The sequence below is a fragment of the Ranitomeya imitator genome, chromosome 6 (assembly GCF_032444005.1).
Source record: "Ranitomeya imitator isolate aRanImi1 chromosome 6, aRanImi1.pri, whole genome shotgun sequence".
Taxonomy (NCBI): Eukaryota; Metazoa; Chordata; class Amphibia; order Anura; family Dendrobatidae; genus Ranitomeya; species Ranitomeya imitator.
In genome coordinates, this window is record NC_091287.1 from 301168253 (window position 1) to 301312431 (window position 144179).

General features: G+C 44.7%; 1 protein-coding gene across 2 annotated transcripts; it reads right to left on the minus strand.

The window, feature by feature from the left end:
* Nucleotides 1-18328: 18328 nt before the first annotated feature.
* Nucleotides 18329-105359, minus strand: RIOK1 (RIO kinase 1). 2 transcript variants are annotated; one of them, XM_069730695.1, is made up of 17 exons: nt 105274-105359; nt 83810-83987; nt 83334-83424; nt 77468-77537; nt 77183-77225; nt 76590-76682; nt 58380-58492; nt 55399-55479; nt 47939-48025; nt 43079-43216; nt 41559-41662; nt 38901-39007; nt 25061-25126; nt 24794-24913; nt 24362-24415; nt 20947-21087; nt 18329-20132 (listed from the first exon to the last, which is right to left on the minus strand). In XM_069730695.1, exons 1-17 carry the CDS (start codon nt 105324-105326, stop codon nt 20022-20024), a joined length of 1650 nt encoding a protein of 549 aa, XP_069586796.1. In that variant the 5' UTR covers nt 105327-105359; the 3' UTR covers nt 18329-20021. The 2 variants fall into 2 exon arrangements, with proteins under 2 accessions (XP_069586796.1, XP_069586797.1); XM_069730696.1 differs by lacking the exon at nt 18329-20132 and adding an exon at nt 23754-23865 and having other exon boundaries at nt 20946-21087.
* Nucleotides 105360-144179: the final 38820 nt, after the last annotated feature.

Here is a 144179-nt window from a genome sequence, read left to right on the forward strand (position 1 = left end):
TGTGTTTCTCCTCGCGGAATTGGCCCAAAAACACTAGAAAATCCTTGTGCCAGCAAATTCAATGAGAATCCTGAAGTGCTGTACACATGATCAGTATTTTTCCTTTCAGGATTTGCTGTGTGTTTAAATCAGCAGCATGTCAATTCTTTGTGCATTTTTGCCTATGTTTTTGACCCATTAAATAAATGCATACGAAGAAAACGCAAGCAAAAACGCCCCAAAACCACTGCGGATTTTCCGCTGTGTTTTTGCTGCCAAGAGATGCAGAAACCTTGCAGAAATTTCTGTAAGCAAATACTCACATAGCCTTAGGCTGCTGATCTCTTGAGGATGTGTATTCCATGGCCGCTTGGCTCTAGACGATCCAATACCATGGCTGCCTGCCAGGTTCTAGCCAATCCATTACCATAGCTGACTGCCAGGTTGTAGCCCATCCATACCATGGCTGCCTGCCAGGTTCTAGCCCATCCATACCATGACTGCCTGCTAGGTTCTAGCCCATCTATACTATGGCTTCCTGCCAGGTTCTAGCCCATCCATACCATAGCTGCCTGCCAGGTTCTACCCCATCCATACCATGGCTTCCTGCCAGGTTGTAGCTTATCCATACCATGGCTTCCTGCCAGGTTCTAGCCCATCCATACCATGGCTTCCTGCCAGGTTCTAGGCCATCCATACCATGGCTTCCTGCCAGGTTCTAGCCCATCCATACTATGACTGCCTGCCAGTTTCTAGCCCATCCATACCATAGCTTCCTGCCAGGTTCTAGCCCATCTATAACTGCATGCCAGTTTCTAGCCCATCCATGCCATAGCTGCCTGCCAGGTTCTGGCCCATCCATATCATGGCTTCCTGCCAGGTTCTAGCCCATCCATACCATAGCTGTCTGTCATGTTCTAGCCCATCTATACTATGGCTGCCTGCCAGTTTCTAGCCCATCCATACCATAGCTTCCTGCCAGGTTCTAGCCCATCCATACCATGGCTGCCTGGTTCTAGTTGATGAATAATATGGCAACTTTTATCTAGGTAATGTGCTAGACAGAATAATGAAACAGATGTTCCAATTGCAGAGAATGGCATACCATATAAAATATTTCTATCTACAGCATTTCAGCCATATATATTTGCTCCCAATTAACCTTTCATTCACCTGATTGGTTTTATAAATGCCAGCTAATACCATTTAGTTAGCACACAGAGGCATTTAAGGGAACCTGTCACCCCCAAAAATCGAAGATGAGCTAAGCCCACCGGCATCAGGGGAGGTCCCACTGCCGTCCGGTCCGATGGGCGTCGCGGTCCGGTCCAGCGCCTCCCATCTTCTTAAGATGACGTCCTCTTGTATTCACGCAGGCGCCGGGAAAGGTCAGAGAGGCCCTGCAGTACTTTGCTCTGCCCTCAACAGTGCAGACAAAGTACGCGTGCCCCGGAGCGTGAAGACAAGAAGAGGACGTCATCCTATGAAGATAGGAGGCCCCGGACTGGACCTCAACGCCCATCGGATTGGACCACCACCCCAGGTGAGTATAATCTAGCCTCTTTCTCATCTTTCAGGATACATCGATGCCGGTGGGCTTAGCTCATCTTCGATTTTGGGGGTGACAGGTTCCCTTTAATAATAATTTGTGGGTTAGCAATTTTACACTGCACTGGTGTAAAAAAAAAAAAAAAAAAAGAATTGTAACAAATCCCACCAAGGACAACATCTGCTAGGATTTTGTATGTTCTCCAGTATCCTCCCATGAGCCAAAGACATACTGACAGGGAATCTAAATTGTGAGGGACAGCAATGGTAATGTCTTTAACCTCTTTGCAACATGCGCCATATTAGAACCGCGCATATTGTGTCTCCCCCTTTGATGTGGTCTCCGGCGGTGACATGTGCCGGTCACAGCTGCAAGTGGAGTTGTGATCCACCCGCGGCTATTAACAAGTTAAATGCCACTGTCAAACTCAGAGCAGCATTTAACATGTGCTTCCGGCAATCGTGCCTGAAATGCGCCCATCAGTGACCCCATCACGTGACTGCGGTTCACCGATGGGTTGGTATGACAACCAGAGGTCTCCTGGAGACCTCTATGGTTGTCACTGCTGGATTGCCGGTGGTTGGCGCTCATATCAAGTGAGGTATTATGCTGCATACAAGTGATCTGATCATCACCTGCATGTAGCAGAGCCGATCAGGTTATGGCAGTTTCTAGTCTCCCATGGAGACTCTTGAAGCACGCCAAAAGTGAAAAACAAATGTTTTTATAAATATTTAAAAAATATATATATAGGAGCTCAAATCACCCCCCTTTCGCCCCATTCAAAATAAAGAAAAATAAAAAACATACAGGTTTGGTATGGAATTCAAAATCGCCCGATCTAAAATTTAAAAAAAATGAGCCCGATCGGTTAACGGCGTAAAGAGTAAAAAATTCAAAAAGCCAGAATGACATTTTTTTGGTATCTGCAACATTGCATTAAAATGCAATAAAGGTTGATCAAAAGAACGTATCTGCACTAAAATGGTATCAATAAAATCGTCAGCTGAGCACGGAAAAAAGCCCTCACCAAACCCGAGATCACGAAAAATGGAGACACTACGGATCTCTGAAAATGGCCAGATTTTATTTTATTTTTTTAACAAACTCTGGATTTTGTTTTCACCACTTAAATAAAAAGGAATCTAGACACATTTGGTGTTTATGGACTTGTAATGACCTGGGGAATCATACCTGGTAGGTCAGTTTTAGCATTTGGCGAACATGGTAAAAAAAAAAAATCCAAAAACCCACTATTCTTGCAATTTCACCGCACTTGGATTTTTTTTTCCCCGGTTTTGAGTACACGATATGGTAAAATCAATGGTGTCGGTTCAAGAGTACAACTTGGCCCGCAAAAAAAGCCCTCATATGGCCATATAGAAGGAAAAACAAAGTTATGGCTCTGGGAAGAAGGGGAGCGAAAATCAAATGCAAAAACGAAAAAAGGCTCTGTCTCAAAAGGGTCAAAGTGCTGTGAACTTAATGCCCTATATTAGTGAGTAAAATAAATAAATATGTATGTAAGAATCATTTTCAATACAAGCATGTTAGGAAACTGTATACATTTCTATTCAATAAAAAAAAAACCAAGAGCCTCTCTCTGCATTTAAAAAATACATGCGGGCAGTACAACAGTGTAAGATTTTCAACAAATGCTATTTTTTGCAATTATGTATGCCCAATTTACAAGTGTTATGATAAAACCAAAGATCAAAATATTTATCGGATCTCCCGAGTAGAATTTCGGAGTCTAAACAGCTTTACAATTTGCAAGGGAAGTCTATTGGAATGATCAATACTCAGTTCTCGCACTAATAGGACCTCTAAGTAACTTGTAAGGATGAGCTCTGGATTTAGGAGGGATTTAGGCTAAACCAGCGTTCTCAAATCATTTACATCAAAGTATGTCCAGTGTATTCAGCTGCATTTACTAAAAGCATGGTACTTTCCTGTGTACAAATACAACTGGTTGTGGACCTTGAATGCTAAGCCAGAGTTGTCAAGATTGGATTACTGGTCAACCGCTACTATAAATAATGGCTAAGCAGATCCTGCATCGCTAGGGTACTGGACATGCCAACTCCAATATTAGATTAATGCTGTGCGGGCATTACTACATTAAACAAATATGCATTATAGAGCCAAGCATTGTGCCGCCCCCTTGTGGATAGATAATGCTCTGCTGCTAAGCTTCTCAATCAGGAAGCTTTACTTTAAATGTAAGGACTGATGAATTGATCCTTGGCCGATGCTTTTAAAATGGATTGTCTGATATTACGGCGATAAGCAAGATGCACATTGTACTGATGCTATGTTTCCAACAATATACAAGTAGGTGCATTATCAGCATGATAGGGGTACCTAGTTCATTTAGGGGTTCTCAGGGATATTTATTTTACTCACTTATATAGTGCTATCATATTCCACAGCGCTTTATACAGACATTATTATCACTGTCCCCATTGGGGCTCACTTTCTAGATTCTCCATCAGTATGTCTTTGGTGTGTGGGAGGAAACCGGAGAACCAAGAGGAAACCAACGCAAATATGGGGAGAAGATACAAACTCCTTGCAGATGTTGTCCAGGTGGGATTGGAACCCATGGCCCCAGCGCTGCAAGGCAACAGTGCTGCCATAGGAAAGGAAAACAATTTCCAGGCTTTCCAAGCACTTCTCCATTGTGTCCAAGTGGCAACAAAAAAAAAAAAGAAAGAGAAAGAAGTCCCCTGTGTCAGCAAAAGACGTCCATGTAGAAACCATAAGTGAACACCCCGCGCTGCACAGCCGGCAGAGACAGCTGTGCTTCGCCTTTCATCCCTGCACTGCTTGATATCGGTATTTTGCAGTCTCTCACTTCCATACTTCAACAGCTCTTCATAAACTGGAGAAAATCCCAGATTGTGGAGGATTATCTGTCAAACCTTTCTAGAATTTCTAACAATTCAATTAAAGAAGTCTAAACTCAAAGTAAAAGGGACTTTCATATGAAACGTGGACTGTTACCGGTACAAACTAGTGAGAAATACTCCATACTATTAGACATTTGTAAAGGATTACAGACAATTGAAAATTATAATTATGTGAATTATTTCCCCATTTATACATTGTTGGTTGAGGCTGTGCATGTGTTCGTGTATTACCAGCTCATGAAGTACATTTCCCATACATAACATTACCGGAAGTCGGCAGGATCCAACACTCATCTAATTGTCGCAATATTGGGAGAAAGAATGAGCAGGCGTGTTAGATTGAAACATATCTATTCTCATGTTCTTTTAGTAAATAGAGATGAGCAGCTATTGTTAACCCCTTAGTGACGGAGCCAAGTTTGTGCTTAATAACCAAGCCAATTTTTACAATTCTGACCACCTTCACTTTATGAGGTTATAACTCTGGAACGCTTCAAATGATCCCACTGATTCTGAGATTGTTTTTTCGTGACATTGTACTTCATGTTAGTGGTAAAATGTCTTCGATATAACTTGCGTTTATTTATGAAAAAAAAACAAATATGGAGAAATATAAGGAGTCATATTACACAAAATAGTTAATAAACAACATTTCCCACATGTCTACTTTACATCAGCACAATTTTGGAAACAAAATTTTTTTTTTGTTAGGAAGTTATAAGGGTAAAAATTTGACAAACGATTTCTCATTTTTCCAGCAAAATTTACAAAACCACTTTTTTAGTGACCATCTCACATTTGAAGTGAGTTTGGGGAGTCAATAAAACAGAAAATACCCTAAAGTGACACCGTTCTAAAAAGAGCACCCCTCAAGGTGCTCAAAACCACATTCAAGAAGTTTATTAACCCTTCAGGTGCTTCACAAGAGCTAAAGCAATGTGGAAAGAAAAAATGGACATTTTACTTATTTTCACAAAAAAATTACTTTGGAACCAATTGTTTTTTTATTTTCACAAGGGAATCAGGAGAAAATGCACCACAAAATTTGTTGTGCAACTTCTCCTGAGTACACCAATACCCCGTATGTGGGGGAAAGCCATTGTTTGGGCGAATAGCAGGGCTCAGAAGGGAGGGAGCACCATTTGACTTTTTGAATGCGAAGTTTGCTGGAATCAATGGTGGCGCCATGTTGCTTTTGGTAACCCCCTGATGTACCTAAACAGTGGAAACCCCCCAATTCTATCTCCAACCCTAACCCCAAAACACCCCTGGCCCAGCTCACTTTAGCCCTGGCCCAACTCTAATAATTTTATTATTTTTAGATAACTAAGGGCTTGATAAAGGGGGGTACTATTTTTTTTTATTTTGATCACTGTGATAGGCCTTATCACAGTGATCAAAATGAACCAATAGGAAAGATTCCCTTTTGTTGCTGGCCAGCAGATCTCAGAGGGCGCACTACGCATGCGCCCGCCCTTTTCTCCCGAAAGATGCCAGCTGCCCGAGGCCGAGACCCAGGAGAAATTCCGACTCTGGGGGGGGGGCGCTATACCCTTATTCCTCAGCACCGTTAATTAATCGCGCTGTGGTTTAAGTACCCTTAACTGTCACCATTAAAAGGCGTATCGGCGGTCATAAAGGGGTTGAATTTGAATTCTCTGACTTCTCCAAATTTTAAAAAAAAATTATTTAGAGGTGAATATTGGAATACTTGTAATTACGCAAAAAATAGACATGGGAAAGAGTGACCATAAAAGCTTACATTCTACAGAAGAGAGAGAAGACAGAGAGAGGAGAGAGAGAACCATAAGAGTTTACACATTACAGGGGAGAGAGAGAACCACGCTGACCATACGAGTTTACACACTACAGGAGAGATACCTACCCAATGACTGTGCCATGCCAACCGTAATGGCCGAGGTACTGACCACCACTGTACAAGGTATGATAATCCTTAAAATGTCATAGCTGCAGGGCATTTGCAAAACAACATTTGCCTTCTCTCTGATGCTTCAGCAGTGTTCGAAATGGTGCCAGACAAGTTATTTGTCAACCGCAAATTGATTCTCAAAATGTTTGAATTAACTTGAAACTGCAAATTTCCGGAAATTTGATAAACTCATTATGAGGATCGATCCGCTCATCTCTATAAATAAGCTGTTGTCAGACATGTTTAATAGTGGGTCATTGCCCTAGTCACTGAGAACACATACATGTTTAGTCTAAGCCTCACATGCATGTATGTATGTATTATGGATCAAAACCTAGCCAGGTACTAAAACTAGTGTTATATAGTTATATACAACAGCGCTAATCAGCACAAGGGTTTTAGCAGCTAAATAAAGACACAGCTAATAAAACTACTAAAACAATATTTTTCAAAAGATTGTGTCACATCTAGCTGCGCATGGACCTGCTAGAAAAATTATCAGACATGGAGAGGATTACCCTTAAAGAAGCACTCCAATCATAATTTTTATCCCAATACACTGCTCAAAAAAATAAAGGGAACACTTAAACAACAGAATATAACTTCAAGTAAATCAAACTTCTGTGAAATCAAACTGTCCACTTAGGAAGCAACACTGTTTGACAATCAATTTCACATGCTGTTGTGCAAATGGAATAGACATCAGATGGAAATTATTGGCAATTATTATAATGATGATGATGTTCGTCCTTGGTAGTCAAAGATTATCATGTCTTCAGGGCTAGAAGAGAATTAGTAGTTATAGGTCCGGAGGTGGCTGATGAGTCCAATCCGGGCCATGAAGGTTCGCCCACATACTTGACATAAGGAAGCAGATGTAGTCAGTACACCAGATTCTACTTGTGCCTTGCGGACAGCACACTTTCTTTTTGCGTCAAAGATTTTCCCATCTTTACCTGCACGTGCTCCTGAGGTGATCCTGCCCCGCCAACCTGGACAATCAAGGGCAAGCTCTTCCCATTCAATGGTGTTGACTTCCAGTTTTTTGAGAGACACCTTAAGGAAGTCTTTATAGCGCTTCTTCTGCCCCCCAACTGTTCGCTTTTCTTGGCACAGTTCTTCGTATAGCAGTTGTTTCGGTTGTCGGCTGTCAGGCATTCTGACCACATGTCCAGCCCACCTGGCTTGGACTTCAGCAGGAGAGTGTAAACGCTGCAGAGCCCAGTTTGTTCCAGAATTGCCATGTCCGGGACATTGTCTTACCACCTGATGTGGAGGAGGCAACTCATATGAAAATGATTAAACTGTTAAGCATGCCGGCTGTAGACTGTCCACGTGTTGCTAGCATAGAGAAGTGTGATGAGGACCACCGCGCAGTAGACCTTCAGCTTGCTGGTAAGGCTGAGTCCCCTTCGTTCCCAGACGTTCTTACGTAGTCTCCCAAAGGCGGCACTGGCCTTGGCAATTCTGTTATTAACCTCAGCGTCTATGGTTACTTCACGGGAAAGTGTGCTGCCTAAGTAGGTGAAGTTATCAACTGCTTTGAGGTTTTGCTCCTTCACCGTGATACATGGCTCCTTGTATAGTTTCCCTGGAACAGGTTAATACATGAAACTGTCGCAGGCTTGCAAAAAACAGTTCATTTCATGCTGCATCTGCTGTTCTGTGCTAGCGTTAAGTGCTCAGTTATCAGCAAATAATAATTCACGGATAACAGTCTCATGCACTTTCATAATCGCCTTCAGGCGTTTTGGGTTGAATAGCTTGCCATCCGTCCTGTACCTAACCTGGATTCCATCTTCACAGTTGTTAAAGGCATCACTTAACATTGCAGAGAATAGCATACTGAACAGAGTTGGAGCAAGCACACAGCCTTGTTTTACGCCGTTTGTTACTGGGAAAGCCTCAGATTTGACTCCATCATTCAGAACCTTCACCATCAAGCAATCAAGGAACTACCGTACCATTGAGATGAACTTGCTCGGGCAGCCGAATTTTGCCATGATCTTCCACAGGCCGTCTCTACTGATTGTGTCAAAAGCCTTGGTCAAATCAACAAAACTCACATAAAGGTCACGGTGTTGCTTCTGGCACTTTTCCTGAAGTTGACGTGATGAAAAGACCAGATCTACTGTTCCACGTTTAGCACGGAAACCACACTGGCTTTCGGGTAAAAGGCCTTGCTCAAGGTGATGTAAAAGGCGGTTGAGCAAGAGACAAGTCAATATTTTTACTGTAGTGGACAGAAAGGAGATGCCTCAGGCTATGTGCACACGTTCAGGATTTATTGCAGAAATTTCCTGCGAAAATCCTGAGATTTTCTGCAAGAAATCTGCATACGTTTTTTGCGCGTTTTTGGTGCGTTTTTTTTGCGGATTTTTCCGGACATTTCCCAATGCATTATATAGTGGGAAATCCGGGAAAAATCCGCAAAATTAATTAACATGCTGCGTTTTTTTCGTGGAAACAAACGCGTCATGTGTACAAAAATTGCAGAATTCATTAAACATGATGGGATGCATAATGTATGCTTTTTTTGCGGTTTTATAGGGGAAAAAACGCTAAAAAAACGCGAAAAATCAGCAACGTGTGCACACAGCCTCAATGGTTGTCACAAGACTGGCGATTACCTTTTTTCCACATATACTGGAATAGTTTGGTCACCATTTGCATCAGAGCAGGGCCGCCAGCTTTATATACCTCAGCAGGTATAGCATCATTTCCGGGTCCCTTTCCACAAGAAAGTTGTTTTACTGCTTTCCTGACTTCATCTCCACTTGGAAGAACATCAAGGTCCCTGTTGATTTCTACCTGGGGAAGGCGAGCAACAGCCTTGTCATTGATATTGGCAGGGCGGTTAAGAACATTAATAAAGCGCTCAGCCCACCTTTCCAGAATTTGTTTCTTTTCTGTCAGCAGCTTTGTTCCATCTGCGTTAAGCAGAGATGAAGAGCTTGAGGACTGGGGTCCATATACAGCTTTGAGCGCATCATAGAAGCGTTTCTGGTCATGGGTATCTGCATAGCCCTGAATTTCATCAGCCTTCTTGCTAAACAAGTTACCCTGAATCTCACATAGCTTGACCTGTACCTTTTTTTATGTTGGTAAAGGCATGTTTCTTAGTCAACGACGTGGGGTAATTATGATACACCTTGTACTGCTGATGTTTCTATTCTAGGAGTGTCTTTATTTCCTCGTCATTTTTATGAAACCAATCTTGATTATATCTGGCTACTGATCCGAGAAGCTCCAGAGAAGTATTATAAACAGCAATTATAAAAACACTCAATAAAGAAGTGGTTCTGCAGTTGGGGACCACATCTCAGTACGAATGCTTTCTGGCTGATGTTTTGTTCACTTTTGAATGTTTGTTGTGCTTTCACACTTGTGGTAGCACGAGACGGACTCTACAACCCACACAAGTGGCTCAGGTAGGGCAGCTCATCCCGGATGGCACATCAATCCAAGCTGTGGCAAGAAGGTTTGCGGTGTCTGTCAGCGTAGTGTCCAGAGGCTGGAGGCGCTACCAGGAAACAGGCCAGTACACTAGGAGACAAGGAGGGGGCCGTAGGTGGGCAACAACCCAGCAGGAGGACCACTATCTCAGCCTTTGTGCAAGGAGGAAAAGGAGGAGCACTGCCAGAGCCCTGCAAAATGACCTCCAGCAGGCCACAAACGTGCATGTGTCTGCACAAACGGTTAGAAACCGACTCCACGAGGATGGTCTGAGTGCCTGACGTCCACAGATGGGGGTTGTGGTCACAGCCCAACACCGTGCAGGACACTTGGCATTTGCCACAGAACACCAGGATTGGCAAATTCACCACTGGCGCCCTGTGCTCTTCACAGATGAAAGCAGATTCACACTGAGCACGTGACAGGCGTGACAGTCTGGAGATGCTGCGGAGAGCGATCTGCTGCCTGCAACATCCTTGAGCATGACCGGTTTGGCAGTGGGTCAGTAATGATGTGGGGTGGCATTTCTTTGGAGGGCCGTACAGCCCTCCATGTGCTCGCCAGAGGTAATCTGTCATTAGGTACCGAGATGAGATCCTCAGACCCTTTGTGAGACCATTTGCTGGTGCAATTGGCCCTGGGTTCTTAATGCAGGATAATGCCAGACTACACGTGGCTGGAGTGTGTCAGCAGCTCCTGCAAGATGAAGGCATTGATGCTATGGACTGGCCCGCCCTTTCCCCAGACCAGAATCCGATTGAATACTTCTGGGACATCATGTCTCGCATTATCCACCAACGCCACGTTGCACCACAGACTGTCCAGGAGTTGTCTGATGCTTTAGTCCAGGTCTGGGAGGAGATCCCTCAAGAGACCATCCCCAGGTATTGTAGGGAGGTCATACAGGATAAAGCAACCAAGAAAAGCAGACATGCAAACGGAGCGTACACCCAGAAAAATGAAAGCCGAGTAGCAACAAATTACAAAAAGTTTATTGAAAACAGAGACACATACACTAGAATAAAAGCATGTTAAAATATAACAACCACACCCCTGGTCCCATGGTAAATACTCGTGAAAGACAGCCCAAAATACAAATAGTAATATATGTGCTATACAACCCAACAATAATGGCAACCAAAAAATACCTATATATGAAAATCAATAATTAGACAGCATATAAGGGAGACCTGTAAAGTGGGGAATAAAACCCCCTAAGCCCTATAAAAATGTGGCTCAATAATTCAATAATACAGACCTATAAAAGAGCACAGAGGGTCTGGGCGTCCCCAGATACCCCCACTATGAATGAGTAGCCCTGCTATGGAAGACAAGCCTGTAACTATCAAGGGACCATAATAGGAAAAAAAAAAGGGGGGGGGGGGGTTATACCAGCAAAAGATAAATTAAACCAAAGGAAAAATATAAATATAAAGCAAGGTGGTCAGGTGGGACAAAGATATAACCCAGGCTATAGAAAAGTGCCCACAAGGGTCAGGATATGTGGTACAATGGTAGGAAGAATACAAGGTATGAGTATAAATCACCCAATCAGGTCATCCGGTCTGCGGTCTGGGCTGTCAGAAGTAAAGGAAAATGATCTCGGGATCCAGAAAGTGTGGGGGGGATCCAGAAAGTGTGGGGAGGCCCCACGCGTATCGCTGCTGAGCGCAGCTTCGTCAGGGGAAGGGGACTTCCTTTACTCCTGACTAGGGTTGAGCGAAACGGATCGTTCATTTTCAAAAGTCGCGGACTTTTGGCAAAGTCGGGTTTCATGAAACCCGACCCGATCCCTGTGTGGGGTCGGCCATGCGGTACGCGACTTTTGCGCCAAAGTTGCGTTTCGTATGGAGAGAGAGAGAGAGAAAAAAAAACCCATTGACTTTGCATTGGGTTTCGTGTTTCGGTCGATCCCCGACTTTTCGCCATATTCGGCCAATTTCACTCGACTCGACTTTAGAGATAGTCGGGTTTTGCGAAACCTGACTCGACCCTAAAAGAGTAAAAGTCGCTCAACCCTACTCCTGACAGCTGACAGCCCAAACCGCAGACCGGATGACCTGATTGGGTGATTTATACTCATACCTTGTATTCTTCCTACCATTGTGCCACATATCCTGACCCTTGTGGGCACTTTTCTATAGCCTGGGTTATATCTTTGTCCCACCTGACCACCTTGCTTTATATTTATATTTTTCCTTTGGTTTAATTTATCTTTTGCTGGTATTAGCCCCCCCCCCCCCCTTTTTTTTTTTCCTATTATGGTCCCTTGATAGTTACAGGCTTGTCTTCCATAGCAGGGCTACTCATTCATAGTGGGGGTATCTGGGGACGCCCAGACCCTCTGTGCTCTTTTATAGGTTTGTACTATTATATCTGCATTATTGAGCCACATTTTTATAGGGCTTAGGGGGTTTTATTCCCCACTTTACAGGTCTCCCTTATATGCTGTCTAATTATTGATTTTCATATATAGGTATTTTTTGGTTGCCATTATTGTTGGGTTGTATAGCACATATATTACTATTTGTATTTTGGGCTGTCTTTCACGAGTATTTACCATGGGACCAGGGGTGTGGTTGTTATATTTTAACATGCTTTTATTCTAGTGTATGTGTCTCTGTTTTCAATAAACTTTTTGTAATTTGTTGCTACTCAGCTTTCATTTTTCTGGGTGTGCGCTCCGTTTGCATGTCTGCTTTTCTTGGTTGCTTTATTATGTCCTTTTGGCTTTGCATGGTGCTGCACCCCTTTATAGATGTACTATTAGCAAAATATTACGTTTGCCCAGCTGTGGTGCTCCCTATTTTTCTATAAATCCCCGGGAGGTCATACAGGCACGTGGAGGCCACACACACTACTGAGCATCATTTCCTGGTCTTGAGGCATTTCCACTGAAGATGGATAAGCCTGTAACTTCATTTTCCACATTGATTTTGAGCATCATTCAAACTCCAGACCTTCGTGGGAAATTAGTTGTGATTTACGTTGATAATTTTTAGGTTTTCTTGTTCTCAACACATTCCACTATGTAATGATTAAAGATTTACAACTGGAATATTTCATTCAGTGATATCTTGGATGTGGGATTTTAGTGTTCCCTTTATTTTAAACTGCACATCCAAGCTCTCGCCACCTCCTGTCGCCTCCAGCTCAAAAATAATTCCAGAATCAGTCCTTTCCTCAACCCTTACTCTACCAAAATGCTTGTGCATGCCCTAATCATCTCCCTACCATCTCTACTGCCCGACTAATTATTCTCTCTCCTCGCTACACTCCTGCTTCCCCTCTTTGCAAATCCCTTCACTGGCTCCCAATTTCCCAGCGTATCCAGTTTAAACTACTAACAGTGACCTACAAAGCCATCCATAACCTTTCTCCTCTGCATATTTCCAAACTAATCTCTCAATACCTTCCCTCAAGTAATTTCCGGTCCTCCCAAGACCTCCTTCTCTCCTCTACGCTTATTCGCTTCTCACCCAAATGCCTTCAAGACTTCTCTCCAATATCCCCCAACCTCTGGAATTCTGTGCCCCAATACGTCCGATTACCCACCACATTTGGATCCTTCAAACGAAACCTGAAAACCCACCTCTTCAAAGAAGCTTACAACCTGTAATGACCACATGGCCACCTCAACACCATCGGAGCTACTGCAACCTTCAACCTACTGTCTCCTTCCCCATAATCCTGTAGAATGTAAGCACGCAAGGGCAGGGTCCTCTCCCCTCTGTACCAGTCTGTTATTGTTAGAATTGTTTACTGTAAGTGATATTTGTATTTTGATGTAACCCATTCTCATGTACAGCACCATGGAATTAATGGTGCTATATAAATAATAATTTTTTTGAGCGTGTATATTGTAATCATCATATTATATGGCACTGTGTACTTACAATTGCTCATTTTGGCTTTCTACCCAGCTTAGGCTCTGTGCACACGTTGCAGATTTTGATGTGAATCCAAAGCGTTTTTGGATGCTCAGAACTGCAACAAATCTGTAGTGTAGTGAAATTGACATTTGGTGTGAACAAGCTGCAGAAAAAAACACGTGCAATCGCAGTTTATTTTTCCGAAGCATGTCAATTCTTTTTGCAGATCTGCAGTGTTTCTGCACCCATTGACTTCCATTGTGTCAGGGCAATCCGCAGCAAAAACGCAGGTTTAAAAAAGATCTGCGGTTTTGCTGCGGATGTGCCTGCGCAAAACGCTACAGATCGGAAGGGGGGAAAAGTGTGTGGGCGGAGATTGTGTGCGGGGCTGTATGTGTGTGCGGGGCTGTGTGCGTGCGTGGGTGTGCGAGGCTGTGTGTGTGCGAGGCTGTGTGTGTGCGAGGCTGTGTGTGCAGGGCTGTGTGTGCAGGGCTGTGTGTGTGCGGGGGTGTGTGCGTCAGGCATCGTCCGATGGGACTACTATTCCCATTTGGCTATGCCTGCTAAAGTGACAGGTAGCCGGATGATGGAACAGTAGTACCATCATCAGGCCACTGGTGTTCAAGTGTAAAAATAAATAAAACCACACACACACACACAGTACATACAACATACAGTATATACTCACCATACAGCTAATCCCGAAGCCCTTGATCACCTGTAAAAAAAAAAAAAAAAAAATTAAAATAAACCAACAGTATACTCCCTGATCCGATGTAATCCATTTAATAACGAGTTCCACGACGATCTCCCGTGGAGAGCTGTCACATCGGCAGATGCGACCGCTCTCCAGGATACAATGACGAAAGGTATAGTTCATACTGTCACTTGCGGAACCAATGCGTGGGAAAATTCTCAAGCAGCAGTGCCTTAAAGTGAGAGGCCATTGAACCCTCAGTGACAACACTGCAGGAGCCATTGTCTCCTGTCAGTGTGTCACTGAAGGCCTATAGAGCTGTCACATCTCCTAGGGGAGATTGTCGTGGGACACTCGTTATTAAATAGACTGTGTCGGACCAGGGAGTATGTGTGTTGGTTTATTATTTTTTGCTGCTGATCGATGGCTTTGGGGAATTAGGCATGGTTTTAAGTATGGTGTAATTAAGAAAATAAAATACTTTTTTAATGGATCTGTCTTTAACCGTTTCATTACTATAGAACTAGTAATGGATAGGTGTCTTATTGACACCTCTCCATTACTAACCAGGCTTAATATCACCATACATTAAAAGGTGACATTAACCCCTTATTACCCCATATGCACAGGGCAGTGGGAAGAGAGAAGCTAATTGCCGGAATTGGAGCATTACAGATGCGCCATTTCTGGGGTGGCTGGAAGCTGCCGTTTGTAGCCGGGGGGGTCAATGTCCATGGCCCCTCTCTAGGTTATATTAGCACACAACTGTCTGCATAGCCTGTCTGGCTAATTACAGGGGGACCACATGTCTTTTTTTTTTTTTTTTTTGGGGGGGGGGGGGGGACGGGAGGGCGGGCGATTGGTCCACCTATCTTTAATAGCCAGTAAAGGCTAATTAAACAGCTGTGGGCTGAGATTCATAGCCTGGGAAGATTCATGGGCAGTATCGCCTTCCCAGGCTAGAATCATCGGTCCCCAGCCGTCTGCCTTCCTTCTCTGGCGCAGAAAATTGTACGGGAGCCCACGCCATTGTTCTTTTTTTTTTTAATTAAACAGAAATTGCGTTTAAGGCCGGGGTCACACTTGTGAGAAACTCGCACCTCAATACCCAGCACCGACGCCAGCACTCGGGACCGGAGTGTGCGGCTGCATGTATTTCTATATAGCTGAACGCTCCGGTCCCATTGCCGGCGGCAGTGCTGGGTATTGAGGTGCGAGACTCGTGCGAGTTTCTCGCAAGTGTGACCCCGGTCTATCTCAGATTTTTTGTCTTTATTTAACTCTTTAGTATATTTTATGTTTATCACTGCCACTCTCGCATCAGCTATTGGCACAGTTGCCCCTCTCATCCATGGCAGAGTGCGACGTATCAGACAACCTTGGCACAATAACACCACTAAAAAACTCCGGCAAGTGTCCAGGGTTGCAGAGCGGCACTGGAAGAAAACACAATCGCAAGATGACTTCCCTGTATTCAAACAAGCAACACTCGCTTTTAAATCTGCTCTCACCTCTGCTAAACAGGCCTACTTCACAACCCTCGCATCTTCCCTATCCTACAACCCCAAAGTTATTCAAAACCTTTAACTCCCTCCTCCGCCCCCCACTGCCCTCTCATCTCTGTTGAGGACTTTGACACACACTTTAAAAATAAGATCGACCAGACAAGGCAAGTCTTCATTGTTCAACCACCCCAACCCCTTTGTATACCAGACCAATGCCCAAACCCCATAACCTCCCTATCCAACATCACTGAAGGGAGGCTTAATTGTCTCCTCTCCAAATTGCACCTCACCACCTGTGCGTTTGACCCCATCGCATCTCCTCCCCAACCTCACCACCACTCTTCATCCCATCCCTAACCCACCTCTTCAACCTATCACTAACTTCTGGCACCTTCCCTTCTGCTTTCAAACATGCCGCAATCACGCCTATCCTTAAAAAGCCAACCCTCGATCCAACTGCTATGTCCAGCTGTCGCCCAATATCGCTGCTCCCATTTGCTTCCAAACTCCTGGAGCAGCACGTCCACTCTGAACTTTCCTCCCACCTCTCATCTAACTTGCTCTTTGACAATCTACAATCTGGTTTCCGCCCCCATCACTCAACTGAGACAGCCCTGACCAAAATCACTAATGACGTACTTACTGCAAAAGCTAACGGACAAGACTCTGTACTCCTCCTTCTAGACCTGTCCCCTGCTTTCAACACAGTTGACCACTGCCTCCTACTACAGATGCTCTCCTCATTTGGCATCAAAGACCTCGCCCTATCCTGGATCTCCTCGTACCATTCCTACCGCACATTCAGCGTCTCCCACTCCCACACCACATCCTCATTCCACCCGCTCTCTGTTGGAGTCCCCCAAGGCTCTGTTCTAGGACCCCCTACTCTTCTCAATCTATATACTTGGCCTGGGATAACTCCAAGTCCCATGGATTCCAGTACCACCTCTATGCTGATGACACTCAGATCTACCTCTCTGGCCAAGACGTCAACACTCTGCTGTCCAAAATCCCAGAGTGTCTATCAGCCATATCCTCCTCCTCTCGCTTCCTCAATCTCAATGTGGACAAATCTGAACTCATCATCTTTCCCCCATCCCATAAATCAGTGTTTCTCAACTACAGTCCTCAAGACCCCACAACAGGTCATATTTTCAGGATTTCCTTAGTATTGCATAGGCGATGGAATTAACCTGTTGTGGGGTCTTGAGGACTGGCGTTGAGAAACACTGCCATAGATCTTCCTTACCTGACCTATCTATCGCAATCAACGACATCATGCTTTCCCCCGTATCGGAAGTCCGCTGCCTCGGAGTAACCTTTGACTCTGCTCTGTCCTTCAAACCGCACATCCAAGCTGTTTACCTCCTGTCGCCTCCAGCTCAAAAATATCTCCAGAACCCGTCCTTTCCTCAATCGTCAATCTAGTAAAATGCTTGTGCATGCCCTCATCATCTCCCGCCTTGACTACTGCAACATCCTTTTCTACGGCCTCCCTGCTAACATCATTGCACCTCTCCAGTCCATCCTTAACTCTGCTGCCCGACTAATTCATCTCTCTCCTCGCTACTCCTCTGCTTCCCCCCTCTGCAAATCTCTTCACTGGCTCCCATTCCCTCGGCGTATCCAGGTCAAATTACTAATACGGACCTACAAAGCCATCCATAACCTGTCTCCTCCATATATCTCTGAACTAATCTCCCGATATCTTCCCTCACGTAATCTCCGGTCCTCCCAAGACCTCCTTCTCTCCTCCACACTTATTCACTCCTCATCCAACCGCCTCCAAGACTTCTCCAGAATATCCCCATTCTCCGGAATTCTCTGCCCCAACACGTCCGACTATCAACCACATTCAAATCCTTCAGATGGAACCTGAAAACCCATCTCTTCAGGAAAGCCTACAGCCTGCACTGACCACGCTGCCTCATCACTACCGGAGATACTGCCTCACCAACAACGGAGCTCCTGCAACCCTCAACCTATTGTCTCCTTCCCCACCATCCTGTAGAATGTAAGCCCGCAAGGGCAGGGTCCTCGCCCCTCTGTATCAGTCTGTTATTGTTAGTTTGCTTACTGTAAGTAATATCTGTAACTTGTATGTAACCCTTTCTCATGTACAGCACCATGGAATCAATGGTGCTATATAAATAAATAATAATAATAGTAATAATTACTAAACATCGGTCTTGGTATTATCTAACTATAGCTCTATCTAACTATAGATAAATAGTTCTATAGATAGATAATAGATAAATAGATAGATATATAGATAGATAATAGATTGATAGATAATAGATAGATCTATAGATTTCTCTATAGATCTATCTATAGAACCATCTTTCTGTGTGTGTAAACATTATTCTACAATGTAGTATGTAAATGAAGAGGTTGGACAAGAAATGACATCACAATTCTTTTTTTTGTTCAATAATAGATCTTTATTTAGCTTTCAAAAACGCATACAAATCCATATGAAAAAAATGCATGAAAAACTGCATAAAAAATGCAACGATTTTTACTTGTATTTTCTGGCAAGAGATGCAGATTCTGTGCAGAAAATTATGTAAGCAAATCTGCAACGTGTGCACATACCCTAATTCTTCTGTTTTCTATTAGGTCTATGAGATCACATGATTAAAAACTAACAAGCTGAATCCAAATAAGCTCTGAAGGAGATGTGATTGGACACCTACTGCAGTCTCCTATGCCCAGGGTCTGCTGTATCTGTGGTGTCAGTGTCGTGCTCCGACACTTACACACCAATAAATAAAAATGTCAGCCGCTGGAGAAAAAATAAATAAAATGTTAAAGCAGTACATTTAATTTTATATTTAAAAAGTTTGTATGTCAGAATAAGCGGGATTGTCTTAAAATCCAAAGTGACCTAGTATTGTTATACGTATGTGGAGTGGGGACAACGAGGGGAGTTATCTCTTCATTGTACAAAGATTTACTCCACACTCACTCACTGGGATATTTGATTGGTGCGAGGGCTAAATGGGAAAGAGAGTTAGGCCACTTAGAGGATGAAACGTGGGAATCTGTACTAGAATGAATACCAAAATTATCATTGAATGAGCCGTATAGACTTTCCCAGCTTTATATCATACATAGAGTGAATAGATCTCCGGATGTCTTGTATAGAGCCGGATTGAGATCTGACTCGGAATGCCCTAGATGTAGCAATGATAGTGCTGGAATGTTTTGGATGTGTCAGAGATTGGCTGCTTTTTGGTTGGTGGTTCTCAGCCGGAAAGAGGGGGCTTACAGATGTGTAATTCCAAGGGAACCAGTGGTGTGCGTGTTGGGATATGTAGAGGAGATAACTGGATAACAAGTTGAAAATAGCAATCACTAGATTACTATACATGACTCGGAAGGTCACAGCAAGAAATTGGATAAAAGAGGAGCCTCCTTCGAGTGAAAAGTACATTAAATATGTGGGGCATGTTATCGCCCTGGAAAAGGGAGTGTACCAGAAGAGGGAAAATGGTCTTGTATGACAAATTGAGGACGCCTTGGTGGGAATTGGGTAAGGAAGAGGTTAAGGGAAGATAGGCCTGGGGAGGTTTTTCCTATGAAATAATGGTCTATATGTTCATAATGGAAGACACTATATAGTGCTAATGTATATACTGTTACAAGATACACTAAGAGAAGAGCGTGAGCTGTCTAATTGGGAAGGAGGGGGGAGGGGTTGGTAAGGGGGGGTTGTTGTTGTGGAAAAATCGAAGATTCATGTACGGATGTCAAATGTTTTCTTGAAATTTTTTACTTAATAAAAATCTATTTGAGTTAAAAAAAAGTTTGTATTAATTATTAATATTAAAAGAAAAATTGCAAAACATCCCTTTTAAAAGAGAAACAAGCAATTCTAATTTATTATGTAACTGTTTACATTCATATGTACAGTATATTGAAAAGTTAGAAAACTTTGCATTTATTGTTTAATTTACACTGAAGGAAGCCAGTATGCAACCTGGCAAGATGTTCTACCACCTGGTAAAACATAATTTTTGTTATTGTGTTCCTATACACACAGTGTATTCCGCCAGCTCATCTGTAAGATGGATGTATCATACAAATTAGTGCCCCCCTGCTGTACAGTAGCACACAGTCTATTTGCCTTTTTTTGTTTTCGATGTCTTTTCTTTCCTCTTCTTCACGTGTTTCGGGATCTTGCTTTTCCTTTTCTCCCTCTGTGCGTCTTTGACCATTTTTTTCCTTTCCTATTGAATAGAAGTATAAAACGCTGACAGCAACACATTTAATGTCACAGGAAAACACGCTGGTTGCCCAAGAAACAAAAGACTTGGCAGAGAGGCATAAAAAAAGTATCTCTAGTAAACTCAAGGCAGAAAAGAAATAAACCTAAGGGAGTGATTGCATGCACCATTCAGCAGCTCTGTATATAAGGTGAGCGCTTGGGTCTGCTTGGCTGGGCATGTCTAGTCAGTACGTGACCGCATGTATGCAAATCACATACTTGTGGTCACATGACTGACCCCACTTACCAGCAACACCAGAAAATCCTGACAGTGTGCACACTAAGGCTCATGTTGCAAAGTCACAATGAAAAACAAAACCCAAAAAAACAATGCGAGACTGGTTGGAGAAAGTAAAAACTGGCTCAGTCATGAAGGGTTTTTAAAAATTGTATGTAAGCAAAAAAAAAATTCCCAGCATATCTTCAAGAGTGGAATCAAAGAACACAACATGAAATGCAACACTTCACATAAGCCCTATACAGCCTGAGAATAGTCCTTACACAAAGATGTGCTCACTAAGCTGGAGGCAAAGTAATCCAAGAACTGCGGGATAACATGGCCTCTCTCACTGCCGCCTAATGTCTCCACTAGCGGTTTCATTGCTGGTCCATAATTAGGCATTTGAAAAATAAAAAAAAAAGTGAAGATAGGAACGGAGACTACTTGGGGCAGATTACAAGCTGCTCTGGATTCAAAAGACCCATTTCTGTTAAGCTAGCCAACACAAAAGACATATTAATAACATTTTAAGGAATAACCATGGCAGCCAACAAACCTTTTTATCTATTTCGGAGGCAGGGGTTTGATCTTTGGGATGATGATCATCGGCGTCTGACCCAGACTGCTCACCACTATCGGCATCAGAACTTGAGTCTTCATGTTGTTCGTCGTAACTTTTCTGGAGCAAAGCTGGTACCTGGACAAACACGATGCATACAAAAGGCTATGAGAATCACCAGTTACTATTTATTACAAATGAGAAACTGAGCAGACCATGTACATAATGAATATCCGTTCTCAAAATCCCTTCATTCATAAGGGCAAGAGCAGACTCTCTCAGTTCCTTAAATTACAAGTCCAGGGAATCTTCATAATTGGGTTTACCATCCCTCCCACATCGACATATTAAGGAACTGTATTATAGACACAAATGCAATCTGCCTTCCTGATATTCTACTACAGATGTGGACAAAAGTTTTGAGACGGATACAAATTTTAGTTTTCACAAAGTTTGCTGCTTGCAGTTAGCCTAGAAGTTGCTCTTGAAGGATGTTTAGCTACCATTCTTTATACAGGCCAATGTTCTTAGGGTAAGTCTAAGGAGTAACGTTTCTCCTTGTGGAGAGTGACATCCCGGCTCTGGCATGCCAATGTAAGGAGTCTTATTCGCCGTGGGAAATTTAATATGCAAATTACCTATTCGGAGCGGAAGCGGACCTAAACTCTGTGGAACCACCTGCTGGAAGCAGCAATCCTACAAGTCATTATCGACCCTTAAACGAGTCTTCTAATGTGACTTAGGGTAAAAGCCAAATCAGAATTTCAATTTGCAGACAGTGTTTCAGGGTATTGCCCCTCGTCAGTGCAAAGTATGAGATCTGATCTGACTAGGTAAAATATTGATCTTGGGTAAAATTTTGAGTGAGTCTACTACCTTGGAAGAAAAGCAACCCCACACAAAAAGTTTCAGGTTGAAATCATATAGGACCAATGGTAGCGGTCACCTTTTCTTCTGTAATCATTCTTCCAGATGTCCCAAACACAGCTTCATCGGAGAAAATAATTTACCCAAGTTCTCTGCAGTCCATTCCCTGTACTTCCTGCAGAATGTCAGTCTGTCCTGGAGAGAAGTGGCTTCTTTGCTGCCCTTCTTAATCTGAAGCCAGTCTTCAAAAGCCTCTGCCTCCCTGTGTGTGTAGCTGCACCGACACCTGCCTGTCGCCATTCCTGAGCAAGTTCTGCACTAGTGTTGAACCAATCGGATATCTGAATCCTCTTTAGGAGGTTGTCTAAGCACTTGCTTGATTTCTTTGGCGCCCTGAAGGCTACTTCGTAGTAACTAAAATTTTCTCATTGAAGGTCTTGAGGATCCGTTAAATGGTTGATTTCAAGGGAATCTGTCATTAGGTTTATGTTATGTAAAGTAATCCAAGAGCAGCATGATGCAGGGGCTGAGATCTTGATTCCAGCAATGTGTAACATGCTGGTCTGCATGCTGTCATTTTGACACAACCACTGTTTTTCTCTCCTCCAGATCTAACAGTGCTCAGAACGCTATACAGTATCAGAAAGCTTGTAATCAATGGTGGGGCTTACACGGAGCAGTTGTGTAGAAGGTACGAGAGACCTAGATCTGTAGTGAATCTCTTGCTGATAAAATATGAATTGCTGTTTCAATCCAACACAGCCTAGTAAGCTGCACACTGCTGGAATCAGGCTCTCTGCACCTACACCATGCTGCTCTTGGATTATATATCAAAATCCTGCTGACAGATTCCCTTTAAAGGCAATCTCACATGCAGCAATGTCCTTGCCAGTAAAGCTTTTTATGGAAAGCAATGGTGACTACAGGTTTCCTTAGAAATAACCATGGTTAACAGGAGATGACAATGATTTCCAGCAGCAGCGTCCTTTTACAAGCAATCAGGTTTGCTCTTAAAGTTTAATAAGCATGACAGTGACTTGTTCTTGCTATGACTTTCTCCCCAGAAAAAGAGAAAGTAACAAGTTAATTTTGTGGCAGGTTGAAATTCAGTGGAAATGGGGTTGACATTACAATTTTTTACAATTCATCTGATCACCCTTCATAAGTGTCTCGTGTTAATACGAATTGCCACTTTAAAATAAACAAAAAGCTTTTTGAACACCGAAATGTGTCAGTCTTAAAACTTTTGGCCACAACTTTAGTGTTTAAGAATTGTCTAGTAGGGACAATGCCTGTAGGCTACATTCACAGTGAATATTTGGCGAGTTTATGATGTTGTAAATCTTACTTTATGAAAAGCAAAATCTGTGTCAGTCTCGAAACGTTTGACCACGACTGTATAAACAGGACTTATAATAGAAGCTAAGTTCATTACAAAAATCACAACAAGTCTGTATAAAAAATGCCAAATTTTGGCATCCAAATGGTTAGTTTGCAAAAGCAGATCACCATGTAATTCAGGTCTATTGGTGTGTTTGTTTTGCAGAGAAGAATGCTATAGCATTGATTGAACAGCATTAGAGGTAAAGGCTTTTTACATGTTGACTAGCGACGAGCGAATATACTCGTTACTTGAGATTTCCCGAGCACGCTCGGGGGTCCTCCGAGTATTTTTTAGTGCTCGGAGATTTAGTTTTTATTGCCACAACTGAATGATTTACATCTCCAGCATAAGTACATGTGGGGATTTCCTAGCAACCAGGCAACCCCCACATGTACTTATGCTGCTAACAGATGTAAATCATTCAGCTGCGGCGATGAAAACTAAATCTACGAGCACTAAAAAATACTCGGGAGGACACCCGAGCATGCTCGTGAAACGAGTATATTCGCTCATCACTAATGTAGACAGCTCTTGCAGCCACTGTACTCCACACCTCAGCTGCTTTATAACCTTGCTTTGGATGAGTAAGTAGTTTGTGTAACTCAGTTGGTTGACTCCCCATTTCCTCTTCTGCATGAGGTTCTGCAGCAGATTAACGGTGCATTCTAAAAAAAAAGTATTTTTCTAATAACCAATAATGTTGCAGATCACCTTGAAGGCCTTTGGCATCATGCATTTACATCTTCCAAGAACTCCCTTGTGACTAATATTGTTATAATCCTATGTGAAATACATATTTCAAGGGGTTGTTCCCTTTTTAGAATTATTTTTCATATAGGCTCCATTATCATCAAACCAAATTGTGCTTCACTTTGTGTGGGTGCAGATCTGAGGGGACGGCAGTGCAGCAACCAGTGAGCTCAGCGGCTCTGAATGGCTTAGTCAATCAGTAACTGTCTGCAGCGCTCTCAATGTGCCAGCACTGCAGACAGGAGCAGACACTGTGAGAAACGGCAGAGACTCAGCGCTGGTACTGAGGAGGGGGGAGGAAAGCACAGTTTGTTTTTTTTCATCATCAATGGAGTTTACGAGAAAAAACGTTTATGAAAAGGGTAACCCCTTTAATGTTGCATAGAAGACCTTCCAAGGTAAAAGTCTTACCGTCTCAGCACCCGACAAATCTTTCTTCAACCCAGTCACAGTCTGATAAAGAATCTAAAAAAATTAAAAGGAAATGAAAGAGTTGCAAATTTTTATTACCACACAGCAGGTTACAGTTTTACCTGTTCACTTTACTAGTTTTCTTTTAATGTAATACGTGCATATATAGTTTAATGAAGTATGTGTTTCATAGAGGAAAACCCTTGGACCCGGATTCATCAAGACCGACATTGTTCACACCGGGTCAAGGGCTCGTGCTGGAGTCAGAGCTGGATGAAACGGGCATGAAAATACCAAAACTTACTAAATAAATGTTGCGACTTTTCAAAGCATTTTATGGCAGAATAATAACTAGTTGATGAATCAGGTCCCAAATCTCTCATTAGAATAACGACCATATCTTCGTGGATGAATGGACATTACGTTACTCACATTATCCTGTTGTGCGTTCAGTGATAGATCTTCTTCTTTCAGCTTTTGCATCAAGTCCACATCCCGCTCAAAGTTCTTCACTTCATTTAGGGTTCGGGGAATGTACGCTTTCTTAAACACCTAAAAAATTGTGAACAGAAGAGTGGCAAAAATAACCAATTTTGGCGCTTCACATAACATGTATCCATCCCTTCACACCACCCAAAAAAAAACTTGCACTGCAAACACAATCTAGATACAAGTCACATTACACAGAAAACGACTTGCCTCTTCATCAACTTTATCTTGATTTGATCTTTCCTCCTCTGTTCTTTGAGCTGCTATTTCCATTGCCTGAAATGTTAAAGTAACATGTAAGTAAATATGAATCATTTGAACATTCTCTAACTATAGATTTCAAAAAGTAATTAAACTTGAATGATTTTTCATATTTAGCAAGCACCTGAATTGCCTGCATACCAGTGGGGGTCCAGATTTTAAGGCCCTCACACATCACGCACTAGTCCCTTGAGAGGCGTCCAGCCTAGCAGACAGCAGCATACAGCTCCTGTCTGAGAGAACCAACAGCCCGTAGTATGAATTCAATAGAAAGTATAGGCTATGCTCTCTGTGTGCAGCCTCAGACAGCAGCTGAGCACTTCTCAGGGGACAAGGGGGCCATCAGTGGAGGTCTCAAGTCCCAGATCCCACTGGTCTGCAGGAAATTCAAATGCCAAGTATAAAAAAAACAATAAGTAAAAGCAGCCTATTTATGTCTATTACGTACTGAGACAATTCTAGACACAGCACAAGTATTAGATTACAGAAGTGTCGGAGTGGGACACAATTACAATTCTAACTGTAAATGCAAAGATATCTATTGCAACTGTTTTATTTCCATTCTCATCTGATCTTCACATTTAGGATTCCCAGCGTCTGACACACATTGTGTGCGGGTGTATTGGGCAGGCACAGGAGCTGAGCCAGCTCTATACATGGTGGGTGCCAGTTCTGTATACAGCCAGCAGCTGCCTCCAACAGAAGCCGCTGCAGCTTTATAGTGTGACTATTCGCAAGAGAAAACAGGTGCACGATATATTCACACTTTATCCTGTACATTATAGTATATGAGAGGAATTAAGATATATACAGTGACTGCACACCTCAGGCAGTCCGACAGGTTAATATGTGACTGGTAGAACATCTGTCTGTGCACAGTATATTGTATACAGTGCAGAGGTTGTTATCCGATTGGTATACGATACACCGACTACAAAATCAGATATTAATCCAGTATACAGGACAATATGTGATGGTTTATATTATATTAGGACTTCAGAGCATTGGATATTATACCAGTCACAGTATCCTGTATACATCTGATGTCTGCACAGTATATTACAGTGTACAGGATGATATGTGACTGGTATATGTGAGGTTCTGCAGTCATTGTGTAATATGCCATAGGTGCCGACAATAAGTGAACATAGCAGATATTATATACAGGGACAGGCTGTGACAAGCACAAAGCACTGGCCCCTCAGTGGCGCGGCTCATCCTTGGGCTCGGCTGGCGGATCACTCAGTGCATTTAGTGGGTGTTTGGGGTACGACTACTAATCCTCTTCCTAAAATTCACAGCCACTTCTGCTGTATCATTAGACATTAATCACAACTGCTTTACTCAAAAGAAACCCGACAGCTGATACCTGCTGCGTGCACCACGTGCAGTGTGGATCAGACGCTGGCTGTACCGTTTCAGCAAGGCATGCTTTACGTTGAAACTGCAGTGTTTTAAATGCTGTTCGAGAACCAAACCACACAAGTGACCAGTCAAAGATGCAGGTCCCCCGCGGCTACTCTCCACTTTCTTTGAGTGAGCTGTTGCTCCATAGTGAAAGACCTGGCACTCAAGGAGAGAGGGGCACTTTGCTCATGCATTGCCACCGGTTGGCATTTAAAAGTTTGTTTAACTCAGAAACGCCGCATTATCCATGTGTTGAAATACCACCTGGCGGTATTTCCTGATGAAGGGGGCATGAGACCTCCGAAACGCGAAGAATAAACGACTGTGAATCCTTGATACTTTTCCTGAATGTTACTGGCAGCACAGTTTCTGTAAAGCCTTTGCACCATTTAAGAGTATATACCATGAACAAAGTACATTTTAAAGGGAAGGTGCCACCAGTTTTCTGGTAGTTTGCTTTTTTTGTTAAATTTAGCTTAAAATAGTAATTAAAATGTATTAATGCAATGTTTTCACTGTTTGCAAACATTTCTATATGAAAAATATATTTTTTCTTACAAATATATATGTACCACTAGGGGCAGCATTTTCCATTTTAGACCTCAAGCAGCTATAGTAAGATTTACCAGCTTTAGGCCATGTTCACACAGTGCGTTTTTTACCGCGGAAACGCAGCGGTTTTGCCGCTGCGGTTCCGCGGCTGTTTTCCATGCAGGGTACAGTACACTGTACCCTATGGAAAACAGGACCCACTGTGCACATGGTCCTGAATTGAAAAAAAAAAAAACGCACTGATTAGCTGCGGTAAAAAAGAAGTACCATGTCACTTCTTTTTGTAAAACAGCAGCGGTTCTGCACCCATAGACCTCCATTGTGAGGTCAAACCTGCAGTAAAACCCGCAGATCAAAAATAGATCTGCGGGTTTTATTGCGGTTCGTGGTGCAGAACCGCTGCAGCAGGAAGTGCGGGGAAGCGGGCGGAAGTGCATGGGTGGAGTGTGGCTGCCCCGATCCCACCCCCCCATGCTCCGATGCCCCTCCCCCGTGCTCCGATGTCACCCCCCGTGCTCCGATGCCCCCCCCCGTGCCCTAATCTCCCCCCCTTATACTTACCCGGCCTCCCGGTGTCCGTCCGTCCGTCTTCTCCCTGGGCGCCGCCATCTTGCAAAATGGCGGGCGCATGCGCATTGCGCCCGCCGAATCTGCCGGCCGGCAGATTCGTTACAAAGTGCATTTTGATCACTGAGATATAACCTATCTCAGTGATCAAAATAAAAAAAATAGTAAATGACCCCCCCCCCCTTTGTCACCCCCATAGGTAGGGACAATAAAAAAAATAAAGAATTTTTTTTTTTCCACTAAGGTTAGAATAGGGTTAGGGTTAGGGTTAGGGGTAGGGTTAGGGGTAGGGTTAGGGTTAGGGGTAGGGTTAGGGGTAGGATTAGGGTATTTTCAGCCATTTTAACCCTAAAAAAATTCCTAGAAAACACACAGACTCTGGCTAGAAAACTGCATCAAAAAACGCATCAAAAAAGGACCAAAAAAAGGACCTGTGTTTTCTGCCAAGAGCTGCAGTTTTTTAAAAAACAGTCCTGAAAAAAAAAAGGATGGAAATCAGGAACGTGTGAACATACCCTTAGGGTATGTGCACACGATGCAGATTTAGTGCAGAATTGGTGCAGAACTGCAGCTGATTTTTCTGCTGCAGAAACGCTGCAGAACTGCACTGTGATTTACAGTACAATGTAAATCAATGTGAAATAAAAAGCTGTGCACATGGTGCAGAAAAATCTGCGCAGAAACTGTTGTGAATTCTGTGGCTGAATTCACTCCTGTGGTCACAAGTGGTATTGCAGCCTCTGGGCTTCCTCCCTCAGGTGTTTTGGTGAGCTCGTTGGCTGCCTTGCTATTTAACTCCACCTGAGTCTGTCTTCCTTGCTCCTTGTCAATGTTCCAGTGTTGGATCTGAGCTTCTGCATCTTTCCTGTGGCCTGCTGCTCTGCTAGATAAGTGTTACTTTGTTTTTGTTTCCGTTTTTTCTGTCCAGCTGTGCTATTCTCTTTTGCTGGAAGCTCTGAGACGCAAAGGGTGCACCGCCGTGCCGTTAGTTCGGCACGGTGGGTCTTTTTGCCCCCCTTTGCGTGGTTCTGCTTTAGGGTTTTTTGTAGACTGCATAGTTCTCTTTGCTATCCTCGCTCTGTCTAGAATATCGGGCCTCACTTTGCTGAATCTATTTCATTCCTACGTTTTGTCTTTTCATCTTGCTAACAGTCATTATATGTGGGGGGCTGCCTATTCCTTTGGGGTATTTCTCTGAGGCAAGTCAGGCTTGTATTTCTATCTTCAGGCTAGTCAGCTCCTCAGGCAGTGCCGAGTTGCTTAGGTAGTGTTAGGCGCAATCCACTGCTGCTTTTAGTTGTGTGAGGATAGGTTCAGGTATTGCAGTCTGCAGAGATTCCACGTCTCAGAGCTTGTTCTATTGTTTTTGGGTTATTGCCATATCACTGTATGTGCGCTGATTACTGCACACTGTGTTGCCTGATAGCACAGCATAACAAGAAACGCTGCAGATTTCAAAGAAGTGCACGTCACTTTTGTGCAGTTCTGCAGCGTTTCTGCAGCAGTTTTTTCTGCACCACGTGCACAGCTTTTTTTTTCACACTGATTTACATTGTACTGCACAGAAACTGCACAGAAACTGCATCAAATCTGCAGATGCAGATTTAGTGCAGAAAATTCTGCACCACATTTCCTACGTGTGCACATAGCCTTACTGTAGATGGAAAATTGGGGCAGTAACTGCTGACACCACCATTTCCCTCCCCTTTTGGGTGTTCTAGTATCCCTGGGGCAAAATGAAAAGTAGAATCACAGGGCAGCGCCATTTTGTGGGCGACTGCCCTGTGATCTGCTATCACCAGCAGTTACTGTCTCTCTCTCCCATCAGTCTCTCTCACCCAGATTACATGATTCTCTCACCCCCTCCACAATGCCTGCCCATTCACTGCAGACCCGCTGCTCCTTCTCATCTTACTGAGGGATTAATCACAGCTCATGCCCAACAGCTGACAGCTCCTGCTAATGGTACACTGTTCCTCCTTGATGTCTTTGCAGTCTCTGATGCTCTGCCCCTGCTTTTCTCCTACCTTTTACTCCTGTCAATCTAGGATCTATTCTGCTGGAAGCAGTACTGCTTATGTTAGCAGATCTGAGGGCTCCATGAAAATGGTAGAACACTCCCACTATTGTGAATTGTGCAGCCCACAGAGGCGTGTCCAGTTCACAGCTGTGACATCTCCATTATAATAGATAGGGACATGTCTGTCTTATCTCCTATGACCATGGGGTGGCGTATTATGACAAAGTGTCAGCCCCCAGTGCCTTCTTTAAAGTTCTAAATATGTTTCAAATGCAATCAAAACTTAATTATAACAGCATGTTATGCGAAATTACATTGATTTATTAATGATCTACAAACGCAGTACCTCCTCTATAACCCCTTCATGACCCAGCCTATTTTGACCTTAAAGACCTTGCCGTTTTTTGCAATTCTGACCAGTGTCCCTTTATGAGGTAATAACTCGGGAACACTTCAACGGATCGTAACGGTTCTGAGTTTGTTTTTTCGTCACATATTGGGCTTCAGGTTAGTGGTAAATTTAGGTCAATAATTTTTGCGTTTATTTGTGAAAAAAATGGAAATTTGGCTAAAATTTTGAAAATTTCGCAATTTTCAAATTTTGAATTTTTATTCTGTTAAACCAGAGAGTTACGTGACACAAAATAGTTAATAAATAACATTTCCCACACGTCTACTTTACATCAGCACAATTTTGGAAACATTTTTTTTGCTAGGAAGTTATAAGTGTTAAAATTTGACCAGCGATTTCTCATTTTTACAACGAAATTTACAAAACCATTTTTTTTTAGGGACCACCTCACATTTGAAGTCAGTTTGAGGGGTCTGTATGGTTAAAAATACCCAAAAGTGACACCATTCTAAAAACTGCACCCCTCAAGGTACTCAAATCCACATTCAAGAAGTTTATTAACCCTTCAGGTACTTCACAGCAGCAGAAGCAACATGGAAGGAAAAAATTAACATTTAACTTTTTAGTCACAAAAATTATCTTTTAGCAACAATTTTTTTTATTTTCCCAAGGGTAAAAAGAGAAACTGGACCCCAAACGTTATTGTACAATTTGTCCTGAGTACGCCGATACCTCATATGTGGGGGGAACCACTGTTTGGGCGCACGACAGGGCTCTGAAGGGAAGGAGCGCCATTTGACTTTTTCAATGAAAAATTGGCTCCAATCTTTAGCGGTCACCATGTCGCGTTTTGAGAGCCCCTGTGTGCCCAAACATTGGAGCTTCCCCACAAGTGACCCCATTTTGGAAACTAGACCCCCAAAGGAGCTTATCTAGATGCATAGTGAGCACTTTGAACCCCCAGGTGCTTCACAAATTGATCCGTAAAAATTAAAATGTACTTTTGTTTCACAAAAAAATTATTTTAGCCTCAATTTTTTCATTTTTACATGGGCTACAGGATAAAATGGATCCTAAAATGTGTTGGACAATTTCTCCTGAGTACACAGATACCTCATATCTGATCACAAACCACTGTTTGTGCACATGGCAAGGCTCGGAAGGGAAGGAGCGCCATTTGACTTTTGAAAAATTAGCTCCAATCTTTAGCGGACACCATGTCACGTTTGGAGAGCCCCTGTGTGCCTAAACATTGGACCTCCCCCACAAGTGATCCCATTTTGGAAACTAGACCCCCCCAAGGAACTTATCTAGATATGTGGTGAGCACTTTCAACCCCCAAGTGCTTCACAGAAGTTTATAACGCAGAGCCGTGAAAATAAAAAAATCATTTTTCTTTCCCCAAAAACAGGATTTTTGGTTGCTTACCGTAAAATCTGTTTCTCGGAGCCTTCATTGGGGGACACAGGAACCATGGGTGTATGCTGCTGCCACTAGGAGGCTGACACTATGCAAATAAAAAAGTTAGCTCCTCCTCTGCAGTATACACCCTACCGACAGGAAGTAGGATATTCAGTTAGTGAGAAAGCAGTAGGAGAAGCAACGTGTAAAAGAGGAATAATAATAATAATAAACTTTATTTACATAGCGCCAACAAATTCTACGGCGCTCCATAGATTAACAGTTTCAAACACTCAAAGAGTGTTCAAATAACTCAAACGTATACAGTAAACAGAGCTGTTCAACTTGGGAGGGTGCTGTGTCCCCCAATGAAGGCTCCGAGAAACAGATTTTACGGTAAGCAACCAAAAATCCTGTTTTCTCTATCGCCTTTCATTGGGGGACACAGGAACCATGGGACGTCCCAAAGCAGTCCCTGGGGTGGGAAAAACAGACTTCCATCAGGTCCGAGGACTCACCACTGCCGCCTGCAGGATCCTTCTGCCCAGGCTGGAGTCCGCCGTAGTTCGGCGAAACGTGTGGATGGAAGACCAGGTGCCGCTTGCAAAGCCGTCAGCGATAACCCTGTGACGTACCGCACTGGAAGCGCCGACTGCCCGGGTAGAGTGAGCCTTTATCTCAGGAGGGGGCACTCTTGTTCTTGACCCGGTAAAGCTTCCAAAATTGCCGATCTGATAGAGCGAGCAATAGTCGCCATTGCCGATCTGATAGAGCGAGCAATAGTCGCCTTGGAAGTCGGCAGGCCTCTACGCACGCCATCAGGGATGGCGAAAAGAGAATCCATCTTTCGGAAAGCGGCTGTGCTAGCTAGGGAGATCCTCACTGCCCTGACGAGGCCCAGCCTGTTCAACGATCACTCCAGAGGATGAATCGGAGCTGGACAAAAGGAAAGGTATAACGATGTCCTCGTTGAGGTGGAAAGATGAAAACCACCTCGAGAAAGGAAGGAAGGCAGAGGCCTGGGACCACCTTGTCCTGGTTTAAAATCAAAAAAGGAGGTCGGCAAGAAGCGGCCGCCAACTCCAAAACGCGGCGGATCAAAAAGATGGACCTGAGAAAAGCCACCTTCCGAGATAGAACTGACAGGGAAAACTCCCTGAGAGGCTCAAAGGGGGGAACCCCTAAGCACAACCAATCCAACCTTTAAATCCCATGAATCCACAGAGGCCCTGTACGGAGGGACAGCGTGGGCTACTCCTTGAAGGGAGGTCTTAACCTGTGGCTGAGAAGATAACGTCTTCTGAAAGGGAAGAAGAGCGCAGGAACCTGGTCCTTTAGGGAACTAAGAGCGAAGCCCGAATCCAGCCCTGCCTGAAGGAAAACCAAATGGAAGGCAGGGAAAAAGGACATAGGTGAAAAGTGGTTGGACTCGCATCAACGAAAGTAAGCCTTCCAGGTACGATAGTAGATCCTGGAAGAAGACAAAGGCTTCCCAGCCTGGATTATAGAGTGACTCATCTGGGCCGAAAGGCCAAACGCTCTTAGAACTGTGGAGTCCACAGCCACGCCGTTAAACTGAGCGACCGATAATTCGGGTGGCAGATCGGACCCTGAGACAGCAGATCGGGTCCGCCCGGAAGACACCAGGGGTGTCCGCGGAAGATTGGCGATGTCTGCAAACTAAGACCTCCTGCGCCAATCCGGGACGATCAGAATGACCGGCACCCATCCAGCCTTGATCTTTTTCGACAGCTTGGAAAGCAAGGGAAGGCGTGGGAACCGATAGGGGAGCCCGAACTGCGACCGAGGAATGGCCAGAGTGACAACACCACTGTGAGAGGATCACGGGACCCTGGGCCGACCCGAGGGACCTCCTGTTCAATGGGGACGCCATGAGGTCCACCTCTGGAGTCCCCCATCGAAGAGCAATCCGATAGGAAACCTCCTGAAGTACCATTCCCCTGCCGCGAGGCCCTCGTGGCCGAGGAAGTCGGCGGCCTAAATGTCCATGCCGGGGACATGCACTGCAGAGCTCACCAGGACCGTTGCCTCTGTCCAAAGGAGGGTCCTGGAATCTCGGCCGAGGCCAGCGAACGCCGAGTCCACCCCTGGTGGTAGTCATATGCACTGCTGTGTCATTGTCTGTCTGGATTCGAATTGGCAGGCTGCTGAGAATCCTTACCCAGTGAAGGAAAGACAGAAAAGATGATCCGGGACTCGAGGACATTGATCGGCAAAGGAGGCTCCTGCACCGACCAACAACCCTGAAAAAACAGGCCTCCGCGAGCGGACGGGCGTCCGTAGTCACCACCTGCCAGGGAACTGGAAGGAAGGATATGCTGTGAAGGATCTACTCTGGGATAAGAGAAGTGACCTCGGCCACCAGTCGAGGAACCATTTGACCTGGGAGAAAGCCGGATCGGACGATGCAGGGAGAAGACAGACCTGTACCCTGCGATAAAATAGCCTGCTGAAGAAGTCTTGAAAGAAACGGGCGAAGGGCAAACTGCTTCCGATGTTGCAACCAAACCTCCTTAGGGCCGAGAACCCTGGAGCAAGCGAACTTCCTGACAAAGGAGGGATATCCTGTCCTCGGGAAGGAAGACTCTGGTCCGACAAGCGTCGAAGAACATGCCCAGAGATACGAGACGCTGAACAAGACGGAACTTCTTCCTGTTGATGAGCCACCCGCAACGGTTAGAATGTCGGAAAAGATGGATAGACTTTCGGGAGCCTGAAACCGAAATTCCTGAGCCTCCATGAAAGAGATTACTGAACGAGGGAATATCATCCTGAAGTGTCTCCGACGAAACTTCCTGTACAGCAAATGGAGATCCGGACTGGGACGAACCTTGCTGTCCTCTGTCAGTACAGAAAGATTCGAAGAGAAGCCTGTGAACCGATGAACCATTCCTGTTCTGGGACGGGAACGTTTACCCCAGATTTAAGGAGGGAAACAATGGCTGTAGAGAAACCCGGGACTAGAGCGGGGTCTCTTGGAGGTTGGGATTTGAAGAAAACGATCCCAGGACCGTGAAATGAAGATTTTGTATCTAGAGGATACAAGTGCCCTGGCCCATGCACCCTCTACTGAGGAGACCCAGACGTCCCTGAGGAACAGGAGACGGTTGCCCGGTCTGAGAAACGGGCTGGGGTCTAGTCGTGGGTCATGCCTAGGTGGAACTTCCAGTCCTGGACCTGGAGAATCCACCTTAGGAGTAGCAGGCACGCCAGGAAAGAGTGAGTCGAAGAATACCTTCTTCTATCTAACGTGCCAGTGGCCTCTGCTGTTGCGAAGAGGAATCTGATGCCGCAAAACTACGAAAAAGGTCAAAAAGACCGAAGTAGCCGCCTAAGGGGAAGTAGGCGAGGTCTGGAGAAGGGGACTGGTGCCGCCAGTGTCGTCCTTAATAAATTTGGTCCAGCATGGAACCGAAAAGGACGTGAACCCTGAAAAGGCAGGCTCGTAAGGGACTTCTTTGATGACTCTTGAGCCAAACAGTGCGACAGCTGGCAACAACATTACTGGGCGCCTGTGCGGCAGAAGACGCGACGTCCAGGGCACAAATTATTCCCCGGCGTGAGAAATCTGGGAGGCAAGTTCCGCCAGCCGACCTGATGGAGCTCCAGCTTGAATGCCCCAACGGAGTTGTTTAGCCCCTCGGATACAGACTTCGAAACCCAAGTGGAAGCCCAAGCTGGGCATTGGGATGATGCGGCAGTTTTGAGAGCCGACTTCACGAAGGATTCCATGATCCTATCGATGGAATCTTTCAGAGCCGCCCACCGGACAGCGTAAGGACTGTGTTGGTGGCAAGTTTAGCAGCCGACGGATCCACAGGGGGAGAGGTCGTTCTCTAACGCCTCTCATTCCGGTTGGCAATGAGATCCGGAGGAAAGAGATATGAGACTCCAAGACGCTTGTCTCTTTGAGAACGTCTGGTCGAATTCGCTCTTTCTCTGGACAGAAGCTCCTTGAATTCAGGATGAGGAGCAAATACCTTGGGAAGTAGCTTGGACCGTCTAAACGAAACCGTCTGATCTGCGGGTTTCGTAGAGGAATCTTTGATGCCACAGGTCTGATTGGTCGCTCCAATGAGGCTTTGAACCATATCCCTCATGTTAGCGATTTGGTTCGAATCCGGCCCCAAATTATCCTCCGAAGGCGTATCAGAGAAAGCCTCGCCTGACTCAGGGGAGGAGGATCGGGAGGACGCCGACTGCAGAGGAGGACCGAGTGTTGAGATGGAGCGAGAAAAGGACTCAGACTGGCATTCCTGTCTGGACCTTTTTCAGCTAGCCTTGGAGGGCTCGGACGGAGCTTCCTGCGACCCAGTGGCTACTGCGGGGGTCTGCAGGGGTAACCGATCCAGCATGGACACCAGGGTTGAGACACCCGTGTTAGATTGGCCACCGATTGAGACGGAGAGGAGGCCCAGCCTGGGACTGGGGAATCACTCTCGGGCGGATCGGCCGGGGGATCCTGGGCGGTGGGCACAATCGGGTTGCTGCAGGAGTAGGAAGACGAGAATGGCCCCCTTTTTTGCCCGAGTGGATAGAGGGCAGGGGGGGAGGTGGGGGCAGAGGGGAGTGTCGGTCTGCAGAGCAGAGCTACTCACGGTAGACGAAAAACGGGATCCGGAGGACGCTGTTCGGCTTGATAGGATGGGCCTCCGGTAAGAAGTCGACGCCAGGACCGGACTTCTGAGCACGCTTGTGTGCTAGGATCTTGGTCCTGGTGAGGGATCTATGAGGATACGGGGTGGCAGTACACGCCGTACTCATAGTCCACATTGTGGGACTACAGGTGTGACTGTTCACCCTGTATCCCTCCGGAAAAACCTGAAAGGAAACGACGCACATTGAGGTAGATAAGGGTCTAATGAAAGACCCGTGTCCACCTCCTACTGACACTAAGCTAAACTGAATATCCTACTTCCTGTCGGTAGGGTGTATACTGCAGAGGAGGAGCTAACTTTTTTATTTGCATAGTGTCAGCCTCCTAGTGGCAGCAGCATACACCCATGGTTCCTGTGTCCCCCAATGAAAGGCGATAGAGAAATTATGTTTTAGCAAGCAATTTTTTATTTTCGCAAGGTTAACAGGAGAAATTGGACCCCAATAGTTGTTGCCCAGTTTGTCCTGAGTACGCTGGTACCCCATATGTGGGGGTAAACCACTGTTTGGGCGCACGTCGGGGCTCGGAAGGGAGGGAGCACCATTTGACTTTTTGAACGCAAGATTGGCTGGAATCAATGGTGGCGCCATGTTGCGTTTGGAGACCCCTGATGTGCCTAAACAGTGGAAACTTCTCAATTCTAACTTCAACACTAACCCCAACACACCCCTAACCCTAATCCCAACAGTAGCCATAACCCTAACGACAACCCTAACCCCAACACACCCCTAACCCCAACACACCCGTAACCCTAATCCCAACCCTAACCCTAACCCCAACCCTAACCACAACTTTAACCCCAACACACCCCTAACCCTATCCGTAACCCTAACCACAAGCCTAATCTTAACCCTATTTCCAACCCTAGCCCTAATTCCAACCCTAACCCTAAGGCTATGTGCCCACGTTGCGGATTCGTGTGAGATTTATCCGCACGATTTTTGAAAAATCCGCAGGTAAAAGGCACTGCGTTTTACCTGCGGATTTACAGCGGATTTCCAGTGTTTTTTTTGTGCGGATTTCACCTGCGGATTCCTATTGAGGAACAGGTATAAAACGCTGCGGAATCCGCACAAAATTGACATGCTGTGGAAAATACAACGCAGCGTTTCCGCACGGTATTTTCCGCACCATGGGCACAGCGGATTTGGTTTTCCATAGGTTTACATGGTACTGTAAACCTGATGGAAAACTGCTACGAATTCACAGTGGCCAATCCGCTGCGGATCCGCGGCCAATCCGCTGTGGATCCGCAGCCAAATCCGCACCGTGTGCACATAGCCTAACCCTAGTGGAAAAAGAAGAAAAAAAATTTTCTTTACTTTATTATTGTCCCTACCTATGGGGGTGATAAAGGGGGGGTCATTTACTATTTTTTTTATTTTGATCACTGTGATATACTGTGACCCACCTCTTCCGACAAGCCTACAACCTGCAGTAACCACCGTTTGACCAAACCGCTGCACGGCCAGCTCTACCCTCACCTACTGTATCCTCACCCATCCCTTGTAGATTGTGAGCCCTCGCGGGCAGGGTCCTCTCTCCTCCTGTACCAGTTGTGACTTGTATTGTTCAAGATTATTGTAGTTGTTTTATTATGTATACCCCTCCTCACATGTAAAGCGCCATGGAATAAATGGCGCTATAATAATAAATAATAATAATAATATAACCTATCACAGTGATCAAAATATACCTGGAACGAATCTGCCGGCCGGCAAATTCGGCGGGCGCACTGCGCATGCGCCCGCCATTTTGGAAGACAGCGGCGCCCATGGAGAAGACGGACGGACACCGGAAGGCCCGGTAAGTATGAGAGAGGGGGGGGGTGGGGGAAAGAGATCTGAGCATGGGGGGTGGATCGGAGGACAGGGGGTGGCATCGTCGGAGCACGGGGGGAGCGGACAGGAGGACGGGGGGGGGGGGGGGGGGGAGCGAAGCACCGGACGGAGGACCGGGGATGAGATCAGTGGCGGTGGGGTACATCAGTGTTTCCAGCCATGGCCGATGATATTGCAGCATCGGCCATGGCTGAATTGTAATATTTCACATGTTTTTTAGGTGAAATATTACAAATCGCTCTGATTGGCTGTTGAAAGTGAAACTGCCAATCAGAGCGATCGTAGCCACGGGGGTACCACTCCCCCTGTCCCTGCAGATCGGGTGAAATTGGAGTTAACCCTTTCGCCCGATCTGCAGGGACGCGATCTTTCCATGATGCCACATAGGCGTCACAGGTCGGATTGGCATAGACTTTCATGACACCTACGTGGCGTCAAAGGTCGGGAAGGGATTAATCAATACAACTTGGAATAATAATAAATTCTACATTTGGATGTATTAAAAAAAATGTTCTCGTGCTGACACAATCTTCTAAAAGTGCCCCTGCTATGTAGTGTGTAATGGCTGTGTCTGTGCAGGAACATGGTCGTCACATACCACAATTCATGGCCAGGGGAGAAAGTGATTACACAGACAACATAAAAGTGGCTTGAAGCTGCTGCTGCTTTGAGATAAAATATTTCCCGGCCTGTTTTATCACAGGAGCGAGAGTTTCTGACACGTCTCCAGCCCTCTCAAGTCTGTCATTTTCTGAGCTTATGCTGTATGAACATAGGTAAGCATCCGTGCAGCATCTGTAACTATGAATTACACAGAAGGTCCTTATACATGGATGCACCTTCCCTGTTACACACCTGGATACGCTGCATTGTGAGTATGATACATCAGCTATTACACTCACAATGCAACATCCACAAGCAAAAAAGTATAGGAGCCAATTAAGAAGGCCAAAGAAAGATATTCAGATTACCTTCTCTAAATAGTCATCCATGTTATCCTGATTGATAGATGGGTCCGTAACAAATTCAAAAAGTTCTCGAACTGTCATCACAGCTACGTCATACTTCACAAAGAAATCTGCCGGCAAACAGAAAGTTGGGTTACTTTATTTAATACTGGGTACAAGGTTTCTGTTTATATTCAATGACTGTGGACACCTTTTACTGATATCGTTACTTATTTTGTTCTTAAAATTAACCAACTTTCTAAAGCAATCTTCATTAAAACTGGCTAAAGGGGATGGGAGAACTACAATACCCAGATAGATTAGCGAAATTAGGATTATTTAGTCTAGAAAAAAGACGACTGAGGGGCGATCTAATAACCATGTATAAGTATATAAGGGGACAATACAAATATCTCGCTGAGGATCTGTTTATACCAAGGAAGGTGACGGGCACAAGGGGGCATTCTTTGCGTCTGGAGGAGAGAAGGTTTTTCCACCAACATAGAAGAGGATTCTTTACTGTTAGGGCAGTGAGAATCTGGAATTGCTTGCCTGAGGAGGTGGTGATGGCGAACTCAGTCGAGGGGTTCAAGAGAGGCCTGGATGTCTTCCTGGAGCAGAACAATATTGTATCATACAATTATTAGGTTCTGTAGAAGGACGTAGATCTGGGGATTTATTATGATGGAATATAGGCTGAACTGGATGGACAAATGTCTTTTTTCGGCCTTACTAACTATGTTACTATTCGGCTACTGCAGAGTGTATCGCTGGCTGAGTTTCTGACTCCATGTTGCTGTTGGCACAGCTTCAAAAACAAGGAAGAGAAGACAAAGGGCCTGAAAGAGGAGAGATCATAGGTTGTAGTGAGGGCGGAGAACCAAAAGCAAGGAAAAAGGAAAAGATCACGCAAACAAAGCAACAGTAAAGGAAGGCGAGATCGCAGGGCCAAATCTACAGGGAGAGATCCCACACACAGAGAGCATCAGTAAAGAGAGAAGAGAGTTCAGGAATAATCAGCAAGGGGAAAGGAAAAGGTCCCACACACAGAGCATCAGTAAAGTGGTGAGAACACAGAATCTGCAGGGGAGGAGGAAAGATCCCACACACAGAGAAAACAGAACTCAGGGCAGAATCTGCAAATGGAGCGGAAAAGATCCCACACAGACAGCATCAATAAAGAGAACCCAGAGCATAATCTGCAGGGAAAGGGGGAAAATCCCACACAGCCGTCATTAAAGAGAAAAACTCAGAAAAGGGGCCAAAATCCCACACACAGACAGCATCAGCAAAAAGTAAGAGAAGAGAACCCAGGGCAGAACATGTAGGGGAAGGGGCAAATAGAGAGCTTCAGTAAAGAAGAGAGAACCCAGGACAGAATCTGTAAGGGAAGGGGCAAAATAGAGAGCATCAGTAAAGAGAACCTGGGGCAGAATTTGCTGAGTAAATAGGAAAGATTCCAAACACAGACAGAATCAGTAAAGAGATAAGAGAACCCAGAGCTGAATCTGCAGGGTAATGGGGAAAGATCCCAAACACAGATAGGTAAAAAGGGACGAGCACTCAGGCCAGAATCTGCAGTTGGAGGGGGAAAATCCCACAATGCAGAATCAGGAGGAAGTGAAATTGCACCGAGAGCATCAGGGAGAAAGGAGGGAAAAAAAAACAGTATCATGTCAGCATGACTACACTGGGGAGAGGAGATTCCCTCATGGGCTGTAGAAGGGGAAAATCACTCCAGGAATGAAAAGGTGCTGCTGTAGGAGAGCTAGTGAAGAAGGCAGCATCCTGAATAAACTGTGGGGAGTTTGTCAACAACTTTGGATACGTTATAAAGCTGCAAGAAAAAAGTGGAGCCTGCACATCTCTAACAGATTATTAGAAAAAAAAAGTCAATATATGCCTGCTCATAAAAGCCACAGATTATAAGATTCAAATGTATTAAATGGAATCTGACAGCAGGTTTTTGCTATGTAATCTGAAAACAGCATGAGGTAGAAGTTAAAACACAGATGCTGCTCTTATCAAGATCCGAGAAGTTATTTGCTTACAATGATTGTTTTAGCACCAGCATCATATCACTGCTATGACTAGCAGGTCCCTGGTCACACACACCCTCCTGTGATAAGCAGCTCACTGACTATAGACAGATGATGTAGCAAAAACCTGCTGACAGGTTCCCTTTAAAGGATACCTGACATCGGCCCACAAAGAGATGTTAATTGAAATCCATCAGAAATCTCACGTACATTGGGCCTTAGGATTACTTTTGATATCAAGATGAATAAGACTGATTTTTTTTCTTAGATCTTTGGATCATATACAGTTACGTCCATATATATTTGGACACAGACAACATTTTTTAAATTTTGGTTATAGAAATTACCACAATGAATTTTAAACAAAACAATTCTGCGTTTGACAGCGGCATTTAACAGGTTAATAGCGGTGGGTGAATAGCGATTTCACCCGTCGCTACTGCGCGCACATGTCAGCTGTACAAAACAGCTGACAAGTCGCGACTTTGATGTGGGCTCACCGCCGGAGCCCACATCAAAGGGGGTGACACGGCATGCGCAGTAATAGTACGGCGCATGTCGTGAAAGGGTTAAAGAGCTACATGCATATATAAATAGTTTGGGGTGTAAAATCATGCAAATTCCCCACATATTAAAAACTCACCATTCACATTGGCACAGTCTTTCCGGAGAAATTCCAAAGCATGAGGATGATCGTGTTCCACTGACTGAGACACATCGATTATATATACCTGTCCATTATGGTACCTGAAATTTATTACATTAAAGCACCTCAAAAAGTATTCAAAGCTCCATTTGTAACAGCAGAAGAAATTATAGTGCAAACAATACCATGACCAGTATGGCTGTCAAGAAATCTATACTTTGTTATACAAATAGATCATGCAACTCCATTAAGACAAGAAATAAGATTTATTAGATGAGCAATTTGGTAGAGATATGGCTGTACACTGGCAATATAATGTATTGTTTAAAAAAGAATGAAATCTTACTAGGTTGTTCCATGTAGGAATGCCAACCATCCTATTTTGTTCTTGAAAATACCAGTTAACAGTCAGCCTTTGATTTCATTTGTCAATTTCCCTAATAAAGAGAAATTCAGACCTTTGTGACAGGGGAGATACGTTTCCCTGAGCATGTTGGCATCAGTGATATAAAACCAGGATATTTTTCCTCCAGCACACTAAGTGTTGGGACAATTAAAAAAAAAGCTGCATACATGGGCTGGTTTTATGTGAGCACTCAAGAGTGGGAGGGAGAGTGCTCACCATATCTCTTCCTGCAGAGCTGAAACCAGCATGTGTGTTACCAGGTCACATGGTCTGGGATAAAAAGCCTGTATGGAGAGTCAGTGGGTGTCTTGGGAGAGGAGGTACTCCCACGGAGCTCCAAGGAGCAGAGGACATTGCCAGGTGTCTGCAGGTTGAAACCTGCAGAGAAGAGGACTCCATTATACTTTACTTGTTTTGCTTTCCGTTAAGCCAGGAAGGCTCTGCTTTTGTTTTCGGAACCCTGCCTTGCTGTATGCTGACTTCAATGAACCAGCAGGAGTTTCCACTGCCAAAGTGTTCCTGTGTCTACCTGAGGAAGCAGCTAAGCATGGCAACCACTACATAGAAGATGGGGTCTGAACAATCAGGGGTAATAATTATATTTCCCAATAGGTGCCCTACCTTATAAAGTGGTCACCATTTCTCAGACGTCAGTAGGCGCTAAATTGAGGACCGGCATTTCCTATTTGTGAAAATACGCTAAATAGCTGTGAGATCTCCCATGGGCAAGAAAACATTAGGCTTGCAAAATTACAGACCCTTATTTGGAACACTGGGAGGTCTTTTAATTATAAAACTACCCAGGTAGCTCTCCGTTATTATGGTAGATTCTTCTGCAGCATGTTTTAGGTTATGTTCACACACAGCATTCCTTTCTGCGGCTTAAGACTACTTTCTTGGCAATAAAAACCACTGTCTGAACATAGTCTTTCATGCAGTTTTTTGCCATAGACTTGATATCTGTAAAAAGCCCGAACAGTCATAACAAAATGTACATGAGGATCCAAGCATACCTCCCAACCACCCTAATATATTCTCAAACTTAGACCATACAAAGTATTTTTTTACATCAGTATTCATGTTACTGAGAATCACACAGACTTTTACTTACAGGATGTTAAATTCACTAAGATCTGCATGTACAAGTCTGGCATCCTGGTACATGTTTCTCATGTAATGAATAATGTCCAAGTAAATCTCCCGAGCCTTAGAGTCTGACAACTGGACATTCTTCAGCAATGGAGCAGGCCTTGAAAAAGAAGAACGAAAATCAAAGTGAGAATGACAAATACAATAGTGCAAGTTCAGATGTGGCAGAATAACCCCACAGTGGATCCAACATGCTACTCGTGGATTTCCCTCTATTTATTGCATGGCATGGCTTTCTTACACAAGAATAAGTATTTCCTATCCGCAGCAAAATGAATTTGGTGTGGAATTTTTTCCCTACATGTCAATGACGCTCTGAAAATACCATCCACATGTATTGCACTAGAATAAGCACAGCCCAACCAATAGACACCGTGATGGACCCTGGCTATACACTCACTTGTATACAAATATATGCCTAAAATCTAAGCCATTCAAAACCTCAATTTTTACACAAATGGAAATCAGCATTAGTTATATGAAATGCAATAGAACAACAGGTTTCAAGGTAATCCGTTTATTTATGCCGCCTAAACCATGGGCACCATGAATCACTGGTTGCACGACTGCCACTAGGTATATTTGTCTCTGAAACACTCCGGCTTTTCAGAGAAAACAGTCTGAATAGCCAAGACAAGAGACTAATCCTGCTCCACACGCGCAGGAGCTGCGAAAGGAAGCAAGTAAGAGGACGTCATCGTATGAAGATGGGAGGCGCCGGACCAGACCTGCAACGCCCATCGGACCGGACCGCACCAGAACCGCCCCTGGGTGAGTATAGTCTAAAGGTACCGTCACACTCAGCAACTTTGCAACGAGAACGACAACAATCTGTGACGTTGCAGCGTCCTGGATAGCGATCTCGTTGTGTTTGACATGCAGCAGCGATCTGGATCCCGCTGTTATATCGCTGGTCGGAGCTAGAAGTCCAGAACTTTATTTGGTCGCTAGATCGGCGTGTATCGTCATGTTTGACATCAAAAGCAACGATGCCAGCAATGTTTTTACATGGAGTGAGAACGATAAGTGAGTCGCCGTTACGTCACTGGATCGCTCCTGCATCGTTCTGGAGTTGCTGTGTTTGACGTCTCTACAGCGACGTGTGTGGTGGGTCCCCAGGAGCGCTCCATTTTGGTAATTATATATGTTACTTCTTACCATTTTTCTATATGTATAAGTGTACATGATTAAATGCACATTGGCACTTGCCGGTTCAGATTGTTTTTACCACTGATGTTATTTATGGAACTTCTGCTCTTGGTTACCCACCTTTTGTTCTGTGTCCTGGGTGTTTCACCCGCCATTATCTACTTTTAATATGTATTGTGTCTAATAAAGGTTATATGTTTTTTTACCTCATGGCCTTGTGTGAAGGTTGGTTCTTTGGTGCGTCTCTACAGCGACCTAAACAGTGACGCTCCAGCGATCTGGTTTAGGTCGGATCGTTGTCTATATCACTGCAGCGTCGCTGAGTGTTACGGTACCTTAACTGGTTTTTCTTACCTTTCAGGTTACATCAGGGGCTTAAGGTACCGTCGCACTAAGCGACGCTGCAGTGATACCGACAACGATGTCGATCGCTGCAGCATCGCTGTTTGGTCACTGGAGAGCTGTCCCACAGACAGCTCTCCAGCGACCAACGATCCCGAAGTCCCCGGGTAACCAGGGTAAACATCGGGTTACTAAGCGCAGGGCCGCGCTTAGTAACCCGATGTTTACCCTGGTTACCGTGTAAATGTAAAAAAACAAACAGTACATACTTACATTCCCGGTGTCTGGTCAGGTCCCTCGCCTTCAGCTTCCAGCACTGACTGAGCGCCGGCCGTAAAGTACAGCGGTGACATCACCGCTGTGCTGTGCTTTACGGCTGGCCGGCGCTCACCAGTCAGTGCGGGAAGCTGAAGGCGAGGGACATGACCAGACACCAGGAATGTAAGTATGTACTGTTTGTTTTTTTACATTTACAACGGTAACCAGGGTAAACATCGGGTTACTAAGCGCGGCCCTGCGCTTAGTAACCCGATGTTTACCCTGGTTACCAGTGAAGACATCGCTGAATCGGCGTCACACACGCCGATTCAGCGATGTCAGCGGGAGATCCAGCGCTGGACTTTCCCCAGCGACCAACGATCTCCCAGCAGGGGCCTGATCGTTGGTCGCTGTCACACATAACAATTTCGTTAACGATATCGTTGCTACGTCACAAAAAGCAACGATATCGTTAACGATATCGTTATGTGTGACGGTACCTTTATCTACAGCATTACAGAATACTGTAGATAAGCCCCTGATGGCGGTGGCCTTAGCGTATAGGCCTAAAATGGGGTGACAGATTCCCTTTAATATTTACAGCAGAAAAATCTGCTGCAAATACTAATGTGGAGGAAGGACAACGCTATGTAAAATGCGTGTGTAATTTTTGTTATCGCATGTGTTTTTCTCCGTCATTAAAATGAGTAAAAAGAAAAATGAAAACTGCAAGACAGGATTGACATGCTCCAGATTTGAAACGGCTTCAAATCTGCAAGGAAAAAATAAGCAACATCTGCATGAGATATCAGAAATCTCGTTCACTTTGCTCGGTGGGACAGTAAAATGCTGCGTTTTTCGCTGAAAAAAAAAAAAAACAGAAAAAATGTGACAATTACATGATGTGTGAACATATTCTAATTCTCCGCCAAGACTGATAATTCACTTTCAATTCAGTAGTATCTGCCATCTGATATCTCACTGTTGGGTGATTCGGTCTTCACCGAACACAGATTTTACCAATGAATGGAGAACTTTGAGAGTGAAATGTCCATGAAAAGAAATTTCTCTGATAAATATTACAAGGTTACTTATTTTCACATGTTCTTGATTTATGAAAAAGATTGAAGCCATGGTTACTCTTTAATTAAAGTCGAATATTAATATGAAATATTCTTTAACATATTACAACCCCTGGCAAAAATTATGGAATCACCGGCCTTGGAGGATGTTCATTCAGTTGTTTAATTTTGTAAAAAAAAAAAAGCAGATCACAGACATGGCACAAAACTACAGTCATTTCAAATGGCAACTTTCTGGCTTTAAGAAACACAAAAAAAATCAAGAACAAAAAATGTGGTAGTCAGTAATGGTTACTTTTTTTAACCAAGCATAAGAGAAAAATTATGGAATCATTCAATTCTGAGGAAAAAATTATGGAATCATGAAAAACAAGCAAACAAAAAAAACACTCCAAAACATCACTAGTATTTTGGTGCTCCTCCTCTGGCTTTTATTACAGCTTGCAGTCTCTGAGCCATGGACTTAATGAGTGTCACACATTACTCTTCATCAATGTGGCTCCAACTTTCTCTGATTGCTGTTGCCAGGTCAGCTTTGCAGGTTGGAGCCTTGTCATGGACCATTTTCTTCAACTTCCACCTAAGATTTTCAATTGGATTGAGATCCGGACTATTTGCAGGCCATGACATTGACCTTGTGTCTTTTTTTCATGGAATATTTTCACAGTTTTTGCTCCATGGCAGGGTGCCTTATCTTGAAAAATGATTTAATCATCTCCAAACATCCTTTCAATTGATGGGATAAGAAAAGTGTCCAAAATATCAACATAAACTTGTGCATTTATTGAAGATGTAATGACAGCCATCTCCCCAGTGCCTTTACCTGACATGTAGCCCCATATCATCAATGACTGTGGAAATTTGCATGTTCTCTTCAGGCAGTCATCTTTATAAATCTCATTGGAACGGCAGCAAACAAAAGTTCCAGCATCATCACCTTGCCCAATGCAGATTCGCGATTCATCACTGAATATGACTTTCATCCAGTCATCCACAGTCCACGATTGCTTTTCCTTAGCCCATTGTAACCATGTTTTTTTCTGTTCAGGTGTTAATGATGGCTTTCGTTTAGCTTTTCTGTATGTAAATTACATTTCCTTTGATCCCGGTTTCTTACAGTTCGGTCACAGACGTTGACTCCAGTTTACACCCATTCGTTCCTCATTTGTTTTGTTGTGCATTTCCCGTTTTGGAAACATATTGCTTTAAGTTTCCGGTCTTGACGCTTTGATGTCTTCCTTGGTCTATCAGTATGTTTACCTTTAACAAACTTCCCATGTTGTTTGGATTTGGTCCAGATTTTAGACACGGCTGACTGTGAGCAACCAACATCTTTTGCAACATTGCGTGATGATTTACTCTCTTAAGAGTTTGATAATCCTCTCCTTTATTTCAATTGACATCTCTCGTGTTGGAGCCATGATTCATGTCAGTCCAATTGGTGCAACAGGTGTGATCACTCCTTTTTAGATGCAGACTAACGAGCAGATCTAATTTGATGCAGGTGTTATTTTTGGGTATGAAAATTTACATGGTGATTCCATAATTTTTTCCTCAGAATTGAGTGACTCCATAACTTTTCCCCTATGCTTGGTTAAAAAAAGTAACCATTAGTTTACATTTTTTGTTCTTGATTTCTTTTAGTGTTTCCTAAAGCCAGAAAGTTGCCATTTGAAATGACTTTAGTTTTCTGCCATGTCTGTGATCTGCTTTTTTTTCTACAAAATTAAACAACTGAATGAACATCCTCCAAGGCCAGTGATTCCATAATTTTTGCCAGGTGTTGTACACCAAATTTTCAACACTTTGCCCCTGAAAAATGTGTAATTTTGTTAGGAGAAGAATACTTGAATAGTGAGTGTATTGTTCTAAACAAGTAGACTGTATATCAAGATATCTCCATTCCATTATCTACAGCACCCACACCTATTCATCTCATGAGTAATCTAATCTAACAGAAAAACATATCTAATAGACAAAACCTTACTCACGTATCATTTTTTCCAATAAAGCCCATAACAAGGACATGACTTCTGAGCATAATCGGCTCTGGACAGGGAATCCCGGCAGTGTTCAGTCTAAACATGAAACAAAGGATTCAATGGCTATAAAATAACACCATGTTATTAATATCAGAACTCTATTTTACAATATTTATAATACAGGCAGTCCCTGGGTTACAAACTAAATATGCTCTGCAGTTTTGTTCGTGGACCAAACATGTATGCAAGTTAAAACTGGACTGGGAAAACAGGATTTTTGGTTGCTTACCGTAAAATCTGTTTCTTGAAGCCTCCATTGGGGGACACAGGAACCATGGGTGTATGCTGCTGCCACTAGGAGGCTGACACTATGCAAATAAAAAAGTTAGCTCCTCCTCTGCAGTGTACACCCCACCGACTGGCATTAAACTCTTCAGTTAGTGAGAAAGCAGTAGGAGAAAGAACAAGGTTGAAAAACCATAACCACAAACTTGAGAACTGTAAACGTGAGAACAGTCAGAGAACATATAACAAAAACATTGGGAGGGAGCTGTGTCCCCCAATGGAGGCTTCAAGAAACAGATTTTACGGTAAGCAACCAAAAATCCTGTTTTCTTTATCGCCTCTCATTGGGGGACACAGGAACCATGGGACGTCCCAAAGCAGTCCCAAGGGCGGGAAAAACAGACTTCCATCAGGTCAGAGGACTCACCACTGCCGCCTGCAGGATCCTTCTGCCTAGGCTGGCGTCCGCCGATGCGTAGGTATGGACCTTGTAAAATTTGGCGAACGTGTGGATGGAAGACCAAGTTGCCGCTTTGCACAGCTGTAGGGCGGAAGCCCTGTGGTGCACCGCCCAGGAGGCGCCGACTGCCCGGGTAGAGTGAGCCTTAATCCCAGGAGGGGGCACTCTGTTCTTGACCCGGTAAGCCTCCAAGATTGCCATTCTGATCCATCGAGCAATAGTCGCTTTAGAAGCCGGCTGGCCTCTGCGCGTGCCATCAGGAATGACGAAAAAGGAATCCGTCTTCCGGAAAGTGGACGTTCTGTCCAGATAGATCCTCACAGCCCTGATAAGGTCCAGCTTGTTCAATGATCGCTCCAGAGGATGAGTCGGAGCTGGACAAAAGGAAGGTAGAACGATGTCCTCGTTGAGGTGGAAGGTGGAAACCACCTTAGGAAGAAAAGAAGGTGGGGGCCGGAAGACCACCTTGTCCTGGTGAATGACCAAAAACGGAGGACGGCAAGACAGGGCCGCCAGCTCGGAAACGCGGCGAATGGACGTGATGGCCACAAGAAAGGCTACCTTCCATGATAAAACTGATAGAGGAATCTCCCTAAGAGGTTCAAAGGGAGAAACCTTCAGAACGTCCAGTACCAGGTTTAGGTCCCATGCCTCCACAGGGGCCCTGTACGGCGGGACGGCGTGGGCTACCCCCTGAAAGAAGGTCTTAACCTGTGGCCGAGAGGCCAAGGTCTTCTGAAAGAGGATGGAAAGCGCAGAGACCTGACCCTTCAGGGAACCAAGAGCCAGGCCCGAATCCAGTCCTGCCTGAAGGAAGGCCAAAAGAGAAGGCAGGGAAAAAACCATAGGCGGAACGCGATTGGATTCGCACCACCGGAAGTAGGCCTTCCAGGTGCGGTAGTAGATCCTGGAAGACGAAGGCTTCCGAGCCTGAATCATGGTGTGAATCACCCGGTCCGAAAGGCCAGACGCTCTCAGAACCGCGGTCTCAACAGCCACGCCGTTAAACTGAGCGACCGAGAATTCGGGTGGCAGATCGGACCCTGGGACAGCAGATCGGGCCTGTCTGGAAGGCGCCAGGGAGCGTCCGCGAGAAGGTTGACGAGCTCCGCGAACGAAGCTCTCCTGGGCCAATCCGGGGCGATCAGGATGACCGGCACCCCTTCCGCTTTGATCTTCTTCAACAGTTTGGGAAGTAATGGAAGGGGTGGGAACAGGTAGGGCAGCTCGAACTGTGACCAAGGAATGGCCAGAGCATCGGCGCCCACTGCGAGAGGATCGCGGGACCTGGAGACGAACTGCGGAACCTTCCTGTTGACTCGGGACGCCGTGAGATCCACATCCGGAGTTCCCCATCGAAGACAAATCTGATGGAAGACCTCCGGATGCAAGGACCATTCCCCTGCCGCGAGGCCCTCGCGGCTGAGGAAGTCGGCGGCCCAGTTTTCCACGCCGGGGATATGCACCGCGGATATCACCGGAACCGTTGTCTCTGCCCAAAGGAGGATCTTGGATACCTCGGCAAGGGCCAAGGAGCTCCGAGTCCCCCCCTGATGGTTGACATATGCCACAGCCGTGGCGTTGTCCGTCTGGATCCGGACTGGAAGGCCCCTGAGGATCCCTTCCCAGTGGCGGAGGGACAGGAAGATGGCCCGAATTTCGAGGACGTTGATCGGCAGAGATGACTCCTGCAGCGACCAGCGGCCCTGGACCGTCAGGTGGCGAAAAACCGCACCCCAGCCGAGCAGGCTGGCGTCCGTTGTCACCACCTGCCAGTGAACCGGAAGGAAGGACCTGCCCTGGGAGATGAGAGGTGACGTCAGCCACCAGTTGAGAGACCGCCTGACCCGAACGGAGAGTTTGATCGGTCGATCCAGGGAGAAGACCGACCTGTCCCACTGAGACAGAATGGCTTGCTGAAGGGGTCGCGAATGGAATTGGGCGAAGGGAATCGCTTCCAATGTAGCTACCATCCTCCCCAGAACCTTCATGGCCGAACGGAGGGAGGGAGGTCGAGGACCCTGGAGCAAGCGTATGTCCCGACAGAGAGTGGATCTCTTGTCTGTGGGAAGGAAGACTCTGCTCTGACGAGTATCGAAAAGCATGCCCAGAAAGATGATGCGCTGAGAAGGAATAAGGCAGGACTTCTTCCGGTTTACCAGCCACCCGAAACGGGCTAAGGTGTCGAGAACAATGGACAGGCTTTCGTGGGCCTGAGCGAAGGACGGAGCCTTGATGAGGATGTCGTCGAGATATGGAAATAGGACCAAGCCTCTGACTCTCAAGATGGCCATCAGCGCCGCCATGATCTTTGTGAACACTCTTGGCGCGGTTGCGAGACCGAACGGCAGAGCGACGAACTGAAAATGATCTCGTTGCACTGCGAAGCGCAGGAAACGGTGATGTCCGGGAAATATCGGGACATGGAGGTAGGCGTCCTGGATATCTATTGAGCATAGAAACTCCTGAGCCTCCATGGAAGCAATTACTGAACGAAGGGATTCCATCCTGAAGTGTCTCAGGCGGACTCTCCTGTTCAGCAATTTGAGGTCCAGAATGGGGCGAACTTTGCCGTCTTTTTTCAGTACCACAAAAAGATTCGAGTAGAAACCCGTGAAGCGTTCTTTTTCTGGGACGGGAACGATTACCCCGGATTTGAGCAGAGAAGCGATGGCTGAGAAGAAGCCCGGAACTAGAGCGGGGTCTCTTGGAGGACGGGATTGGAAGAAACGATCCCGAGGTCGGGAAGCGAATTCTATTTTGTATCCCGAGGATACAACTTCCCTGACCCATGCATCCTCTACTGCGGAAATCCAGACGTCCCTGAAAAGGAGAAGACGGCCGCCCAATCTGGGAGTTGGGCTGGAGTCTTGCCGAGAGTCATGCCGAGGTGGTTCTTCCAGTCCTGGGCCTGGAGGATCTACCCTGGGAGAAACGAGGACGCCAGGACGGAGTGGGCCTAAAGGACACCGCCTTCTTCTCTTGACGTGCCTGTGGCCTCTGTTGCTGCTGGGAAAAGGAGTTTGACGCAGCGAAACGACGAAAAGGCCGAAAAGAACGAAACTGTCGTCTAGGAGGAGGGCGACGAGGCTTAGCCTGGGGGAGAAGAGAACTTGTACCCCCGGTGGCGTCCTTAATTATTTGGTCAAGCTGGGAACCAAAGAGGCGAGAGCCCTGGAAGGGCAGACTAGTGAGGGACTTTTTGGAGGACAAGTCCGCCTGCCAGGCCTTGAGCCAAACGGTCCGGCGGATGGCAACGGCATTGCTGGAAGCTTGAGCCGCACAAGACGCGACATCCAGGGAGGCGGAAACCAGGTATTCACCAGCGTGGGAAATCTGGTTGGCAAGTTCCGCTAGTTGCGCGGGAGGCGCCCCATCCAGGATACCTCGCCGAAGATCCTTGGCCCATTTTGAGATGGATTTTGAAGCCCAAGTGGACGCAAAAGCTGGACATAGAGCCGCTGAAGCCGCTTCAAAAGCAGATTTCGCAAAGGATTCTATAACTATCGTTAGAATCCTTCAGAGATGCTCCGCCGGACAGAGGAAGCACCGTGTTGGTGGACAGCCTGGAAACAGGGGGGTCCACCGAGGGAGAGGCCGTCCAATTGGCGGTAAGTTCTGGAGGAAAAGGATATAACACACCCAGGCGTTTTCCCCTCTGAAAACGCCTAGTGGGGTTCTCTCTCTCTCTGGACACGATTTCCTCGAACTCAGGATGAGGAGCGAAAAATTTTGAAGGTGGTTTGGCCCGTCTAAACGAAACCGCCTGATCTGCAGGTTCCGTAGAGGGATCCTTGATGCCACATGTTTGGTTTATTGCCCCAATGAGGTTCTGGACCGTCTCACTCATGGTGGCGATTTGGCTAGGATCCAGCTCCGAAGTATCCTCCGAAGGCGCATCAGATAATGCCTCGCCTGACTCGGGGGAGGAGGATCGGTGGGACACCAACCGCGGGGGAGGGCCGAGCGGCGAGATGGAGCGCGAAGAGGACTCAGAACGACGTTCCTGTCTGGACCTTTTGTGGCTTATCAAGGAGAGCTCTGGCGGCGGTTCCTGTGACCCGCTGGCTACGGCCGGGGTCTGCAGGGGTAACCGATCCAGCGCGGACACCAGGGTTTGAGATACCCGTGTTAAATCGGCCACCGATTGTGACAGAGAGGCGGCCCATCCTGGGATGGGGGGGATCACTCTCGGGCGGAACAGCCGGGGGATCCTGGGCGGTGGGAACAATCGGGTTGCTGCAGGACTGACACAGCGGGGAGGACTGACCTGAGGGAAGTTTGCTGTTACAGGACGAACAAGCAAAGTACGTGACTAAGGCAGAAGAAGAAGTAGGGGGGCGAGAGCGGCCCCCTTTAGAGGTAGACATTTTGAGAGGTCCTCTGAAGATGCCAGTGGGTTAGGGGACAGTGGGGCAGAGGGGGGTGTCAGTCTGCAGTGCAGCTACTCACGGACCCGTCCTGGAAGATGTCCCACTTGCCGGAGGAGAACTCCTGCCCTGAGGTGCTGGATTCTGTGCAGATCTTGTGCCCACGGAGGATGCAGTGGCGAAGGTGTGGGGCGCGCTGCGTGAGCTCCTGCAGCTAAGAAGCGGTGAGCACACACAGACGCTGTCCCTGGAGGAAGGGGGCGGAGCCAGACAGGGGGGCGCCGATGAGCAGGCACAGTATGTCGGGCGGGAAAAAAGCCCGACCGATGAAGAAGGAAGTGGGCGGAGCGCTGCACCGGAAGTAGGCCCCGGGAAAAGCCGGGGCCTAAATTAGAAGCCGGTGCCCGCTGAGAAGAACCCCCGCGGCGCAGACACTGCCCGGCAGAGCGGCGCTGAAGCCGCCGCATGAAAGAGGGAGAGCGCTGCCGCCAGAAAAGAGTCGCCGGAGTAGGCCCCGGAAAAGCCGAGGCCTAAATTTGGAGCCGGTGACCGGAGAGAAGATCCCCGCGGCGCAGACGCTGCCCGGCAGAGGGAGCGCTGCCGCCGGTGAAGAATCGCCGGAGTAGGCCCCAGCTGGCTGTGGAGGTGAGCGCCGCCGGAGAGGCCGCCGCATAGAACGCTGAGGGGGGGGAACGCTGAGGGCAGCTGGTACGCCGCAAGTAGGCCCCGGGAATGGCCGGGGCCTAAATTAGGAGCCAGCGACCGCTGAAGGAAAACTGCAGGCAGGAGTGTGCCGCAAGCAGGCCCCGGGAGGCCGGGGCCTGAAGGAAGAACGGCGACCGCTGGAGGAACGCGGTGGGGCATGGAAAGGTAGCCACCGCGCAGGGAACGGGGAAAGTGCTGCAAATGCAGCGATGATCCGCGCTGAGTCCTGGGAACCCCTTTAGAAATACTCACCTAGTAAAATCCCCCGTCGTCTGCTACTAACCTTGAGAAGGTATCAGACGTCCATAGGAGCTGCTGATGGACGTCCTCGTCTCCTCCGACCGACAGGCTCTGGTGGGCGAGTGGGTGGGGGACGGGCCAGGACCGGACTTCTGAGCACGCTTGTGTGCCAGGCTCTTGGTCCTGCTGAGGGATCTATGAGGATACGGGGTGGCAGTACATGCCGTACTCATAGTCCGCTTGAGGGACTACAGGTGTGACTGCTCACCCTGTATCCCATCCGGAAAAAACCTGAAAAGAAACAACGCACATTGAGGTAGATAAGGGTCTAAAGAAAGACCCGTGTCCACCTCCTACTGACACTAAGCTAAACTGAAGAGTTTAATGCCAGTCGGTGGGGTGTACACTGCAGAGGAGGAGCTAACTTTTTTATTTGCATAGTGTCAGCCTCCTAGTGGCAGCAGCATACACCCATGGTTCCTGTGTCCCCCAATGAGAGGCGATAAAGAAAACAAAAAAACAAAAACAAAAACACATACTCACCTGGCTGCTCCTGCATCTTCGCTGCTTGACATCCGGACCTCTTTCTGTCACGCACTGCATCACCGTCCTGTTTACCAGGACTTTCGGCAGCATCCAGGCCTCAGAGGTTACTGTGTGTCATAAGGTTACAAAGACAACACGACCTTATGACACGCAAAGAGCTTCAGCCAGGACGCAGCCAGGAGTCCTGGTCTATAGTGAAGAGGCTGGAAATCCAGCATGACACAAAGTAAAGAGCCAGTCAACATTGCACCTTTATGATTCGCAGAAACCTACGATGCCTGGATGCAGCCGGAAGACTTGTAGATGAGGCTTGTAAAGGTGGATAGAAGAGGGCCAGACAAACATTAGGGGTTTATTTAACAAACATTTCTTTGTTGCTGCTTGTCCTCCGGTCATCTTCTTGCTGTTGTTGGAATTAAGAGGGCCAGAGAGATGAGGGCTCTTTCGGTTATTATCACAGTCGTGTTCTCTTCTTTCCGTTAATGGACTCGTTTCATCTCTGCCTTCTTCACTACAGACCAAGACTTCCAGCCACCTGCAGGTGTAGACCATGAGACTTTATGAAGTGCAGCGAGGTCCAGCCTGGATACAGCCAGAAGTCCTGGTCTAGTGAAGAGGCAGGAGATGAAGTGAACAATGGTGGAAAGTATCAGTTGGCAGCCAGAGACTATATTGTTTCTTTTTCCCCCAAGTCACATGTTTGTAAGTCAGGGACTGCTTGTATATAAAAAAAAGAAAATAAAAAGTCAGATGTATATCTATATGTATTGACCAATGTTCACCAATGGTGGCCCAAGGGAACAAATCCACACAGCTCATGTAACATATTACACTGTAAATAAAGTACAAATTCAATAATTTACCGGATTAAATTCCTCATTTCTTTTTCTGCCCATGTCTTTACCATTTTTCGAGGGTTTCCTTTGCAATAGCCATGTCGAAACCTTAAAAGGAAATGTATATAAATACAGGAAGAATTTGTGAAGAGGACATTATTAAGTAACAAATGCATATATGAAACATAAAATAAATACATTAAATATGATGCCTAAATCTCTACAGTGTGAAATCTGCACAGGCTTTATAACTAGTTTAAAGGGAACCTGTCACCCCCCCAGGCGTTTGTAGCTAAAAGAGCCACCTTGTGCACCACTAATGCTGCATTCTGACAAGGTGGTTCTTTTAGTTCGGGTCCCTGGCACTGCTGAATCGTTTTTGAAATTTGTCCCTCATACCTTGAAATCGCCACGGGGGCAGGTCTTTCCCCCTGATCCAGACACCTCACAGCCGTCACTCATGGCATCTGCATGCCGGGCGCCACCTCCTCTTCCTTCATTAGTGTTCCCGGCGCCTGCACGGTTTTTTTTTTGTTTTGTTTGTTTGTTTGTTTGTTTTTTTAAATCTGGGAATGCGCAGTTGCGCTGCCCTTCGAACTTACAGCGCAGGCACCGGGGACGCTGATAAAGGAAGAGGAGGCAGCGCCCAGAGGCCATGATTAACGGCTGTGGTGCGTCTGGATTAGGGGGGAAAGACCTGTCCCCTTGGCGATTTCAAGGTATGAGGGACAAATTTCAAAAAAGGTTATTGCAGCAGTGCCAGGGACCCAAACTATAAGAGCCACCTTGTCAGAATGCAGCATTAGTGCTGAACAAGGTTGCTCTTTTAGTTACAAATGCCCGAGGGGGAGTGACAGGTTCCCTTTAACTGGTATATGATTTTAAATGTAATATATATTAACTAAAGTAACAGTATCATGGGTAACCCAGCAGATTTAAAGGGGTCCTCCGGTCCAAACTGATAAGTCTGCAGTCACTGACAGCAAATAACAAAAGACTGACCGTCACATCCAAACAAACAGGTCTGAACAGGTGCTTACCTAGAGTCGCCAACTCGTATACATTCAAACAAAAAGAAGCACAGTTACACATACTCTCGTCCAATGGGCGTGGCCACGCTCCATACACTTGCAGGCAGTAGGCGTGGCCGACTAGAGGGCACAGCCTAACTACACACAAGTTTATGGAGAGCGAATCCGCGCCCACTGTCAGGGAGTATACCTCCGACCCCGACTCAGAAACCGGCGAATCACAAGTATTGTTCATAAACACAAAACGTCAAATTGTGACATCCAAATTAATTTTTCAGTGCAACATGCAAGTGACAGATATTCTTAATTAATCATGGGTGTCTGCTCAAACATGTCTACTTCATCCAGACTGGTAAGAGAATCATCGTTCTTGATCAACCAGGGCTGTATTTGCCATTTGTGCTGTATTTGCCATTTGATGCTCATAGGACCCAGATCGTACCTGTGGAACTCCAGCTTTGGCTTATTTTAGTTTGTTCTAAAGCAGTCATAAAATTATGATAAAAGGGACAATTTGTATATATCTATATAATTGTCTATAGGTCTGTTTGTAACCGAAATCCCACGTCGCTGATTGATTGAGGCCTGCCGGGTGCGACCAATCAGCATTCATAAATAAACTACATACATATACTAGAACGAGAATAACATAGATGACAGTGTGTGAGGGAGAGAATAACATGGAGGTCAGTCTGTGAAGGAGAGAATAACATGGAGGACAGTCTGTGAGGGCGAGAATAACATGAAGGACAGTCTGTGAGGGAGAGTAACGTGGAGGAAAGTGTGTGAGAGAGAAAATAACATGGAGGACAGTGTGTGAGGGAGAGAATAACATGGAGGACAGTGTGTGAGGGAGAGTAACGTGGAGGAAAGTGTGTGAGAGAGAAAATAACATGGAGGACAGTGTGTGAGGGAGCCAATAACATGGAGGACAGACTGTGAGGGCAAGAATAACATGGAGGACAGTCTGTGAGAGAATAACATGAAGGACAGTCTGTGAGGCAGAGAATAACATGGAGGTCAGTCTGTGAAGGAGAGAATAACATGGAGGACAGTCTGTGAGGGCGAGAATAACATGGGAGGTCAGTTTGCGAGGGAGAAAATAACATGGGAGGTCAGTCTGTGAGGGCGAGAATAACATGAAGGACAGTCTGTGAGGGAGAGTAACGTGGAGGAAAGTGTGTGAGAAAATAACATGGAGGACAGTGTGTGAGGGAGCCAATAACATGGAGGACAGACTGTGAGGGCAAGAATAACATGGAGGACAGTCTGTGAGAGAATAACATGGAGAACAGTGTGTAAGGGAGAGAATAAAACTTTTCCCCATTTTTAAGTTTATCATATGGTAAAATAAATGGTGGCTTTGAAAGGTGTCTTTGAAAACTATAAGTCATCCTGTAGAAAACAAGCAGTCATACAGCGATAGATGACTAATAAAGTTTTGACTCTTAAAATAAAGACAGGAGAAAAACAATGGCAGTGTGTCCAATGGGTTAAAACAAATGTAAGCACCAATGTTTACATGAATACTATATGGTGGCCCGATCGCATCGGGTATCTACTATATAATCGTTTCATTCTGTCTGTCTATAACAGAAATCCCGCGTCGCTGATTGGTCTCACCAGCTGCCCGCGACTAATCAGCGACAGGCACAGTCCAGCCACGAATTGGCGAGGGATTTGAACCACGCTTTGCTAATTGGTCGCGCCCGGCTGGCCACGACCAATCAGCAATATTGGCTAGAGATTTATACCCCGCTGCGCTGATAGGTCGTGGCTGGCTGGGCGTGACCAATCAGTGATATTGTCGCGGGATTTAAACACCGCTTCACTGATAATGTATATATTTTACCCGAAAAATCCTGTGTATTCATTGCATTATTCTTAAATCTTCATAAATAAACTGCACATACATATTCTAGAATACCCAATGCGTTAGAATCGGGCCACCATCTCGTTTGTTAATAATGATCTTACCTAAATTCTCCACTAACGTATTTATCACGATCCTTAAACATTAGAATTGAGGTTTTATAAATCTTAATGGCCCGGCTTTCTCCATCGGCGGTGCTAGCATGGTAGACATTTGCCTAAAATGATATCCAAGTAAAACAATGGTATACTGTAAATAATAGAAAACAAGGGTTGAAACCAAGAAATTTAATTACAAGTCTTATCTTTTTAAACAGGTACAATTGCAAAGTTCTTGTAAAAACAAGTTTAGCTTTATTAAATATCCTCTGTGTTCTCAAGAATGGAAGGATTTTTAATTCTATAGTTTACTGCTTGTTGCCAAGTTAACTGGCTACCTCAGAGGAGGCCGGATTCCTAGGCAAGGAGCATGCCCTTTGCTATGTCAGATCACTGGCCCCTACGCTTCTCTTTTACAACAGAACAAAGCAGCCTCTACTTGCATCGTCAGAGGAAGAAGTTCAAGCTCGCGTTTCAGCCATGCAGCCAGAATGAACTGTCAATTTTCAGGAGCACACCGCCTCCACAATACAGAGAGCTGGGAGGAGTGGCGCACTCCTAAACATATGAGCTTGAGACAATCCCTTTAAATCCACCATATTTAAGGAGCTGCTGCCTTTCAGAAAACTGTACCCATTGCTGAATCCATGGCTCTGTTCCCTGTGTACATTTTTGGCTGCGGTGCTGACTTTTCATTGACAGTGCAGCAGACAATAGGCATTGCAGGCCTGCTCGTGTAGACAGGGTGCCCCCTATTAGAGATGTTGAGCTCACCGATTGGCTGAGAAGTCGGCACTGCAGCCAATAAGGCTAAGTTCACATTAGCGTTGCGCCGCTGTTGCGTCGGCGACGCAGCGGCGACGCGCCCCTATGTTTAACATAGGGGACGCGTGCGTCTTTTTGTTTGCGTTTTTCGCCGTGTGCGTCGTTTCCGACACTGGCGTCGGACGCACGAAAACGCTACAAGTTGCATTTTCTGTGCGTCCGATTTTGGTCAAAAACGACGCACGCGTCGCAAAACGCGCGCGTTTTTGCGCGCGTTTGCGCGCGTTTTTCGATGCGTCGCGTCGCCGACGCAGGGCGGCGCAACGCTAGTGTGAACGTACCCTAACAAACAACGGGAGTAGTCCTCTTAGGGAAGATGAACCTGTGATTGTTTCATTGCTTATACATTTAGTGAAAAGCTTTGTCTCCATTGTGTGCCACAATGACAGCAAAGGGGTCTTTAACCCCTATCTGACCTTGCACGGGATAGTACGTCCAAGGTCAGATCCCCTGCTTCGATGCAGGGCTCCGCGGTGAGCCCGCATCAAAGCCGGGACATGTCAGCTGTTTTGAACAGCTGACATGTGCCCGTAATAGGCGCGGGCAGAATCGCGATCTGCCCGCACCTAATAACTAGTTAAATGCCGCTGTCAAACGCAGACAGCGGCATTTAACTACCGCTTCCGGCCGGGCGGCCGGAAATGACATCATCGCCGACCCCCGTCACATGATCTGGGGTCGGCGATGCGTCTCCATTGTAACCATAGAGGTCCTTGAGACCTCTATGGTTACTGATCGCCGGTGGCTGTGAGCGTCACCCTGTGGTCGGCGCTCACAGCACACCTCCATTTCTGCTACATAGCAGCGATCAGCAGATCGCTGCTATGTAGCAGAGGCGATCGAGTTGTGCCTGCTTCTAGCCTCCCATGGAGGCTATTGAAGCATGGCAAAAGTATAAAAAAAAAAAAAGTTGAAAAAAATGTTAATAAAAAAAAAATAAGTTTAAATCACCCCCATTTCGCCCCAATCAAAATAAATCAATAAAAAAAAAAATCAAATCTACACATTTGGTATCGCCGCGCTCAGAATCGCCCAATCTATCAATTAAAAAAAGCATTAACCTGATCGCTAAACAGCGTAGCGGGAAAAAAATTCGAAACACCAGAATTACTTTTTTTGGTCGCCGCGACATTGCATTAAAATGCAAGAACGGGCGATCAAAAGAACGTATCTGCACCAAAATGCTATCATTAAAAACGTCATCTCGGCACGCAAAAAATAAGTCCTCAACAGACCCCAGATCACGAAAAATGGAGACGCTACGAGTATCGGAAAATGGCGCAATTTTTTTTTTTTTTTTTTAGCAAAGTTTGGAATTTTTTTTCACCACTTAGATAAAAAATAACCTAGTCATGTTAGGTGTCTACGAACTCGTACTGACCTGGAGAATCATAATGTCAAGTCAGTTTTAGCATTTAGTGAACCTAGCAAAAAAGCCAAACAAAAATCAAGTGTGGGACTGCACTTTTTTTGCAATTTCACCGCACTTGGAATTTTTTTCCCGTTTTCTAGTACACGACATGCTAAAACCAATGATGTCGTTCAAAAGTACAACTCGTCCCGCAAAAAATAAGCCCTCACATGGCCAAATTGACGAAAAAATAAAAAAGTTATGGCTCTGGGAAGGAGGGGAGTGAAAAACGAACACGGAAAAACGAAAAATCCCACGGTCATGAAGGGGTTAAAGGAAATCTGTCACCTAATTTTGGCCCTACAAGCTGCGGCCACCGCCATCAGGGGCTTATCTTATTCTGTAATGCTGTAGATCTGAAAGATAAGAAAAACAAGCTAGATTATAATCACCTGGGGGGTGGGGGGGGTGTGCAACGCCTCCCATCTTCATGCGATGACGTCCTCTTTGCTTCCTCTCGCGGCTCCTGCGCAGGCGTATTGATTTGCCCTGTTGAGGGCAGCGCAAAGTACTACAGTGCGCAGGCACCGGGCTTCTCGGACCTTTCCTGGTGCCTGTGCACTGCAGTACTTCACGTTGTCCTCAACAGGGCAAATCAGTACGCCTGCGCAGGAGCTGCGGCAGGAGCAAGGAGGATGAAGTCATCGCATGAAGATGGGAGGCGTTGGGGCGACCCCAACCCTCGCCCCCCCCCCCCCCCCCAAGTGAGTATAATAACTTGTTTTACCTATCTTTCAGGATACTTCAGAATGCTGTACATAAGCCCCTGATGACGTTGGCCGAAGCTTATATACGAAAAAGTAGGTGACAGATTCCCTTTAAATGAAACAGAAGAACAAAAAAAAAAAAAATAGAAAAACAAAATCATCAACAGTCATCGCAATTACCGTATATGCTCGAGTATTAGCCGAGATTTTCAGCCCAAATTTTTGGGCTGAAAGTGCCCCTCTCGGCTTATACTCGAGTCAAGGTGGGTGGCAGGGTCTGCGGGTGAGGGGGTGAGGGCGCTGAGGCATACTTACCTGCTTCCAGCGATCCTAACGCTCCCCGCCTGTCCCACGGTCTTCGGTGCTGCAGTTCTTCCACTGTTCAGCGGTCACGTGGGACCACTCATTAGAGAAATGAATATGGACTCCACTCCCATAGGGGTGGAGCCACATAGTCATTTCTCTAATCAGCAGTAACGGTGACCGCTGATAGAGGAAGAAGCTGCAGCACCGAAGACAGCTGTCCGGGAGAAGGAGCCGGATGCCGGGACCAGGTAAGTATAGCATATTTACCTGTCCCCGTTCCAGCCACCGGGCGCCGCTCCATCTTCCCGGCGTCTATCCGCTCTGACTGTGCAAGTCAGAGGGCGCGATGACGCATATAGTGTGCGCGGCGCCCTCTGCCTGATCAGTCAAAGCGGAGAGACGCCGGGACCGGACGCTGGGAGCTGCAAGCAAGAGAGGTGAGCATGGCTTTTTTTTTTTTTACTGCAGCAGCAGCGGCACAGATTTATGTGGAGCATCTATGGGGAAATATGAACGGTGCAGAGCACTATATGGCACAGCTATGGGGAAATATGAACGGTGCAGAGCACTATATGGGGCACAGCTATGGGGAAATATGAACGGTGCAGAGCACTATATGGCACAGCTATGGGGAAATATGAACGGTGCAGAGCACTATATGGGGAGCATCTATGGGGAAAACAGGATTTTTGGTTGCTTACCGTAAAATCTGTTTCTCGGAGCCTTCATTGGGGGACACAGGAACCATGGGTGTATGCTGCTGCCACTAGGAGGCTGACACTATGCAAATAAAAAAGTTAGCTCCTCCTCTGCAGTATACACCCTACCGACAGGAAGTAGGATATTCAGTTAGTGAGAAAGCAGTAGGAGAAGTAACGTGTAAAAGAGAAGGAATAATAATAATATAATAATAATAAACTTTATCTACATAGCGCCAACAAATTCCACGGCGCTCCATAGATTAACAGTTTCAAACACTCAAAGAGTGTTCAAATAACTCAAACGTATACAGTAAACAGAGCTGTTCAACTTGGGAGGGTGCTGTGTCCCCCAATGAAGGCTCCGAGAAACAGATTTTACGGTAAGCAACCAAAAATCCTGTTTTCTCTATCGCCTTTCATTGGGGGACACAGGAACCATGGGACGTCCCAAAGCAGTCCCTGGGGTGGGAAAAACATACTTCCATCAGGTCCGAGGACTCAGCACTGCCGCCTGCAGGATCCTTCTGCCCAGGCTGGAGTCTGCCGTAGTTCGGCGAAAATATGTGGATGGAAGACCAGGTTGCCGCTTTGCAAAGCCGTCGGCGAAAGCCCTGTGACGTACCGCACTGGAAGCGCCGACTGCCGGGGTAGAGTGAGCCTTTATCTCAGGAGGGGGCACTCTGTTCTAGACCCGGTAAGCTTCCAAAATTGCCATTCTAATCGAGCGAGCAATAGTCGCCTTGGAAGCCGGCAGGCCTCTACGCATGCCATCAGGGATGGCGAACAGAGAATCCATCTTTCGGAAAGCGGCCGTGCTAGCCAGGGAGAAACTCACTGCCCTGACGAGGTCCAGCCTGTTCCACTATCGCTCCAGAGGATGATTCGGAGCTGGACAAAGGAAGGTAGAACGATGTCCTCGTTGAGGTGGAAAGATGAAAACCACCTCGGAAAGGAAGGAAGGCGGAGGCCTGGGACCACCTTGTCCTTGTGGAAAATCAAGAAAGGAGGTCGGCAAGAAATGGCCGCCAACTCAAAAACGCGGCGGATCGAAGCGATGGACCTGAGGAAAGCCACCTTCCGAGATAGGGAGTTTTTCCCTGTCAGTTCTGAGAGGCTCAAAGGGGAAACCCCTAAGAACAACCAACACAACCTTTAAATCCCATGAATCCACAGAGGCCCTGTACGGAGGGACAGCGTGGGCTACTCCTTGAAGGAAGGTCTTAACCTGTGGCTGAGAAGATAACGTCTTCTTAAAGGGAAGAAGAGCGCAGGAACCTGGCCCTTTAGGGAATTGAGAGCGAAGCCCGAATCCAGTCCTGCCTGAAGGAAAACCAAATGGAAGGCAGGGAAAAGGACATAGGTGAAAAGCGGGTGGGCTCGCATGAACGAAAGTCTTCCAGGTACGATAGTAGAACCTGGAAGACAACGAAGGCTTCCTAGCCTGGATTGTAGTGTGACTCATCCGGGTCGAAAGGCCGGACGCTCTTATAACTGTGGAGTCCACAGCCAAGCCGTAAACTGAGCGACCGATAATTCGGGTGGCAAATCAGACCCTGGAGGCCAAAGCGTAGACGCCCACGCGGGAGGATCGCGAGATCTGGAGACGAACCAAAGGAACCTTCCTGTTCCTTCGGGACGCAGAGAGGTCCACGTCCGGAGTCCCCCATCGAAGACAAATCTGATGGAAGACCTCCTGATGCAAGGACCATAACCCTGCCGCGAGACCCTCGCAGCTGCGGAAGTCGGCGGCCCAATTGTCCATGCCGGGGATATGCACCGTGGATATCACCAGAACCATTGCCTCTGCCCAGAGGAGGATCTTGGATACCTCGGCCAAGGAGCTCCGAGTCCCCCCTTTATGGTTGACATATGCCACCGCCATGGCATTGTAGACCCCTGAGAATCCTTCCCTAGTGACGCGGGAAGAGAAAGATGGCCCGAAGCTCGAGGACGTTGATCAGCGGAAGAGGCTCCTGCGCCGACCAACGACCCCAAGCAGTCAGATGGCGAAACACAGCGCCCCAGCCAAGCAGGCTGGCATCCGTCGTCACCACCTGCCAAAGAACTGGAAGGAAGGACATGCCCTGGGAGATGAGAGGTGACGTCAGCCACCAGCTGAGGGACCCTTGACTCGGGAAGAGAGTCGGATAGGACGATCCAGGGACAAGACAGCCCTGTCCCACTGTGACAGAATGGCCTGCTAAAGAGGTTGAGGGTGAAATTGGGCAAAGGGGATTGCTTCGAATGTCACTACCATCCTGCCCAGAAACTTCATGGGCGATCAGAAGAAGGGAAGCAGAGGACCCTAAGCAAGGGTACATCCCGACGGAGGATGGATCTCTTGTCCTCGGGAAGGAAGACTTTGGTCTGACAAGTGTCGAAGAGCATGCCCCGAAAAACGAGGTGCTGGGAAGCAACAAGACAGGATTTCTTCTTGTTGACAAGCCACCCGAAGCGGACTAGGGTGTAGAGGACGATGGACAGGCTCTGGTGAGTCTGAGAAAAAGGGGGACGGAGCCTAGAAGAGGATGTCGCCGAGGTACAGAAAAAAATAATAAGCCCCTGACCATCAAGATGGCTATCAGCGCTGCCATGGTCTTCGTGCAAACCCTGGAAGCGGTTGCGAGAACGAACGGCAGGGTGAAGAACTGAAAATGGTCCTGGAGCACCACAAAGCACAGGAATCTGTGATGTCCCGGGAAAATCGAGACATGAAGGTAGGCGTCCTGAATTTCTATGGAACACAAAAGTTCTCGAACCTCCATGGAAGCAATTACTGAACGATGGGAATCCATCCTTAAGAGTCTCAGACGAACTCTCCAGTTCAGCAATTTGAGATCCAGAATGGGACGAAACTTGCCTTTTTTTTTTTTTTTTTTTTCCTTTACTTCTTCTTTCAGTACCACAAAGATTGGAATAGCAACCAGTGAACCGTTCTTTTTCTGGGACGGGAACTATTACTCCGGCTTTGAGGAGAGAAGCGGTGGCTGCGAAGAAAACCCGGAACTAGAACGGGGACTCTTGGGGTCGGGATCCGAAGAAACGATCCCTGAGTTGTGAAACGAACTCTATTTTGTATCCCGAGGATACAACTTCCTGACCCATGCGTCCTCTGCTGAGGGGATCCAGACATCCCTGAAGAAGGGAAAGCCGCCCATCCTGGGAAGTGGGCTGGCGTCTTGCTGTGAGTCATGCCGAGGTGGACCCTCCAGTCCTAGCCCTGGAGGATCTACCCTGGGAGTAGCGGGAGCGCCAGGAAGGCGGGTGGTCTAAAGGAAACAGTCTTCTACTCTTGACGTGCCTGTGGCCTCTGTTGCTGCGGGGAAAAGGAGTTTGACGCCACGAAGCGACGTAAAGGCCGAAAGGACCGAAATTGCCGTCTAGGAAGGGGGCGACGAGGTGTAGACTTGTGCCCCCCGGTAGCGTCCTTAATGATTTGGCCCAACTTAGAACCAAAGCGACGTGAACACTGAAAAAGGCAGGCTGGTAAGGGACTTTTTGAAGACAAATCCGCCTGTCAGGCCTTGAGCCAAACGGACTGACGGATGGCAACGGCATTGCTGGACACCTGAGCCGCAAAAGACGCGGCATCCAGGGAAGCGGGGACCAAGTATTCACCCGCATGAGAAAACTGGTTGGCAAGCTCCTCCAGCTGTCCAGGAGGGCCCCGTCCAGAATGCTCCGACGGAGTTGTGTGACCTTTGGATATGGATAATGAAACCCAAGTATAAGCAATGGCCGGGCAAAAATAGACGCAGCCGATTCGAAAGCTGAGCTCGCAAAGGATTCTATGACTCTATAGTTAGAATCTTTCAGAGATGCTCCGCCAGATAGCGGGAGGACCGTGTTGGAGGACAGAGTCCAATAAGCGGTGAGCTCCAGAGAAACGGGATATAAAAAAACGCCAAGGCGCTTTCCTCTCTGAAAGCGGCTGGTCGGATTCTCTTTTTCTCTCGTCAGGGCCTTCTCGAATTCAGGGTGAGAAGCGAAGACCTTGGAAGGTGGCTTCGACCGTCTAAACGAAACCACCTGATCCGCGCGTTCCGTAGAGGGATCTTTGATGCCACGGGTCTGGTTGATTGCTCCAATGAGGCTCTGAACCATATCCCTCATGTTAGCGATTTGGTCAGAATGCAGCTCCAAAACGTCCCTCTGAAGGTGCGTCCGAAAACGCCTCGCCTGACTCGAGAGAGGATCGGGAAGAAACTGACCGCTGAAATGGGCCGTGAGGCGAGATGAAACGGGAAGAGGAGTCGCAATGGCGCTTCGGTCTGGACCTCTTTAAGGCCTATCCTGGTAGGCTCAGACGGGGCTACTTGTGACCCGCTGGCTACTGCGGAGGTCTGCCAGGACAATCTATCCAGAACGGACACCGGGGTCTGGGATACCCTGGTGAGATCCGCCACAGATTGAGACAGAGAGGAAGCCCACCCTGGGATAGGGTCCTCACTCTCTCGGGGCAGAGGGGGGGGCGGGGGAGCCCAGAACGATGTGGGATCGCTGCAGTCCTGACAGGTGGGAGAGGACTGACCTAAGGGGAACCTGTCCTTACAGGAGAGCACAAAAGGTGCCTGACTAAAGCAGAGGAAGGGTATTGGTCTGCAGTGCAGAGCTACTCACGGAAGATGTCCTGTGGATAGCTTCGGCTGTAGGAGGAGGTCGGCAGGTCCTGTAAGAAATCACCGCTGGGTCCACACGCCGGGAGTGGTGTAAGGCCTCGCACTCTGAAGTCCGCAGCATGAGCCAAGAAGCGCCGAAAGCAGCCGGCGCTGAAGCTGCATGATTGAGAGTACAAAGATGGCGCCGGCCGCAGTCTGTGCTGAGGCCAAGAGGAGTGGGCGGGGCTAAGCGCCGAGAGAAGAGAGGGGAAGACGCGGGAGAAAAGCCCGCCGGAAAGAGGACGGGGGCGGAGCCATAACGCCGCACTAGGCCCCGACCGAAGCCGGGGCCTAAATTAGCTCCCGGTGGCCGTCGGGAATGGAAGCCGCGGCGTGGAGGCCCCGCAAGGCTAGCCCACCCGACGGAGAGTGCGGGGGCTAGAGGCACTGCGGCGCGGTCTGTGCCTAGGCCAGGGAGTGGCTGGGGCAAAGCGCCAGAGAGAAGGGGGAAAACGCGGGAGAAAGACCCGCCTGAAAGAGGATGGGGGCGGGGCCGAAACGCCGCACTAGGCCCCGACAGAAGCCGGGGCCTAAATTAGCCCCCGGTGGACGGCGGAAAAGGTCCAGGCCCCGACCGAAGCCGGGCCTGGATTAGAGCCTGGTGACCGCTGTGGGGGAGAGACGCCGTGGAAACCTTACAAGGCCCCGGCGCTACCGCCGCAATGAACCCCTTCTCTGGTGGACCCATGTGCCGCACAAGGGAAGCTGAAGAGAGATCCAGGGTGAGGTAAGAGCCCTGGACCCCAAACTGTGGGACACAGTGACTTCCCCATAAAACAACCCCTGAGCCCCACTCTTAGATTGCATGAATGATCTGGGATGATATGGGGAAAATACTCACCTCAAACCTCCCACGCCGGTACTAACCTGAAGAGGAATGAGACGTCCAAGAGCTGATGGACGTCCTCGTCTCCGCAACCGACAGGCTCTGGTGGGCGAGTGGGTGGGGGACGGAGCCAGGACCGGACTTCTGAGCACGCTTGTGTGCGAGGATCTTGGTCCTGGAGAGGGATCTATGAGGATACGGGGTGGCAGTACACGCCGTACTCATAGTCCGTATTGTGGGACTACAGGTGTGACTGTTCACCCTGTATCCCTCCGGAAAACCTGAAAAGAAAACGACGCACATTGAGGTAGATAAGGGTCTAATGAAAGACCCGTGTCCACCTCCTACTCACACTAAGCTAAACTGAATATCCTACTTCCTGTCGGTAGGGTGTATACTGCAGAGGAGGAGCTAACTTTTTTATTTGCATAGTGTCAGCCTCCTAGTGGCAGCAGCATACACCCATGGTTCCTGTGTCCCCCAATGAAAGGCGATAGAGAAATATGAACGGTGCAGAGCACTATATGGGGCACAGCTATGGGGAAATATGAGCGGTGAAGAGCACTATATGGCACAGCTATGGGGAAATATGAACGGTGCAGAGCACTATATGGGGAGCATCTATGGGGAAATATGAACGGTGCAGAGCACTATATGGGGAGCATCTATGGGGAAATATGAACGGTGCAGAGCACTATATGGGGCACAGCTATGGGGAAATATGAACGGTGCAGAGCACTATATGGCAGAGCTATGGGGAAATATGAACGATGCAGAGCACTATATGGGGCACAGCTATGGGGAAATATGAACGGTGCAGAGCACTATATGGCACAGCTATGGGGAAATATGAACGGTGCAGAGCACTATATGGGGCACAGCTATGGGGAAATATGAACGGTGCAGAGCACTATATGGGGCACAGCAATGGGGAAATATGAACGGTGCAGAGCACTATATGGCACAGCTATGGGGAAATATGAACGGTGCAGAGCACTATATGGCACAGCTATGGGGAAATATGAACGGTGCAGAGGACTATATGGCACGGCTATGGGACAATAATGAACGGTGCAGAGCACTATATGGCACAGCTATGGGGCAAGAATGAACGGTGCAGAGCACTATATGGGGCACAGCTATGGGGAAATAATGAACATGCAGAGCACTATATGGCACAGCTATGGGGAAATAGGGATTTTTGTGTGTACTCACCGTAAAATCCTTTTCTCCGAGCCGCTCATTGGGGAACACAGGACCATGGGTTATGCTGCTGTCACTAGAAGGCTGACACTAAGCTGAGACAAAAAAAGGTTAGCTCCTCCCCTGCAGTATACACCCTCATGCTGGCTTCCAGAGACCCAGTTCAGTGCAAAAGCAGTAGGATAATAACAACAATATATCAAGTAACATTAGTATATAACATGTCAAACAAACAGTCAAAGACCAAAAAAGGTAACAAGCCGTATGGCAACCAGGGTGGGTGCTGTGTCCCCCAATGAGCGGCTCGGAGAAAAGGATTTTACGGTGAGTACACACAAAAATCCCTATTTCTCCTTCGCCTCATTGGGGGACACAGGACCATGGGACGTCCCAAAGCAGTCCCTGGGAGGGAAACAAAACAACCAATAACTCCGTGTACCATCTGACTACAAATGCGCAACGGCCGCTTGCAGGATACGCCTGCCAAGGGCCGCATCCGCAGAGGAATGGATGTGGACATTGTAATGCTTTGTGAAGGTATGCAGGCTGGACCACGTTGCGGCCTTGCAAACCTGCTCCGCTGTTGCCTGGTGCCGGATGGCCCAGGAAGCACCCATCGACCGAGTGGAGTGAGCTCTAATCCCCGCCGGGATAGGACTGCCCCTGACCCGATAGGATTCCTGGATAGCAGATCGGATCCATCTGGCTATCGTGGATTTAGACGCAGCCAAACCCTTTCTGTGACCCTCCGGGAGCACGAAAAGGGCGTCCGATTTTCTGAAATGAGCCGTTCTGGAAATGTACCTCCTGAGGGCCCGTACCACGTCCAGAGTATGGAGAGCCTTCTCGACCCTATGCTTGGGCTGCGGGCAAAAAGAGGGAAGGATGATGTCCTCGTTAAGATGAAAAGATGAGACCACCTTCGGAAGAAACGCCGGGGAAGGGCGTAGGACCACTTTGTCCTGATGAAAGGCCAGGAACGGTGCCCGGCAGTACAAAGCAGCGAGCTCTGAAACCCTTCTGATGGGCGTCACCGCTACCAGGAAGGCAACCTTCCATGAGAGGACAGAGTGGAACTTCTTGAAGGGGTTCGAACGGGGGCTCCTGAAGAAACCCCAGGACCAAGTTGAGATCCCAGGTTTCTAACGGCATCCTGTAAGGAGGAACCACATGGGAGACCCCCTGAATGAAGGTCTTGACTTGAAGGTTGGCGGCGATCCTGCGCTGGAACAGCACGGATAACGCTGAGATCTGGCCTTTGAGGGAACTCAGTGCCAATCCGGAGTCCAGACCGGACTGAAGGAAATTCAAGATGCAAGGGATAGAGAAAATGAGCGGAGGGTGCCCTCGGAGCCTGCACCATGAGAAGAAGGTTTTCCAGACGCGGTGGTAAATGGAGGCGGAAGACGCCTTTCGAGCACTTAACATGGTGGGAATGACCTGCTGAGAGAAACCAGCACGAGTTAGAATCCAGGTTTCAACAGCCACGCCGTTAAACGTAGGGCCCCTGAGCTCTGGTGGCAGATCGGACCTTGGCGGAGTAGGTCTGGGCGGTCTGGTAACCGCCAGGGAACGTCGGCTACGAGCTGAACGAGTTCCGCGTACCAAGCGCGGCGTGGCCAGTCTGGGGCGACCAGAATGACCGGAACTCCCTCCGTCTTGATTTTCTGGATCACCTTCGGCAGTAAGGGGAGAGGAGGGAACACGTAAGGGAGTTGAAACGGATGCCACGGAGAAATCAGCGTGTCTACTCCTATGGCCTGGGGATCCCGAGAGCGAGCAATGAAGTTGTGGACCTTGGCGTTCAATCTGGACGCCATCAGATCCACGTCCGGAGTCCCCCAGCGAAGACAGATCTGTCGAAAGACCTCTGGGTGGAGTTCCCACTCCCCCGAGGCAAGGCCCTGGCGGCTCAGGAAGTCCGCCGCCCAGTTCTCGACTCCCGGAATGTGCACCGCATAGATGATGGAATGGTTGGTTTCGGCCCAACGAAGGATGTGAGAGACTTCCTGCATCGCTGCCCTGCTGTGGGTACCATCCTGGTGGTTGATGTAAGCCACCGCCGTGAGGTTGTCCGATTGGACTCGTATTGGGTGACCCGCGAGCAGGGTGTGAAAGCGACTCAGGGCAAGTCTGATAGCACGAATCTCCAGGATGTTGATGGGGAGTCTGGATTCCCGAACTGTCCAACGGCCCTGGGCGGAGTGGTGAAGAAACACCGCCCCCCAGCCGAGAAGACTGGCGTCGGTAGTTACCACTAACCAGCGGATCGGGAGGAAGGACTTCCCCTGGAGAAGAGATTGACCCAGGGTCCACCATACGAGAGATTGTCTGACCCGCGGGGACAGGGGGCAAGGGCGGTCGAGAGATGGGAGACTCCTGTCCCAGTTGCCCAGCAAAGCCTGTTGCAAGGGGCGGAGATGGAGTTGAGCGAAAGGAACCGCTTCGATTGCTGCAACCATCTTTCCCAGAATCTTCATGGCGAACCGAATGGTTCGAGGGCGAGGATGTCAGAGCGTTCGGGCTCCCTGCTGAAGCGCTTGGGCCTTGGACCGAGGAAGCAAGACCAGCCCCCTTGAAGTGTCCAGGATCATTCCCAGAAAGGAGATCCGACGGGCAGGAACGGGAGAGGACTTGTCCAAGTTGATCAACCAGCCCAGGCGCGAAAGAGAATCCAGGGTAATGTGGACGCTTGACTCGCAGGCCTGAAAAGACGGGCCCTTTATGAGGAGATCGTCTAAGTAAGGTAACACGACGACTCCTCGAGAATGAAGGATGGCCATGACAGCCGCCATGACCTTTGTGAATACCCTGGGCGCCGTGGCAAGACCGAAGGGTAAGGCCGTGAACTGGAAGTGGTCCTCCAGAACAGCAAAGCGGAGGAACCTCTGATGAGGCGGGAATATCGGAATGTGAAGATAGGCATCCTTGATGTCTATCGATGCCAAGAATTCCCCTCTTTCCATCGACGAGATGACCGATCTGAGTGATTCCATCCTGAAGTGCCGTACTCTTACGCACTTGTTCAGGAGCTTCAGATCCAAAATGGGGCGCACTTTTCCGTCCTTCTTTGGCACGACGAAGAGGTTTGAGTAGAAACCTTTGAACCTCTCGTGCTCCGGGACCGGAACAATGACCCCGCTTTGGCGGAGGGAGTGGATGGCGCAACGGAGGGCGCGAGACTGAGCTCCCGAGCTGGGGAGACGAGAGGGGAAAAACCGAGTTGGAGGAGGCGCGGAGAACTATTTTGTAGCCAGACGATACCAGATCCCTGACCCATTCGTCGTGAATGACGGAGAGCCAGGCTTGCTGAAAAAGGAGTAGACGTCCTCCTACTCTGGTGGTATCGACTGGCGCCGTTCCCGAGTCATTGAGACGGGAATCTGGGGGGTCTCAAACCTCTGGTTTTGGACTGCCTCGGCTTTCCGCGCCAGGAAGGATTCGGCCTGAAGGAGGGACGAGTGTCTCTGTCTCTGTCTGTGCGAGCGGATCGGTCTGATCTGGAAAGACCGGTAGGATTGGACCAGGCTGGGCTGGTACGAAAGGGCCGAAAACGAAAGTAAGGCTGGCGCTGGAAGGCCGCCTTGGGCCTCTGTTGGGGAAGGAACTTGCTCTTTCCCCCTGTGGCGTCGGAAATCAGCTGGTCTAGCTTTTCACCGAAAAGGCGCCCACTTTGAAAAGGGAGAGAGATCAGATTTTTTAGAGGAAGAATCTGCGCGCCACTCTCTGAGCCAAAGAGCCCTTCTGATAGAGATGGCGTTAGAAGCCGCCGATGCTGCGCAATTCGCTGCATCAAGGGAGGCGTACATCACGTAATCATTAGCCATGGCTATCTGTTTAGCCCGTGAAATGCTTGTCTGGACGCTCCCTGTGTCGCCTGACTATATCCAGAAAATCTGGGTGAGAGGCAAAAGTTTTGTGGGAACGCTTGGTTCTGGTAAAAGAGACAGCGTGTTCCGGAGCGGAATTAGAGTCATCATCCACCTTAAGTGCGTGATTGACTGCTACAATGAGGGAGTCAACCGTAGCTCTGAACTCCGGAGCCTCCGGGTCCAAAGATACTTCGGACTCATGTTCAGAGTCGTGAACGCTGCGAGCCCCCAAAGAGGGTGAGCAAGAGGTGGAGCTGCCAGAGTCTGAGCGGCGAGGTGAGCGCTCAGGAGAGGTAGTGCGGGTCCGTTTTCTGGATGACTGTGCCTCTTTATGGAGAGAGCGGCCCCTGCTGGCCGACGATTCCCCTGCTACGGAGGGATCTCTTAGGACCTGTAACGGATTGCCCCGTTCCCCGGGAGGATTTTGAATGGATTTGATGGCGTTGGCTAAAAAATCCACGGACTGCGAAAGTGAAGCGACCCACGGGGGGGGGGGGCTAGGCACGCTGGAGTCGGTGGCGGGCTCCTGGGCACATGGGACATCGCAGGCAGAGCAGAGGGGAGAGCTTTGAGGGCGGGGAAGTGTAGCCTGGCAGGTGGTACACGCAGAAAAAAAGGTCGAATGCACCTTTGAGGATTTTTTAGTCTTAGACTGAGACATGGTGTACACTAATGCCAGATACCCAGGGTCTAGCCTAAGGAAGCGAGGGCGGCGCTGCAGGAGAGAGCTGACGGTCTCCTTACCCTGGTCCTGTGTCCCACAGAGGAAGAGGGAGGCGGCAGGAGGACTAGGCGACAGCCGGCGTGCACAGCGCTGCACGTGGAGGACGCTGCGGCTGGGAGACCTGGAGCTGCGGCGTGCAGAGAGATCCAAGATGGCCGCCGAGACCTGGGAGAGAGATCTCGCACACAGCGAGAAGCGCCAGGACCGGGGGGCGTCGCCGCGCGATGACGCGAAAAAGGGGGCGGAGCCTATCAGGAAGCGCAAGATCCCCGGCCGGCTAGGCCGAAGCCGGGGACTAAATTTGCGGCTTCGGCGCGGCCGCTGATGCCGGGACAACAAAGGGGCCCAGGAATAAAGTGTGCCACTAGTAAGGGGGAGCACTCCGAACCGCAGAACCGGCGACCACCCCCCCCCCCCCCCCATTCCACAAGACACTTACCCTGAAGGAGCAGCGCACCAGGGGCTGAGGTAGGAGTGTCTGGGGTGAAAGACAGGGACGGTGCAGGGGTTGGGAAGCCTCCATCCACCAGCCCCAGAAAGGGGGGGTGGAGAGGAACCGTCCACCACCTGAATCAGCCGCATGCACTGGTGATGCAGGGTGTGCTGCACGGACGCCACGGGTACTAGTGCCTCTGTACAGCCGAGGGTGAAACCTGGTGGACAGGGCAGATGTCCGGCAATAAAAAGGCCTGGCTGCAGAAGAGAGTACTGGAGGTAAAACACCAGTGCTCGTCTGAACAAAGAGGGGAGATCGGCGCCCTTTTAGGGAAAAAAACCGTCGCCCAAAAAGAAAAAAGTCAGCTCAGGCAGTGGCTCCCACGTCGCAGGAGAGGATACGGAGAGGTAAAACTCCCGTGCTCGCCTGTTGTTGGTTCGGGGGAGATCGGACCATGAAAGAATCCGTCGCCCCCTTCGTCCGGGTAGAATTAAAAAACAGTGTGCCTCCTATGGACACTAAGCTTGAACTGGGTCTCTGGAAGCCAGCATGAGGGTGTATACTGCAGGGGAGGAGCTAACCTTTTTTTGTCTCAGCTTAGTGTCAGCCTCCTAGTGACAGCAGCATAACCCATGGTCCTGTGTCCCCCAATGAGGCGAAGGAGAAATAATGATCTATTTTTATTTTTGAAATTCACCGATAAATAATAGTGAACAAAAAAATTAAGTCGTACGAGAGTTATTTTGTGAGGTTTAACATCACTTGCATAATTTGCCCAATTCCATGATATCACCCAACTCATATTTCCACTTATTCTTTGATTTAAAGGACTATTTTCTTAGCCAGTCCTCCTGCAGTGCTGCATATTTTGGCAACATTATCTATATGGAGTGTTCCCAACGTGAATTAAATGGCTAAATATATTAAGAACGTTTGTGCAAATCCAAATCTATGTTGGAGCTCTCTGATCGAGCATGTGTCATCTCCCTAAGAGATGTAATATATTTTCTTTATTCACTCCTTGAACCCAGAAAGTTTATTCAAGTGAACATAACTAAATATTATCCTAGACTTTTGCACAACATAAAATATCCCTCTATATGCCAAAATGTTTTCATTTATGTCCAAAAACCGAGCTTTATATAACCAAACTCTTTTTTACAGTAATCAAAAGATAAAGGAAAATGTGGATCTGGGATCAGATCCAGGTCTGCCTCCTACAGACACTAAGCCTAAACTGAGGTACTTGGTGCTGCGGAGGAGGCGCTATTTTCCTTTTTTGCCTAGTGTCAGCCTCCTAGCGACAGCAGCAGACACCCATGGTTACCTGTGTCACCCCAAATAAGGGAGAAAGAAATATTTTTTTCATGAAACTCAATACTCCCCAATATTGGCTCTGTGGGGCCAAATTACACAGCTCCTAATTCAGTAACGCGAGTTCTTCCTTTCTCTTAGGATTCCGTACAATGCTTTTCTCACCTTAAAGGTTTATTCCGGTGAGAAACTATTCTTATGGCTATGCCTACATAAACTAGAAAGATGGCATGAATGCCGCTGTTTGTAACCCTCACAGCACTTGCAATGCAATGTGACGCTGGAGCTGCTTCTCACTGCTCCCCCTCCCTTCTAGGACGTTACGTCACAGATCAGGGGTCGTGGCCTGCTCCTTGCTTCTAGTAGAAGCCAGCCCCCTGAAAACGTCACCCTCTTCCCTGCAGTCCGAGATCTGGGGGGGTGCAGCCTGCTCCTGCCAGGCAGCAGGCAATCTATTTATGCCCTGGTTGCCCTCCCAAATTCCGGAACTATGCTTGTACACCTCCTTTATGACTGTCCACATTATGGACCTGTGCTAAAGAAGCTGCAAATACATTCTGCAATCCACTAGTGTACAAGCCATGTCCAGATCAGGGGGCATGGATTGCACAACAGTGGACTGCAGAATGTATTTGCAGTTTCTTTATGACATGTCCAGGAGCGTGGACAGTCATTAAGAGGGTGTACAGGCATAATTCTGGAAGTTGAAGGTGGATGGGAAAGGCAAGCAGAGCTTAAACAGACACCCGATCTGTGACGTAAAGTTTATTTATCTCTGCGGAGTACCTTTATAAACACGCCACCACCCTTCCAAATAAAACTCCTAATAGGATCAGGACTAATGAAAATATAATCACTAAGAAAAGTTGGTGCACTGTGCAGGATATATGACATTTGAGGAAGCCATACCATTTTTACTAAAATTATCTTAGCAGACAATGAAAGGCTGGATTCACACATCGGAGTACGGATTGTGATGACAGACTGGCCCCAACATGACAGCCCCATGTTTGCCTATATGGCTGTAGAGAAAGGGTCTGGAGATTCCTAGTAAGTCTGTGAATAAGAGACGGTGACAACAGATGTGTGAATGCAGCCGAAAGGGAACAATCTTGGCTCCTTCCTCAATGGTGTTGTCCAGTGAAAACAGTTGTCCTCTATTCCAAGGATAGGAGATAATACTGGCTGGCGCACTACCCTGAGAGATGGATGCAGACATACACACGCACTTACTTCTTTGCCTGTGCTGATGCAGCCATTGATTTCAGATATTACTCCTCTAGTAAGCATCTTAAAAAGAATCATCCTTGTCCGAGGATCCAGAACCTGAGAAATAAAGCCCATTGCTTTCAGTTTTCTGGTGGACTTCATATAAAATTAAAGGGGTTGTCAGGGACTAAAATATTGATGAACTATCCTTAAATATAATCAATGTCAAACTAGTGGGGGTCTGACACATGGCCCCACCCCAAATCAGCTTTGAGCAGGTCTTACAGGCACTGGATGTCAACGGAGATGAACACCATATCTCCATGCACTAAGTAGTCACTCTTCTCACAGTACCATCCACTGCATAATGCACAGACATGTCATGGATCAGGTTTGTTCTTGTATGTCAATATTTGTGTATAAATTTAGAGGGCTACAGAAAAACCACTATGACACGGAGAACTGGTCAACTACAATCAGAGCGACAACCGATGCCCGAAAAGCAGCATCGCATACATGAGACGCCTGCACCTGCTCAGAAGCCCCTCTGCATACCGGATACACTTCAGCACACACTTGCATCTTTTATAAACACTGGTTTTCATTTATAAACATACCTGTTCAACAGTAGCCCTATCAGACTTGTCTTTAACCCGGTACCTAGTGTTGGAAAAGTAAACATTATATGAATAGATTGTACCATCTTACACTTTGCATTGAGCCAACACATGGGCGAGTTTTCCTTTTTATAACCAAGAATTCTGATTGAAAGCATAAATGATAATTGGTTGTCCAAATGATATTCCATAAATATCTGCTGTGCAGAGAGGGGACACTCATCACCCCCTGGTGATGCATTCACCACATCCAGGCAGACAATGAATGGAGAGATGTAAACTTACTGGACTGATTCTTTTTGTCTCGATTTCTCAGTGATTTTGTTCATAACGGAGTCAGAAAGACACAGTTTACCTAGAAAACATTAAAGCGTTATTTCTACAGCCGCAATATTGTTCACAAAGCACAGTATCTGTATAACTATAAAAGTTTGGCAAGAAAATGACATGTATACGGGATAACTTGCAGATCGCTTGATCCATAGATTAGGGCTCTAATTGTGAGAATGGGTTCCACAGAACCTCATCCTGAATGGAGCAGAGGTGCGCAGGCTATGTCTAAAAGACTGCAGGAAAACGCCACGCGCAGCGCTCCGTTATTTCTGACAGTGCTAGGCCGTCCAGGCGCACCTCCGCTCCCTTCAGGACAGCGCTCTACAAGGAGTTCCAGAGCCCTGATCTCAGGATCACCAATATTTTGGGAATACCATTTTAATTCAGACCAAGCCCAACAGTTTCTTTCTTGCACCTATATGTCACTTTTTATCTCCTTCAGCCCCAAGGGGCATCTAGCTTCAGAGCTGAATGGGTAGTCCTATTATACTGGTCTACAAAAAAAAAATAATTTCAGGCATGGACTGAATAGTTTTAGACTAATTTGAGGGTGCTGAATTCAAATCTGATCTTATAATTCCTCTATCACATCTCGTTTTTGCGCTATAGGTATATAGCCCATTTTCATGAATTCCATGATAAATATAAGTAGTGTATGAAAAGTCTCAGTTTATACGGTTCACTAAGGTAAATTTAGTTTTCATTTAGTCTCCCAATAAATGTGAGAATATCCGTTTTCTTTGAACATGCATAATTCACATTTGCTATAAGAAAGTAAACAAACAGTTTTCAACGTACACAATAATCGTGTGCAGGTACTGTTTTATTTATTGAAATTTTCAATGAATTTTGATATTTATTGTTTTTATCCTGCTGTTTTTCTGTTTTTTGTTTGTGAATCAATACCTAAGGTGTGGGGTGGGACAGAAATTCAATGAACAACTCAGGTAGCTAACAACTTTCATCTTGTAGGATGTTTTGCTGATCTAACAATGGCCTCTACATCTCGCAGAAGACAGTGCTCAAATGATCCAAATATTTTTTGTTAAACATCTGTGGAAACTTTACTGTGAAGACTCAGAGGCGCAACATTACTGACTTTGTTAAGAGGGTGTATTTTGCATACTTCAAAGAAAAACTTGGGAGACCAAGACAAGCATTGTGCAAAACCTGTATTGAGAGCTTGAGATCATCGTCTCAAAGAAAGAATGCTAAATTTCAGTTTTGAGTTCCTATGGTTTGGAGAGAACCAAACAATCATTTAGAAGACTGCAATTTCTGCCTTGTTGATGTAAAAGGTTTTAATAAGAAAAACAAGCAATATTTGCAATACCCAAGTATCCTTTCAGCTATTCGACCAGTTGCCCATAGTGAAGACATACCTGTTCCAAAATTTACTGCGCTTCCAGAAAACGTTGATACAGAACTCTCCTCACATTGTTATACTGATGAAGAAGACAGTCCAGATATTTTTCAGCCATGTGATGAAGATTGTGACAAACCAATTCTTTTTACTCAGTCTGCTTTGAATGATCTGGTTAGAGATCTTTATCTACCAGAAGAGTCTGCTGAACTATTGGCTTCAAGACTACAAGAGAATCGAATGTTGAAACCCGGTACAAGTGTCTCATTTTATCGTAACAGGGAAGCAGAACTGCGCAAGTACTTCCATTCAGATGGCCAACTTGTCTATAGTACTGATATTGAAGGGCTACTTCCAGCATATGATTCAATGGATTGGAGGCTTTTTATTTATAGTTCCAAAAGAAGTTTAAAATGTGTTCTGTTACACAATGGAAATAAGTATGGCTCTGTACCAATAGGTCATTCTGTAAAGCTTAAAGAATATAAAACCATCAAGATTGTTCTAGAGAGGTTACAACATAATGTTCATGGGTGGTTAATTTGTGTTGATTTGAAAATGGTTAACTTTCTTTTGCGTCTGCATGGAGGGTACACAAAACACCCTTGTTCTCTGTGCTACTGGGACAGTAGAGCTACAGCAGAGCATTGGGTGAAAACTGAATGGCCTCAGCATCAGAGTTTGGCATCTGGCGATAAGAATGTCATCCATGATCCTCTAGTGGATAGGAAGAACATTGTCTTTCCTCCCTTACACATAAAACTCTTATTTTCTCAAGTACGACAAAAACAGACTGAGGACTATGGCTCGAGTGAGCTTTTCTTGTACAGTACAAAAAGTTTGGACACTTCTCATTTAAAGATTTTTCTGTATTTTCAGGACTATGAAAATTGTAAATTCACACTGAAGGCATCAAAACTATGAATTAACACATGTGGAATTACTGTATATACCTAACAAAAAAGTGTGAAACAACTGAAAATATGTCTTATATTCTAAGTTCTTCAAAGTAGCCACCTTTTGCTTTGATGACTGCTTTGAACACTCTTTGCATTCTCTTGATGAGCTTCAAGAGGTAGTAACCGGAAATCGTCTTTCAACAATCTTGAAGGAGTTCCCAGAGATGCTTAGCACTTGTTGGCCCTTTTGCCTTCACTCTGCTGTCCAGCTCACCCCAAACCATCTCGATTGGGTTCAGGTCTGGTGACTGTGGAGGCCAGGTCATCTGGCGTAGCCGCGTAGCACCCCATCACTCTCCTTCTTGGTCAAATAGCCCTTACACAGCCTGGAGGTGTGTTTGGGGTCATTGTCCTTTTGAAAAATAAATGATGGTCCAACTAAACGCAAACCGGATGGAATAGCATGCCTCTGCAAGATGCTGTGGTAGCCATGCTGGTTCAGTATGCCTTCAATTTTAAATAAATCCCCAACAGTGTCACCAGCAAAGCACCCAACACCGTCACACCTCCACCACCTCCACGGTGGGAACCAGGCATGTAGAGTCCATCCGTTCACCTTTTCTGCGTCGCACAAAGACACGGTGGTTGGAACCAAAGAGCTCAAATTTGGACTCATCAGACCAAAGCACAGATTTCCATTGGTCTAATGTCCATTCCTTGTGTTCTTCAGCCCAAACAAGTCTTTTCTGCTTGTTGCCTGTCCTTAGCAGTGGTTTCCTAGCAGCTATTTTACCATGAAGGCCTGCTGCACAAAGTCTCCTCTTAACAGTTGTAGAGATGTGTCTGCTGCTAGAACTCTGTGTGGCATTGACCTGGTCTCTAATCTGAGCTGCTTTTAACCTGCGATTTCTGAGGCTGGTGACTCAGATAAACTTATCCTCAGAAGTAGAGGTGACTCTTGGTCTTCCTTTCCTGGGGCGGTCCTCTTGTGAGCCAGTTTCTTTGTAGCGCTGAATGGTTTTTGCAACTGCACTTGGGGACACTTTCAAAGTTTTCCCAATCTTTCGGACTGACTGACCTTAATTTCTTAAAGTAATGATGGCCTCTTGTTTTTCTTTACTTAGCTGCTTTTCCTTGTCATAATCCAAATTCTAACAGGACTACCAGCCGTATATCCACCAGACTTCTGCACAACACAACTTATGGTCCCAATCCAGATTTATAAGGCAAGAAATCCTGCTTATTAAACCTGACAGGGCACACCTGTGAGGTGAAAACCATTTCCGGTGACTACCTCGAAGCTCATCAAGAGAATGCCAAGAGTGTGCAAAGCAGTCATCAAAGCAAAAGGTGGCTACTTTGAAGAACCTAGAATATAAGACATAATTTCAGTTGTTTCACACTTTTTTTGTTAAGTATATAATTCCACATGTGTTAATTCATAGTTTTGATGCCTTCAGGGTGAATTTACAATTTTCATAGTCCTGAAAATACAGAAAAATCTTTAAATAAGGTGTGTCCAAACTTTTGGTCTGTACTGTATTTGGAGGGGGGAAAAAATCTCCACTCTTTCCTTTTTGACAGTCCGTGAGTATCGATGTCTGATTTTTTCACGCACCCATAGAATTGCATTGCCGATTTTCACGTCTATGATTTTCCTGGACAATCACGGACATGTGAATGGCTTGATAGACTATCAAAGGTACGAGTGCTATTCATGAAAACTACGGATAGCACTTGTACTCGAAAAACGGACATCTAAGTGAGGCCTAAAGATGAGAAGCCCAATGAAAGGAAGTCACATTCACTATATTGAAACTACTTGTCACATTCATCAAGATGCGGAGGCACAGAGGAGCGCAGTGCAAGCCGGCTCACAGTGGACTGGCTAAGGAAAAGGAATCATAAAAGTAGTAGTCTTTGAGACTGGCTTTATGTACTGCATTTTCAGTCCTCCATAATAAGCCCAGCACTGCATAGGAAACCACACACTCTGCATAGCTGATTTGAGTGCTGGAAACGTTGAGTTGTGCTGGACGTCAGCTCACATATCCAATGGATAGATGACAACTTTCATGACCTCCGACCAATCCCAAAAGGAGAACTATGAAATTCCTGAGATATTAATGGCACTGCTAAAGATAGCCGACTACAGTGCTCAGATTTTTCTGACATTCCGATACAGGCAATAGTGTGGTGACATAAAGCTACATTTCAATTGGACACTTAAAATTCTCATTCCCGAGATTAGAGGGGGTCGCAGGGACTAAACCTGAACCAATCCATAAGTTATCACTTACCCTTGGGAAATAATGTGTTAAGGGCCATTCCTGGCATTAAACGTTAACTCAAAATTTTATATCCGTATTTAACAAGTGTTTTCTAAATTAGACAGTCCCAGGTAAATAAAAAGATGCGATGACCCAAACCACAATGATCCCTTGTACCCATGTGACAAAACCATTCCTACCAAATTTGCATGACTATTTTATAAGAATTGTAACACTGAGCAGCAGTACAGGGCAAGCACCAAACGGCTAAAAAAAGAGTTGTATGGGATTATATTCTAATCCGCTTAAAATTTAAAGGGGTTGTTCAGAGTGCCAGGTACTGCAGATCAGGTCATTTTCAAGGGAATTGGAGATGATGTGAAGTTATCAGCATATGCCGTGCAGCTCTGCATACATCTGTCCACCTCCGGAGTTAATAACAGCTGACTGGTGGGGATACGGAGTGTTGGACCCCACTAATCTGATACTGAGGACGTAGCCAAGATTCCCAAACAACACTTAATATATTTAGAAAAAAAATGCCTTCCTTTCTATGGTGTCTACAAAGCACAGTGCATTTGAACCTTAGGCTTGGTTCCCATTGGGTTATGGCGGTACGTTTAACGGACTACGTTACACCGCGGCATAACGCGGTGTAACGTAGTCCGTTAACGCCGCCATTGCTTGTAATGGCGAATGCATTGCTAGCGCACGCCCACATTGGGGTGCGCTAGTGATGTGCCGTCATTCGAGTGACGGACCGCGAACGCTGCTTGCAGCGTTCGCGGTCCGTTCCTCGCTAACGCAGATCGGGGATCTGCGCTAACGCGATCCCTTTTGGGACATTGCGTTAGCGCAGTCCGTAGCGCTATGCGCTAGACGGACTGTCCTAACGCAATGTGAACCTAGCCCTACAGTGCTACTCAGTCTGTACCTTGTCAGATCCTTCTCTTCCCAGACATCATATCAGAAAGAGATGAGAGGCCGCCATACATGAAAGACCATCGGCAAATCCACCTATATTGGCGGTTTCGGATTACTTCTCAGTCTAAGGTGTATATCATAAGGTAATTGTTGTTGCGATATCATGAAAATACAAAGGTGAACATATGGATGCAGCATGGCTGACAGCTGCATGCTGTCGGTAAACATCACGGGCCTATTCACTGAAATGTAGGAGTTTGATTCCATCCATAAGTACAGGACATGTGGGTGACCCCCATTTTAGACACTGGAATAGGAGTGTATCACGCTGTTTTGTGCAGCATGACATACAGACATCATACCTAGATTAATCTTGTTTTCATACTTCTGGAGGACCTTGTCAGTTGCTGTGTAGACCTTGGATGAACCAGTTTTCATATCTTGCCTGTTAGCCTGGAAAACAATAAACAGCATGTACTGAAGACCCTCAGTGCACACAGCTGTCAATCACTGATGAGCAGTTATCAGGAAGTTGCTGGGCCCTGATAAGCCCACTGATTTATTAATACATTTTTTTTATAGAGATTAGAGGTGTGTGTCATGAGAAATACAGTGTAAAAGCCAAATGCAAGCGAGGCTTGAAGTGCACTGGGGGGTGTCACTGCCCTTGAAAAATGCATTCCAGATACACGAACACGCCCCCTGAGCACTTCCAGCCTCATTTACATATGGCTTCTGCAATAGATTTTTCATGACGGGAACCTGGGATTTCTACAAGCCTTTCTACATCTTCCATATGTAAAAATGAACTGATGGATTACATTTACCGATAACTTACCTGGGTGTTGCTCCCTCTTACAGACGTATAATGCTTCATGATATTGGTGGTGCAGTTTTCCCAGTACCAGCCATCATCATCATCATCATCGTCGTCAACATCTTCCTCACTATCCTCTTCATGTTGTTTAGAAGCAAGTTCTTCTCGTCTCTGCAGGAACTTTTCATAGCCGTCATCACTAGAATACAGATCAGGGAGGAGAAGCAATGGTGACATCAGTCTTGTATAAGAGCGTCGTTACCAAAGTGTGTGTGTGCGTACATTCTACTGTTATAAGTATGCAAGATTTATGTTCGTGCGTTTGTACACACGGACGTGTGCAAATCCAGGGACTTCAATCAAATCCACATGTAGATTATTATTATTATACATTTCTATAGCGCCATTTATTCCATGGGGCTTTAAATGTGAATACGGGGCAAATATAGACAAATACATTAAACATGAGCAAAAAACAAGGTGCACAGGTACATAAGGAGGGAGGACCCTGTCCGCGAGGGCTCACAGTCTGCAGGGGATGGGTGATGAAACACTAGGAGAAGGTAGAGCTGGTCGTGCGGCGGTTCAGTGGGTTGAGGATCACTGCAGGCTTGTCGGAAGAGGTGAGTCTTCAGTTTCCTTTTGAAGGTTTCTATGGTAGGCGAGAGTCTGATGTGTTGGGGTAGAGAGTTCCAGAGTATGGGGGAAGCACGGGAGAAGTCTTGGATGTGGTTGTGGGAAAAGATGGGAGTAGAGAAGGAGATCTTGTGAGGATCGAAGGTTCCGTGTAGATAAGTACTGGGAGACCATGTCACAGATGTATGGAGGAGACAGGTTGTGGATGGCTTTGTATGTTATAGTAAGGGTTTTGAACTTGAGTCTCTGGGCGATAGGAAGCCAGTGAAGGGCTTGGCATAGGGGAGAGGCTGGGGTATAGCGGGGAGACAGGTGGATTAGTCGGGCAGCAGAGTGTAAGATGGATTGGAGTGGTGCCAGAGTCCTAGATGGAAGGCCAGAGAGCAGGAGGTTGCAGTAGTCAAGGCGGGAGATAAGGGCAAGCACTAATGTTTTTGTGGTTTCGTTGTCGAGGAATGCGCGGATCCGGGAAATATTTTTGAGTTTGAGACGGCAGGAGGAGGCAAGGGCTTAGATATGTGGCTTGAAAGAGAGCACAGAGTCAAGGATCACCCCGAGGCACCAAGCATGAGGGACTGGGGAAAGTGAGCAGCCATTGACAGTGATGGATAGGTCTGGTGGAGTGGTAGAGTGAGATGGGGGAAAGACGATGAATTCTGTTTTGTCCATGTTGTGTTAGAAAGCGAGCAGAAAAGAAGGCTGAAATAGCAGACGGACAGTGCGGGATTTTGGTAAGGAGGTGAGGTCAGGTCCGGATATATATATACAGTGCCTGTGTGTGTATATAGTATGTACTGTATCTATCCAAGGTTTATACCAATGTTTGTACTGTAGCTATAGCTCTGTATATATACAGTGCCTGTGTGTGTGTATATAGTATGTACTGTATCTATCCAAGGTTTATACCAATGTTTGTACTGTAGCTATAGCTCTGTATATATACAGTGGCTGTGTGTGTATATAGTATGTACTGTATCTATCCAAGGTTTATACCAATGTTTGCACTGTAGCTATAGCTCTGTATATACAGTGGCTGTGTATATATATGTGTGTATATAGTATGTACTGTATCTATACAAGGTTTATACCAATGTTTGTACTGTAGCTATAGCTCTGTATATATACAGTGGCTGTGTATATATGTGTGTATATAGTATGAACTGTATCTATACAAGGGGAAAATACTAAAACCCTATGTGTCATTTGTCTATACCTATGCCTATGGTAGATTTTGCCTATGGTAGATTTTTTTAGTCATATTTGTCTATACCTATGGTAGATTTTTTACAGTGTGCGGGAAATCAGCGATTCCGCAGAATTAATGAACATGTTGCTTTTTTTTCCGCGATTTGTTTTTTCTCGCGGAAAAAAATCGCAACATTTGCACAAGTTTTGCGGATTACATTGAAATGATTGGGAACCATATGTAAGCGTTTTTATCGCATTTTTATAGAAAAAAAACGCGAAAAATACTGAACGTGTGCACATAGCCTTACAACTCCCTTCTCTGTGTACCTGAACTGAGAGAGGGAGGGGGATGTTTTGAGTGAGATAATATTAAGGCTAGGTTCTCATTTCGTTTTCGGGTGAGCGCTAACAGACAGCGTTGCACGGCGAAATTAACGCCGTGCAACGTGTCCGTTAGTGCTCCCATTGCCAGCAATGTTAAAGCGCATTGCTAGTGCGTGCCATTTTCGGCACGTGCTAGCGATGTGCCGTTCTTTTGTGGCGCGCCTCGGACGCTGCTTGTAGCAAGCGCTAGCGGGGACATTTAACGCGACCCCTAAAAAGACATTGCGTTAGCGCAATCCACTAGCGCTTAGCGCTAAACGGATTGCCCTAACGCAATGAGAACCTAGCCTAATATTGTCTACCTTGAGATAGTTTATAAACCCTCCTCTCACACATCCAGTACCCTAGCAACCACAGAATGCAGAGTAAGTGGACATGCTAGCTGGGGCATATCTTAAGGTACCGTCACACTCAGCAACTTTGCAACGAGAACGACAACAATCTGTGACGTTGCAGCGTCCTGGTTAGCGATCTCGTTGTGTTTGACACGCAGCAGCGATCTGGATCCCGCTGTGCCATCGCTGGTCGGAGCTAGAAGTCCAGAACTTTATTTGGTCGCTAGATCGGCGTGTATCGTCATGATTGACATCAAAAACAACTACGCCAGCAATGTTTTACATGAAGCGAGAACAATAAGCGAGTCGCCGTTACGTCACTGGATCGCTCCTGCATCGTTCTGTTTGACGTCTCTACAGCGACATAAACAGCGACGCTCCAGTGATCGGCTCGTTGTCTATATCGCTGCAGCGTCGCTATGTGTGACTGTACCTTACTGAAGTCAAGCTGCAACACCAGGCTCTCCCATCATCACTTTGGTAAGAATTACGAATAACGGTTTTAAGCTCCGTTTTTTTTATTGGAATTAGTTCATATTAGTACAACAACGTTATCTTCCAAGTTTCATTAAGATCTTTTTAGGGATTCAGTCGTTATGCGCCATTTTCTGCCATACCTATGCCTAGTGTGTTATCATGGTTGGAAACGGAAAAACGGTTTTGAGCTCTGTTTTTTTTATTGGAATATGTTCATATTAGTACAACAACGTTATCTTCCAAGTTTCATTAAGATCTTTTTAGGGATTGTCGTTATGCGCCATTTTCTGCCATACCTATGCCTAGTGTGTTATCACGGTTGGAAACGGAATAAAGGTTTTGAGCTCCGTTTTTTTTATTGGAATATGTTCATATTGGTACAACAACGTTATCTTCCAAGTTCCATTATGATCTTTTTAGGGATTCAGTCTTTATGCGCCATATTCTGCCATACCTATGCCTAGTGTTTTATTACGGTTGGAAACGGAAAAACGTTTTTGAGCTCCGTTTTTTTTATTGGAATTAGTTCATATTAGTACAACAACGTTATCTTCCAAGTTTCATTAAGATCTTTTTAGGGATTCAGTCGTTATGCGCCATTTTCTGCCATACCTATGCCTAGTGTGTTATCATGGTTGGAAACGGAAAAAACGGTTTTGAGCTCCGTTTTTTTTATTGGAATATGTTCATATTAGTACAACAACGTTATCTTCCAAGTTTCATTAAGATCTTTTTAGGGATTCAGTCTTTATGCGCCATATTCTGCCATACCTATGTCTATGGTAGTTTTTTTTCTAAAGTTGAATGTTTTTAATCTATTTTTCCTTTCCACTTCACTCTATTTAAAAATAAATTAGCGGAGGTTAAACTTTAATTGCGTTTTCAACAAGGCAAACCCATACATTTCTATATAGTAACTTTACATTTGAAATAAACACTGAATCCCTAAGTATATCTTTATCGAATATTTTTGCCTTAGGCCGACCTCACACTAGCGAGTTTTACGGACGTATGAGCGGTTCATAAAATACGGATTGCATACGGTACAATGCTTCTCTATGGCCAAGCTCCTATCAGCCGTATTTTACTGATCCGTATTATATGGTCTTCTACGGCCATAGAAAATCGCAGCATGCTGCGTTTGTCACCGTATTGCGCAAAAAATACGCCAATGAAAGTCTATGGGGGCCAGAAAAATACGGATTACACACGGACCAACAGTGTGACTTGCGAGAAATACGCAGCGGTGTTAGAGAGAAAAGCCGGAAATTCAGTGCGGTGTACAGTAAAATCACACTGACAGCTTACAGTAGAATAGGTACAATAAATGTGTACACATAGAATAGATATGTATAGATGTAGATATACTAGATGGTGGCCCGATTCTAACGCATCGGGTATTCTAGAATATGCATGTCCACGTAGTATATTGCGCAGCCCACGTAGTATATTGCCCAGCCACGTAGTATATTGCCCAGCCACGTAGTATATTGCCCAGCCACGTAGTATATTGCCCAGCCACGTAGTATATTGCCCAGCCACGTAGTATATTGCCCAGCCACGTAGTATATTGCCCAGCCCACGTACTATATTGGCCAGCCCACGTACTATATTGGCCAGCCATGTACTATATTGGCCAGCCCACGTACTATATTGGCCAGCCCACGTACTATATTACCCAGCCACGTACTATATTACCCAGCCACGTACTATATTACCCAGCCACGTACTATATTGCCCAGCCACGTACTATATTGCCCAGCCCACGTAGTATATTGCCTGTGACCGCAACGTCATCACAGGTCCTGCGCTCATACCAACCCTGGGACCGGAAGCTGCCGTGGACTACAAGGGGCCCTCAGAAAGGTGAGTATATTTTTATTTTTTAAAATGTGACAAACCTGGCTGGGCAATATACTACGTGGCTGGGTAATATACTACGTGGCTGGGCAATATACTACGTGACTGGCCAATATACTACGTGGCTGGGCAATATACTACGTGACTGGGCAATATACTACGTGGCTCTGTGCTGTATACTACGTCGCTGTGCAATATACTACGTGACTGGGCAATATACTACGTGGCTGGGCAATATACTACGTGGCTCGCCAATATACTACGTGGCTGGGCAATATACTACGTGGCCGGGCAATATACTACGTAGGCTGGGCAATATAGTACGTGGCTAGGCAATATAGTACGTGGCTGGGCAATATACTACGTGGCTGGGCAATATAGTACATGGCTGGCCAATATAGTACATGGCTGGCCAATATCCTACGTGGGCTGGGCAATATACTACGTGGCTGGGCAATATACTACGTGACTGGGCAATATACTACATCGCTGTGCAATATACTACGTGACTGGGCAATATACTATGTGGCTGGGCAATATACTACGTGGCAGGGCAATATACTACGTGGCTGGGCAATATACTACGTGGACATGCATATTCTAGAATACCCGATGCGGTGTGTGTGTGTGTGTGTGTGTGTGTGTGTGTGTGTGTGTGTGTGTGTGTGTGTGTGTGTGTATATATATATACACACACACTATGTGTAGACATTTATCTTAGCTATTCTATTCTAACCTGTCACTGTGATTTTATTGTACACCGCACTGAATTGCCGGCTTTTCTACAGAACACCGCTGCGTATTTCTCGCAAGTCACACTGCTGGTCCGTGTGTAATCCGTATTTTTCTGGCCCCCATAGCGGCCCTGCGCTTAGTAACCCGATATTTACCCTGGTTACAGGTGAACACATCGCTAGATCGGCGTCACACACGCCGATCCAGCGATGACAGCGGGTGATCAGCGACCAAAAAAAGGTCCTGATCATTCCCCAACGACCAACGATCTCCCAGCAGGGGCCTGATCGTTGGTCGCTGTCACACATAACGAGATCGTTAGCGGGATCGTTGTTACGTCACAAAAAGCGTGACGTTGCAACGATATCCTTAACGATATCGTTGTGTGTGAAGGAACCTTAAGGCAAACATTTTCGATAAAGATATACTTAGGGATTCACTGTTTATTTGAAATGTAAAGTTATTATATAGGAATGTATGAATTAACATTGTTGAAAACAGAATTACATTTTTAAGCTTTGTTTTTCTTGCTGGAAAAAGTTCATATTAATGACAAACTTATTTTCAAAGTTTCATCAAGATCTTCTTAGGGATTCAATGTTTATTTCAAATTTTAAGTTACTATATAGAAATGTATGGGTTTGCCTTGTTGAAAACGCAATTAAAGTTTAACCTCCGCTAATTTATTTTTAAATAGTGAAGTGGAAAGGAAAAAAAGATTCAAAAAATTCAACTTTAGAAAAAAAACTACCATAGGCATAGGTATGGCAGAATATGGCGCATAAAGACTGAATCCCTAAAAAGATCCTAATGAAACTTGGAAGATAACGTTGTTGTACTAATATGAACATATTCCAATAAAAAAAACGGAGCTCAAAACCGTTTTTCCGTTTCCAACCGTGATAACACTGGAGGCATAGGTATGGCAGAATATGGCGCATAAAGACTGAATCCCTAAAAAGATCCTAATGAAACTTGGAAGATAACGTTGTTGTACTAATATGAACTAATTCCAATAAAAAAAACGGAGCTCAAAACCGTTATTCCGTTTCCAACCATGATAACACACTAGGCATAGGTATGGCAGAAAATGGCGCATAAAGACTGAATCCCTAAAAAGATCTTAATGAAACTTGGAAGATAACGTCGTTGTACTAATATGAACTAATTCCAATAAAAAAAACGGAGCTCAAAACCGTTTTTCCGTTTCCAACCATGATAACACTGTAGGCATAGGTATGGCAGAAAATGGCGCATAACGACTGAATGCCTAAAAAGATCCTAATGAAACTTGGAAGATAACGTTGTTGTACTAATATGAACATATTCCAATAAAAAAAAACGGAGCTCAAAACCGTTTTTCCGTTTCCAACCATGATAACACACTAGGCATAGGTATGGCAGAAAATGGCGCATAACGACAATCCCTAAAAAGATCTTAATGAAACTTGGAAGATAACGTTGTTGTACTAATATGAACTAATTCCAATAAAAAAAACGGAGCTCAAAACCGTTATTCCGTTTCCAACCATGATAACACACTAGGCATAGGTATGGCAGAAAATGGCGCATAAAGACTGAATCCCTAAAAAGATCTTAATGAAACTTGGAAGATAACGTCGTTGTACTAATATGAACTACTTCCAATAAAAAAAAAAAACGGAGCTCAAAACCGTTTTTCCGTTTCCAACCATGATAACACTGTAGGCATAGGTATGGCAGAAAATGGCGCATAACGACTGAATGCCTAAAAAGATCCTAATGAAACTTGGAAGATAACGTTGTTGTACTAATATGAACATATTCCAATCAAAAAAACCGAGCTCAAAACCGTTTTTCCATTTCCAAAAAATTTGACCCCTACATTCATGTATTTCAACTTTATGTCAAATAAATACATATGTAAATAAATTGGTTACTCTGCTTCAAATGGAGTGAAGTGGAAAGGAAAACTAAATTAAGAAAATGAAACAGTAAAAAAAAATCTAAAATAGGCAGAGATGAATACGACTAAAATATCTACCATAGGCATAGGTAAATTTGCCACATAGGGTTTTAGTATACCAATGTTTGCGCTGTAGCTCTGTGTATATAGTATGCTATAGCTCTGTATATATACAGTGGCTGTGTATATATATGTGTGTATATAGTATGTACTGTATCTATACAAGGTTTATACCAATGTTTGCACTGTAGCTATAGCTCTGTATATACAGTGGCTGTGTATATATATGTGCGTATATAGCATGTACTGTATCTATACAAGGTTTATATCAATGTTTGCACTGTAGCTATAGCTCTGTATATACAGTGGCTGTGTATATATGTGTGTATATAGTATGTACTGTATCTATACAAGGTTTATACCAATGTTTGCACTGTAGCTATAGCTCTGTATATACAGTGGCTGTGTATATATGTGTGTATATAGTATGTACTGTATCTATACAAGGTTTATACCAATGTTTGTTCTGTAGCTATAGCTCTGTATATATACAGTGGCTGTGTGTATATATATGTGTGTATATAGTATGTACTGTATCTATACAAGGTTTATACCAATGTTTGTTCTGTAGCTATAGCTCTGTATATACAGTGGCTGTGTGTATATATATGTGTGTATATAGTATGTACTGTATCTATACAAGGTTTATACCAATGTTTGCACTGTAGCTATAGCTCTGTATATATACAGTGGCTGTGTGTATATGTGTGTATATAGTATGCACTGTATCTATACAAGGTTTATACCAATGTTTGTACTGTAGCTATAGCTCTGTATATATACAGTGGCTGTGTGTATATATATGTGTGTATATAGTATGCACTGTATCTATACAAGGTATATACCAATGTTTGTACTGTAGCTATAGCTCTGTATATACAGTGGCTGTGTGTATATATATGTGTGTATATAGTATGTACTGTATCTATACAAGGTTTATACCAATGTTTGCACTGTAGCTATAGCTCTGTATATATACAGTGGCTGTGTATATATATATGTGTGTATATAGTATGTACTGTATCTATACAAGGTTTATACCAATGTTTGCACTGTAGCTATAGCTCTGTATATATACAGTGGCTGTGTATATATATGTGTGTATATAGCATGTACTGTATCTATACAAGGTTTATATCAATGTTTGTTCTGTAGCTATAGCTCTGTATATACAGTGGCTGTGTATATATGTGTGTATATAGCATGTACTGTATCTATACAAGGTTTATACCAATGTTTGCACTGTAGCTATAGCTCTGTATATACAGTGGCTGTGTATATATGTGTGTATATAGCATGTACTGTATCTATACAAGGTTTATACCAATGTTTGCACTGTAGCTATAGCTCTGTATATACAGTGGCTGTGTATATATATGTGTGTATATAGTATGTACTGTATCTATACAAGGTTTATATCAATGTTTGTTCTGTAGCTATAGCTCTGTATATACAGTGGCTGTGTATATATGTGTGTATATAGCATGTACTGTATCTATACAAGGTTTATACCAATGTTTGCACTGTAGCTATAGCTCTGTATATATACAGTGGCTGTGTATATATATGTGTGTATATAGCATGTACTGTATCTATACAAGGTTTATACCAATGTTTGCACTGTAGCTATAGCTCTGTATATACAGTGGCTGTGTGTATATATATGTGTGTATATAGTATGTACTGTATCTATACAAGGTTTATACCAATGTTTGCACTGTAGCTATAGCTCTGTATATACAGTGGCTGTGTATATATATGTGTGTATATAGTATGTACTGTATCTATACAAGGTTTATATCAATGTTTGTTCTGTAGCTATAGCTCTGTATATACAGTGGCTGTGTATATATGTGTGTATATAGCATGTACTGTATCTATACAAGGTTTATACCAATGTTTGCACTGTAGCTATAGCTCTGTATATACAGTGGCTGTGTGTATATATATGTGTGTATATAGTATGTACTGTATCTATACAAGGTTTATACCAATGTTTGCACTGTAGCTATAGCTCTGTATATACAGTGGCTGTGTATATATGTGTGTGTATATAGTATGTACTGTATCTATACAAGGTTTATACCAATGTTTGCACTGTAGCTATAGCTCTGTATATACAGTGGCTGTGTGTATATATATGTGTGTATATAGTATGTACTGTATCTATACAAGGTTTATACCAATGTTTGCACTGTAGCTATAGCTCTGTATATACAGTGGCTGTGTATATATGTGTGTGTATATAGCATGTACTGTATCTATACAAGGTTTATACCAATGTTTGTTCTGTAGCTATAGCTCTGTATATACAGTGGCTGTGTGTATATATATGTGTGTATATAGTATGTACTGTATCTATACAAGGTTTATACCAATGTTTGCACTGTAGCTATAGCTCTGTATATATACAGTGGCTGTGTATATATATGTGTGTATATAGTATGTACTGTATCTATACAAGGTTTATACCAATGTTTGTTCTGTAGCTATAGCTCTGTATATATACAGTGGCTGTGTATATATATGTGTGTATATAGTATGTACTGTATCTATACAAGGTTTATACCAATGTTTGTTCTGTAGCTATAGCTCTGTATATACAGTGGCTGTGTATATATATGTGTGTATATAGTATGTACTGTATCTATACAAGGTTTATACCAATGTTTGCACTGTAGCTATAGCTCTGTATATATACAGTGGCTGTGTATATATATATATATGTGTGTATATAGCATGTACTGTATCTATACAAGGTTTATACCAATGTTTGTTCTGTAGCTATAGCTCTGTATATACAGTGGCTGTGTGTATATATATGTGTGTATATAGTATGTACTGTATCTATACAAGGTTTATACCAATGTTTGCACTGTAGCTATAGCTCTGTATATATACAGTGGCTGTGTATATATGTGTGTATATAGCATGTACTGTATCTATACAAGGTTTATACCAATGTTTGCACTGTAGCTATAGCTCTGTATATACAGTGGCTGTGTATATATGTGTGTATATAGTATGTACTGTATCTATACAAGGTTTATACCAATGTTTGCACTGTAGCTATAGCTCTGTATATATACAGTGGCTGTGTATATATATATGTGTGTATATAGTATGTACTGTATCTATACAAGGTTTATACCAATGTTTGCACTGTAGCTATAGCTCTGTATATATACAGTGGCTGTGTGTATATATATGTGTGTATATAGTATGCACTGTATCTATACAAGGTTTATACCAATGTTTGCACTGTAGCTATAGCTCTGTATATATACAGTGGCTGTGTGTATATATATGTGTGTATATAGTATGTACTGTATCTATACAAGGTTTATACCAATGTTTGTTCTGTAGCTATAGCTCTGTATATACAGTGGCTGTGTGTATATATATGTGTGTATATAGTATGTACTGTATCTATACAAGGTTTATACCAATGTTTGCACTGTAGCTATAGCTCTGTATATATACAGTGGCTGTGTGTATATGTGTGTATATAGTATGCACTGTATCTATACAAGGTTTATACCAATGTTTGTACTGTAGCTATAGCTCTGTATATATACAGTGGCTGTGTGTATATATATGTGTGTATATAGTATGCACTGTATCTATACAAGGTATATACCAATGTTTGTACTGTAGCTATAGCTCTGTATATATACAGTGGCTGTGTGTATATATATGTGTGTATATAGTATGTACTGTATCTATACAAGGTTTATACCAATGTTTGTTCTGTAGCTATAGCTCTGTATATACAGTGGCTGTGTGTATATGTGTGTATATAGCATGTACTGTATCTATACAAGGTTTATACCAATGTTTGTTCTGTAGCTATAGCTCTGTATATACAGTGGCTGTGTGTATATATATGTGTGTATATAGTATGTACTGTATCTATACAAGGTTTATACCAATGTTTGCACTGTAGCTATAGCTCTGTATATATACAGTGGCTGTGTATATATATATGTGTGTATATAGTATGTACTGTATCTATACAAGGTTTATACCAATGTTTGCACTGTAGCTATAGCTCTGTATATATACAGTGGCTGTGTATATATATGTGTGTATATAGCATGTACTGTATCTATACAAGGTTTATATCAATGTTTGTTCTGTAGCTATAGCTCTGTATATACAGTGGCTGTGTATATATGTGTGTATATAGCATGTACTGTATCTATACAAGGTTTATACCAATGTTTGCACTGTAGCTATAGCTCTGTATATACAGTGGCTGTGTATATATGTGTGTATATAGCATGTACTGTATCTATACAAGGTTTATACCAATGTTTGCACTGTAGCTATAGCTCTGTATATACAGTGGCTGTGTATATATATGTGTGTATATAGTATGTACTGTATCTATACAAGGTTTATATCAATGTTTGTTCTGTAGCTATAGCTCTGTATATACAGTGGCTGTGTATATATGTGTGTATATAGCATGTACTGTATCTATACAAGGTTTATACCAATGTTTGCACTGTAGCTATAGCTCTGTATATACAGTGGCTGTGTATATATATGTGTGTATATAGTATGTACTGTATCTATACAAGGTTTATACCAATGTTTGCACTGTAGCTATAGCTCTGTATATATACAGTGGCTGTGTATATATATGTGTGTATATAGCATGTACTGTATCTATACAAGGTTTATACCAATGTTTGCACTGTAGCTATAGCTCTGTATATACAGTGGCTGTGTGTATATATATGTGTGTATATAGTATGTACTGTATCTATACAAGGTTTATACCAATGTTTGCACTGTAGCTATAGCTCTGTATATACAGTGGCTGTGTATATATGTGTGTGTATATAGTATGTACTGTATCTATACAAGGTTTATACCAATGTTTGTTCTGTAGCTATAGCTCTGTATATACAGTGGCTGTGTATATATATATATGTGTGTATATAGCATGTACTGTATCTATACAAGGTTTATACCAATGTTTGTTCTGTAGCTATAGCTCTGTATATACAGTGGCTGTGTGTATATATATGTGTGTATATAGTATGTACTGTATCTATACAAGGTTTATACCAATGTTTGCACTGTAGCTATAGCTCTGTATATATACAGTGGCTGTGTATATATATGTGTGTATATAGTATGTACTGTATCTATACAAGGTTTATACCAATGTTTGTTCTGTAGCTATAGCTCTGTATATATACAGTGGCTGTGTATATATATGTGTGTATATAGTATGTACTGTATCTATACAAGGTTTATACCAATGTTTGTTCTGTAGCTATAGCTCTGTATATACAGTGGCTGTGTATATATATGTGTGTATATAGTATGTACTGTATCTATACAAGGTTTATACCAATGTTTGCACTGTAGCTATAGCTCTGTATATATACAGTGGCTGTGTATATATATATATGTGTGTATATAGCATGTACTGTATCTATACAAGGTTTATACCAATGTTTGTTCTGTAGCTATAGCTCTGTATATACAGTGGCTGTGTGTATATATATGTGTGTATATAGTATGTACTGTATCTATACAAGGTTTATACCAATGTTTGCACTGTAGCTATAGCTCTGTATATATACAGTGGCTGTGTATATATATGTGTATATAGCATGTACTGTATCTATACAAGGTTTATACCAATGTTTGCACTGTAGCTATAGCTCTGTATATACAGTGGCTGTGTATATATGTGTGTATATAGTATGTACTGTATCTATACAAGGTTTATACCAATGTTTGCACTGTAGCTATAGCTCTGTATATATACAGTGGCTGTGTATATATATATGTGTGTATATAGTATGTACTGTATCTATACAAGGTTTATACCAATGTTTGCACTGTAGCTATAGCTCTGTATATATACAGTGGCTGTGTATATATATATATGTGTGTATATAGTATGTACTGTATCTATACAAGGTTTATACCAATGTTTGCACTGTAGCTATAGCTCTGTATATACAGTGGCTGTGTGTATATATATGTGTGTATATAGTATGTACTGTATCTATACAAGGTTTATACCAATGTTTGCACTGTAGCTATAGCTCTGTATATATACAGTGGCTGTGTATATATATATGTGTGTATATAGTATGTACTGTATCTATACAAGGTTTATACCAATGTTTGCACTGTAGCTATAGCTCTGTATCTACAGTGGCTGTGTATATATATGTGTGTATATAGTATGTACTGTATCTATACAAGGTTTATATCAATGTTTGTTCTGTAGCTATAGCTCTGTATATACAGTGGCTGTGTATATATGTGTGTATATAGCATGTACTGTATCTATACAAGGTTTATACCAATGTTTGCACTGTAGCTATAGCTCTGTATATACAGTGGCTGTGTATATATATGTGTGTATATAGTATGTACTGTATCTATACAAGGTTTATACCAATGTTTGCACTGTAGCTATAGCTCTGTATATATACAGTGGCTGTGTATATATATGTGTGTATATAGCATGTACTGTATCTATACAAGGTTTATACCAATGTTTGCACTGTAGCTATAGCTCTGTATATACAGTGGCTGTGTGTATATATGTGTGTATATAGTATGTACTGTATCTATACAAGGTTTATACCAATGTTTGCACTGTAGCTATAGCTCTGTATATACAGTGGCTGTGTGTATATATATGTGTGTATATAGTATGTACTGTATCTATACAAGGTTTATACCAATGTTTGCACTGTAGCTATAGCTCTGTATATATACAGTGGCTGTGTATATATGTGTGTATATAGTATGTACTGTATCTATACAAGGTTTATACCAATGTTTGTTCTGTAGCTATAGCTCTGTATATACAGTGGCTGTGTATATATGTGTGTATATAGCATGTACTGTATCTATACAAGGTTTATACCAATGTTTGCACTGTAGCTATAGCTCTGTATATATACAGTGGCTGTGTATATATATGTGTGTATATAGTATGTACTGTATCTATACAAGGTTTATACCAATGTTTGCACTGTAGCTATAGCTCTGTATATATACAGTGGCTGTGTATATATATGTGTGTATATAGTATGTACTGTATCTATACAAGGTTTATACCAATGTTTGCACTGTAGCTATAGCTCTGTATATATACAGTGGCTGTGTATATATATGTGTGTATATAGTATGTACTGTATCTATACAAGGTTTATATCAATGTTTGTTCTGTAGCTATAGCTCTGTATATACAGTGGCTGTGTATATATGTGTGTATATAGCATGTACTGTATCTATACAAGGTTTATACCAATGTTTGCACTGTAGCTATAGCTCTGTATATACAGTGGCTGTGTGTATATATATGTGTGTATATAGTATGTACTGTATCTATACAAGGTTTATACCAATGTTTGTTCTGTAGCTATAGCTCTGTATATATACAGTGGCTGTGTATATATATGTGTGTATATAGCATGTACTGTATCTATACAAGGTTTATACCAATGTTTGCACTGTAGCTATAGCTCTGTATATACAGTGGCTGTGTATATATGTGTGTATATAGTATGTACTGTATCTATACAAGGTTTATATCAATGTTTGCACTGTAGCTATAGCTCTGTATATATACAGTGGCTGTGTATATATATGTGTGTATATAGTATGTACTGTATCTATACAAGGTTTATACCAATGTTTGCACTGTAGCTATAGCTCTGTATATACAGTGGCTGTGTATATATATGTGTGTATATAGTATGTACTGTATCTATACAAGGTTTATACCAATGTTTGTTCTGTAGCTATAGCTCTGTATATACAGTGGCTGTGTATATATGTGTGTATATAGCATGTACTGTATCTATACAAGGTTTATACCAATGTTTGCACTGTAGCTATAGCTCTGTATATACAGTGGCTGTGTGTATATATATGTGTGTATATAGTATGTACTGTATCTATACAAGGTTTATATCAATGTTTGTTCTGTAGCTATAGCTCTGTATATACAGTGGCTGTGTATATATGTGTGTATATAGCATGTACTGTATCTATACAAGGTTTATACCAATGTTTGCACTGTAGCTATAGCTCTGTATATACAGTGGCTGTGTGTATATATATGTGTGTATATAGTATGTACTGTATCTATACAAGGTTTATACCAATGTTTGTTCTGTAGCTATAGCTCTGTATATATACAGTGGCTGTGTATATATATGTGTGTATATAGCATGTACTGTATCTATACAAGGTTTATACCAATGTTTGCACTGTAGCTATAGCTCTGTATATATACAGTGGCTGTGTATATATATGTGTGTATATAGCATGTACTGTATCTATACAAGGTTTATACCAATGTTTGCACTGTAGCTATAGCTCTGTATATACAGTGGCTGTGTATATATGTGTGTATATAGTATGTACTGTATCTATACAAGGTTTATACCAATGCTTGCACTGTAGCTATAGCTCTGTATATATACAGTGGCTGTGTATATATGTGTGTATATAGCATGTACTGTATCTATACAAGGTTTATACCAATGTTTGCACTGTAGCTATAGCTCTGTATATACAGTGGCTGTGTATATATATGTGTGTATATAGTATGTACTGTATCTATACAAGGTTTATATCAATGTTTGCACTGTAGCTATAGCTCTGTATATACAGTGGCTGTGTATATATGTGTGTATATAGTATGTACTGTATCTATACAAGGTTTATACCAATGTTTGCACTGTAGCTATAGCTCTGTATATACAGTGGCTGTGTATATATGTGTGTATATAGCATGTACTGTATCTATACAAGGTTTATACCAATGTTTGCACTGTAGCTATAGCTCTGTATATACAGTGGCTGTGTATATATGTGTGTATATAGCATGTACTGTATCTATACAAGGTTTATACCAATGTTTGCACTGTAGCTATAGCTCTGTATATACAGTGGCTGTGTGTATATATATGTGTGTATATAGTATGTACTGTATCTATACAAGGTTTATACCAATGTTTGTTCTGTAGCTATAGCTCTGTATATATACAGTGGCTGTGTATATATATGTGCGTATATAGCATGTACTGTATCTATACAAGGTTTATATCAATGTTTGCACTGTAGCTATAGCTCTGTATATATACAGTGGCTGTGTATATATATGTGTGTATATAGTATGTACTGTATCTATACAAGGTTTATACCAATGTTTGCACTGTAGCTATAGCTCTGTATATACAGTGGCTGTGTATATATGTGTGTATATAGCATGTACTGTATCTATACAAGGTTTATACCAATGTTTGCACTGTAGCTATAGCTCTGTATATACAGTGGCTGTGTATATGTGTGTATATAGCATGTACTGTATCTATACAAGGTTTATACCAATGTTTGCACTGTAGCTATAGCTCTGTATATACAGTGGCTGTGTGTATATATATGTGTGTATATAGTATGTACTGTATCTATACAAGGTTTATACCAATGTTTGTTCTGTAGCTATAGCTCTGTATATATACAGTGGCTGTGTATATATATGTGCGTATATAGCATGTACTGTATCTATACAAGGTTTATATCAATGTTTGCACTGTAGCTATAGCTCTGTATATATACAGTGGCTGTGTATATATATGTGTGTATATAGTATGTACTGTATCTATACAAGGTTTATACCAATGTTTGTTCTGTAGCTATAGCTCTGTATATATACAGTGGCTGTGTATATATGTGTGTATATAGCATGTACTGTATCTATACAAGGTTTATACCAATGTTTGCACTGTAGCTATAGCTCTGTATATACAGTGGCTGTGTATATATGTGTATATAGCATGTACTGTATCTATACAAGGTTTATACCAATGTTTGCACTGTAGCTATAGCTCTGTATATATACAGTGGCTGTGTATATATATGTGCGTATATAGCATGTACTGTATCTATACAAGGTTTATATCAATGTTTGCACTGTAGCTATAGCTCTGTATATATACAGTGGCTGTGTATATATATGTGTGTATATAGTATGTACTGTATCTATACAAGGTTTATACCAATGTTTGCACTGTAGCTATAGCTCTGTATATACAGTGGCTGTGTATATATATGTGTGTATATAGTATGTACTGTATCTATACAAGGTTTATACCAATGTTTGCACTGTAGCTATAGCTCTGTATATACAGTGGCTGTGTGTATATATGTGTGTATATAGTATGTACTGTATCTATACAAGGTTTATACCAATGTTTGTTCTGTAGCTATAGCTCTGTATATATACAGTGGCTGTGTATATATATGTGCGTATATAGCATGTACTGTATCTATACAAGGTTTATATCAATGTTTGCACTGTAGCTATAGCTCTGTATATATACAGTGGCTGTGTATATATATGTGTGTATATAGTATGTACTGTATCTATACAAGGTTTATACCAATGTTTGCACTGTAGCTATAGCTCTGTATATACAGTGGCTGTGTATATATGTGTGTATATAGCATGTACTGTATCTATACAAGGTTTATACCAATGTTTGCACTGTAGCTATAGCTCTATATACAGTGGCTGTGTGTATATAGTATGTACTGTATCTATACAAGGTTTATACCAATGTTTGTTCTGTAGCTATAGCTCTGTATATATACAGTGGCTGTGTATATATATGTGCGTATATAGCATGTACTGTATCTATACAAGGTTTATACCAATGTTTGCACTGTAGCTATAGCTCTGTATATACAGTGGCTGTGTATATATGTGTGTATATAGCATGTACTGTATCTATACAAGGTTTATACCAATGTTTGCACTGTAGCTATAGCTCTGTATATACAGTGGCTGTGTATATATGTGTGTATATAGCATGTACTGTATCTATACAAGGTTTATACCAATGTTTGCACTGTAGCTATAGCTCTATATACAGTGGCTGTGTGTATATAGTATGTACTGTATCTATACAAGGTTTATACCAATGTTTGTTCTGTAGCTATAGCTCTGTATATATACAGTGGCTGTGTATATATATGTGCGTATATAGCATGTACTGTATCTATACAAGGTTTATACCAATGTTTGCACTGTAGCTATAGCTCTGTATATACAGTGGCTGTGTATATATGTGTGTATATAGTATGTACTGTATCTATACAAGGTTTATATCAATGTTTGCACTGTAGCTATAGCTCTGTATATATACAGTGGCTGTGTATATATATGTGTGTATATAGTATGTACTGTATCTATACAAGGTTTATACCAATGTTTGCACTGTAGCTATAGCTCTGTATATACAGTGGCTGTGTATATATATGTGTGTATATAGTATGTACTGTATCTATACAAGGTTTATACCAATGTTTGCACTGTAGCTATAGCTCTGTATATACAGTGGCTGTGTATATATATGTGTGTATATAGTATGTACTGTATCTATACAAGGTTTATACCAATGTTTGCACTGTAGCTATAGCTCTGTATATACAGTGGCTGTGTGTATATATATGTGTGTATATAGTATGTACTGTATCTATACAAGGTTTATACCAATGTTTGCACTGTAGCTATAGCTCTGTATATATACAGTGGCTGTGTATATATATGTGTGTATATAGTATGTACTGTATCTATACAAGGTTTATACCAATGTTTGCACTGTAGCTATAGCTCTGTATATACAGTGGCTGTGTATATATATGTGTGTATATAGTATGTACTGTATCTATACAAGGTTTATACCAATGTTTGCACTGTAGCTATAGCTCTGTATATACAGTGGCTGTGTGTATATATATGTGTGTATATAGTATGTACTGTATCTATACAAGGTTTATACCAATGTTTGCACTGTAGCTATAGCTCTGTATATACAGTGGCTGTGTATATATGTGTGTATATAGCATGTACTGTATCTATACAAGGTTTATACCAATGTTTGCACTGTAGCTATAGCTCTGTATATACAGTGGCTGTGTATATATGTGTGTATATAGCATGTACTGTATCTATACAAGGTTTATATCAATGTTTGCACTGTAGCTATAGCTCTGTATATACAGTGGCTGTGTATATATATGTGCGTATATAGTATGTACTGTATCTATACAAGGTTTATACCAATGTTTGTTCTGTAGCTATAGCTCTGTATATATACAGTGGCTGTGTATATATATGTGCGTATATAGCATGTACTGTATCTATACAAGGTTTATACCAATGTTTGCACTGTAGCTATAGCTCTGTATATACAGTGGCTGTGTATATATATGTGTGTATATAGTATGTACTGTATCTATACAAGGTTTATACCAATGTTTGCACTGTAGCTATAGCTCTGTATATACAGTGGCTGTGTATATATATGTGTGTATATAGTATGTACTGTATCTATACAAGGTTTATACCAATGTTTGTTCTGTAGCTATAGCTCTGTATATACAGTGGCTGTGTATATATATGTGTGTATATAGTATGTACTGTATCTATACAAGGTTTATACCAATGTTTGCACTGTAGCTATAGCTCTGTATATACAGTGGCTGTGTATATATGTGTGTGTATATAGTATGTACTGTATCTATACAAGGTTTATACCAATGTTTGCACTGTAGCTATAGCTCTGTATATACAGTGGCTGTGTATATATATGTGTGTATATAGTATGTACTGTATCTATACAAGGTTTATACCAATGTTTGCACTGTAGCTATAGCTCTGTATATACAGTGGCTGTGTATATATATGTGTGTATATAGTATGTACTGTATCTATACAAGGTTTATACCAATGTTTGCACTGTAGCTATAGCTCTGTATATATACAGTGGCTGTGTATATATATGTGTGTATATAGCATGTACTGTATCTATACAAGGTTTATACCAATGTTTGCACTGTAGCTATAGCTCTGTATATATACAGTGGCTGTGTATATATGTGTGTATATAGTATGTACTGTATCTATACAAGGTTTATACCAATGTTTGCACTGTAGCTATAGCTCTGTATATACAGTGGCTGTGTATATATGTGTGTATATAGTATGTACTGTATCTATACAAGGTTTATACCAATGTTTGCACTGTAGCTATAGCTCTGTATATACAGTGGCTGTGTATATATATGTGTGTATATAGCATGTACTGTATCTATACAAGGTTTATACCAATGTTTGCACTGTAGCTATAGCTCTGTATATACAGTGGCTGTGTATATATGTGTGTGTATATAGTATGTACTGTATCTATACAAGGTTTATACCAATGTTTGCACTGTAGCTATAGCTCTGTATATACAGTGGCTGTGTATATATATGTGTGTATATAGTATGTACTGTATCTATACAAGGTTTATACCAATGTTTGCACTGTAGCTATAGCTCTGTATATACAGTGGCTGTGTATATATATGTGTGTATATAGTATGTACTGTATCTATACAAGGTTTATACCAATGTTTGCACTGTAGCTATAGCTCTGTATATACAGTGGCTGTGTATATATGTGTGTATATAGCATGTACTGTATCTATACAAGGTTTATACCAATGTTTGCACTATAGCTCTGTATATGTATATATACAGTGGCTGTGTGTATACTCTATATACAGTGTATATTAGTGGCCGGGTAGCCTGTGACTGTACATGGCGCTGTATCTATCCCAGGGCCCCATACACACATGTACGGTCTGTGAAGCCTATATGGAGCTCATAGAGAGCTGCTATGTTTTAGCCCTGGCCCAGTCTCCTCTCACTGACCGGTTATGCCGCGGTGCAGGTCCATGGCCGCTCCCAGTACAAATTACACCACACACACTCGGGGTAGACACCTATAAATGGAGGAATAGGACGGGGCACACACTACCTGTCCAACATCTCCGGCTCGTCCGCCATCTTGCTGCTCTCTCCCCCTATCATGTGCCGGGCGGAGCCTCCTCCACGTGCTTCCTGCCCGCTCCAGCCTCGGCTGCTAATACTATTGGTGCCGGCAGAGGGCGCAGTGAGGCGGACCCTGCTTTTACCAAACGTTAGCGTCGCTGCGACATTTCGGAATCGGGGCAGCAGGACCCGCGCCGTGCCACACTCACACTCCGCAGTCATCACACTGTATGAGGCTGACGGTGACATTGCTGCACATTGTGAGGGGAGGGAAAGAACCTGGGATTTTACAGATCACACAAACACTCCAGCAGTGGGAACCTCGGGCCCTGTTCATCATTGCTGCCTCTGTCGCGACATTCTGCAGTCATTTCCTCTCATTTTCTGCAGTATTTGCTCCTTATGCTCTATACTTTTTGTGTTTTTCATTTTTAAGACCCTGATTCATCCCCACGAGAGCCGGAGTGTGGGATTACTGTTCCCCAAAATAGTCCAGTCTCTGTAGTAAGATGACGCACGACCAATAATGAATATTATAGATTTTTTTTTTTTTTTTTTAATCCCCTTCTGTAGGCTGGGGCCTGCGCTGCACCATGATCGCATTCTTATTGTGCATTTAATTATTCTTTTTGATGGTGTCCATAATTCCCCCCCCCCACCCAAAAAAAAAAATCAGTTTAAAAATGGTGCCGACCACGCCTGCTTAGTGACAGCTAGCGGCGATCCGACAACTGTCACTGCGCAGGTGGCGACATCTTGAAAGAGGCATTTTTTTTCTCTAGCAAGATGGCAGCACCTTCGCGGTAACCGCTATCAGATCGCCAATACTGCTTCTGTGCAAACACGGCTGGCGCTATTTTCAAACTTTTTTTTTTTTTTTTTCATTTTAGCCTCATTCCCTGGGGTTTTGCAGCGAGGAGCAGCCTGCATTAGCACAGCTCCTTTCTGCAAAATGTTTTAACCCCTTCAGAAGGATTTACATCGTTGGACGTTACAGATCTGCGGAGGGTAAGTATATTGTTGGTTTATTATGTTTTTTTACTTACAGAACGAGGGTCTTCAGTGACTGGATTGGGCGTTGAATAAAATACTCCAACAACCATTGTTTTTATTTCGTTAAAATAATTTTAAATATTGTGTTTGTGTTTTATTTAACCCTTCACTACAATTGGATTAATAATGGATAGGTGTCATAATTGACGCCTCTCCATTATTAATTTGGCTTAATGTCACCTTACAATAGCAAGGTGGCATTAACCCTTCATTACCCCATATCCCACCGCTACACGGGAATGGGAAGAGAGTGGCCAAGTGCCAGAATAGGCGCATCTTCCAGATGTGCCTGTTCTGGGGTGGCTGGGGGCAGATATTTTTAGCCAGGGGGGGGCCAAGAACCGTGGACCCTCTCCAGGCTATTAATATCTGCCCTCAGTCACTGGCTTTACTACTCTGGCGGAGAAAATTGCGCGGGAGCCCACGCCAATTTTTTCCGCCATTTAACCCTTTATTTTAAGAGCTAGAACGGCCAAATTTTGCAGATACACACTACTGACATTAGTAGTGTGGAATCTGCAAAAAAAATGGAGAGAAGACATGGTTTACTGTATGTAAACCATGTCTCAAATCATGTCGGGTTTTAGGAAGGAGAAGGAAAAAGCCGGTAATTGAATTACCGGCTTTCAAGCTGTATAGCGCTGGAATAAATATTAATATATATACATATATGTGTCTAATGACATATATATATATATATATATATAGACAGTATATATATATTTTCTTTTCTTTTTGGGACACATGGATCACTTCTATAGCGGTATGTTGGTTTTGCTAGCCTGTGAGAAAACCACGCAGTACGGATGCCATACGGATTACATACGGAGGATGCCATGCGCAAAAAACGCTGACACACCCTGCCTACGGAGGAGCTACGGACCACTTTTTTCGGGACTTTTCAGCGTATTACGGCCGTAATATACGGACCGTATTGTTTTACGCTGAGTGTGAAGCCGGCCTAAGTCATATTGCACGACTCGTTGAAGGGTTGATTGTGACTCGTAGGATCGCTACTTCCAACAGGTGGCGCTATAGAAATAAGTCCTCTTTTTCTCAGAAGAGGCAATTTGCATAAATAAAAATGAACATTTAACTTTTTTTCACAAAATATTTACTTCAGCTCCAATTTGTTTTATTTTACCAAGGGTAGCAGGAGAAAATGGACCCCAAAAGTTGTTGTGCAATTTGTCCTGAGTACGCTGATACCCCATATGTGGGGGTAAACCACTGTTTGGGCGCATGGGAGAGCTCGGAAGAGAAGGAGCGCCATTTGACTTTTCAATGCAAAATTGACTGGAATTGAGATGGGACGCCATGTTGCGTTTGGAGAGCCCCTGATGTGCCTAAACATTGAAACCCCTCACAAGTGACACCATTTTGGAAAGTAGACCCCCTAAGGAACTTATCTAGATGTGTGGTGAGCACTTTGAACCCCCAAGTGTTTCACTAAAGTTTATAACGTAGAGCCGTGAAAATAAAAAAACATTTTTTTTCCACAAAAATGATTTTTCAGGCCCCAATTTTGTATTTTTCCAAGGGTAACAGGCGACATTGGACCCCAAAAGTTGTTGTACAATTTGTCCTGAGTACGCTGACAGCTCATATGTAGGGGTAAACCACTGTTTGGGCGCATAGCAGAGCTCGGAAGGGAAGGAGCGCCATTTGATTTTTCAATGCAAAATTGACTGGAATTGAGATGGGACGCCATGTTGCATTTGGAGAGCCACTGATGTGCCTAAACATTGAAACTCTCCACAAGTGACCCCATTTTAGAAAGTAGACCCCCTAAGGAACTCATCTAGATATGTTGTGAGAGCTTTGAACCCCCAAGTGTTTCACTACAGTTTATAACGCAGAGCCGAGAAAATAAAAATAAAAATTTCCCACAAAAAATATTTTTTTAGTCCCCAGTTTTGTATTTTCCCAAACATCTCACAGAAAAAAACCCAATAATCAAGGAGTTAAAAATTTAACAGTCTCACAGAAAAAAAAACCAAAATACTAAAAATATCTTTATTACCAATTACTTAAAAAACATAGTGCATACAAAACCATCACCAAATAAACACTTGAAGATAGAAAATGAACCTTGGGGGGTGCCTATCCCTAGTAGCCTAACACTTGTCAGTACCCTACCTGCCAGCGGAGGTTGGCACCCTAATCCTGCGCAGTGGCGCCCCCGCTCACCGTCGACTGTCCCTCCTGATCTATTAGACCCTATCAAGGAAGGGAAAAGAAAAATGTATATGTGTGGTTTTGTGAGGAGGGTTTGGGTACGTGGGTAGATGCTGTCCCTCACACTCACCCCACCTGTCAGCGGGGGTTGGCACCCTAGACCTGCGTAATGGCGCCCCCACTCCTCGACGGCTGTCCCAACAATGATAGCCCTAACAAAAAATTCGGGACCCTTGATATCGTAGGGTACTGAAAAATGTGAGAGCGTAGTGAACCAAAAAAATAAATAAATAAATATTTCAAAGGATATAATAATCCAGATGATTTAATTTATTGTGTGCTAAAAAACACAATACTTGGCTGTCCTGAATCCCAATAGATATTGCCTGTGAGTCTTATTCAGAGTGTTCAGCCACAATAATTGTACAATCCACAAGTCCTCCAAAATTAGCTGGAGAGGGGAAAAAAAAAAAAAAAACCACATCACCCATCACCAGGGGATTTTTTTAAGGATATAATAATCCAAAAGATTTACTCAATTGTGTGCTAGATAACACGATTTTAGGCTGCCCTGAATCAAAAAATGTATTGCCTGTGAGACTTGATCAGGCTATTCAGCCTTATATTCAGCCATATATTGCACAATGCCCACATTCATATTAAGATAAAACACACATAAAGTCCCATGTAAATACTTAGATCAAAAAGCTACTCCCCAAAGTGATGTCCTGGTTCACACACTTTTTAAACAGTGGGGTCATGAAGCAAACATACTTGTTTCTCTGGCTTCAAGATACTAAGACCCACAGTCTGCCAAAAGAGGCAAATCCCTGAATTTAACAAATACTTTAAACTCACATTCCAATAGATAGGCATAAAAAAATCAGTCTCATAGCTCGACGCGTTTCTCCTCGCAAAGGAGGTTCATCAGGAGTATATTTTACAGTAATATCAGAGACCGCTACTTAGCTTTGTGTTGCCCATGACGATACAGGACACACGCACCAGGCCTGTACCTTCCAGATTAAGTGCCTGAAGTCAAATGACTAAACCTCACCATATAAAGACTCAATTAACTGACAAATGTAATGCACCTGAGTCCCCCTGTGTCCGTATACATGTCCGGGATCTCTCATGCTGGCAAGAAGCTACGCCCACTGTAGCTGCTCGTTGATCGGCGTCCATGTTCCCTACCGGAAATGTATAACCACGTCACCTCGATACATCTGTGTTTCATGTGACGCAGGCGCATTGAGGCATATTTGCGTCCCACCTTGCGCCTGCGTATGAGGCCCAACAATAACGCATCCTACGCAGGTGCCTTGGAAACAAAGGGCACACCATCCTTCATGACGCCTCTCTCTTATCGCGCATGCGCCTGATGGCGCCGATACAGGGCGATGCATTTTTTGCAGGGGCCTAGGAATCACCTCCTCCCTCATGCCGCGCACACGCATAGTGACTATCATCACATAAGCGCCTACCAACGCCGTTACCAAGGAGTGTGTTTCATGTGACGCAGGCGCATTGAAGCATATTTGCGTCCCAACTTGCGCCTGCGTTTGAGGCCCAACAATAACGCATCCTACGCAGGTGCCTTGTATCGGCCGCAGGTGCCTTGTATCGGCGCCATCAGGCGCATGCGCGATAAGAGAGAGGCGTCATGAAGGATGGTGTGCCCTTTGTTTCCAAGGCACCTGCGTAGGATGCGTTATTGTTGGGCCTCAAACGCAGGCGCAAGGTGGGACGCAAATATGCTTCAATGTGCCTGCATCACATGAAACACAGATGTATCGAGGTGACGTGGTTATACACTTCCGGTAGGGAACATGGACGCCGATCAATGAGCAGCTACAGTGGGCGTAGCTTCTTGCCAGCATGGGAGATCCCGGACATGTATACGCACACAGGGTGACTCAGGTGCATTACATTTGTCAGTTAATTGAGTCTTTATATGGTGAGGTTTAGACACTTGACTTCAGGCACTTAATCTGGAAGGTACAGGCCTAGTGCGTGTGTCCTGTATTGTCATGGACAACACAAAGCTAAGTAGCGGTCTCTGATATTACTGTAAAATATACTCCTGATGAACCTCCTTTGGGAGGAGAAACGCGTCGAGCTATGAGACTGATTTTTTTATGCCTATCTGTTGGAATGTGAGTTTAAAGTATTTGTTAAATTGAGGGATTTGCCTATTTTGGCAGACTGTGGGTCTTAGTATCTTAAAGCCAGAGAAACAAGTATGTTTGCTTCGTGACCCCACTGTTTAAAGGGAACCTGTCACCCCGTTTTTTCAGTATGAGATAAAAATACTGTTAAATAGGGCCTGAGCTGTGCGTTACAATAGTGTATTTTGTGTACCCTGATTCCCCACCTATGCTGCCGAAATAACTTACCAAAGTCGCCGTTTTCGCCTGTCAATCAGGCTGGTCTGGTCAGATGGGCGTGGTGACATCGCTGTTTCTTCCCCCAGATCTTGCATAGATTTCCGTTGGTGGCGTAGTGGTTTGCGCATGCCCAACTTCTGAATCCACTGCGCAGGCGAAGAAAAAACGCGCGATCGGCGCTATTTCCCTGGTGATCGGTTGGGGCGGCCATCTTCCTGAGGCCGCGCGTGCGCATATGGAGTCCTCTGCTGCCCGGGGCTTCAGGAAAATGGCCGTGGGATGCCGCGCGTGCGTAGATGGAGATCGCTGCAGCCATTTTCATGAAGCTGAGATGCGAACTCGGCTTCAGGAAAATGGCCGCCGCGATCCTCAGCACCAGGTCTCACCCTCCACGACGCTCAGGTGAAATTCCTGCTGTATGCAGATGACCTGCTGCTGCTGTCACCAACCGAGAAAGGCCTCCAGGACAACCTGAAAATCCTAGAGAAATTCAGCTCCACCTGGGCCCTACCCGTCAACCTAAAGAAAACCAACACCATGGTGTTCCAGAGGAGAAAGAGAAGATCAGACCAACACCCATCATTTATCCTCAACAACTGCGACCTCACAGGAACGGACAAATATACCTACCTGGGCCTAGATATTCACCAGTCAGGGAACTTCAAACAAGCCATAGAAACCCTGAAAGACAAGGCCTGCAAAACCTTCTATGCCATCCGAAGGACACTCTACCATCTGAAGCCACCAGTGAGGGTCTGGCTAAAAATCTTCGACTCCATCATCGCCCCAATCCTCCTGTATGGCAGCGAAGTCTGGGGTCCTCACACCTACCCAGACTGGTCAAAGTGGGATTCCAGTCCAACAGAAATATTCCACCTGGAATTCTGCAAGCACCTTCTCCAGGTCCATCGGAGCACCTCCAACAGTGCTTGTCGGGCCGAGCTGGGCAGATTCCCTCTACACCTAAAAGTTCTAAAGAGGGCGCTGTCATTCCGGGCTCACCTGCATAGGAGCAATCCAAGCTCCCATCACCATAAAGCCCTGATACATGAAGGTGAAACAGAAAAACCAGAACCCCCGGAACAGCCCAGCCAAACCCAACCGGAGCAGAACACCAATCACAACAACCTGACAAAAGCCGGAATTAGGAAGATGGCAGATGAAGGCCAGGAGAGGTATGTCAGTGACTGGAAGAATGATATCATCAGCTCACAGAAACTGACCATGTACCGGAGCCTACAGAAAGACTACAGACTGGCCCCATATCTGGAGAAACTCCCGGACCCCAGAGACCGCCAGATCCTGAGCCGATATAGACTCAGTGCCCACAGTCTGGCCATCGAATGTGGCCGACACAGGCAGAGCTACAAGCCCAGGGAGGAAAGACTATGCCAACACTGTGATCAGGAAGCCATAGAGGACGAAACCCACTTCCTGCTACACTGCTCCAAATACTCAGCAGTGAGGGACACTCACTTCAGGAGACTCTCACATCTCTTCCCAGACTTCACCACCATGAAGGAGGAAGAGAAAACATATATCCTGCTGGGAGAAGAAGAGAGAGCAGTGGAGATAGCAGCGCGGTACGTGAGCGAATGTCATAGACTGCGAGAAAGAGAACTATGATGCCATGGACTATAGCCCCCACAATGGATCTGCCCCATCCACCTCCCCTATGCCATGGACTATAGCCCCCACAATGGACCTGCCCCATCCACCTCCCCTATGCCATGGACTATAGCCCCCACCCTGGATCTGCCCCATCCACCTCCCCCACAGCTTCTACCTAACATCCCCACAGTCCCTATCCCTATTGCCTCTATACACTTGCTTTGGCAAAACTGATGTGTATTTGGTCCTGCCAATAAAGCTTCTTTGAATCTTGAATCTTGAATCTATATATATGTCAGTGAGACACATATATGTATATATATTAATATTTATTCCAGCGCTAGACAGCTTTAAAGCCAGTAATTCAATTACCGGCTTTTGCTCTCTCCTTCCTAAACCCGACATGATATGAGACATGGTTTATATACAGTAAACCATGTCTTATCCCCTTTTTTTTTGCATATTCCACACTACTAATGTTAGTAGTGTGTATCTGCAAAATTTGGCCGTTCTATCAACTAAATTAAAGGGTTAAATGGCGGAAAAAATTGGCGTGGGCTCCCGCGCAATTTTCTCCGCCAGAGTAGTAAAGCCAGTGACTGAGGGCAGATATTAATAGCCTGGAGAGGGTCCACGGTTATTGCCCCCCCCTGGCTAAAAACACCTGCCCCCAGCCACCCCAGAAAAGGCACATCTGGAAGATGCGCCTATTCTGGCACTTGGCCACTCTCTTCCCATTCCCGTGTAGCGGTGGGATATGGGGTAATGAAGGGTTAATGCCACCTTGCTATTGTAAGGTGACATTAAGCCGAATTAATAATGGAGAGGCGTCAATTATGACACCTATCCATTATTAATCCAATTGTAGTAAAGGGTTAAAAAATACACAAACACATTATTAAAAATTATTTTAATGAAATAAAAACAAAGGTTATTGTAATAATTTATTCTACGCTCAATACAATCACTGAAGACCCTCGTTCTGTAATAAAAACAAAATAATAAACCAACAATATCCTTACCTACCGCAGATCTGTAAAGTCCAACGATGTAAATCCTTCTGAAGGGGTTAAAATATTTTGCAGCCACGAGCTTTGCTAAAGCAACGTTGTTCGTGGCTGCAAAACCCCGGGGAATGAAGGTAAAGTAGGTCAATGACCTATATTTACCTTCATTTGCGGTGTGGCGCCCTCTGCTGGTTGTTCCTAGATCGTGGGAACTTTCCTAGAAAGCTCCCAGGCTCGAGTTCATAAGAGGCGCCCTCTGCTGGTTGTCCTCATATGAACTTGAGCCTGGGAGCTTTCTAGGAAAGTTCCCACGATCTAGGAACAACCAGCAGAGGGCGCCTCACCGCAAATGAAGGTAAATATAGGTCAATGACCTACTTTACCTTCATTCCCCGGGGTTTTGCAGCCACGAGCAACGTTGCTTTAGCAAAGCTCGTGGCTGCAAAATATTTTAACCCCTTCAGAAGGATTTACATCGTTGGACTTTACAGATCTGCAGTAGGTAAGGATATTGTTGGTTTATTATTTTGTTTTTATTACAGAACGAGGGTCTTCAGTGACTGGATTGGGCGTAGAATAAATTATTACAATAACCTTTGTTTTTATTTCATTAAAATAATTTTTAATAATGTGTTTGTGTATTTTTTAACCCTTTACTACAATTGGATTAATAATGGATAGGTGTCATAATTGACGCCTCTCCATTATTAATTTGGCTTAATGTCACCTTACAATAGCAAGGTGGCATTAACCCTTCATTACCCCATATCCCACCGCTACACGGGAATGGGAAGAGAGTGGCCAAGTGCCAGAATAGGAGCATCTTCCAGATGTGCCTTTTCTGGGGTGGCTGGGGGCAGGTGTTTTTAGCCAGGGGTGGGGGGCCAATAACCGTGGACCCTCTCCAGGCTATTAATATCTGCCCTCAGTCACTGGCTTTACTACTCTGGCGGAGAAAATTGCGCGGGAGCCCACGCCAATTTTTTCCGCCATTTAACCCTTTAATTTAGTAGATAGAATGGCCAAATTTTGCAGATACACACTACTAACATTAGTAGTGTGGAATCTGCAAAAAAAATGGGGATATGACATGGTTTACTGTATGTAAACCATGTCTCAAATCATGTCGGGTTTAGGAAGGAGAGAGCAAAAGCCGGTAATTGAATTACCGGCTTTAAAGCTATCTCGCGCTGGAAGAAATATTAATATATATATATATGTGTCTACTGACATATATATATACAGTGGGGCAAAAAAGTATTTAGTCAGTCAGCAATAGTGCAAGTTCCACCACTTAAAAAGATGAGAGGCGTCTGTAATTTACATCATAGGTAGACCTCAACTATGGGAGACAAACTGAGAAAAAAAAATCCAGAAAATCACATTGTCTGTTTTTTTAACATTTTATTTGCATATTATGGTGGAAAATAAGTATTTGGTCAGAAACAAAATTTCATCTCAATACTTTGTAATATATCCTTTGTTGGCAATGACAGAGGTCAAACGTTTTCTGTAAGTCTTCACAAGGTTGCCACACACTGTTGTTGATATGTTGGCCCATTCCTCCATGCAGATCTCCTCTAGAGCAGTGATGTTTTTGGCTTTTCGCTTGGCAACACGGACTTTCAACTCCCTCCAAAGGTTTTCTATAGGGTTGAGATCTGGAGACTGGCTAGGCCACTCCAGGACCTTGAAATGCTTCTTACGAAGCCACTCCTTCGTTGCCCTGGCGGTGTGCTTTGGATCATTGTCATGTTGAAAGACCCAGCCACGTTTCATGTTCAATGCCCTTGCTGATGGAAGGAGGTTTGCACTCAAAATCTCATGATACATGGCCCCATTCATTCTTTCATGTATCCGGATCAGTCGTCCTGGCCCCTTTGCAGAGAAACAGCCCCAAAGCATGATGTTTCCACCACCATGCTTTACAGTAGGTATGGTGTTTGATGGATGCAACTCAGTATTCTTTTTCCTCCAAACACAACAAGTTGTGTTTCTACCAAACAGTTCCAGTTTGGTTTCATCAGACCATAGGACATTCTCCCAAAACTCCTCTGGATCATCCAAATGCTCTCTAGCAAACTTCAGACGGGCCCGGACATGTACTGGCTTAAGCAGTGGGACACGTCTGGCACTGCAGGATCTGAGTCCATGGTGGCGTAGTGTGTTCCTTATGGTAGGCCTTGTTACATTGGTCCCAGCTCTCTGCAGTTCATTCACTAGGTCCCCCCGCGTGGTTCTGGGATTTTTGCTCACCGTTCTTGTGATCATTCTGACCCCACGGGGTGGGATTTTGCATGGAGCCCCAGATGGAGGGAGATTATCAGTGGTCTTGTATGTCTTCCATTTTCTAATTATTGCTCCCACTGTTGATTTCTTCACTCCAAGCTGGTTGGCTATTGCAGATTCAGTCTTCCCAGCCTGGTGCAGGGCTACAATTTTGTTTCTGGTGTCCTTTGACAGCTCTTTGGTCTTCACCATAGTGGAGTTTGGAGTCAGACTGTTTGAGGGTGTGCACAGGTGTCTTTTTATACTGATAACAAGTTTAAACAGGTGCCATTACTACAGGTAATGAGTGGAGGAAAGAGGAGACTCTTAAAGAAGAAGTTACAGGTCTGTGAGAGCCAGAAATCTTGATTGTTTGTTTCTGACCAAATACTTATTTTCCACCATAATATGCAAAAAAATGTTTAAAAAAACAGACAATGTGATTTTCTGGATTTTTTTTTCTCAGTTTGTCTCCCATAGTTGAGGTCTACCTATGATGTAAATTACAGACGCCTCTCATCTTTTTAAGTGGTGGAACTTGCACTATTGCTGACTGACTAAATACTTTTTTGCCCCACTGTATATATATATATATATATATATATACTGTCTATATATATATATATATATATATATGTATATATATATATATATATATATATAGACAGTATATATATATTTTTTTTTTTTTGGACACATGGATCACTTCTATAGCGGTATGTCGGTTTTGCAAGCCTGCGAGAAAAACACGCAGTACGGATGCCATACGGATTACATATGGAGGATGCCATGCGCAAAAAACGCTGACACACCCTGCCTACGGAGGAGCTACGGACCACTATTTTCGGGACTTTTCAGCGTATTACGGCCGTAATATACGGACCGTATTGTTTTACGCTGTGTGTGACGCCGGCCTAAGGCTGAATAGCCTGATCAAGACTCACAGGCAATACATTTTTTGATTCAGGGCAGCCTAAAATCGTGTTATCTAGCACACAATTGAGTAAATCTTTTGGATTATTATATCCTTAAAAAAATCCCCTGGTGATGGGTGATGTGGTTTTTTTTTTTTTTTCCCTCTCCAGCTAATTTTGGAAGACTTGTGGATTGTACAATTATTGTGGATGAACACTCTGAATAAGACTCACAGGCAATATCTATTGGGATTCAGGACAGCCAAGTATTGTGTGTTTTTTAGCACAAAATAAATTAAATCATCTGGATTATTATATCCTTTGAAATTTTTTTTTTTTTGTTCACTACGCTCTCACATTTTTTAGTACCCTACGACATCAAGGGTCCCGAATTTTTCTGTTAGGGCTATCATTGTTGAGACAGCCGTCGAGGAGTGGGGGCGCCATTGCGAGAGGTCTAGGGTGCCAACCCCCGCTGACAGGTAGGGTGAGTGTGAGGGACAGCATCTACCCACGTACCCAAACCCTCCTCACAAAACCACACATATACATTTTTCTTTTCCCTTCCTTGATAGAGTCTAATAGATCAGGAGGGACAGTCGATGGTGAGCGGGGGCGCCACTGCGCAGGATTAGGGTGCCAACCTCCGCTGGCAGGTAGGGTACTGACAAGTGTTAGGCTACTAGGGATAGGTACCCCCCTAGGTTCGTTTTCTATCTTCAAGTGTTTATTTGGTGATGGTTTTGTATGCACTATGTTTTTTAAGTAATTGGTAATAAAGATATTTTTAGTATTTTTGGGGTATTTTCCCAAGGGTATCAGGAGAAATTGGACCCAAACGTTGTTGTCCAATTTGTCCTGAGTACGCTGATACCCCATATGTGGGGGGGACCACCGTTTGGGCGCATGGGAGGGCTCAGAAGGGAAGGAGCGCCATTTGGAATGCAGACTGAGATGGAATGGTCTGCAGGCGTCACATTGCGTTTGCAGAGCCCCTAATGTACCTAAACAGTAGAAACCCCCCACAAGTGACACCATTTTGGAAAGTAGACCCCACAAGGAACTCATCTAGATTGTTGTGAAAGCTTTGAACCCCCAAGTGTTTCACTACAGTTTATAACGCAGAGCCGTGAAAATAAAAAATCTTTTTTTCCCACAAAAATTATTTTTTAGCCCCCAGTTTTGTATTTTCCCAAGGGTAACAGGAGAAATTAGACCCCAAAAGTTATTGTCCAATTTGTCCTGAGTACGCTGATACCCCATATGTTGGGGTAAACCCCTGTTTGGGCACACGGGAGAGCTCGGAAGGGAAGGAGCACTGTTTTACTTTTTCAACGCAGAATTGGCTGGAATTGAGATCGGATGCCATGTCGCGTTTGGAGAGCCCCTGATGTGCCTAAACAGTGGAAACCCCCCAATTATAACTGAAACCCTAATCCAAACACATCCCTAACCACACCCGTAACATTGACACACCCCTAACCCTAATCCCAACCCTATTCCTAACCGTAAATGTAATCCAAACCCTAACCCTAACTTTAGCCCCAACCCTAACCCTAGCTCTAACCCTAGCCCTAACCCTAGCCCTAACCCTAGCTCTAGCCCTAACCCTAGCCTTAACCCTAGCCCCAACCCTAACCCTAGCCCTAACCCTAACCCTAGCTCTAACCCTAGCCCTAACCCTAGCCCTAACCCTAGCTCTAGCCCTAACCCTAGCCCTAACCCTAATGGGAAAATGGAAATAAATACTTTTTTTAATTTTTCCCTAACTAAGGGGGTGATGAAGGGGGGTTTGATTTACTTTTCTAGCAGGTTTTCTAGCGGATTTTTATGATTGGCAGCCGTCACACGCTGAAAGACGCTTTTTATTGCAAAAAATATTTTTTGCGTTACCACATTTTGAGAGCTATAATTTTTCCATATTTGGGTCCACAGAGTTATGTGAGGTCTTGTTTTTTGCGGGACGAGTTGATGTTTTTATTGGTAACATTTTCGGGCATGTGACATTTTTTGATCGCTTTTTATTCTGATTTATGTGAGGCATAATGACCAAAAACCAGCTATTCATGAATTTCTTTTGGGGGAGGCGTTTATACCGTTCCGCGTTTGGTAAAATTGATAAAGCAGTTTTATTCTTCGGGTCAGTACGATTACAGCGATGCCTCATTTATATCATTTTTTATGTTTTGGCGCTTTTATACGATAAAAACTATTTTATAGAAAAAATAATTATTTTTGCATCGCTTTATTCTGAGGACTATAACTTTTTTCTTTTTTCTTTGATGACACTGTATAGTGGCTCGTTTTTTGTGGGACAAGATGACGTTTTCAGCGGTACCATGGTTATTTATATTAGTCTTTTTGATCGCGTGTTATTCCACTTTTTGTTTGGCGGTATGAGAATAACGCGTTGTTTTTTGCCTCGTTTTTTTTTTTCTTACGGTGTTCACTGAAGGGGTTAACTAGTGATATATTTTTATAGGTTGGGTCGTTACGGACGCGGCGATACTAAATATGTGTACTTTTATTGTTTTTTTTATTTAGATAAATGTATTTATAGGAACAATATATATTTTTTGGGGGGGGGGGAATTTTTTTTTTTATTTTTTTTTACACATGTGAATATTTTTTTTTTTTACACTATAACATTGTCCCAGGGGGGGGGCATCATGTTATAGTGTAAGATCGCTGATCTGACACTTTGCTGTGCACTGTGTCAGATCAGCGATCTGACGTGCACTCCTGGAGGCTTCCCGGCGCCTGCTCTGAGCAGGCGCAGTGAAGCCACCTCCCTGCAGGACCCAGATGCCGCGCCAATTTTGGATCCGGGCCTGCTGCAGGGAGGAGGAGGTAAGAGACCCTCGGAGCAACGTGATTACATTGCGTTGCTCCGGGGGTCTCTGGGAAGCCCGCAGGGAGCCCCCTCCCCTCTCAAAGTGCGATGAAATTGCAAAAAAAGTGCAATCCTACACTTGTTTTTTGCTTGGCTTTTTTGCTAGGTTCACTAAATGCTAAGGCTGTGTGCAAATGCAGCACCCCAGGGTCCTAGTCGTTGCAGTAATATCATTCTCCTCTAGGGGGGAGTGGTGTTACATTTGGAGGCAATGAAGGAGATCTCTTTGTCAGGCAACAATGCATACAACATGTTCACACTCCAGACCAGAAGGGGGAGCTCTAAGCCTGTTTAAGGTGAACTCCCCTATAAGAACATCCTGATCTGGAGGGAAAAGGGTTCAGTTCCTGTCAGGAAGACAGAGGGAGAGGAGCTCTGTGGCATGAAGTGCTACAGCTCCTGGGAAGAGACATAGAAAGCAGATCATATTGCAGCAAGCGTGAAGGAAAGCAAAGCAAAGGAGAGGATATCAGAGGGAGATCAGCCAGGAGCAGGCTTCCTCCTTCGGAGGCGCAGAAATCCGGTAGCCAGAATACCAAGGGAGTAAGGATCTCTACGCTTTACTTCAGAGACTGGCAGGACAGCTAATTGCAAGTTACCTGTCCACACCTATACCCAGGAGGCACGGTGGCAACTTGTTGAGGCTGGGGCATGCTAGAGTCCCTGTAAAAAGCCTCAGGCCACCAGTCATACGGGTTTGTCCTATACATCTGGGGGACAGAGAGAGAGACATAATATCTACAACAGTTGTGAGGACCTTATGAGAAGCTTAGCAGTAAGGGACTACAACACTGCAGCGCAAGGGAAGGCTACTGATTTCCACCTGGATAAGGGGACTCTGGAGTTGCCTCCAAACCAGCCGGACTCTGCCTGCCCTGTGATCTGGTGGCCTGGACTGTGGATGCTGAAGTCTGCAGTAAAAAGGTAAAGAGACTGCAACCTTGTGTCCTCGTTGTTCACTGCGCCTCACACCATCCACCATCTACACACAGGGAAGCCCTCGGGACATACTTCACCTGTGGGAAGGTATACCATCTAGCTGCCATAACATTACCCCAGCGGACCCCTTAAAGCAGCCTCGGTCACCCTGACCGAATACCACAGGTAAATCCAGGAAAAAGATGTGCACACTGTTACTGGGCTGGTGCAGGCATGAACAAATAGTCCAAGTATAGGAAAAATCAGCCGCACTCAAATGGTTGAAAGTTCTGCAAACTGTGTAGTTTCTTTATTAACATAAACAATAAACATCACCAGGTGCTTTTTTGGAGGTAAATAGGTGGCGGACTATTCAAATCAGGTAATGTTTCGACCCAACCGGGTCTTTATCAAAACCTCATTTATGCCAAAGAGGTAGAGGGGAGAAGAGAGAGAGCCGAGTTCCCATAGGGCAGCTCCGGTGGAGTTGTGTGAAAGCGTGTCCGCCTGGTGGGTGACGTACATCTATTTACCTGCAAAAAAGCACCTGGTGATGTTTATTGTTTATGTTAATAAAGAAACTACACAGTTTGCGGAACTTTCAACCATTTGAGTGCGGCTGATTTTTCCTATACGAATACCACAGGTGGCGTCACAAACATATCCCTTTAAAGACCTTTGCCTTTTACAAGGGAAGTCCCTAGGGCCACGGACCGGGTCAGCCACCGTGACATCCCCCTTGAGAACCGAAGGACCCGGTACCGAGTACCCCACTGCCCTTAGGGGGCGATCCATCTTGACGTCACGAACAGGATCTACCAAAGCCTGAGAATCGGGTCATGTGCGCCTAAAGAAATGTCCCTAAGTGTGATTTGCCGCCAAAAATTGCCACCAAAATTTGCCAGTGCCACGCTGCGCGGAGCGCGAGGGGGAGGAGACGTACCTCCGTGGGCGGAGCTAGCCAAAAAGAGCGTGAAGCAGGAAGGACGGGTGCTGCGCTGCTGCCTGGAAAGCCGGAAGTGAAGACGTCATACAGCGGAGCCGCAAAAGGAGACGTCGGCTTCTATCAGGTTAGCGAGGGGGAAGAACAATGTTTAACCCGGGAGGGGAGTTGGTGGCGGTCGCAGCCACGGACCAAATAGCACCCCTGACCTCGCAGCGGATGTGCCCGAAAGCCCAGTGATGCCTCTGAGCCCCACGGAGAACGCAACTGTAGCTCCCATAGGCCGGCCAGACACCGCCACAGCTACAACGGCCATCATGCCCCTCTCCATGCCGTACATCCCTGGAGCAGTCTGGCTTCCACAATATGTTGGAGAATCGCATACATTAGATGACTTTAAAGAAAGACTCTGCAGCCTGCTTGAAGTTTTCCCCTGACAGAGCATCAGAAAGTGCACGTTATAACGGGCCAACTGTTTGGAGCGGCCCTGAGGGAGGTGAAATCCTGGCCAGCTGCGGATAAAGGGACTGTGCAGCAGATCTTTGCTAAGCTTAAAACCATGTTTGACTCCCGCACCGCTACAGAAATCAAATTGATGTTTTATGGGTGCAAGCAGAGGCCGCAGGATAGCCTACGGGACTATGCCCTTAATCTCCAGGAAGCACTGTGGGCAATCAGGCAGGTTGATCCAACCAGCGTGCAAAATGAAGACAAACTCTTAAAAGAGTGGTTCATTGTGAGGCTCCTGTGCAATAACCAAAGGGCCCAACTGCACCTCCTGGCCATGCAGAATCCGGACCTAACCTTTGCGCAATTCAAAGACAAAGCCATCCAGGTGCTACAGGAATGAAAGCCCAGCCGTGCAGCACCCCCCTAGGCGTCAAGCCCTCATGTACCACCAGGAGGTGGTGCCAGATCCTCAAGTCTCTGCTGAGGCCGATGCTCAGACCCTGGAAGATGATTCTCCCGCAGGACTACGCCTCCAGATGCAGGAGCTGACCAGGAACTTTGCTGCGTTAGCCCGGACCGTGCAGTCCCTACAGGAGGCCCCCAAGGAGAAGATCAAGCTGGCTTCCAGACCAGAGGATGTTCCCTGGCAATGACAGAAGAGGATCCCGCCGACCAGAGGAAGAGACGACGATTGCTATCATCAGGACGGACGACCCCTCTGCCGCCACTGCAATCAGGCAGGCCACATTGCAAGGTACTGTCATTTAAACGAGCGACCCCTGGGGCAGAGGGCCAAGTACGTTGGAGGACGACCTGTTCTCCCCATTGTGATCGATGGTATCCCTATGAACGCTCTGTTAGACACTGGTTCTCAGGTGACAACTATGCCTTACATCCTTTATAAACGTTATTGGGCTGACACAGACATTACTCGTGGCCCTGATGATGATTTCACCATAGTAGCCAGTAACGGTCAGCCATTACCACAAGTGGGATACAAAGAGGTCACCATTAAAGTGGGGTGGATAGAGTTAAAATTCCAAGGGATCGTGATTGTTGATATTTATCGACGTGAATGTAACCCTATGATGACCATTGGTACTAATGTCATAGAAAATTGTCTTGCAGAGGTTATTGTCTTATTACAACAGGTGGCCGAAACTGCTGGTTCCAGTGAGCAACGTGTTTTGCAGAAAGAAATCAGAGCTCTGGTACAGAGACAGCAGGTAGAACTATCTGGTGGACAAATTGGCCGTGCCACAGTGAGTGACTCAATCGCCATTGCAATACCCCCCAGGAGCGAAATGTTAATATGGTGTCAGGCAGTGATAGACCTCAGAGGTAAAGACTACCAAGGCCTGGTAGAACCTGTGTATTCAGATAGTAGGCCCACAAACCTGACAGCCCGAGGGGTGCTTGAAATCCACAAGGGGAGGGTGCCGGTACGTGTCCTTAACTGTGGAGAGAAAGAAGTCCACCTAACCAAATATGCCACACTTGCTAAACTGTTTACTGTTGATAACAATGTGATACAGGCAACAGAACCCTTGGTCCCGTCCAACCAGGCGGAGGACAATGGCTCTGCAGGACAAACGGAAGATTGGTGTCAGAAATTACACGTGGGCACTGACTCTACACCATAACACCAAAAACAAGGGGCTTACAGGGTGGTCCATGAGTATGAGAGAGTGTTCAGCAAACACCCACTAGATTTTGGGCAGGTAAAAGGGATTCAACATCATATCCCCACGGGAGATCATCCGCCCATTACAGAGAGATACCGTCCTGTACCTCCAGCTCATTATCAGTGTGCCAAGGACATGTTGCGAGAGATGAAGGAGGCTGGGGTAGTTAGAGACAGTTGTAGCCCCTGGGCAGCTCCATTAGTCCTCGTCAGAAAGAAAGACGGCACGATGAGGATGTGTGTAGATTATAGGCAGATAAACCACATTACAAACAAGGATGCATACTCTTTGCCTAGAATAGAAGAATCATTAGCTGCTTAAAAATCTGCTAAATACTTCTCTACCTTGGATCTCACCAGTGGGTACTGGCAGGTTCCCGTAGCAGAGGCGGATAAGGAAAAGACGGCCTTCACCACACTGATGGGTATCTGTGAATTCAACTACATGCGGTTCGGACTGTGCAACGCCCCAGGAACGTTTGAGAGGATGATGGAGTGCTGTCTGGGACACAAGAACTTCGAAACCATCTTGCTGTATCTGGACGATGTCATCGTCTTCTCCAAGACTTATGAGGACCACCTGAAGCACCTGGCAGAGGTGTTCGAAGCCCTGTTCAACTTTGGCCTAAAGGTAAAACCATCCAAATGCCATCTGTTAAAGCCCAAAGTGCAGTACCTGGGCCATGTAGTGAGTGCCGTAGGAGTGGCCCCAGACCCTGACAAGGTCACTGTGATCAGAGACTGGCTGAAGCCCAGCAACCTCCATGAAGTCCGACAGTTCCTCGGTTTGGTAGGCTACTACAGAAGATTTATCAAAGACTTCACCAAGAAAGCCGCTCCACTACAAGACCTGTTAGTGGGCCAATCCAAGAAAACCAAGGGTAAGAATACCCCATTTGACTGGGACGATGGACTGGAGAGATCCTTCACTCATTTGAAGTTGGCTATTACGGGAGATGAGGTACTGGCTTACCCTGAATATGACCAACTGTTTGCGCTGTACACGGACACCAGCAATGTGGGACTAGGAGCCGTGTTGTCCCAGGTCCAGAAAGGCAAAGAAAGGGTAATCGCCTACGCCAGCAGGAAACTTCGTCCCACTGAAAGGAACCCTGAAAACTACAGTTCCTTTAAGCTGGAGTTCCTCGCCACCATCTGGGCAGTGATGGAGAGATTCAAGCACTACCTAGCCTTCGCAAAATTCACCGTCTTCATGGATAACAATCCACTGACACACTTGGACACAGCAAAACTTGGTGCCCTGGAGCAACGGTGGATGGCCCCGTTGTCCAATTATGATTTCACCATCAAGTACCGGGCAGGGCACAAGAATGGGAATGCTGATGCATTGTCCAAAATGCCCAATTTGCCAGAGATGGGAGAAGATTCAGAAACACTCGAAAAAATAGAATTGCCAGCTTTTCATCACCCCAAGACAACTCAGTACTCTCATCATGTGAGGAACAGGCACAGAATCAAGCCAGAAGCCACGCTGAATCCCCTGGCCCACCATGGATGGGGAGAGACCCAGGACAGTGACCCCGCAGTCCGTTGGGTGAAAGAACTCCTGACCAGGCAGGTTCACACCCTGGTCCAGATGATCCACAAGAGATGCAACAACTGTGGAGGGAGAAAGGCAAACTATCTACAATGGTAAGCTGTGCCGGAGAAACATCGACCCACGCACTCATGAGTTGGTTTGGCAGATAGTGGTCCCAAGGCAAGATGCGCCCTTGGTTCTGGAAGCGTACCACGATGGAGCAGGACACTTCAGATGGAAGAAGTTGGAGAGTGTACTTCGTGGAAGATTCTACTGGATTGGCATGAGAAAAGCCATCGAAAAGTGGAGCCGAGAGTGTGGCCCATGTAGCCTGCGCAGAAAGGACCGTGACAGTCAGAGGGCTCCCCTACAGCCCATAGTCACCAAACAGCCACTTGAACTGGTGGCCTTAGACCACGTGAAGCTAACACCAAGCCGGTCAGGCTATCTGTACGCTCTGACCATCGTGGATCACTACTCCAGATTCCTGGTAGTTGTACCTGTTAAGGATCTCACTGCAAGAACAGCAGCCAAGGCCTTCCAACAGCAATTTTGTAGACCACATGGATATCCTGAGAAGGTACTTACTGATCAAGGTCCAGCCTTTGAAGCGGAAGTGTTTCAAGAGTTCTGTAACCTGTACGGATGCAAAAAGATCAGAACAACACCGTACCACCCACAAACCAACGGAATGTGTGAAAAGATAAACCAAGTAGTGATTGACCTACTGAAGGCCTTGCCTATACAGAAAAGGAACTTATGCCAGAAAAGTTGCCAGACTTGGTAGATTTGTACAACCACATTCCCGTGAATTCCACCAACTGTACTCCAGCATATCTGATGAGAGGAAGATCCAGCAAACTACCTGTTGATCTAGATATGGGAGTCCTAAGAACAGAAAATCCATCATCTGATGCAGATTGGGATACAGAAAGACAACAAAGGTACCGCCAAGTACAAGAGTGTGTAGAAAGAAGTCTATCTCAAGCCAGACAAAAACAAGAGAGAGAGACTACAACCAACGTGCTCCTTCAATTCCCTTGTCACCAGGTGAACTAGTGTTAAAGCGTAAAAGGAGAATGAACAAACTTGATGATCAGTGGGAAGCAGAAGCATATACCATCTTATCGTTCAACTTTGACAATACTAAAGTCTGTCTTATCAGCAACTTCAACTGCAGTATCCAGAGACCATCTCAAGAAATGCCCTGATAAACTGAGGAACAAAGAACCAGATCCAGAAACATCTCCACCCGTGGAAACAGAAGAAAAGAAGATTCACACTGTTCTTGGAGATTTTCCCCAGTCTTGGACTCAAGTACGTCAGGCCATCGTGATACCTGTCTTAACTTTTCCCCAGCTGGAAATACCAGTACAAAATGTGATTCCAGACCATCCTGAGCCGGGGGAGACTCTGCACCAATAGGTTCAAGCAGCGGATGTCGCCCCAGCAGTGGAACCAGAGAATCCACCCTCTGCTATTGGTGAACTTGTCAGACCTATGGTGAATCTAAGAAGACGCAGACTCTTGCCCAACTTACCTACACAATGCAAGCCTACAGATAGTACACACACTAGGGGGTCCACTATAGTAACAGACATGTTAGATCAGGAACTACGCAGGTCTACTCATAGTACCAGAGGTCAAATCCCAGCTCGTTACAGGGATTAAAAATGTCAATAATTGCTGTTACATGTTTGAATTGCTTGCTTATCTTTATTACAGGTTAAAAAATGGACATTGCGGTAATGGACAATGTTTACCCAAAAACTTTCATTGTAAGTAGTTTGGCACCATCAAGGTGCACCTTGGTTCTGGCCACTTTGCCGGCGTGGGAAGAGCCTTGCTTTGCTTCATCTGACCAAAGACAATAACAGATGTACTTTTATAAACTTGTTAATGCAACGTTCAAGTGTTCTCACCTCTCATAAAGGGAAGCTTAGATATAATATTAACTTGTTTTATAGCTTTTCAAAAAAAATTTGTATGTCTTTTGCTAACTTGTAACTGTTGTTTTCTTTTCCCAGTCCGGGAGTACTGGATTTAACGGAGGGGGAGTGCGGCGCCCCAGGGTCCTGGTCGTCACAGTGGTATTGCTTTCCTCCGGTAGCCGGAACACCGAGGGAGTAAGGACGTTTATGCTTTGCTGCAGAGGCCGGCAGGACAGCTAATTGCAGGTTACCTGTCCGCACCTATACCCAGGAGGCACGGTGGCATCCCTTAGAGGCCGGGGTGTGCTAGAGTCCCTATAAACAGCCTCAAGCCACCAGTCATATGGGTTTGTCCTATCCTATATGGGGGACAGAGAGAGAGACACCACATCTGTGAGACCCTTATGTGAAGCCATAGGTAGTAAGGGACTACAGCGCAAAGGAAGGCTATTGATTTCCACCTGGACAAGGGGACTCTGGACTTGCCTCCAAACCGGTCGGACTCTGCCTGCCCTGTGGTCTGGTACCCTGGACTGTGGATGCTGAAGTCTTCAGTAAAGGTAAAGAGACCAACCTTGTGTCCTCGTTCTTCTTTGCACCTCTCACCATCCACCATCTACACACCGGGAAGCCCTGGGGACATACTTCACCTGTGGGAAGGAATACCATCTAGCTGCCATAACATCACCCCAGAGGACCCCTTAAAGCAGCATCGGTCACCCTTACCGAATACCACAGGTGGCGTCACGAACACAAACTTATTCCTTTTTAAAGACCTTTCCCTTTTACATGGACGTCCCAGGGCCACAGACCGGGTCAGCCACCATGATATCCAGCTGTGAACCGCAGGACCCGGTACCGAGTACCCCACGACCCCATGGGGGCGCTCCATTTCCTGAATACTGAATCCTCCCCTTTCCTCGTTTTCATGTCCTGAAATCAGAGTCTGTGTCCTCGATCCTGGATCCTCTGCTCTCCTCGTCTTCCTCTTCTGAAATTAACCTTTGCCCCAAGAACACGTGTTTGTATAGACCCATAGTCACTGTGATATCATGCTGTGAGGTAACAATGGCCTTCTGTATTTGATGATGTCACTTATGACCATGAGTGCTATCTCCACAGCTGGGGCGTACATAGAAATCATGGGGCCCCATAGCAGAAGTTCTAGTTGGGCCTATCCCACAAAAAAAAAAAAAATATTCTGCCTTGGGGTCACAAAAAGGCGAATTATATACTATTAGCAGATTTACACAATTAGGAACTATCCTTATGACAGTGAATGAGATGAGATAGAAGTGTTTAGATTTACACATGTATTATAGTTTTGTCAGGTCAACTGAGGTCCTTTTGAGGACCAAGTTACTTGCTTAGCACTTTATTCCTGGAGGGATACAATAAGAAACCAAAATTGCTATTCCTATAACACAAGGGCACAGTGCAATTTCTCTAAGTGAGTTAAAGAAGGTATTCGTTTACATATATGGGACCAATCTTGGTTTATCACCAGTTTAACCCCTTAGTGACAGAGCCAATTTGGTACTTAATGACCGAGCCAATTTTTGCAATTCTGACCACTGTCACTTTATGAGGTTTTAACTCTGGAACGCTTCAACGGATCCCGCTGATTCTGAGATTGTTTTTTCGTGACATATTGTACTTCATGTCGGTGGTAACATTTTTTTTATATTACTTGCTTTTATTTATTAAAAAAACGGAAATATGGCGAAAATTTTGAAAATTTCGCAATTTTCAACATTTGAATTTTTATTCCCTTACATCAAAGAGATATGTCACACAAATGGTCAATAAATAACATTTCCCATATGTCTACTTTACATCAGCACAATTTTGGAAAAAAAAAAAAATTATTATGGAGTTATAAGGGTTAAAATTTGACCAGCAATTTCTTATTTTTACAGCAAAATTTACAAAACCATTTTTTTTAGGGACCACCTCACATTTGAAGTCAGTTTGAGGGGTCTATGTAGCAGAAAATGCCCAAAATTGACACCATTCTAAAAACTGCACCCCTCAAGGTGCGCAAAACCACATTCAAGAAGTTTATTAACCCTTCAGTTGCTGCACAGGAACTGAAGCAATGTGGAAGGAAAAAATGAACATTTTACTTTTTTTCACAAATATTTTACTTCAGAACCAATTTTTTTTATTTTCACATGTGTAAAAAAAGAAAATGAACCACATAATTTGTTGTGCAATTTGTCCGGAGAATGCCGATACCCCATATGTGGGGAGGGACCACTGTTTGGGTGCACAGTAGAGCTCAGGAGGGAAGGAGCACCGTTTTACTTTTTCAACATAGAATTCCCTGGAATTGAGATTGGACACCATGTCGCGTTTGGAGAGCCGCTGATGTGCCTAAACAGTGGAAACCCCCCACAAGTGACACCATTTTGGAAACTAGACCCCCTAAGGAACTTATCTAGGTGTGTGGTCAACACTTTGAACCGCCAAGTGCTTCACACAAGTTTATAACGTAGAGCCGAAAAAATTAAAAATCATTTTTTTTTCACAAAAATGATCTTTTCACCCCCAATTTTTTATTTTCGCAAGGGTAGCAAGATAAAATGGACCCCAAAAGTTGTTGTGCAATTTGTCCTGAGTATGTCGATACCCCGTATGTGGGGGTAAACCTCTGTTTGGGTGCACAGTAGAGCTCAGAAGGGAAGGAGCGCCATTTGACTTTTTCAACATAGAATTCTCTGGAATTGAGATCGGACACCATGTCGTGTTTGGAGAGCCCCTGATGTGCCTAAACAGTGGAAACCCCCCACAAGTGACACCATTTTGGAAACTAGACCCCCTAAGGAACTTATCTAGGTGTGTGGTCAACACTTTGAACCCCCAAGTGCTTCACACAAGTTTATAACGTAGAGCCGAAAAAATTAAAAATCTTTTTTTTTTCACAAAAATGATCTTTTCACCCCCAATTTTTTATTTTCCCAAGGGTAGCAAGACAAAATGGACCCCAAAAGTTGTTGTGCAATTTGTCCTGAGTATGTCGATACCCCGTATGTGGGGGTAAACCTCTGTTTGGGTGCACAGTAGAGCTCAGAAGGGAAGGAGCGCCATTTGACTTTTTCAACATAGAATTCTCTGGAATTGAGATCGGACACCATGTCGTGTTTGGAGAGCCCCTGATGTGCCTAAACAGTGGAAACCCCCCACAAGTGACACCATTTTGGAAACTAGACCCCCTAAGGAACTTATCTAGGTGTGTGGTCAACACTTTGAACCCCCAAGTGCTTCACACAAGTTTATAACGTAGAGCCGAAAAAATTAAAAATCATTTTTTTTTCACAAAAATGATCTTTTCACCCCCAATTTTTTATTTTCCCAAGGGTAGCAAGACAAAATGGACCCCAAAAGTTGTTGTGCAATTTGTCCTGAGTATGTCGATACCCCGTATGTGGGGGTAAACCTCTGTTTGAGCGCACTGCGGAGCTTGGAAGGGAAGGTGCGCCGTTTGACTTTTTAATCTCTTAATTGTGAGAGCGGACGCCATTTTGGGTTTGTAGATGTGCCTAACAGCAGAAACCCCCCACAACTGACCCCATTTTGGAAACTACACCCCTCAAAGATTTTAATCAGGGGTATATTGAGCAATTTGAACCCACATGTATGACACAGAGTTTGATAACATTAGGTCGTCATATTGAAAAAATTCATTTTTTTCCACGAGAATCTTGTTTTAGACCTGAATGTCTCACTTTTTCAGAAATAACATCAAAAAGTGGACCCCACAATTCGTTACCCACTTTATTATGAGTGCAGCGATATCCCATATGTAGTTAAAAAATTCTGTTTGGACAAATGGCAGGGCTTGGACAGAAAGGGGCACAATGTGACAAATTTGGCTTTATTTGAAATTGAAGATCCAAGACCCATTCAAAGCTACTAGAGACATTGAGCAAAAAAGAAAATCCTTCCAGGAATTATTACTCACAGAGGGAGGCATGCTCCTAAAACACAATGGCTGACTATAAAATTGGTCTTGCTAACAAAACAGTTGTCCCGCATTTGCGTATATTGTAGCAGGAAGAATAAACTGTACTGGAATGAAGGGCAAAATGTGTAGGAAAATGCAGCCAACTATGTGGCAAAGCGGAGTTTGTTCCAAAGATGAAAGAACACCATCAGGGCTAGAATGGCAGACACTTTCAGAGACTGGTCGTACAACGTCCTTTTAGCTCCATCAATCCCTATATGAGAGACGAATGTGCCAATAGACGTGGTACACCATAGCAAGCTCCCACCCGCCAAGGTCAGAACCGCTATATGCACAAAACAACCAGTTCTCTATAGAAAGTATTATCTGGTACCAGAGGTTCGGCAAGAACCATAAAGTAAAGCCCATAGTGTATAAGTACGGAACTTCCTCATTTTTTAGAAATCCTACAATAAAATGATCATGCCCGTATCATCAACATAAATATAAGTAATATAAATGGAAGCCAAAGTTTTGTGTAGCAAGACAGTTATAAAAACAGTCAAAGTTAGATAAATGGTCAAAAATGTTTGTGAGTAATCAAGTCCTAGAATTCATTTTCAGATATTCTCACTTTTCATGATCATTTCTGGGGTCCACATTCTAACGCTTATTGACATAGGTACGTGGACGAGAATTTGTTGGAATAGTAGTTTGGTATGGGATTGATCGAGTCGTAGAATTTTCAGATGACCTGACTTTGCAAGAACATTTGTGGGGTCCACACTCTAGAGCGTACAGACGTGGGTACGTGGATGAGAATTTGTTGGGATAGTAGTTTGGTATGGGATTGATCGAGTCGTAGAATTTTCAGATGACCTGACTTTGCAAGAACATTTGTGGGGTCCACACTCTAGAGCGTACAGACGTGGGTACGTGGATGAGAATTTGTTGGGATAGTAGTTTGGTATGGGATTGATCGAGTCGTAGAATTTTCAGATGACCTGACTTTGCAAGAACATTTGTGGGGTCCACACTCTAGAGCGTACAGACGTAGGTACGTGGACGAGAATTTGTTGGGATAGTAGTTTGGTATGGGATTGATCAAGTTCTGGAATTGTGAAATGGGGTAAAATGGGATCTACTAATTAAAATATTATTTATCAATTGTTCCAAATTGTACTACTGGGGCCACTAAGCAGAAAATAAAAATTATTGAAAAAAAGCAAACTAATAATTGTAGGTGGTGTGGTAGGTCTCAAAACAGGGGGAGATACAAAGGCCTGGTTGGGATGGGCATGTGGGGCAATAGAATCGGGAATCACTCCGCCTGCCATGCTTTCTGCAAACTCGGCACCTTTTTTGAGGATACCTTTGGGTGGGACAGGGACAGGGTGAGGAAAATGGCGTTCTGACAGTCTCCGGGAATCCTCAGAGTCGAAGGCTTCCCCCGGTGCCATCGACTCAAATATGAGGCTCTCTACTACTTTCTCCTGAAAGTGCAGGAAAGTTAGCGGTCCTTGAGATTTTTTATATAGGACAAAGCTGTTGTAGGTGGCAATCTGAATTAGATAGATTCCCACCTTTTTATACCACGCCCTGGTCTTCCTCTTGACCAGGTATGGTTGCAGAACCTGGTCTGACAGGTCTACGCCACCCATATGGTTGTTATAATCTGTGACGCAGACAGGTTTTTCTTTGTCCCTGGTGGCACCCCTCTCTCTGACCGTCACAGTGGTGTCCGTATGCAGTGTGGAAAGCATATAGACGTCCTTCCTGTCTTTCCACTTCACTGCAAGTAGTTGGTCGCTTGCAAGTGAAAATGACGCCCCCCTCTCCAAACGTCTGGACACCAACTGTGACGGAAACCCCACTCTGTTTTTCCTCACTGTCCCACAGGCCCCTGTACTTGCAGCATGGAGGGATTTGTATAGGGGGATACTCGTGTAATAATTATCTGTGTACACGTGGTACCCTTGATTGAGAAAGGGCGTCATTAGCTCCCAGACAATTTTGCCTGGGATACCAATTGTCTGGGGGCAGTTTGGGGGGTTTATTTGGCGGTCCCTACCTTCGTAAATTAGGAAGGTGGACGTGTACCCTGATGAGCTCTCGCAAGCTTTATATAATTTTACGCCGTATTTGGCTCTCTTGGAGGGAATAAATTGGCGGAATGAAAGACGGCCCTTGTAGCTCATCAAGGACTCGTCGACTGCCATATTTTGCTCTGGGGTATAGGAATTTAGAAAGGAAGTTTTTAGGAGGGAAATTAGGGGTCTTAATTTATTTAGCCGATCGTAGTTGGGGTCAGTTCTTGGGAGAGCTTGGGAATTGTCACTGAAGTGGAGGAATCTCATCAGGGCTTCGTAACGGGCTCGGGACATGATGGCTGCAAATACAGGGGTGCAGTGGACAGCTTTTGTTGCCCAGTAAGAGCGAAGAGTGGTTTTTTTTACTATACCCATATTCAGGGTGAGGCCTAAGAATATTTTAATTTCGGGGACATTTGTGGGGATCCAGGAACGGGAATGAAAGGCAGTGGGTTTTTGGGAAATATATTGCCGGGCATATAGGTTAGTTTGGTGGACGATTAATTGCAGGACTTCGGGGCTAATGAAAATTTCAAAAAAATCAATGGGGGTAAAATTGGCGACATCTACTTTTATTCCAGGGACTGCAGAAAAAGGGGGAATTTGAGGGGAAAATGAGGTGTCATTATACCACAGCGGGGGGGGGGACTGCGGTACTTGGTCCTGCCTCTGAAGCTTCAGCAGTGACAACCGACTCCGCTACCACCGGGCTGGGGGATCCCGTGGAGGAAGAGTCGTCATCACTGTCTGAAAACTGCTCAGCTTCAGGGGCAGAATCTGTTTCGCTGCCGGAGCTGCCGGAGCAAAGCAGGCTGTAAGCTTGCTCAGCGCTAAAAGTTCTGCGGGCCATTTTATCTAATTCCTCCCCTAACCCTAACCCTAACCCTAACCCTACCCCTAACCCTAACCCTAACCCTAACCCTAAAAAAAATTTTTTTTAAAAATTATAATTTTTTTTTTCTTTTTTTTATAATCCTCTGCTGATGATGCAGGGATTACGGAGAACGGGGGTGGGTAAATGGGATGCTGGCGGAGGCAGATATTATGTTTTGTGAATAACTGACAGGGCAGCACTTGAACTGTAGTCTCTCTCTCTTCTCTCCTAGAACAACTACAAGGAGAGAAGAGAGAGGTACAGCCCAAGTGCTGCCATATTTATTAAATATTAGGGGTTTTGATCACTGTAATTGGACATGTTACAGTAATCAAAACCCAGCAGCCAATGAGAAAATTCTCATAGGTTGCTGGGTCTCTGCTGGCAGATCATGGCAGGCGCACTGCGCATGCGCCCGCCATTTTCTTCCAGCAGAGAAGAAGAAGGGGGGCCAGGAGCAGTGGGCTGGGGACCGGGGAACATGGGCTGTGGACCGGGGACAGGGGGACATCAGGAGGAGGTATGGTGGGAGGCTCGGGGGCTCTATTTCTCTCCCCTCTGATGTGCGATCACATCAGAGGGGAGAGAAATCCAAAGCATTTTTTTTTTTTTTACAAACTATTTGCAGCGATCGCAATCCCGGGGGTCTGTAAAGACCCCCGGGATTGCGATCGCTCCAGGGGGTCTGCGATCGCTCCAGGGGGTCTGTAAAAACAGACCCCAATACACCGGGGGAAGCTAGGCTTTGGCGGGCGCATCTGCACATGCGCCCGCCATTTTGGAGCCCGGACAGCTAGGAGGAGGGTCGGGGACCGGGGGGGCACCTTCTCCGGTACATAAGGTACCGTGGGGGGCTCGGGGGACGCTATTTCTCTCCCCTCTAATGTCCGATCACATTAGAGGGGAGAGAAACACAATACTAATGCGTTTTTTGTTTTTTTTTTGCGATCGCCGGTAAACGGTTAATTACCGGCGATCGCAAAAGCGGGGTCGGTGAAAACCGACCCGAATCATGTTCTCTGGGGTCTCGGCTACCCCCGGCAGCCGAGACCCCGGAGAAAATCGGCCTCTGGGGGGCGCTATATACTTTTTCCACAGCGCCGTTAATTAACGGCGCTGTGGCTTAAGTACCCTTAGCGGCCGCCGTTAAAAGGCGTATCGGCGGTCGCTAAGGGGTTAACTTATTACTATATCGATATACAGTGAGGTATTAGAGATAAATGGCGAAAGTATATGGAAGATGAGATGATACATGTGTAGTTACTGTATATCATTGTCCACAATAGGATGACAAATTGGTTCTAGTGGATGGATTTAAGAGAACAAGGCCCGCATAATCCTCCATACAGTATAATAAACTCCCCATGGTCCTCCATACATTATAATGCACCCCCATTGTTCTCCCTATAATATAATGCACCCGTCATAGTCCTCCATCTAATATATAATTGCCTAGAATACTACTTCCTGCAATTTGTGCCAACTTCCGTGGCTTTGTCCGGAGCTAATGTCCGGAGCTAATGTCCGGAGATTAATTGCCTAGAATAGTACTTCCTGCAATTTGTGCCAACTTCCGTGGCTTTGTCCGGAGCTAATGTCCGGAGCTAATGTCCGGAGCTAATGTGCGGAGATAATGTCCGGAGATAATGTCCGGAGCTAATGTCCGGAGCTAATGTCCGGAGCTAATGTCCGGAGATAAGTGACGTCAACAGTGTCCAGCGTCTGATTGGTTGCCGCCTGCTGCGAGCGACCAATCAGAAACGTGCCGTACTGTGACACACTCCGTGCCGTACTGTGACCAATCAGAAACGTGCCGTACTGTGACACACTCCGCCCGCCATTTTGGTGTGATTTTTGAATTTTTACCTCACAGCAAGTTTCTACTGCGTGGAGGCGGGCCCAGTGACGTTGCTCTTCAAGCTCCTGCCGAATTTCGTCAAAAAAATGATAATACCATTTACCAAAACTATATATATTTAGTTGTGAAGTGGTTCAGTGACATTTTCACACCAATTTTGAACTTTTGTTTGGTGTTTTCTCCATATACTGCCTATTATTTTTGTTCTTTCTTACTATTATTTATTAATTGTATTATTCTTACATTTGAATAAATAAAGTATATATGGATTCTAGACTCCCGATTCTTTAGAATCGGGCTGCCATCTAGTATAATATAATGCACCATCCATAGTCCTTCTAATAGTATAATGCACCCCATAGCTCTCCATATAGTACAGTGCACCCGCATAGTGTACAATATATAATAATGCACCCCCCATAGTCCACTATATAGTATAATGCACCCCTCATATTCCTCCATATAGTATAATGCATCCCCCATAGTTCTTCATATCTAATATATAATTGCCTAGAATACTACTTCCTGCAATTTGTGCCAACTTCCGTGGCTTTGTCCGGAGCTAATGTCCGGAGCTAATGTCCGGAGCTAATGTCCGGAGCTAATGTCCGGAGATTAATTGCCTAGAATACTACTTCCTGCAATTTGTGCCAACTTCCGTGGCTTTGTCCGGAGCTAATGTCCGGAGCTAATGTCCGGAGCTAATGTCCGGAGATTAATTGCCTAGAATACTACTTCCTGCAATTTGTGCCAACTTCCGTGGCTTTGTCCGGAGCTAATGTCCGGAGCTAATGTCCGGAGCTAATGTGCGGAGATAATGTCCGGAGCTAATGTCCGGAGCTAATGTCCGGAACTAATGTCCGGAGATAAGTGACGTCAACAGTGTCCAGTGTCTGATTGGTTGCCGCCTGCTGCGAGCGACCAATCAGAAACGTGCCGTACTGTGACACACTCCGCCCGCCATTTTGGTGTGATTTTTGAATTTTTACCTCACAGCAAGTTTCTACTGCGTGGAGGCGGGCCCAGTGACGTTGCTCTTCAAGCTCCTGCCGAATTTCGTCAAAAAAATGATAATACCATTTACCAAAACTATATATATTTAGTTGTGAAGTGGTTCAGTGACATTTTCACACCAATTTTGAACTTTTGTTTGGTGTTTTCTCCATATACTGCCTATTATTTTTGTTCTTTCTTACTATTATTTATTAATTGTATTATTCTTACATTTGAATAAATAAAGTATATATGGATTCTAGACTCCCGATTCTTTAGAATCGGGCTGCCATCTAGTAGTATAATAAACCCCCATAGCCCTCCATATAGTATAATGCACCCACCACAGTCCTTCTTATAGTATAATGCACCCCCATAGTTTTCCATATAGTATAATCTACCCCTCATAGTCCTCCATCTGGTATAATTCACCCCCCATAGCACTTGATATGATATAATGCATCAAAGACCTTGCCCTATCCTGGATCGCCTCGTACCTTTCCAACCGCACATTCAGCGTCTCCCACTCCCATACTACCTCCTCATCCCACCCTCTCTCTGTTGGAGTCCCCCAAGGCTCTGTTCTAGGACCCCTACTCTTCTCAATCTATACACTTGGCTTGGGACAACTCATAAAGTCCCATGGATTCCAGTACCACCTCTATGCTGATGACACTCAGATCTACCTCTCTGTCCCAGACGTCCCCCGCTCTGCTGTCCAGAATCCCAGAGTGCCTATCAGCCATATCCTCCTTCTTCTCTCGCTTCCTCAAACTCAATGTGGACAAATCTGAACTCATCATCTTTCCTCCATCCCACAAATCTTCCTTACCTGACCTATCTATCGCAGTCAATGACATCATGCTTTTCCACATACCCGAAGTCCGCTGCCTCGGAGTAACCTTCGACTCTGCCCTGTCCTTCAAACCACACATCCAAGCTCTTTCCACCTACTTTCGCCTCCAGCTCAAAAATATCTCCAGGATCCGTCCTTTCCTCAACCCCCAATCTACTAAAATGCTTGTGTACGCCCTCATCATCTCCCGCCTTGACTACTGCAACATCCTTTTCTGTGGCCTCCCTGCTAACACCCTTGCACCTCTCCAGTCCATCCTTAACTCTGCTCCCGACTAATCCATCTCTCTCCTCGCTACTCCTCCGCTTCCCCCCTCTGCAAATCTCTTCACTGGCTCCCATTCCCTCAGCGTATCCAGTTCAAATTACTAACACTGACCTACAAAGCCATCCACAACCTGTCTCCTCCATATATCTCTGAACTAATCTCCCGATATCTTCCCTCACGTGATCTCCGGTCCTCCCAAGACCTCCTTCTCTCCTCCACACTTATTCGCTCCTCATCCAATCGCCTCCAAGACTTCTCCCGAATATCCCCCATCCTCTGGAACTCTCTGCCCCAACACGTCCGACTATCAACCACAGTCGGATCTTTCAGATGGAACCTGAAAACTCATCTCTTCAGGAAAGCCTACAGCCTGCACTGACACCGCTGCCGCCTCATCACTATCGAAGCTACCGCCTCACCAACACCGGGGCTCCTGCAACCCTCAACCTACTGTCTCCTTCCCCACCATCCTGTAGAATGTAAGCCCGCAAGGGCAGGGTCCTCGCCCCTCTGTATCAGTCCGTCATTGTTAGTTTGTTTACTGTATGTGATATCTGTAACTTGTATGTAACCCCTTCTCATGTACAGCACCATGGAATCAATGGTGCTATATAAATAAATAATAATAATAATAATAATATAATGCACCCACCAGAGCCCTTCTTATAGTATAATGCACTCCCATAGTTTTCCATATAGTATAATCTACCCCCATAGCCCTCCATATGATATAATTCACTCCCGCCATAGTCCTTCATATAGTATACTGCACTCCATAGTTAGCTGACGCTCCTTCCTTAATCATTGCTTTCAACTGTATCGGCATCCAGGATACCAATACAATTGAACTTGAGATGACTGGTGGGGGGCTCGTGTTGTTGCTGTCAATGGCCCTCCGACTCACGGACCCATAGCAGTTGTGTGGCTTGTATGCCACTGATCCACAGGTGTTACCGTATATACTCGAGTATAAACCGAGATTTTCAGCCCAAATTTTTGGGCTGAAAGTGCCCCTCTCGGCTTATACTCGAGTCACGGTCTGTGGCAGGGTCGGCGGGTGAGGGAGGGGAGAGGTCTGAGGCATACTTATCTAGTCCCGGCGATCCTGACGCTCCCCCTGCCTGTCACACTGTCTTCGGGTGCCGCAGCTCTTCCCCTGTACAGCGGTCACATGAGACCGCTCATTAAACTTATGAATATAGACTCCACTCCCATAGGGGTGGAGCCGCATATTCATTTCTCTAATGAGCGGTAACGGTGACCGCTGATAGAGGAAGAGGCTGCGGCACTCTGAGACCAGCTGTCCGGGGGAAGGAGCGGGTCGCCGGGAGCAGGTAAGTATGTCATATTTACCTAACCCCGTTCCACACGCCGGGCGTCGCTCCATCTTCCCGGCGTCCGGTCCCGGCGTCTCTCCGCTCTGACTGTGCAGGTCAGAGGGCGCGATGACGCATATAGTGTGCGCGGCGCCCTCTGCCTGATCAGTCAGTGCGGAGAGACGCCGGGACCGGACGCTGAAGAGCTGCAAGCAAGAAAGGTGAGTATGTGTTTTTTTTTTTTAATTGCAGCAGCAGCAGCGTTATATATGGCACAGATTTATGTGGAGCATCTATGGGGCCAAACTGAACGGTACAGAGCATTGTATATGGGGCACAGCTATATAAGGAGCATCTATGGGGCCAAACTGAACGGTGCAGAGCATATAGGGCACAGCTTTATAAGGAGCATCTATGGGGCCAAACTGAACGGTACAGAGCATTGTATGTGGGGCACAGCTATATAAGGAGCATCTATGGGGCCAAACTGAACGGTGCAGAGCATTCTATATGGCACACCTTTATAATGAGCATCTATGGGGCCAAACTGAACGGTGCAGAGCATATAGGGCACAGATTTATAATGAGTATCTATGGGGCCAAACTGAACGGTGCAGAGCATATAGGGCACAGCTTTATAATGAGCATCTATGGGGCCAAACTGAACGGTGCAGAGCATTCTATATGGCACACCTTTATAATGAGCATCTATGGGGCCAAACTGAACGGTACAGAGCATTGTATGTGGGGCACAGCTATATAAGAAGCATCTATGGGGCCAAACTGAACGGTGCAGAGCATTCTATATGGCACACCTTTATAATGAGCATCTATGGGGCCAAACTGAACGGTGCAGAGCATATAGGGCACAGATTTATAATGAGCATCTATGGGGCCAAACTGAACGGTGCAGAGCATATAGGGCACAGCTTTATAAGGAGCATCTATGGGACCAAACTGAACGGTGCAGAGCATATAGGGCACAGCTTTATAATGAGCATCTATGGGGCCAAACTGAACGGTGCAGAGCATTCTATATGGCACACCTTTATAATGAGCATCTATGGGGCCAAACTGAACGGTGCAGAGCATATAGAGCACAGATTTATAATGAGCATCTATGGGGCCAAACTGAACGGTGCGGAGCATATAGGGCACAGCTTTATAAGGAGCATCTATGGGACCAAACTAAACGGTGCAGAGCGTATAGAGCACAGCTTTATAATGAGCATCTATGGGGCCAAACTGAACGGTGCAGAGCATATAGGGCACAGCTTTATAATGAGCATCTATGGGGCCAAACTGAACGGTGCAGAGCATATAGGGCACAGCTTTATAATGAGCATCTATGGGGCCACACTGAACGGTGCAGAGCATATAGGGCACAGCTTTATAATGAGCGTCTATGGGGCCAAACTGAACGGTGCAGAGCATATAGGGCACAGCTTTATAATGAGCATCTATGGGGCCAAACTGAACGGTGCAGAGCATATAAGGCACAGCTTTATAAGGAGCATCTATGGGGCCATAATGAACGGTGCAGAGCATATATGGCACAGCTTTATAAGGAGCATCTATAGGGCCATAATGAACAGTGCAGAGCATTGTATATGGGGCACAGCTTTATATGGAGCATCTATGGGGCCGTAATGAACGGTGCAGAGCATTCTATATGGCACAGCTATATATGGATAATCTATGGGGCAATAATCAATGGTATGGAGCATTATATATGGCACAGCTTTATATGGAGCATCTATGGGGCAATAATGAACAATATGGAGCATTATATGTGGCACAGCTTTATATGGAGCATCTATGGGGCAATAATGAACAATATGGAGCATTATATGTGGCACAGCTTTATATGGAGCATCTATGGGGCAATAATGAACAATATGGAGCATTATATGTGGCACAGCTTTATACAGAGCATCTATGGGGCAATAATGAACAGTATGGAGCATTATATATGGCACAGCTTTATATGGAGCATCTATGGGGCAATAATGAACGGTATGGAGCATCTATTTTTATTTTTGAAATTCACCGGTAGCTGCTGCATTTCCTACCCTAGGCTTATACTCGAGTCAATAAGTTTTCCCAGTTTTTTTGTGGCAAAATTAGGGGGGTCGGCTTATACTCGGGTCAGCTTATACTCGAGTATATACGGTAATTAAAGATGGATGTAATATCTGAGGAAAGGGGAATATGGATCTGATGGAAAGTGTGGATTTGTAGAAGATTGGTGAGAGCTTGTTCACTCCACAAATCTCAACCCATATTTATATTGATTCTCGTAATTCGTATTCAGAAAGCAATGGAGCAATGATGATATTTACACAATCAACTGGGTAAAAAGTTACTGTATATTGTTCAACATGCAAAGAAAACCAAAAACCATAGTTTTTTTTAATTAATTTATCATTTTAATGGACTTAAAGTGTGGCACAAAACAAAAACAACACCTCTACTCTATAAAAAGTCATGATATCTACAACTATCAGAAGGTTACATTCATGTGTACAGCAGTGTGGATGCCTGTGGGACAGTCCTATGTGATATGGACAGGGCTCAGTTTTGCACAATTGGCATCACCCTAGATTTCTATGATACCGTCATTTTGCGTTATTCCACCTATCGTTAATCTGGACTTGTAATATGGGCTTTTTTTGCACTAATGTAAAAATTGTCCTAACAAACATTATAAAAATAACTTATATTTGATAATTAGAAGCATAAAACACATTCAGAGCATTTCAATTAGCCTAGTGAAAGCAACTCGCACTGTGGCCCCCATATTTAGGGGCCTTATATCGGCCAACGGGTCTGCACTATTAGCTGTACGCAGGGGCGTTGCTAGGGTCAGAAAAGATTGGGGGCCCAAGCCCCAAGACAAAGAGTTCTCCCCCAAACCCCTCTTAATTTTTTTTTCTAACACTGCAGATAATACAGTGATAACTCTCTGAGTACAGATAACGTAGTAAATGTCACCTGTAGTCCTATGTAACACCACATATAACACAGTGATAACTCTCTGAGTACAGATAATGTAATAAATGTCCCCTGCAGTCCTATGTAACACCAGAGATAGCAGTGATAACTCTCTGAGAACAGATAATGTAGTAGATGACATCTGCACTACTATGTAACACCACAGACAGCCATAGTGTTTCAGAGTAAGACTATATGCACATTCAGCTTTTTTTCAGTAGCCAAAACCTGTTCTATTAGCAGTAAGGCTACGTTCACACTAGCGTTGTGCGCCGCTGCGTCGGCGACGCGACGCACAACGCACCGAAAAACGCGTGCAAACGCACGCAAAAACGCTGCGTTTTTCGACGCGTGCGTTGTTTTTTGACGAAAATCGGACGCAAGAAAAATGCAACTTGTTGCGTTTTCTTGGTCCGACGCTAGCGTCAAAAAAGACGCACATGTCGGAAAACGCAACAAGCAAAAACGCATGCGTCCCCCATGTTAAACATAGGGGCGCATGACGCGTGCGTCGCCGCTGCGTCGCCCGACGCTAGAGCGAAGCACACTAGCCGAACGCTAGTGTGAACGTAGCCTTAAAATGTTGCGTTCAAAACATCTGTTTTTCAGCTTGTTATGTGGTGTTCTTCACACTTTTCTCAGCTTTTTTTTGGAGTGAAGATGTTTGCTTTGTCTACCGTATGTTTAAGGCCACGTTCACACGTTGAGTATCAGTATGTGTAAGCCAAAATCAGGAGGGTGAGAAATACAGAAGTGGTGCCGTGTTTCTATTATATTTTTCCTCTGATTGTTCCACCGCTGTTTCTGCATTACAAATACTGAGGTGAAATACTGAACATGTGAACGAGACCTAATAGCTTAATTCACCAAAACCACTTAAAAAATTGCAGTGAAAAATTCCGTTGCAATATCTGCAGCTTTTTTATTCTTTCATTGCTTTCTACAGGTGAACACACACTGAAAGAAATGACATGCTACTGGTTTAAAAAGTGCTACAGTTCTGAAATTCAATCAGAAAAAAAACAAGCGCATGCAGGAGATTTCGGAAATCTCATGTTTTACTGGCACATTAACCACTTTACCCCCAAGGGTGGTTTGCACGTTATGGACCGGGCCAATTTTTACAATTCTGACCACTGTCCCTTTATGAGGTTATAACTCTGGAACGCTTCAACGAATCCCGGTGATTCCGACAATGATTTCTCGAGACATATTGTACTTCATGATAGTGGTAAAATTTCTTTGATATTACCCGCATTTATTTGTGAAAAAAATGGAAATTTGGCGAAAATTTTGAAAATTTTGCAATTTTCCAACTTTGAATTTTTATGCAATTAAATCACAGAGATATGTCACACAAAATACTTAATACGTAACATTTCCCACATGTCTACTTTACATCAGCACAATTTTGGAACCAAAATTTTTTTTTGTTAGGGAGTTATAAGGGTTAAAAGTTGACCAGGAATTTCTCATTTTTACAACACCATTTTTTTTAGGGACCACATCTCATTTGAAGTCATTTTGAAGGGTCTATATGATAGAAAATACCCAAGTGTGACACCATTCTAAAAACTGCACCCCTCAAGGTGCTCAAAACCACATTCAAGAAGTTTATTAACCCTTCAGGTGTTTCACAAAAATTTTTGGAATGTTTAAATAAAAATGAACATTTAACTTTTTTTCACAAAATATTTACTTCAGCTCCAATTTGTTTTATTTTACCAAGGGTAACAGGAGAAAATGGACGCGAAACGTTGTTATACAATTTGTCCTGAGTACGCCGATACCCCACATGTGGGGGTAAACCACTGTTTGGGCGCATGACAGAGCTCGGAAGCAAAGGAGCGCCATTTGACTTTTCAATGCAAAATTGACTGGAATTGAGATGGGACGCCATGTTGCGTTTGGAGAGCCACTG

Bases quoted from the DNA above. Each gene is read 5' to 3' on its own strand.
- RIOK1 (XM_069730695.1), bottom strand. From the start codon at position 105,326: ATGATAGGGGGAGAGAGCAGCAAGATGGCGGACGAGCCGGAGATGTTG. The intron at 77,538-83,333 runs GTATGATGTCTG...AATGTTTTCTAG, and splicing joins TGAAAACAAGATTAATCTAG to GTAAACTGTGTCTTTCTGAC. The intron at 76,683-77,182 runs GTATGTTTATAA...TTTATTTCTCAG, and splicing joins ATAGGGCTACTGTTGAACAG to GTTCTGGATCCTCGGACAAG.